We start from the raw sequence: 133,538 nt of genomic DNA on the forward strand, positions 1-133,538 counted from the left end.
TAACCATAATACAAGATACTGACTGGTTTTTGGACACCTCCCTGACCCCCCCAATACAGTAAAACTGCACATTTTAGAGTGCCCTTTTATTGTGGCCAGCCTAAGGCCAGTGATGAGAATAACAGTGTTACTTTTTTTCAGTAATAATACTCTAATTGATCACTCTTCCCATCTTAATAACGCCTTTACCATTACTCCCAAAAAGCTATTTTTTTCATCAGACTTACTAGATATCTGAGCCGAGAGGCAAAGCCTTTGTTTTTTTTTACTGTTCTTCCTTGGTTGGTGGGTAATGCACAAGACAAGTGCATAAATGCTGACGATTGGCTGAGGTTGAGTAAAATTTCATGGTAAGCCAATCAGAGGTAGAGTTGAACAAACAACACAAGCAAGTCAGTCAACAACAGACAGGTATGGCGAGCCCAAAATTAGGGGCAAGATATATCAAAAGTTCCAAAACATCTATTTTGTTATTTGTATCGATCCACTAGACATAATAACTACTTACATGGCAATTGATTGGAGGCTAGTCTCACTTTGTCCCACGGCAACAGTAAAATAGTTTAGATTTGTGTACTTTAATGTTTCTCGTGTCCATTTCATTTTAATATTCAGATTTACCATGAATAATTGCACATGTACATGTATTTTAAGTTCCGTTAAAGAGGGGTGGAAGTGAGCATTTAAAAAGTAACACAATAGTTACTTTCTGAAGTAACTGGTTACTTTCATGATGTGTAACTGAGTAACTAATTTAGTTACTTTTGGAAGAAGTAACTAGTAACTCTAATCAATTACTTTTTAAAAGTAACTTGCCCAACTCTACCTAAAGCACACCTGTGCAATAATCATGCTGTCTAATCAGCATCTTGTTATGCCACAGCTGTGAGGTGGATGGATTATCTCGGTAAAGGAGAAGTGCTCACTAACAGATTTAGGCGGTTTTGTGAACAACATTTGAGAGAAATAAGCCTGTTGGTTTCATAGAAAAAGTCCTACATTTTTGAGTTCAGGTCATGAGAAATGGGGACAAAAACAAAAGTGTTGCATTTATAATTTTGTTCAGTGTACAATTATTGATTCTTTCCCCACCCCTGATCATTTACACAAATCACATTGCCCTCAAAATTACTGACTGCAGCTAATACATTGAGAGCAAATTGCAGTGACATTTTCAAAAGTACAGGTACCGGTACATTATAATAATGTGTATCAGTACATTATTTGAGATGCGAATGCACAACAATTTGTGTATTAACAAGATTCCCTTAGCTGTTCTTATTGACTCATACTTAGGTCACAGTGAGTATACCATACAAAACAATGTGGAATCATACAAAGGTGAGTGGAACAAGCTGTGCACAGATCTCAAAAGACAAGTCACACTGTACAAGCTGTTAATCTTTGCAGCTCTTCCTCCCTTATGTCTTCAACTCCAAGAACGGAACATATCCTGCTTATATATAGTTGATGCAGAGCAGTGTGTGTTGGTAAGTCAACATGTTTTTTACCAATCTCCATGGATTTGTCTCTCTGTCCTTTTTATTATGTTGCCAAGGCAAGGCAAGGCAAGCTCACCACAAAGCATTCTCTTTACTGCCTTCTCTCTCACAAGTAATAAATCATAATCTATTTGCCTGCTGCCCTGCTGCTCTGGATCGTTAAGTACTGTCTGCACATGTGTGCCCTCTGGTGTCTGCATCCGTGTCAGCTAAGACTATGGAGCTGTGATTGTTGCTTACTTTTGTGCAAAACAGATATTTCCTCATAGGGTGTACTTTGGCAGGGAACAAACATCAAGGGGGAAGTAGGACAGGCAGATCATGCTGAAAGGGGGAGGATTCTGTGTTTTTTTGCATCCTGTGAAGTTGTGACAAAGCTGGCGGACAATAACATCAGCAGCGTCAGTGTGCCTGCTAGCATCAATAGATCTTTAAATTTGGAGGCTGTTTCAGTTAAGACTGATTGTTTTGTCGACCAAAAGCTCTTTTGGGGGAACCTGCATGAATCACAACCCAGAAAACAATCCAGTAACTCCAAAAGCAAACACCAAACTAGGAATTTTCTTCCAGTGAATGATGTTTTCCCTTCATGGCACCATGATTTATGGGTGGCAGCATTTGTTCTTGACTTTCTTGGGTATGCTGACATCAATATGAGTTAATATGAAGGGAGAAAGAGTCAGAGAGAAGTTTATGAATGCCATGGACTGGTGGAACACTGCAGTTTACTGCTGAGTGAGTGAGTGAGTTTGTCTGTGTTTAAGAGAGAGGGAGGAAGAGAGAGTCCATCTGCATTGGATAAATTATAAATTATACATGGGATTTGCTGAGGCTATCGAAAAAGTGCCTCAAAGAACTTGCAGGAGGCCCTCCAAGCATCATTTATCCTCTGACATGCTGACCCAATCCTTCTCTCTCTCTCTCTTTCTCACACACACACACCCAACTGAGCATGCAGTGCATATAAACACTCAGGTTGTTGAGGGGCTCAGAGGTCAAAATCCAACCAACTTAACAAGAGGCTTAGCCTGCCACCTGCAGGGCCTTACGTTCACAGTAAATGCAAAAGTAGATGGTTGGGAATGGTGCTGGTAGTATTTTAGCACATCATGGTTTTTGTGAGAAAACTGCATTGACAAGCTCTTTTAAACTACTCTAAATACTGCAAAATGCATAATGTTAGAAAGAAAACAGGAAGATGCGCTGAATGTATTTTATTGCAATAAACTGACAATAGCAAAGTGCCTTTTTAATGGTCACGATGGCAACAATTTGATAAAATAACATATGAAGAAAAAAACAAACCATGGTCATATAAAAATACATCACAGAAATTAAAGCATCACTGGCTGAACTGAAACATCACCACAAACTATCTTACACCTAAATCTGGAGCCAGCACACATGCAGCCCTCAAAACGCAGCTACAACACTGTCGGAACATTCGGAGGAATCTTGGGAGGCAGCTATGGATGGTATTGATATTATTACTATAAAAAACACCATTCAGAGTTTGACTGTACAGCGCCAATGATGGTGGCGGCACTGGGACATCACACACCACTCCCTGCACTTCCTGACTTAAGTCTAGAAAGATGAAATTAATTTTGCATGATTTAAGTGTAGGATTACGTGATTTACAGACTGAAGCTGAAGCAGCTGTTCAGTGAACCATTTACACAACCTGCATATCTGGGAATGTTCAAGATTTATAAAAGGCAATCATTCAGTCAACAAACACACTCTTTAATTTGTTTGGTTTGCTTATTAAAAACTGAAATCAGCTCCCTATTATCATTTACTGTCAATGCTAATGCAAGTCACACAAGACCTTTTCAACAGCTTCATCAATTATTCCTTATGATACTCTGGCCAGAAAATGCACAGCATGGCTTTCCTGCGTTTTCAATTACTATATATATATATACTTTAACTTGCAGTAGCATCACATCAAATAGCAACAGTAGGCTAAATACTGTTTATGATGGAGAAAGAACGGTAGTCCACACACTGAATCTTGGTATTTAAGAAGGAATAATTTCGATCACCAAGATTTTTCACACACACATGGGTGTTTGACCCATGTGTGTGAAAAAGAGGCGATATATAATCCAATGAGAAGATCACAAAAACTAACTCATTTTTCTCATGTACAATCACAATATGGTACATATTTCCTTCATTGTACATCTATCAAAAATGTATACATATACCCTGCAAAGGCTATTAGCCAGCTTTAACACAGTTGCCACATGAGTTTCTGTATATAGTGGATCATTGTTTGGCTTTTGGAAATTATTTTGTGTATAATGTGTTCTTGTAATTGCAATTCCAGTCCTTTTTAGTTTTTCTCTGGATGTTTGCCTGACAAAGACTTTGATGGTCAAAATATTGCTTCATTAACATTTGTAATAGTCCGTGTGTGTACTACTTGTCTTTTTCTTTTGGGTGCTAGTTTAGTCCGACACCTTGTACTCCATGAAATACACTTGTAAACACACGGTTAATGAGTAAACTGGCAGCTAATCGATGGGTCTTTCCTTTGTAGACACTGATCAATTTAGTTATTGTTGTTGTTATTGAACTTGCTGCACGTGCATTTCACAACTCCCTGACAAAATAGCACCAGCCTTACTCCACGTGGAATAGTATAGTCTACTTGAAATGGACCAGTTACCTTGAAAAACAGTAAAGAAAGTTGTAATCTCAGAACTGGGTGATTTGTGTCAGTATCAGCTACGTACTTTTGGCTTTCTTTGACATACATCTATTTAATGAAGTGCTGCATAAAAGCAAAGCATTAAAAAGACAATACAAGAAATAACATCCATTACAATCTCCACATCACCCATTCTTGAAATAGATTATTTCCATAAATTGTATTAAAAAAAGTGGATGTAGCCTCCAGCTTCCTGAAAAGTGAAGTCAATGCGAGAGTGCCTTAAACCTGGGATTTTTCAAATGGCCAGCAGGAGGCGACTCCTGTGGATGAAGAAAAAAGTCTGATTCGATGAAGTCTATGAGAAAATAACCCTACGTCTCACTTGAGATATTACCTCAGTAAACGTTTCCTATCAATTTCAAGTCTTCTTCAATCCAGCATTATGCTCATTTTGTAAATGAGGTATTGTGTAGAATCAATTCGACAATAAAGCAGGGCATGCTTTAGTGTGTGGCTACCTTGATTAACCTCACTGTGTTTTCACTTCATGTAAGTTAATTGTAACATTTTGGGCGCAATGAAAATTTCTTGGTCAGTGTTTGGTTGTAAGCAGTCAGCTTTTAAGTAAATTTAGTTTAAAGTCTGTTTTTCACAAGCCAAAATTACCGTCACTATTAATAGGTTATTGCGAATTACGGATGATCCCGCGTTAGCTGATAACTTAGCTCCCTCTCGTCCAAATACGTCACTTCTGGCTCCAAAAAAACTGCTCTGTCACACAAACACAATGTTCAAAGAGTTCAAAGTTTAAAAAACATCAAGATTCCTCCTGCAATATTGTCATGCAATATACATGTTGACACGATCGATTGAGACAACAATGTCAAGTTTTTCAAGAGTTTTCATGTCCAGTCTGGCAGTGAAAGGGTTAGGCCCAGGTTGGGTAAAGGATTTCATACATCTCCTGGTTGTTGCATCCCAGGGAAGGTGACACAGATTTTCAACCCTTCTGCCTTGCATCAGGAGAGCTGAGGATGATGCCTTCAGCTAGAATCCATGATTAGAAGACGTTTTAACAGTTCGGTTTCAGCCGTCTTTGATCAAACATCCTACCTAGGTGTTACATCACATTTCACTAAATAAACTCAACTCAAGCAAAAAGCATTAAGTGAATTCATTTTTGTGACTCGTCTGTTCAACTACTGTACATGTAAAGCCACATTAATTTTCATTATAAGTATAGATATACAGTGTTTTGACACTGACCAAACTTGACAATCTGGTATGAAATGCTACGGACTGCAACACGCAGGACAAATCTAGCATTTCTACATCTACCACATTGCCAACACACAGGCTATTGACATAATCTGCTTGGTGCAGTTGCCTGGCAACACAAGACCACAGTTCTTAGAGAATTTCAAAGCAAAAAGAAAATCTTACAAAGCTATGCAAAGTAGTAAAAAACAATAAATAGAAAAATATTTTAATAAAACACAAAAGTCAAGCGTTTTGCTCCCACCCATCAATTTGTTTTCTTATAATGTGCAGATAACCTTTTTAAAGTGTTTTCCTACACATCTACACATAAGTAATCTTCAGTGTGGCTCTTAAAAAAAAAAAAATCAAAATAATTTTTTAAAACTTAAATGTGCATCTTTTGATATCTTTTACAGACTGGACAATGTGGTCATACTGGGCAACTTAAAGAAATGTGCAAGACTTGAATTGAAGTCAATAATCTTGACTGTGTCATTTAAGCGGGAAAATTCAACTGATTTAGGAGAGTGTAAAAATTGCCCTTTTGCCCTAAAGTCCCATAAACCCACAGCAGGAGGTAAGCAGACATATTTACAATCCGCTTCAAAAACCAATCAGCTTTCCCACTCCCTTTAAAACTTCAAACATTAGCTGCAGAGAACAGCGTGGTAATAAGTAGGTCTTGGCACTCAAAAAGATCCCACATGTCAATGTACTTATATCCTCAGCAGGGGAGAGCTGTTCATTTACTTTCCATAATTTCCAATGTTCTCCCTCTCTTTATCTTGTTGTCTGTTTTTGGAGAGGAGGAGGATAGAGGAGAAGAGCGGAGCAGTCTCTCGCTAAGGCCAGAGTGTCTGGCAGTGTTTAAGTGGACCTGTTCCTGTCTGCCAAGGGAAATTCATTGTGGAGGCAGGTGGGCCAACACACATCCTCATTTAAGACACAGACTTGTGTGTCCTTGCCTTTGTCTCTATCCAGGCTGGCAACCAAGTCATCAGCTACGGAGTCAGTGGGAGCAAAGAATCACTATGGCAACCAACATAGTGGACCAGGCTGTGGCTGCTCTTGGATCAGTGCGGAGACTGTTTTGGCATCCACTCAGTGCTGGAATTGAATGTAGAGTTCCTTCTCTTAAATGTTATTCCAGGATTGGCCAATGATCTCATGTGTGCAGTTTATTTTCTCTTTTAAAAAATAGACAACTATTCAGAGTAAAACAAAACAAAATGCAGCTATGAGTTTCACAGAAAATAAAATGAGAGAGGCTCATGATGCTCTCATCCTTCAATTCGCACCAATTAATCGTGCTAACATGGTACACCCATACTAGCACGCCCGCGCGCGAGCCGCACACACAACACAACACACACCACACACACACACACACACACACACACACACACACACACACACACCACACACACACACCACACACACACACACACACACACACAACACCCACGTATATCAGGCAGCCACCAGGGAAGTTTTTAAACTGATCAACTGATAGACTAATTCAACACAGCAGTGAACAACAGTAAGGTCTGAAGGTGGACTCCAGATCTGCTCCTCGGCATTTTGTTGGCTGGATCCGCGATGTGCGCGGGGGCAGAGGGAAGGACCCTTGCTTAGTCGACAGAGCCAGGGTGCAGGCTGAGCGCAGGTGGGTCCAGACAGGTGGGAGAGTAACTGAGGTGAGGTTCTTTAATCCACAGGAGTGGAGCGCCATTCTTGCCTTCTTGACTCTTGCTGTTGTTGCGGCTCTTGTAACGCACTAGCAGCACGGCGATGAGGAGGATGCCGAAGATGGGGAAGGGGTAAAAGAAGACGAAGTAGAAAAGGGACTCATTGGAGCACACCACTGACTGGAGGGTGGACACTGTTGACAGAGAATAGACAGTTCAAAGTTTTTCACAGATGCATTAACCTCATTGTAAATTAGAAAAAAACTACAGACTGATATTGTATTCTGCTTTTCATGATTCCTTCAGCATATATAATGCACATCTTACAGTTGTAATATTTGCTTAGTAGTGGTGAATAAATCAGTTTGACATATTTAGATCCAAGCATGGCTTTTGACACCATTAATCGCTCAGCTTTACTGCTTAACAGTGGGTGGCCATCTCTGGCTCTGCTTTTAACTGAGCTTGTTCCTATCTTTAAAGTAAATGCAGCAAGTGGGGAAGCAAGATCATCCAAGGATGACATATAGAGTACCTGAGAGCTCCTTAATTGGCCCATAATATTCTCTAGTTACATAGACTGTAACACAGGGGACCTTTTAGGATATATAACAATATATACTGTGAAACATCTAAAGAAGCAGCAGTTAATTACATCTGAAGCTCCCCATTATTAAAATTGCCAATATAAAATTAGAAGATATCCATTTATACAAGTATAGTTTTGTCCCAGTGTTTTCACCTGAATTTAGAGAAGCTTAAAATATTTAGACTTACCTTGTTGCATTACATTGACAATAGTGAAGCCAGAGTTGTTGGTGGCCAGGCGATACCACACATTGCGAGGGTTTAGCAGCCACTCCTCTACATGGCAGTAATATCGGCCTGCGTCTGTCGGTCGTGCTTCTTGAATGGTCAGGCTGTACTGGTCAGAGGTCATCCTCTCAAACTGCAGTCGGGAATTTGGCCCCGGCTCCTCTTTGGGGCTGCAGTTTCCATTTCCGAAAACGGCGTCATGGCCGATGGAGAACACACACTCTCTCTCTTCCTCACCTGGCTCATCGCTCTCGTCTTCAGAGCGGTCCACATACCAGGACACAGAGAAGCGGGAGTCTCGGGACGACTGGGAGGGAATGCTACAGCCCAGTCGGATAGAGGCAGACTCTTCCACTGTCACGTTTGACTCCAATTCTTCCACCTGCAGTCGAATCTCTGCGGAGGTCCAAGAAGATAAGAAAGAGAAACAGATGTATGCAAAAAAGTGGTATTTAATTGTACAGTATTTCTTGGGGCCGAGAACTAGAGCACCAAATCACATTCATGTTTAATTTACATGAAATGTGTTTTTTCAAGAATCTACAGTATTTGGCTTAGATGCTGACATGAGGAGTTGATTCATGGATTAGTGGATCAGTTGATAATTTATAGTACCTAATTTGATAATTGATTACTTATTTGAGTATTTATTTAAGCAAAACTGCCAAACATTTGCTGGTGTAAACTTCTCAAATGTGAGGATTTTTTGTCTGGTATGAGCTATGTGTTTTAGACTGTTGTTCAGACAAATCCAGTGATTTAAGTATGTCAACGTGGCCTATTGGTAATTGTGGTTAAACACCACAACATGGCAGACAGGGACACCAAACTTTTCAAAAAGTGCAAACAAAAGAAAAAAATAAATAAATCCCACAGTGCTGCCCACAGCTATCACCGGTCTTTCAGCTTTCCAGCAAGGTTAGATCTTACCCCAAGGCCAGCGTGTCTGTATGGGTATGCTACAACCCCCTGGGGGCGGTACAATGACCCAGATTCACTGCAGTAAAAAAAATAAAAAAAAGATGGCAGTGAGGACCTGTCTAGCTTGGGCTTCTCTCGCACAGTTTGGAATTATCTTCTTGTTAAAGCAATACGAGAAGCAGAAAGGACAGCAGGAGAGCAGCAAAAAAAGGCGAGTGCTGCTGGCACATATCTCCTTCATCTCACCTCCCGACAGGCAGATTTCTGGATGGCTTCCTAGGTGAATGCATTTTTTAGCACCTTAATGAATACCCATGATGTTTATACACCATATTCTTTTAATCATATGTAGATCTTTATGTATAATTAAAAGTAAAAATCTATATGGTTATGTAAAATGTATTTTATCTTCCTCAGTAGTGAGCTGGTGGTGACCTTCAGCAATGAGTTAACTTTTGCAGTAAGACTAATTTGATGGTGAGCTTATTCCCACATCTCTGCATTTATATGGGTGCTGTAGCTCGATTAATTGTTGCTGCAGTGTCAGCTTCATTGTCCTTGCCTACTGTGTGAGGTTTTGATCCTCACGTTCTATTTGGACAGATGCCACGCCAGGGATTTCACTCTGCATTATAAACACAACACCTGGCAGATGAACAGTGCTCTCAGAGATGGCTGAGAAAAGTCACCTTCAACCGGTTTGTGAACTAGATTCATACAAAAAAGGGTGTGTCCAGGATGGGTTGTTATTATTTATTTTTCATTTGGGGGCATGGAGTTTGATCGTGATTGATATGGGCTAAGGGGAAATTCAGTCAAGGACAGAAAAAAGGGAGATGTGTGTACTTGAGTTGCTGTCATGAGGTAAGATGTCAGGGTTAGGGTGGCAGTAAGTAAATCATGGTTTTAAGTACTGAACAAGAGGATTAGATTCTCAGTCTGAGCCTAGCTCTGCCCTTTGGCATAGGACAGCTGGCATGATTTCAACCTATTTTTTTGCCACCTGAGCTCGGCCCAGGGCAGGTGTAAGATCATCAAAGTGAGGCGGCCTTGAGCAAAGCATGTAGGAAGTAAGGTGAGGGTAAAGCCATTTTTGGGTTTGAATTGGGTTAACAATGTTAAACTGGTCTAAAGCAGGACAGCATGTGGAACAAAATTGGCAGCTGCTGCTTCCCATGCAGTGGGAATAAAAAAGCATTTTGTTTAAGACAACAGCAGTCCTGACAGCTTGCTCACCTGGCTGTCTGACCAGAACCTGTGTGAACCCTGAGGTCTCCCTGGAGAGACGATACCAGGCTCCATCTGGGTCACTCAGCCACTCTTCCACCAGGCAGTAGTATGTCCCAGAATCGCTGTTCTCTGCCCTGTTCAGTGTCAGCACATAGAGACGGGGGGACAGCCTTTCAGCCTGCACTCGGCGTCGCAGTCTCTCTTCGTCTGCGTATGCGCCGTACTCAAAGGCCCCCGAGCGTTCAATTCTCAGAAGGAGCTCATCGGCTTCGGACCCAGTCGCACGCCTCACGTACCACAACACAGCGTGCTGGGAGTCCTGGCTGGTCTGGGAGCTGATGGAACAATTGATCCTGACGCGACTGTCCTCAAGGTACACCTGAGACTGGTTGGCCTTTTGCACTCGCAGCTTGCTCTCTGCAAAGAATTAGGAGAGAGAGGGTGGTTCAGTAGGGAAGGAAAAAAAGCAGACAGTCATTACTTTGGGTGCAGGTGTGAGCGCTGGTGACAGGTACACAATGCAATTTTTGTTTTGTGACAGACGACCTGTAGCTGGCTGGGTTTATTTCTGGTGGCAGCAGGGCAGGAAAACAAAGTAGTGTGTGGGTGGGTGAAGGAAGTGACAAAGAGAAATAAAAAAAATACGAGGGAAAGGAGGAAGAAATGTCAGGCTAATCAAAGCTGGGGGGATGGTATGTCTGCTGGTATCAAAGTAGAAATGTAAGCTAAGATGCAGAACAGCAGAAGAGACAAGGGTGAATGAGTGGGAGGTGGATTGTAAAGTTGGGCTGTGGATATTATTAGGTAAGATAAAAGACAAAAGCGAGGCAGGGGGGTCTGACAGTCTGCCAAAAGAGGAGGAAAGAGAAGGAACACATTTCATGCAAGGGAGGGAAGAGAGCAGATAGGAGAGGGAGGAAATGATAGAGAGGTGTGACTGAGATGCCAGGAAGAAGCTGAAAGCTGCCCTGAGTGCTGTGACAGGATTGGTTGCAGTGACATCGGTTGTGGGATAGGATTAGCTGCAGGTACATCAGGTCTAACCACGGCCAGGGCCCCCCTGTCAACAGCTTGGGGTGAGGATTAGATCAGCACAGAGCATGTAGAAAAAACACCTAGCCCTAACATTATATTTGTAAAAACACTAGATCACAAAGCAAAATAAAATCACACCATACAATTCTCATGCATGATTTGTATTTATCCATCACGCCATAGTGAGGATATGTCTCAAACAAACAATCATAATCTCCGGGGTATTTACCTTGACTAGAAGAATACCAGGCAGCTTCAATGTGCAAACCATTCCACAGGTGTGTTTCTAAAGTGCACCTCTTTCAGCAAATTGAACAATCTTAACCTAAACAATAATTTGATTGGTAGCACTTCCTTGCCTTGGCAGTGCACACTGACAGTGAGCCAAGAGTTGTTTGTTGGCTGAGCCCAATTGGGGGAAACAAATTCCCTTAATTGATCTCAGTAGTAGACATGCAACAGCAAATTTTGCCACCCTTCCCACCAAAATGAGAGAGGATTACCTATTTTCAGATCAGAGCACAGATGTCTGCCAGACTTGTCCAAATAGCATCAACTGGTTTGTGAATGTACACGATAGAGCCAGACCGATATATCGAATGTATTAGGCATTTTCCAATCTATCGTTATGAGCATTTATAATGGCCGATAAATGGATATTTAAAAAAATAAAATAAAAACGGACAAAACACCCTTTAACCATGTTATGAGTGTAGGCGTTGCATAGTTTGTCCACCAGTGGGCGCCCTACAACGTCCCTGTTGGCAACACCGGTGTTTAACCCTTTGACTTTCATAGCTTAAGTTTGTATTTTTATACATTTTATTTATCAGAACTTTATATAATATATGAGGTTCCTGTGTTCTGTTGTGACAATAATTTTTAAACTGCATTATCATATTATTTTAGTGAGGACTCGTAAATATCTACAAATAACTAATATTAGGGAAATCTATTCATGTTTTGTTATGCGCTTGTGGATTTTCTTTTAATATACAGTACATCGGACGATATATCGGAATATTGGATTTTTAAATCAGCAAGATGTCGGCTTTAAAAATCCTTTGTTGGTTGGGCTTTAGATCCCGGCAACCAATAAATACAGAAAAACACTTTTTCTAAGTAAGTTTACACAAGAAGCCCATCAAAAGCAGCTTTTAATAGAATTCATTGTATGTAAGTTGATACAAACAAACTTGCTTCAAGACAATCTCACTCAGATTCATAATATTCTTTACTCAGACTGGAGATGTAAATGCATTTTATGTAGGCAAGCATCTTGTACTGCTTGTGTTTAGACAATTTTGGCTTCTCTTGTCAAATGAAAAAAGGTATCGTTTTGGTGCGACAAATTTCAAACAGTATCCAGCCTTGCTCAGGAAAATGCATTGTAAGAATGTTTTCTGATTGATTCACTGACGTAAATCTGAACTAATCTTGTCCTGCATTCTTAAAAAAACTCCAATTTCATGTCCCCTCTTAGCTCACACTAAGCTTTGCTATAACTGACTCACTAACTGATTGACTGCCTAGGGTCACAGCCATCTGCCCTAAAAACCTCACCAATACCAACAGATTGCTGTGCATGCTTAAATGAGAGTCGTTAGTGATTCTGAATCTTCATAGTTGCACTATACATACAGTATGTACACATTTTGTTGCATTTAAAATATGCAACGCTACAAGGCATTGCCAGACCACCCTGTTGTGCAACAGCATTTCAGGCTAGCATCTGAAATGATGACATTATCATTGCCTCAGTACTCCCTAGAGACTTGGTAGAGTAGGAAGCCAAGACAATCTCCCCATCCACGACTATTGCCGAGCCTGCAGAATCCTGGCAATCTTTTTTTTTTCTTTGCAGGAGAATTACCTTCAAACCTCCTGAAGTGAAACCATGCAAGACTGAATTGGCACAGGACAAAGCAATTCTCTGCTGTTCCCATTTGAAGTTTGAAGTGGAAGCCAGGAGAAAAACGGGGGCTGAAAGCATGTTGCCATTCATCTGTATTTACAGAGATCTATTTCAAAGTTAAAATATATAATTATTCAAGCCCTATTAGGTAGCACATGAGCTATTACAAGTCATAACTTAAAAGCATTAGAAAATAAAAGGAACCAAAAAACTTTAATGCCTCAAAGTCTCCACTCACTCCTAATTCCTCCCGCTGTGAAATGCCTCAGTAACAGAAAAGAAACTTCGTCACCTCTGACACATGTCCATTCACTCGGCGAGTGAGGTTTCTTGTTTAAACTACAGCCATCCCCACAGTTACATCAATGCATCGCATGACAGAAGCAGCAGAAAATAGGCTGAAACTTCTATATGATGTACTGAGGGCAGATTTACTATGTTGTGGAGAGAGACACAGCGTAGGAAGCTAGTTCAATCAAATAGTGTTACATAGGGCTGTTCATCATGTATGTGCATTCCCTCAACATCAAGAGAAGTACTGTGTCCTTGTGTGTGAGCAAGGCTGTCAATACCTATTTTAAGTGAGATCACATGTTCTTTGCTACTGTGTTTCTTTAATAAGACTCAAGGGTGCATCCACAAGACAAATCTGTAATTGGAAACACTTGTTCTCACTGCTTAGGTTGTTCATGTGCCAGTCAAACTTGTTCTCGGTGAGAAAGAAAGTGTATGCCAATTTTGTATGCCTCAGCTCCTACTTTAACTTCTCTTTTTGGTTTTGATTGGTTTATTTTCTCCACAGGTAAAAAGGGGCAAAAAGGAAGCACTTGTATACTGAAGTATAATACAAAAACTCTCATAATCATTTTAAAGTTAACTATGAGCATTACTGTTGACAGCCTCTCATACACGTCACCTGCCTCTGTGGTTTCTAGAGCAACCTCGTATCCATGAACAATGTGGCATGGCTAAGATAGGTTCAAGGATCTCACTGAATTTTATTTTCTAGTAATAAATGGCATACTCAAATAAACAGGGCCAGTACATTTTGTTTACATCACCAGGCATGATTATTATTATTAATGTAATTAAAAGTCTAATTCCTGCTCTGCAAAATACGTGAAAAATATTATATTGGGTGGAATGGAGATGTAATCCAGACAGCTGTATCCAGACATAGTTCCTCCTACCCCTTAACTATCTTAGCTCCACTGGAGGTACGCCTGTTTCAGCAGTTTTCTGGGCATGTAGTGTCATTACAGTATACACAAACACACACAGTACAGTCACTAATTGGCTCATTGAACCCTTGTCTTACACCCTTCCCATGTGTGCCAAATTTGTCTTGTTTAATAGCTACAGGAACTGCCGAGTTCAGACAAAGCTGTCTTTATTCCTTTTATTTACCATTGGAGCTAAATACACAAAGGCAACAAACAGCAGCCTAGTTTTGATTAGGAAGACAGATAACAAAAGGCATCCCGAACTCTGCACAACAACTGTAGTTTATGAAGCAAAGCAGATGAAAACAAGTTTGAGTCCAGGGGGATGAGGAGAGTACAGTTAGGATGCTATTGTGGCATGTCAGCACACGCTAACCACAGCACACGCTAACTACAGTGCGCACACATCACACCCACACACACACCACCCACACCACACACACACACACACACACACACACACACACACACACACACACACACACACACACACACAAAAAATGTAGGATAACTTCAAAGGAGCTATGGAACTGCTTGGCCGAGTGTTCATAGGAAGAGAATACAGCCCGAGATTGTGAATCAAAGAATGTTAGCCTTTATTTTTGGGGTATATAGAGGAAATTCAATTTATTTACATTTCTGTTTCTTGCTGCTGCTCCACAAGAAGTATTTTAATATATGACTAAATGTCAGGGTTGACATGTCTATTTCACCCCTCTCACTTCCCTTTCATTAAAGTCTTTGTTTTATGTATGTCTTCCCTTCTGCGTTACCATGATCTTTGTCTCTACTGATCACATTCTGTCTAATCGTCTGACACTAACATTAATATTTAGCAGCCTGACCTGTGGTTAATGAATATTAATGAGGCCTAAATGAAGTGTGAACACTTGGGTCTTTGTCTAACATTTTGGCCCTTTTAAAATATGGTCTAATATGTACCTAATGACCACAGAGCTGACATCCTATCCACTGGGCCAATGCTTCCACTTATATAAAGAGGCCAGAGTGGGCAATGCAGGGAGAAAAAGACATAAAAAGATGAGAGGGATGAATAAAAGTAGACCTAGAGAAAGGGATGATATGTTTTAAAGAAGACAGGATGGGAGAAAAGTAGGAGAGTTAAGACATAAATCGGCAAACTGAACGGATATTCACAAGGCCCTACCAACAGAGAGCTGGGGAGTGAGAGAGTGTGTAGAGGGAGGGAAAGAGCCTGGAAAAGATGAGAGAGATGTAGAAGACAGAAAGTAAAAACATGCTCCTGGGGGGATTTTGGAAAGCAGCAGACAGTCTCTCCAGCTCCACTCCAGGACTTATAGTCTTAATGGCTCCCTGCTCCGCCTTTAGCGTTAGCGTTAGCACAGCCATGGGCTAATCCACGGCCAGGACCCAAAGCATGTCAGGACTGAGGGCTTTAGACACGCACTGATCCCTTGCAGAACAGCTTACTTTGGCTTGCTGCTCCTTGCCAACCTCTGCAACTACACACACAAAATGCTGCACATCCGGTCTGGACCTCTGTCACTGGGGGAATAGATCAGAGCAGGCTGCTAGTCAGAGGCAATGAGAGATGGGGTTCCCCTGACTGAAAAGTGTCTCCTATGCTGAACTGGGAGCCTAATTTCTATGCTAATGACTGTGATGTATCTATGATCCCATTGTGTCAGCGGGATATTACCACTCCTTATTCCTCCCCTTTTCAACTCCCACAACAATATGATTAAGACTGGGCTAATTACAGGGATCTATGCACGTAACAGCAGCCTTGAGCACACCATGGCAGAGCCAACACACAACCTCCACCCACCATGTAATTCCTATTCTCTACCAGCAGTGCAAACACACTGATGCACTTTTCCTCTTCCGGCCTGCCATTCTGAAAGAGTGATTGCTAGACACAGGCTGGCCCAACGGGAAAATGGATGCACAAGGGAGGGGTGAGATAGAGGGTCAGGGCAGGGGAACTCTTGGAGATTAATGGCCCAAAACAAGCTGGCACAGAGCGGAGGAGAGAGCAGAAAGACATATCAGATCGAGCTGTGTGCCTGTGTGTGTTTGAAAGGGCGACTGCCAATAAGCATGAAACACATTATGTTCATTAAACCACAGAGTGTATGTGTGTGTTTGTGTCTGTCTGTCTGTGGTGTGTGTGTGTGTGTGTGTGTGTTTGTGTGTCTGTGTATGTATTCAAGAGGTGGCACTGCTGAGCCTCTCCTGCTTTGCTCCAACTATTAGCCACTGATTTACATTGGGCGCAGCAGCAGCGTAGCTAGCTCTGAGTTATGACTTCAATTACACCAGCAGCAGGACACACACACACCACACACACACACACACACACACACACACACACACACACACACACACACACACACACACACACACACGTCTTGAGATTGGGCTGACCAAGGAAATGAGGCCCGTGTTATGCACAAGAGAGAGTGTAAGGGTTTGCCCTTATGAGGAAGAAGACGCACGAAAAAAGCCTGACCTTGAGTGTGTGAGTGTGTGAGTGTGTGTGTGTGCACCAGACGATAACACAGCAAGTGCGCTCCGATTATTTGTATATTGTGTACTGTAAGTAGAAGAAGCAGGCTGTGTATTGCAGACATACAGGCAGCCCATATATACGGAGGGCTGCCTCAGGTGAGCTTGTGGGCAAACTCAAACTATATCCACTGCAGTTGAAAACAGGGCACAGAAAACATTTACAACCCTGACACGAACGATAACACTGTGATAAAGTCGCTATTGTGCGCAAACAAGCACAGCTGCCATATCCTATTATTTATGAAATACTGACAATGGTGAAGAAGCTATTTGAAGAAAACTGTAAACATAATGGGGAGAATTATGAGGAGGAGAGAGGCAGGGAATTATAAAATATTGAAAAAGCACAAGAGTGAGAAAGAAGCTAGGGGCGGGCGGGAAGAGAAACATGCAGTTAAGTGAGAGTGAAGGGGAAAAAAGACATTAAAAGAGACTTATGGGGAGAGTGAGAACAAAATGTAGAAAGACAGAGATGGAAGTGGAGTGAGAAAGGGAGACAGGACTTAATAAAGATAGACAGCTTCTATCCATGCCCCGATAAGCAGGAATCTCCAATTGCCGCAGTGACGCCTGTGCTATCAATAACGGCTAGGTGGTACTTCACCGGCATTAAAGGAGAGCACATGCGTCATCTGCTTGTGCCAACCAATATTAAATGGTAAGATACCCTCAATAACTATCAGAGATAGAGAGAAAGAGAATGAGGGGGAGAGAGAGCAAGAAAGAAGGAACATATAAGGCAGACCAAGATAAAGAAGGAGAAAGTAGGAGGTATATATATCTTCTAACTGAAAATGCACCCACAAGAGAGTAAAACAAGAGAGGACGATAATAATAAAGCAAAAAAGGCATTCATTCCTGCGTTGTGATGTTTGATTTTGTGAGTGAAAGGTAGCCAGGCAAGCGTAGGTGTGTAAGGAGAGATGAGGAGAAACTCTAAGTGGGGCACTCCACCCCCCCCCCCCCCCATTCTAGCTAAGCCAATAACCATACAGTCTTAATATCCCACTCCTCATGCCAGACACACATGCACAAATGTGCACATGCACACACTCAAATGATGAGAAAAATGCCTTCAACTCCCAAAACCATCATTAATCTTAACTCCGGTTCTATTAGAGAAGATTCACCATAATTAGTTTTGCGTGTTTTCTGTGTGTGTGTGTGTGTGTGAGCGTGTGTGTGTGAAATGAAGAGTGTGTTTTTGTGTGTGTGTGTAGTTTGAGTTATGAATAGATTATATTAGATTGTGTTGTAGAGACTGAGGCTTCCCTGGTGATCTGCCAAGCTGAACATGTGTTTGCCATTATTGCATTTCAGACAGAGACAAAAAGAAAACTCAATCAGGTTAAATCTAATATTACAGTATGTGGAACTGTATACCAAATGTGTATGGGGTTTTGTGTGCATTTGTGGAGATCCTCCACTGTGAGGGTAAATATTGGATTGTGTTCTACCATAAAATAATTACACTTTTGCACTTGGAGGTAACCCCCTGCATGTTTGTGTGTACATGAGCATGATGGTGTTTGTGTTCTAGTGTGTGAAGTTGCTCTCTGCATGAAGTCTGTGGTGGATAATTCCAACACAAGGTTGCCCTCACAATGAAGATAAAAATATTGTAGGTGTGTATGTGCAAATATGGTGGTAAACCTCTCTAATATGACCCATAGGACTTGGACAGAGGCAGTGCGCTGCTAATGCAATCTGGAACAGGAAGTAGGCCTGGCTGGGTCTGCAAGCACCTCACTAGTTTGACGGAATGTCACGCTGTCACGCTGACTGTTTATTTGTTTATCTGTTTTATCTACATCCAGCACCTAACGACTTTGCGTCTGCTAATCCAAGATGCATGGATGTTGGATCAAGGGCACTTTTTTGGATGTTAGTTTTCACTCTCCGCTTTTGAGGTGCTCCAATAATTTAATGAGGAGCGTCATTTTGCATCAGGCACATGCACTCATCTTTCTTCTGAATACAAGATGGTGGTGAAATGGACCATCAGAAACCTGACAGAAACTGTTCTACTGTTACTGTCACGCAGTTCAAGGAGAGAGGGAGGCTTCTTTGTATATGCAGAGTAAGCATATGGAAGCTCTCAGAGGAACATCACAGGAAACACGGTTGCAGGGGCATTCATGCAAGAACTTGGACATGCAACACAAGCATGTATGTGCACACATAATGCTGGTGAGGCAGCTCATACATATTGAGCATGTACCTCTGGAAGAATGATTTAAAGTCTCAATTATGAATTTGGTCAAATGCTGTGTTTGCTCACACCTCATTACACACACTCCCCCTTTATCCCACTTCTATGAGGGAGGGACTGAAAACGCCAGCCACTCATTTGACCAGGAGTGGTTAACATTAAACAAAACAGAGAAGAAAAGGCAGATGGGGAAGAGAGGCGTGAGGCAAAGAGAGACGTCCTACATGCTGACAAATGAATCATCGTTCTAAATGAAGGTCTGACTGCACAATTTAAAAAAAAAAACACAGGCGGTGGAGGAGACGAATGCAGCATGACCGGGCCTGAGCCGGGTATCTGCAACCAATGATATAAAGGAATTAATTACTTGCCCTCCCCTGTGAGATAGTGCCCTTACACACAGAATGATCGCACCGTTATGGTTACTGATTGACTTTCAGTCGGAAACTGATCACATCTTCACGGTTACTGATGGCATTTCCAAGGTTACTGATCACTTTGTCATGGAGACACTGCTAGAAAAAAAGAGCAGAAGGAGAACCTGGTATTTATTTCCCTGCAAAATTTGTGTGCGTGTGTGTCCTTTTTCAGGTTAAGGATAAACAATGTGAACTGCACATTGCTGGGCAGGGAAGGTAAATGAGCATTCAGGATGATAAGTCGATCTCCAAACAAGTCCTGAAGGGCCCGGAGTCACTGTGTGTGTTCTGCATGAATGGTTAAGGTCAGAGCACAGTCAGTAAAAACACCTTCTGAACTGGGGTGCTCCTGAATGAGTGTGTGTTTACATCAGTTTGAATCTACTGTACATGTGAGTACATTCCACTGCCTCAATTTAAAAAACTGTTATTGATCACCACAGTCTGCCTCTAAATCTCAATAAAGAATCTTACTTATCCTCACCTAAACATGAAATGGGCCTGCAGGCTGGCAAAGACACAAGCTTGCACATATCTATTCACACATTGCTCATGGTCACAAACATAATGTTCTAGAAAAACATTTCGCATTTCAGAAGTTGAAAACATTTTTCTCATCCCACCCACATACCTTACTCATATTCCTCCCGCCAAATCGGACAAATCTGGACCCCATTGGTACTTCAGGTACCATAATCCTTTACTGGACTGCTTTGAAAGCCAGACCACAATGTTTTCTCAGCAGGCTGAGTATTTGCCTCAGGCACATTCACCTGAATAAATGAAGTATCATACTGTTGAGGCACAACAGACTGGGCTAAATTGGGCCTGTGTGTGTGTGTGTGTGTGTTTGTTGTTTGTGTTGAGCCACTAATTGGGCTGTGTCTGAATGGGTTTTGCTCTATGTATGTGTGGAGCACAGAGGGCCAATAAGGGAGATGTAGACAGTTTAATGCCTCCACTGAGGAAAAAGGTTCAAGGACAGATTGCTCACTCTCTCTGTTTCGATCCTTTGGTTGCTTCTTTTCTATTTTTTCACACAGTTTTCTCTTTCTTATTGTGGGTTATTTAGCAATAAATTCACTGTGCTCTATTAGAAGACCCCCCCCCCACCAATTAGTGGCTAAACCAGAGACTATGAACAATTAGATTAGGCAGACGCAGACATCCTCTAAGCTCTGTAGAAGTTGTGTATGCATGAATATCTGAATTTGTGTTTTCCCCTGTTTGTGTGTTGGTCTATGTCCCTTCTAACTATGTGTGTGTGTGCCTGGCAAGCAGCCATGCAGCTTTACCTGGCTGTAGGACACTGATGCCAAGCAGGTTGGAAGTGCGGTTGGCAACTCTGCTCCAGCTGTTGTCGTAGTTCCTCCTCCACAGGATGGCTGTGCACTGGTACTTGCCCGCTTCGCGACGTCCAGCCCTGGTCACCGACAACCGGAAGTTGGTGTTGGAGTGTGAGCGGTCCACTGTGGTGCGGGTACCCAGCCCCAGCAGCTGCTCCCCCCACTGCAGCGTGCCCTCGCGGGTGAAGGTCACCAGGTCTTTGAACTCTCCCTGATCCTCGTCGCCAGCTTCTGGGCCGGCCGGCATGAAGCGCCAAGTCACGGAGGTTGGGACACGAGGGTTGTGACGAGGCTTCACCAGGCACAAGAGGTCAAAGGAGTCGCCAAAGGTAACAGACGGCGTCCGTGATGAGGCCGACACCATGAAGGAGGACTCTAGATGGTGGAAGAAACAAAGAGAGAATGTTAGGAAGTGTGAAAAATTGCCTTTTACTTGATGATGAATGATGAATCCTTGAAACACGGAGTACCACTGATTGCATGTTTCAGCACAACACAGCCTGGGTGTGTGATTGAGTCTGTTCACTAAAAGCTTAAAGTTCAGTAAATAATGTGGCAGTTCATAATCGTTTCCACGAAGGAACTTTTCTTTTAAGCATGGCTACCAAGAGGAACAAAGTCCCCTGCTGGAACAAATACAGACAGTATTTACTTGAAGTGCACTGTCTAATCATTAAGTGCCTAAACAACAGCCATTTAGTCTATGCATGTGTATGTACCCTGTGCTTGTGTCTTAGTAGAAGTTTGAGTGCTTGACTGTGTGAGCGCACCTCAAAATTAATGGGTGATGCAACACAGAAAACCCAGGGGAAAGATTTTCTCTAAGCGCCGATGTTCGATCTATGCCCAACTCCTTGCCAAGTCTAAACTATCCTCATTAAACTAGAAATGGTGAGTCAATTCTATATGTTATTGCCAAGATATCTCCACACTGGAGAGCAAGGGAGTCACAAGAGAGAAACTCCATGGCCCTTTAACAACCTGGCCCGGCTGTGCCTATTTCATGGCTTTTCAATGAATGTGAATAATTGAGCTTGAACATGACAAAGATGGTCATACACAGATTTAAAAAAAAGACAGAGGGAGATGGACTGGAGAGATGTTGATGAAGTCTGACTTTTGCTAGATCAGACAATTCATTTTCTTGAGACTTTGCAGATTTCTCCATTATGTTCTTGTTAACAGCCAAGTTGCTTTCTCTCTGTCCCTCACCCTCTCTGCTCCTCTGTAAGCCATGACCCCAGCTGTCCTTCAGGGTGTGTAATCAATGTCTTTCTGTCCAGACATGGCTACTGCTGGGACAGCTGCCTGGGGATGTAATTTTTTAATAGATAATAACTCTCCCCTCTCACTTTATCTTTCATCTCTCTACGACCCTCTTCCCCCCCATTCATTTCTCACTGCATGCCTCTGTGACAGAAAAGAGGATTCCACGCCGGTCAATATTTTTCCATACATCTTTGTCTTTTTATTTGGGTGAATATGCATGACTGTATTTGTTTCGTTGACTGTAAAAAGTGCTTGTGGTCGAGTGTGAGACTTGTATACATTGGCATGTGAGTGTGTGCGTTTGTGTATAATAGGCTTTTCACTTGTACACCCCAGACACCCTTAAGTCAATCAGCTGGAAACAAGTGTGTGTGTGTGTGTGTGTGTGTATGTGTGTGTGTGTGTGTGTGTGTGTGTGTGTGTGTGTGTGTGTGTGTGTGTGTGTGTGTGTGTGTGTGTGTTGATCACAGGGCGTGTGTGTGTGTATGTTGATCACAGGGCGTGTGTGATGCGTCAGTGCAGTAGTACTGGGATAGTAGTGCCTGTAGTTAAGCAGTTCAGTAGTTATTGCATGCTGCATGTTGCTTCTGCTTGCTACATTCTGCTTGAAGCTACTGCCATCGACTGGCCCTTGTGCAAGGGCAAAAAGAAGAGCCAAGTGCGCAAGTCTCTTCCTGTCGGTACACAGCGTCTCCACTGTAAAGACTCTGACAGTGCCTCCTTGCAGCCACACACGGTAACTGGACCATAGCGGACCCAGGCTGAACTGTAGGGGATCTTGGAGCAGCTGTGGGCACCGGGGGCACGGTGTGCAGGACTACCAAGCAGTGGACACGCCCTGGCATCCGCCAACCACAGCCCCAGCTATGGGTAAATAGTTCGACTGCTTTGTGGGGTAAAAAAGACAAAAGACCATAAGAGCAAAACAGGCGGAGGATGATGGCTGACTTAAGTGGAGCATCACAACGACTGGAAAGGCAGATGAAGGGTGCAGCAGTGATGGGTCCCCATTTGTCTTGGACTCCATGCCACTGGATCTTGACCGAGATCTGCCAAGGACTGGCGTGGTGGTTGTCTGTGCACCAGCTTCTGCACGTTAAAAAACTCCACGCCACAAACTCCACAAAAGGAATCCACCATGCCACCCCGGATAAAGTCCTATAGCAACCAGCAAGTGGCGACGGGGGCAGGTTTGTGTATTCTGGAAGCCCTTAGTCATGAGCTGGCACATCAAGGGGTTGGGTGTCAGAGTCAGTCGCTGGGCTCTTGGAAGGAGGAGCTCATCGGCAGCTGCACCCATGACTAAACAGCCCTATTTAGGATCCGCTCTGCTTACCCCACATGGGGAAGAGGCTAGAAAAGGTGCCCTAAAAATAGCCTGCCTCATACTTCCCGACTGGATTAGTCGATTAGACAATGACTCCGTCAACACAAGTTGGAAGGAACACTTTCAGGAACTTCTGAACTGTGACAGCTCAGCTGGGCCAGACAACAGGCAAAGGCCTTGCTTGTGTCCTCGCCATTCGCATACTACCAACATCTGAGGAGGTACTCCCTGAATCACATTGCGGCCTCCGTCCACCCAGGGGAACAGCTGAGATGATCTTTTCTGCTCGTCAACTACAAAAAAAGTGTTGGGAACAAGGATTGCCTCTGTACTTGGCCTTTATAGACTTGACAAAGGCCTTTGACTCCGTGGATCATCAGGCACTGTGGAGTACTATCAAGGTATGGATGTCATGACAAATGCATCGTGTACTGAGGCTGCTGCATGACAGCATGTCAGCCACAGTGCTCCGCAACAGTGGCTCTGAACCTGGGCCATTTACTGTAGAAACTGGGTCAAACAGGGATGTATCATTGCACCCACCCTATTAGCCATCTTCATTGCAGCCAAACTCCACCTCACTGGCCAAGAGTTGCCACAGGTGATCCCAATATTTTACAGGACTGACGGCAGGCTCTTCAACCTAAACAGGTTCAAAGCCAAAAGCAAAGTCAAGAAAACCACCATCAGGGAACTGCAATACGCCAATAATAACGCCATTGCAGTACACTCCCCTGAAGACCTCTAGGGCATCCTAAATGCCTTTGCCAAGGCATACAGAGCCCTGGGGTTGGCCAGCCATCACTCCAGCCCATAATCAAAGAGGATAACTCCCCTCTGGAAAGCGTGGACCACTTCCACTATCTTGGAAGAATTCTCTCTTCCAAAGTTGATATAGACTCTGAGGTTAACCATTGCCTGAGCTGTGCTAGCGGAGCCTATGTCAAACTCAGGACAAGAGTCCTTGATGACCAAGACCTGAGGGCTCAAACCAGACTCCTGGTTTACAGAGCTGTGATTCTCTCAACCCTGCTGTATGGAGAGGAGTCCTGGACCACCTACAGCAGACACCTGAGAGCCCTGGAACTATTCCATCAAAGAGCCTTAAGAAAAATCTTGAGGATCAACTGGGAAAATAGACGTACAAACTCTGGAGGAAACAAACATGCCCAGCATCACTACCATCATAATGCAACACCAACTCCAATTGACAGACCATGTCATCCGCATGCCCAACAACCGTCTCCCTAAGCAGATCCTGTGCTCCCAGTTAAAAGAAGGACAGTGAGCTTCAGGTGGGCCAAAGAAATGCTTCAAGGACAATATCAAGACCAGGCTGAAAAAGTTGAACATCAAGTCCGGCAACTGGGAGGATCTTGTGTTGAACAGGGACTACTGGAGAAAAGCAGTGCAGGAAGGTGCAGCACACCACAAAACAGAACTCCATCGTGCCGCAGAGGCAAAGCGGCAACACCGCAAGGACAAACAGAGAAAGGCTCCACCACCCCACACCACCTCAATCTTCCAATGCCCACATTGCAGCAGAATCTGTGGATCACGGATTGGCCTTTACAGCCACCTGAAGATCCACAAATAAGACAACCCTACAGAGAGGACGGTCATACTCGTCTTGAGTGACCACCAAAGAAGAAATCAGGCTTTTCATTTGTACACCCCAGACACCCTTAAGTCAATCAGCTGGAAACAAGACCCTCTAAGCATCTTTGTCTTCACCGTGACAACAACAACACAAGGCACCCGGAGGACATCCTTCTCCCATCTTCTTTAGGTCTTGTCAGCGAGCACAGGGAGTCCATATGGCTATGATTTAAATTAAGGTACAGTGACAATATATAATATCGGGAGCTTCAGCCTATGGAACAGTGCACTCATAGGACAGGTCAGTGTGAAGCACAATCTGAGCTCAGAAGTAAACTGGGGCACAAGTTTTTTTTGCTTTTATTCAATAGGTGCAAGGACTAAAGAACTAAGGAACAAAACTAGAGGAGAAAAAAGTTGGAACACAGGGAAAACTTTATCTATCTGCATGGCAAGTTTAGGTCTAACAAAACTGAAGTTGGAAGCTATAGTGAGAAAAACGAGGACCAATATCTGAGATGAAGTAAAACGCACACTGACTGTCACACAACAGCGCACATTTAAAAAAGCCTTTGATCAACAAGCATGGAAGAGAAGGAAAGGAGATGTCATAGAGTGTAATAGAAGAGAAATGGGCAACTTCGGACTTGTAGTCCCTGATTTGCATAATGCGTCCCTTGTTCTTAAACTAATGTTTCTGTTGTGGCCCGAACATAACAAATGGCCACTTAAAAACTAACGTCTCTTCTCTGCAGCACGGCTGTGAGCTGCTGCAGGGAGCTAATCCGTTGGTTGTGTGTGTGTGTGTGTGTGTGTGTGTGTGTGTGTGGTGTGTGTGTGTGTGTGACTGTGTGTGTGTGTGACTGTGTGTGTGTGTGTGTGTGTGTGTTGTCTGTATTGAGCCCAGTGCTACTGGTCTGCCAGCTCCTTAATGCTCCGCTCCAGTGGCTTCCTCAGGCTGTACAGAGGATGTTCAGCTTAACTCAGCACTGACAGAGGAGACCCACAGACTGTGAAACACATTGCCACTGCATTTCCATTCTAATAACTCTAGCTAATCCATATGGGTGTGTGTGTGTGTGTGTGTTGTGTGTGCATCTATGACGGGTGTCATAGAAGCACTGCTCTTGAGGTGTGGCAGGTGGTGTGAGATTATTTGTGTGTGTGAGACAAAATAGTGCTTTCCCCTGAGCGGTGCATGAATAAACCATGGTGTATTTCTCTATGTGGACTGCATGTTCTGCTTGCACCATTGATCAGTCTTTAGCAAACCACAAACCATGTGCCCCTTTTTGATTTGGAGCGCATGTGTTTGATTCCCACTGCAGTACATCAACCAATGTGTCCCTGAGCAAGACTCTAACCCTTGGTTGCTCCAGAGGCGTGCAACCTCTGATATAGAGCAATTGTAAGCCGCTTTGGATAAAAGCGTCAGCTAATTGACATGTAATGTAATAATATGTGCAGGCACACTGTCTTGTAAGAGTGGTTACATATGTGCAGATGGTATTTTCAATAGGGGGGCTTCCATGGATACGTGCATATACTCTACATTTTACTTACACACACATATGCGTAGAATAAGCAGCTGACATGTGTAGAGCATTTTCTGTAGTTAAAATGTAACCTTGCCTGGAAATAATAGTATAGCAGGATAAGCTATATGCTCAAGGATATTTAAACCTGTATCAAATTCAGCTGCTGCTGAACTTGAACATACGGACTTAGCACCTACAGGTGGAATACCACTTACACAGCATGAGAGCCGTGTAGTTCATGATGTACAGATAACATATGCAGCCTGATCACTACTGGATGCAGATATTTTTTTGTTCTTGTTGGGTTTGGACTATTTAAAGTGAAATAATGTGCTATATTATGTTATCTTACTTTACTTTACTTAATTAGAAAATCATAAATACATTTATCATTCAAATGTACCAGATGGTTGACACATAAACCACAACAAAATAATGAATCTACAAGCACTTGACAAACAGAAACTGTTGAGATTATTTGTTTATCAGAAATTATTTAAAAAGTAAAATTATATTTCCACTGTGTTTCACTCCGGCCAACTGGGGGCTGCAGCCCCCACAGCATCCGCCTCCCCACAGTGTGCCTTACTGACTTGGCAGGAATGGAATTTAAACTATACTGAGGTTAGAACAGGTTGCAGTAACTTACCAACAGTCTTGACGGTGACTGTCTTGCTGGTTGACTTCTCTCCTATCTTCTCCCAGTTTACCTCTGGTTCAGTGCCGGTTTGAAGCCACTCAGTGGCTGTGCAGCGGTATTGGCCCTCATCCCCTGGTAAGGCATTATACACGGACAAAGAGAATGTATCAGCTCGCACTTTCTCCACGCGTATCTCCCCGTAGCTGGAGCGCTCTCTGTAAGAGGGGCTGTGCCATACAGTGCCATCCCGATCGATGGAGGCCACCTCCAGGGCTGGTCCAGTCACCTGCTTGTCCGTCCACTGCCAGACAACAGACAGAGGGCCAGTAGTAGAATGGATAGAGCAAATCAACTGGATCACATTGCCCTCTAGGACCTCCGACGAGTTGCTAAACAATAACACTGTGATGTTGCTCTCTGTGAAGAAGACCAGCAAGAAAGAGAGAGAGAGAGAGAAAGGGGGGGGAGAGAGATGTAAGTCAACATGTGTAGAGATGGGGCACATGAAAGGAGTTTCTTAAAATCTGAACTCCTCATGCTGAATCCCAGAGACAACAAGAATTCCACTTTCTGTGTGAAAACAACAGGAGGGCACAGGAGGCCAGGGGCAATAAAACAAACTGCTGAGCCTGTTCCCCAGGGTACAGTTTCACACAGCCCTGTGCAAGTGCTGTGCATGTGTGTTTGGATGCTTGACTGTGTGCATGCAAGTGAGAGGTCCATAGTGTGGTTTGAACTGGCCTCGGGCACATCAGAGTGACAGCCAGAGCTGAGGCCCTGGTGAGTTTGTGTGTGTTGAGATTCTCTTTCTGAACACTGTGTGGCTTGTTGACCAAGTCCACACGGGCACAGAAACGAAGGCACAGATCACAGGGCTCAGTGGCACTTCAGAAGGAAGAAGAGGAGGATAAAAGTCTTTACTGGCTCTGTTTTTCTCTCTCTTTCTCATCATTTCAACGTCCATCAAACATCATGAAGCTCTGGTTGACCCAAAAGCTCACTTTGCAGTGCTTCTGTCTCTTGTGGATGTGGCTTAAGGTGACTTTTTTCTTCTTTTTTCTCCCCCTTAGGCCAAGCTCTGCTGCTGCCCTCTCACTTCGCCAGCCCTCCTAATAAGCACCAGCTACTCTGGGAATGTGGAATAAACTGGCTTCTTACTTCTATCACGCTCAAATGAACACTTCCTTCCTGTCTTTTATTTAAACTGCTTGATATTTTTTTTCCACAGCTAAGAACATTGTATTCGTTTTTTACACTGAGACGTGAAGAGGGGATTGTTAGACAGTTACAAGTAGATACATACTGTACATCCTCCTTCCTATAAAATTGTCTGGTTTCTGGAATGCTTTGTCTTTCTTTAACTTTCCCTCTACCACCTTTTTAGAACTAGATGCTTTTATTTTTCACATTTCCCCACACCAGCTTTTTCTGTTTTTGAACTGCAGACTCCATTTCCTCTCTAACAGTATAACCCCTCTCTTTTTTCCCTACCCTTGCACTAGTCCTTTCAGATTCAGTGTGGCATGTAAGTTCTCTCTCCCTTTCTCATTGGAAAAGTAAACTAATCCATCAACACTGAATTGTCTGTCACTGAAGTGTTTACCTTTGTTTTTCCTTTGCTGTCACTTCTGCCTGCCTCTGACTCATCAACTTTAACCCCTGTCGCACCCTATTACCAACTCTCACCAAATTCCCCTAATTATAGTGATAAAGCACATCTTGAAATTGCATTTATGTGATTAAGCAGGCATGACAGGACAGTTTATGCATCAAATACATGCTTGCCTGCCCACTTCTTCTGTATTTCATGGAAGTTCTCCTCCAATAACCATGGCAATTATCCTGTGTAAACCCTATAAACATTTTTTTACGGGGCATTAAGGTCTTTTGTTGGAAAAACAAAACCTCCCGTACTGAGAGGTTCCCTGGAGATTGCTGCAGGCTCGGGGCCATTGTTCCGACCTGATTTAGCAGGGGGTGCACAGCGGTCAGGATAAGGTAGCACTGGCTGCTTGAAAGGAGATACTATTGTGGTTATTATTATATTTTATTATGCTGCTAGCAGCTGTCTCCACACACTGTTTCAGTCCAAAGAGACATGGAGGTATAGTAAGAAGAGGGAATGAAGCAAATGACCCAAACTGGTGGAGGGGCATTTTCCTGCTGTTGTTAAGATGAAGATACATTTGACTGGGTTGACTGTAAATTTGCATCGATCAGCTGCGAGCCTGACTCAACCCCACCGGCAAGCCCTGCTTAACCTAGCTGAAGATTAATTTAGCCGGGGAACCACTTAGGGGCCCTGGAGAGCTAGGCACCTTTCTCTGCTTCTTTTCTTTCTCCACGCTTTAATTTCATGGCTGTTAGCTCAGCCTCCTTGAGTCCGGACTCTTCTGTTCTCCATTATCCCCGCCCCCCCCGCCCTCCGCCCCCCGCATCTCCCAGGCTAAGCCAAGGAAATGGGAAGGACCATAGTGCTGCATAACCATCCCTTAGCAATCCACTCAGAACAGAAAATACATCAGGAACAAGAGTAGCATTATCCTTTCCCCTTCAACTCCCAGTTAACAATAGAGGCTGTGCAGCTATCTGTTATAGGCCACCTTGGGAAAGAGAGAGGGGAAAACAGAGAGAAAAATAGAGAGAGAGGCCGGAGAGGAGCACAGAATAACACTCCATAAAACTGTTATTATGAGAAGCTCATCGTTCTTAGTGTAATTGACAACTACGTACAGGACAACTAAGCCAGTGGCCTCATGAACAGAGTATTACTCACTGAGCGGCTGGACTGTGATCTGGACATTGCGGGACCTCTTGCTGCGGTCGATGAAGTCTCCCGTGGGCGTCTTCTCCCGCTCTGTCACACGACAGATGTATTTCCCAGCATCTTCGGGGTGTAGGTGCTGCAACTTGAGGAGGTGCACGTTGGCGCTCTCTTTACGCACTGTCATGTGGCCAGCCGCTTCCCGGTCAACATAATCGGGGCCCAGGACAGGCACGGCACTGGGGCCCACCACGGCCACCGGTGAGCTGCTGAAGACCCACGACACCGAGAAAAAGCGCTCTGGGACATTCTGGGCCTCAATGGTGCAGCGAAGCTCCAGCGGCTCACCGGCCGTGAAGGACCGTCGCTCCGTGCTCACCTGGATGCTGAAGTCACGATCTGAGTGAAAAAGATGGGGGGGAAACAGAGGAAACAATCAAGGTTAAAGTGATATTAAGCAGAACTATCAGAAATGTGGCATGGTAGAAAACTCAGTGATATAACTTGAATATACAGTATGAAACATAAAATAAAATCCCCTTTTGAATGTTGCAAACCATTTTGGCTTAGTAAGATAAGACTTTAATACCAGTATATGTACTAAACCCTTGAATACAGCACTAGATTTTAAACAAAGCAGCAGAATGGAAAATGCGTAGGTGTGGGGGAGATCTTTTCAAGAAGGTGATAAATAACAACTTTTATCTGATGTTTAAAACAAGACTGATGTCTAAAGGTGGGCTACAATTATACATGCACAACACTGTTCCCTTGTCCTAATATCCACAGCCTAAATCAACATGCTGAAAGAGAAAGTGAGAATATTGAGGAGGTTGTGGGTGGTAGAGGTGGGGTTAAAGGTGGCAGGGATAGGTGGGGGTAATAAAAATAACATCAGTTATTGAGAGAGAGAGAAAGAGAGAGAGCGAGAGAGCGAGAGGGGGGAGATAAAGGGAGTGAATATAAACTAGAGAGGCTTGAGGTCACATAGTGCATCACTCCAGTAAAATGCTGATCTTTCAGAGAGCTATGCTCTCCCTCCTCCCTTGGTTTCAGCTCTGCAATAAAAAACAAATCTAATTAAAACAGAGTCAGTCACTTTCCTCCTTCTGCACAGTCTAAGGTACGGAACAGACCAAGTGAACACTGCTGGTACAAAGCCTTCCATTTGGCCACATTGCGCTTGTTGTCTGCGCATGAGCGGTTGTGCTTGTTGAGTTCAGTTCTATTTGCTGTATTAATTTCCAGCAGATGAGCACGGTGTGTATCGGATACTGCTGCTTTGCCTCTCAGTAAGGTGGTAGTCTGAGCTGTAATTACAAAATTACAAAGACTTATATAACAGTATATATATATATTATATATATATATGTTTATGTATAATATATATTGCTGTATTAATTCCAGCAGATGAGCCACGGGTGTATCGGATACTGCTGCTTGCCTCTCAGTAAGGGTAGTCTGAGCTGTATTACAATACAAGACTTATAACAGTATTATATATATGATTATTATATATACTATATATTATATATATGTGTGTGTTATGTGTGTGAAGAACTCCATTGAAGAGATCAAGGCAAGGAAGGCCCCGGGCCCGATGGCATCAGCCCAAGTTCCTCAGGGACTGTGCGACCAGCTCTGGGTTGTTCGGCACTTTCATCTGAGCCTAACCTGAGAAGTGTCAGCCTGTGAAGACTCCTGTGGGTCCCAGTACGACGTCGCCGCCCCCAAGGAGCCAAACCCACTTCAGGCCTGTTGCCTTGCTTCTCACCTGATGAAGACATGGAGAGATCATCCGCGTCCCTCGACTCTGGTGGTCACACAGCTGGACCCCTGCATTGCTACCAGCCTGGGATTGAGGTGGACGACGCAGTGATCTACCTGCTGCACAGATCGCTGCTCCACCTGGAGGACAGCGGAGCACTGTGAGAGTCATGTTTTTCGACTTCTCCAGTGCTTTAACACCATCCAGCCTTCACTGCTCAGAGTGAAGATAGAGAGTGCCGGAGTGGACCAACACCTGGCTGTATCGACTACGGACTACCTCACCAACAGACCACAGTATGTGAGGCTCCATCACTGTGTGTCTGACGTGGTGCACTGCAGCACAGGTGCCCCTCAGGGTACGGTGCTCTCCCCCTTCCTCTTCACCCTCTACACCTCAGACTTCACTCACAACACCACCCACTGCCACATCCAGAAGTTCTCCGATGACACAGCCGTTGTTGGTTGTGTTTCTGAGGGGAACGACCTGGAATACAGGTTGGTCATCAAGGACTTTGTCAGCTGGTGTGAGCTCAACCACCTTCAGCTCAACACCAGCAAGACTAAGGAGATGATTGTCGACTTCAGAAGGAAAACATCCCCTTTCTCACCAGTGAGCATCCAGGGATCGGACATTGAGGTAGTGGAGAGCTACAAATTCCTGGGTGTTCACCTAAACAATAAACTGAACTGGACTGATAACACCCATGCTCTATACAAGAAGGGCCAGGTCTGCTGAGGAGACTCAGGTCCTTTGGAGTGTGCAGGGATCTCCTTAGGACTTTGACTCTGTGGTGGCCTCTGCCATCCTTTATGCTGTGGTCTGCTGGAGGGGGGGCAGCTCGGACCGGGACAGGAGCAGACTCAATAGACTCATCAGGAGAGCGAGCTCTGTCCTGGATTGTCCTCTGGACCCCATAGAGAAAGTGGGGGAGAGAAGGATGTTAGCTAAGCTGATATCCATCATGGACAACACCTCTCACCCCCTGCCCGACACTGTGGGGGGCTAAACTATTTTAATTACATATTAACTAATTACATATTAAATTTAACGTCACTCACTTACACTCCAATATTGTTTTTCTGTACCATTGCAACCAAACTTTACGAAATCTTTATTTGATGTCACTTACATTCAGCCATTTCTTCTGCACACTTGTCTGCCGTTTACCTGTTTTTGTGTTTACTTGTGTATTTGTTTGTTTTTGCTCTTATTGTAGAAAATGCTGCTGCTGTAAGAAGTACATTTCCCCGCTGTGAATGAAAAAAGTATAATCTAATCCAATATATATATATAAAAACAGTCTTCCTGAGAAACACACTCATGTGGAAAAGTTAAAAGCCTGCCGTTGTTATAGAACTTGTTATGCAGGGGAAAACTTATAGTGGAGGTGGATGCACACATATACTCATAATGGATATACACACATTTATAGTAACATACAGACTTGTTAACTGGAATACTGAGCCCATTTTATTAAAAGACAAGCAGCATATTAATCCCAGCAGTGCAGGAAGGAATAACTTTCTGCACTTGTGTAACAATCACCGATCAATAATACATTTTTATCAGTTTTTAAATCACTGTAAAATAAATATCTTTTTGATGATGAAAATAATCATTACTTGCAGCAGTAGTACACATATTCATGTACATAATGACATGGGGGAGAAGCAAAAAAGCCCACAGATTCCTTGCTGCACCTACAACAATGAAGACATTGTGTTATGAAATGTGAATGGGATTAATTGTGAAGGCAGGGGAGCAAAGCTAAAAGGGTCTTGATCTGCTTTGACAAGAATTGGTCACCACTCAGCCTGGAGCTCTATCAAGACCCTTCTTACAGGAAGAGTTTAGCTGGGATGAGGCAGAGGGATAAAAAACAGCCTTGCAGGTCCGGCATATGTTAGTGTTTAGAGCTAATTAGACAACAAAGTGGAAGTAGCATAAGGGGAAAGTGAAAGTGGGTGATAGAGAAAGTCTGAGGGAGGAGAAAAAATGCAGTGATCAGACATGACTGCAAAAAAAGAGAGGTGAAGTGAGCGAGGTGAACAAGGAGGGGGTGAGAAAAAAGGGAAAGATGGTAAAAAAACGAGAGCAAAAGGTACATTAGGATTCTGTCTGTTACTCCTCTCTCTGATGCTGTCTGTGGGTGATTAGCCAGTGATGGGGCTGTCTTGAGATCCACTCCATCTTTTATAATAGGAAGCTAATGGAGGAGCTGCTCCCTCTACTTTCTAAATTTCTCTCTCAGTCTGTCATATATGCACACTGACACGTGCAACATCAAATACACGGGTTCCGCCCAAAAGTGTCCAAGTTGTGCCCGCACAATGCAATAAGTGAGTATGCAAGAAGGAATGAAAATGAATCCACACACAAGTTGAAGCACTCACACCCAGAGCCGCACACCGCATCGCAACTCTGCTATATTCTCTTTGTCACGTAACAACATCGCCATCCATTATAGATCACAGAGAAGACAGAGAGTGACAAAGGATGCTGAGTGGGGAGCTCTTTGTGCCTTTTGTCTCCTCCCTGAAGGAGCAGGAACTCATCTGACAAACTTGCTTTACATCAGAGGTTCCACTCTCCTTCTCTTTCACCCAGCACTATCAGGGGCACCATCAACTTGTATTGGTCCAGAGCAGATCTGATGCTTAATGAAGAAAGGCAAAACGATCCAACTTTGAAGTGATATACTGGCATGAGACACTCGCCATTTCGTGCTGCCTTGGTAATTGAGCTAATGTCAAAGCAGTTTATCACCCATCTCCGTGGCCCTTTCTTGGAAGCATACAAAGAGATTCTTTATGTGTGCAGACTACAGGATAGGGGGTGGGATGAGGCCGAGTCGGGCGGGAGGTTATGAGTACATGTGAGGAGTCGTAAAGTCGTCTTTGTTCTGGTCCACCAAATCTTGAGGTTGAGGGCTTATTAGATGATTATCAAATGAGGCCTACTCCCCCATCAACCACCCTAACAAACTCTTTCTTTCTCTCACTTACTTTCATCATGCACCCCTTGTTACTTACTCAACCCAATGTCTCCCCGCTACCCCTCCCTCCCCCTTCCTCTTCCTCCCCGGTTGGTAATTCCTTTCCTTCTTTCCATTAGACAATCTCCTTCTTCAGAGTTGGCAACTGCACTAAACCAGCACGGTTCTCCCACTAATGCTCAAGCAAAAACAAGAATGGTGTAATTGTTGGCAAGGAGTGATTAAAAAACACATTTTTGGCTTCTGATCTCTGGGTCACTAGTTGCCTGGGAAATTGTGTATGTGAAAGCCATAGGTCCCCCCCTGTCAAACACCTACACTGTTTGGATCTCATTAAATTATTCTTGGATGTGCTTGTAATGTTGCCCGTCAAACAGACACAAATACAAAAGTGGGTAGTCTGTGGAGGTTATTGCTAAGCCCTTTTTAGTAAGCTAATGAGCTTAGTGTGAGATACTGATCAGTAATCAAAGGAAGCCATCCTAAATGCGTGCATGTGCGTCTGTCAAAAGGACACGAGGGACCTAAGAATAGAGCAGCATCTTTACCTTCTCTCCCCCTCCCTTTTTTCCCCAGAATCTCTTCCCTTTACTCACCAGTGGGCTGAATGCGGAGCTGAGTCTTGTCGCTCTGCTTGCGGGTCATGGCAAACCAGCTTTCGTCCGTGTCTTGAATCCACTCAGCAGCCTGGCAGTAAAGCAGGCCCTGGTCCACCGGCTGCAGCTTGTGAATGGTCAGCCTGTAGGACGTAGCGCTGGTTTTATCCAGCCTGAGGTCCCCTGCCGCCATCCTTTGCCGGTACGGTCCCCCTGAGCGGAGAACAAAGTCCCTTGACAAGGTGACCAGTTCCTGAGGGGGTGCCGCCGCGTCCTCTGGGGACCGCAGGTACCAACCCACTGATAAGTGAGTGTGCTGCAGAGTGGTCCGAGACACCTCGCAGGTAAGCTGTAGTGTGTCGCCTTCAACCTTGGACAGAGTCTGGGCGGGAGCTGCTACCGTCAACGAATCAGCGATGACTGCAAAAATAAAGAAGAAAGGGGAAAATTATCAATCAGAGTCAGGACATGTGGGGGCTATTTGGGATGTCAGGGCAGGTTAAGGTTACTTATTTTTAAATGGGTTACCTAGTCCCTTAAATACCATCTGAATCATATACCTGTCTATAAAAATCTCAAGTACCATGTGATGTAGACTGGCCATAACAAAGCAGACTTTCTTTGTTTACGCCTACTACTATGAAAGTGAAAATAAGCAGGCATTCTGCGGCAAGTGGTTCAAAATCTGATTTACTCCCCAGTGTAAGTAAAAGATGTTAATGCAACCAAGCTTTTGTTCTAAGGTGATTGCCCTCTATTTCCTCATCCATACATGACTTTTACATGCCATTGTGCATTGATGGCATTTTCTCTATCTCACACTGCCAGATGCCTGCAGGGGCCCCTCCAGCTCTTATTTAAGACTGATTGTGTCCCACTTGTTTTGCTATAGCAAACATAACATCTCCACACTGCATCTTACAGCTGCGCTCCCTATCATTAACCTTTTCCAACATTTTCTTAAACACAAGCTAAATATACAAGCAGCAAGTTAAAACTGATACAAACAACCAAGAACAGAGAAAGGATTTCAAGCCAGATGGTTGAGAACCATGGAGATGAGAGAGGGGGACAGTCAAGAGCAGGGAAGCAACAGAGATATCAAGATGTGAGAATTTCAGAAAGCAGGCTGGAAAAAATCCAAATATCGACAGAAATAAACATGTATAGCTTTTAAAAAGGAACTAAGGGAGTATTTCTGGATGTACCAGGGTGCCGCTGTGTTTGAGTAGTGTGTGGAAATGAGAAAGAGAGAGACCAATAAATAGCCCTGGAAAAAATATTCCAAAACGTCATGCATTTATAAAAGAAGAAAGGTCTTAAGGTCATAATAAAAAAAGTTCCAGTATGTGTTGGCTTGGTTAAGTGTTAGCTCTCTAGCTTTGTTTGGCTGATTATGGATGCTATCCTGTTTTCTTCCTATCATTTATCCAATGCATTACCTCCTGGCTGAGGCCGCATTGCTTGCTTATGGATGGCTTAACCACACATACACTAACACATGTGCACCCGCACATATAGACAATACCTAAGAAACAGAGAATATACAATATGTCAGTGTTTACAATGGACAACAGTTAACCATCAAAGATAGGCTCAGATCAAATGAATTGAGCGAATAATGTCAAGAGAAGCTTTCTTGCTTTGCTATTTGGTGACTCTGAGCCATTATTAGAAACCAGAAAATGGAAGTGCTTTGTGTGGGTTTATGCTAGTGGAGTGCTTTGTCAAGATGTTTGGCTATCAGGCTCTTAAGGGATTGTTATTGTGAAGACTACAAATCAGTACGTTTGAGGTCTGTGCTTCTCCTCAAGTCACCTGCTATGACTAAACATAAATTCAGTAAAGACATGCATCTCTATGTATGTGTGCTCAATCTAAAATTATAAACAGAGAAGGGAACAGAGAAAAGGACACCATTAATGAAATAATTGTGGGGGGGGGAGTGGGGGCACAAAGACAGAGAGTTCAGAGAAAAAAGATAGAGGAGGCAGAGAGAGAAGAGGCTTGACATCTGGTTATTGGAGTTTAACCAGACACTCAAAGAAAGACACAGTGATAAAACAGAAGTGGCAGGGAAAGAAAGTAAGTAATCAGGGGGATCAGACACAGTGGCACTCTAATGAGATGCAGTGAGTCCAGACAAGAAAAAACAAGCTTCCTGCAATATGTTTGAAGCAATCTTGAAAATACTGACAAGGTCTAACTGAATATGCCCTCAGATCCACCATTACTTTGAGAGCTTGATAAACAGACTAGCAGCAAGGAAGGCAAATGGTAGTCAAGGGCAGTCATAAATCCATTCTGCTGTTTTTTTTGTTTGTTAGTTGTATGATAAAATGACTAGCATGGGAATCTTAATAGGAATGTTTTAGTTATTTATATACAGATGCTTTATTTTTTCAGGTTTAGGCTGAGCAATGGTTGCAGATACTGGGGGATAATTCCTCAATATTCTCATTTGTTAATTTTCAATGGAATCATATTTTCATGATATTATCTTTTGTTATTGTCCTACAAACGAGTGTTGTCTAAATACATCTTTCTCAGTAATTGAAAAACAAGATTGATTTTACAGTTTGAAGTTTTACAAATAGGATCTTTTAATGTGTCTGTGGAATCGAGGTAATTAATCAGTATATGTGATTTTGCATACTGTACAATTACCATGTTTTAATATACAGTATATCAATATCAGAATTGTGATAACATATTTAACTGCCAAGCCGTAAAAGGGACAATATCTCTCATATAGCATTTCTTTCAATAAAAAAAAAAAAAAAAAAAAAAGACAAACCAAGTAAAACATCACAAAGTCTAATTCTGCTATTCAAGGACCTGGCGTTGCCAAGTCCTCTCACGCTGACTCACCAGTCAACACTGAGTGAACAGCAGCCTTGTATATACACACTGTTACCACAACAACACACCTACGTTACAACCTGCCATTCCCATGGCAACCCTCCCACATGATGCTGGGAGTCTCTGAGAACAGCTGGTAGTTACTATAACAACCGCACCCCCATCCGCCCCAACACAAAGCCCACCTAGGGAACAATGTGAAAACAGCAAGCGGATTCTTGAGTCCTTCAGCCGGCTCCTTATAGATATATTTTAACACTTTGACTTCATTTTAGTCCTCTGGGTCAATCAGATCCCTGCGCACAGATATGTCTGGGCGAAAGAACCAATGAGATAGCACCAGCCAATCTCAGCCTTTCCCAGGGTCAGACTGAGGTTGTAAACATACTGAGATCATCCAATAGCCCCACTGGCCTCAATCTGGGAAGGATTAAGAGCAGAATGAGATGGCATCCTCTGGCACACATACAAACACACTTATTTTCATCACTTGTGAGGACATCACATTAAATTATTCTTCCTTAACCATAACTGCAGTGTGCTTAATAATAACCACTACAATAGCCTTAAAAGACTGCAAAACTGTGCATGTGGTCAATACAACTCAATGTGGTAGCAACATAATGTAATGTAATGCCCACAGTGCCCTGCTAAGCCATGAACTACTACAAAGAACTGCTACAAACTACTATTTTTTCTATTTTTGTTATTGCAACTCTTCATTCTAACCCCAACCGGCCCGTCAGACACCGCCTACCATGATAGGGTGACCAGACGTCCCCGGTTTCCGGGGACAGTCCCCGATTTTGGCTACCTGTCCCCAGCTGGATCTGTCCCCGGAACTGTCCCCGGTTTTCACTGTGACTGGAAGACCCGAAATTGGAATGAAAGAAAGAAAAAACTGACAAAACGTAGCCGATGATCGCAACACCAACACACGCAGGCTCCAGACCGCCAGAGCCAGCGGTGCTCAGAGACGTTTTAGAAGCCGTGTTTTACGATGCTGAAATCACTGATTATTTACATGGATCTGGTGGTTTTAGCCAACGCAATTTGCGGACTTTATGTTTTAAAAGGATCTTAATCTTTAACAGAAGGTCGACCTCCTTAGAAATCCTTTTCATAATTTTTGTCAGACACTTAGAATATTAATCTGAGTCTGTTAGCAGCTAACCAGCACTTTTATAAACTAAATACAAGCTGGACAATTATCCCATTAACTTACATTGCAGCGATCTCGTTTAATACTGCATCAATGTCAAAGGAAAATATGTCCTCAGTAGTTTTTATTGTATCTGATTCTCAATGAGCTGTTGCAGAAACAAGCCTTGAGCAGTAAAGCAAAAGCTGTCAGTAGTTGAGTAAACATTACAACATTATGAAATATTGAGACTTTCTATCTTGAAATCTTAAGACTTTCTATCTTGAAAGATATCTTGGAAATTTTGATTATCTTGAAATATTTGGACTTTTTATCTTGAAGTATAAGGATGGATTTTTTATCTTGAAATATCAGGACTTTCTATCTTGAGGTGTAGTGAAGTGGAGTAGGAAGTAGCAGCAGGGGTGGGTCTAGGATCAGACCTGGGGGGGGGGGGGGGGGGGGGGGCTCAGCCCCTAATAAGAACAACTCTAGGTCTAGTGTCCCCGTTTTAAGTTTTACAAAAATAAAAACATTACTTGTTTTGGAGGTAAATACGCTTCTGAGCTGAAAATGTCCCCGGATTTTGTCTGAGAAACCTGGTCACCTTATACCATGAGCCTGGGTCTGTCCGAGGTCTCTGCCTAAAAGGAAGTTTTTCCTCGCCACTGTAGCACTGTTGCTTGCTCTGGAGGAAACTACTAGAACGGTTGGGTCCTTGTAAATTCTGTAGTGTGGTCTAGACCTCCTCTATCTGTAAAATGCTCGAGATAACTTGTTATGAATTGATACTAAAAATAAAATTGAAATGAATTATTATGACCATAAATAAGTAAATAAATAAATAAATAAATAAATAAATAAATGCATTTAAGAACTTTGAGGAATTTAAAATTATTTTCCTCATTTGTATCACATTCATAGAGACTGGAATCTCAAAGAACTAGTAATTAAAACATTTCTCACTGATGAATCGGGAATCTGTCGCATTTTTAAACTGAGGTTCTCATGTGTGGATGTAAAGAAAAACATGTTTGTGTTATTCTGCTTTTTTGACTGACACTGAAGCTGTCAATCCTTTAATACATCTTTAAAACTACTCTCTTCCTGCTCTACCTCATCTGCAAATTTTGTTTTCATCTCCCTCCATTCCCGATCTTCCCCTACTGTCTTAGTCCTCTGAAGTGAGCGATGGTTGTCATCCTGCGAGCTGGCCTTTTAAGTCCAGTCACACAGTTATAGACATGTAGGGGACAGGAGGACACAAAAACGGAGGAAAAGAGATTTCGCAAAGACGACACAAGGAAAAAACACAATATTGTATAAAGCCTAATCTGTACAGTTTGCATGCACCAAAACCTTTAACATCTCTCTTAAGTGTGTCCAATGGCCACTGAAGTTGGAGAAGCAATAAAGATTCCTTGCAGGAAAAAGAACAGGAAATCAAATAGCAGTGTTTGTTTCTGTGTACACCATTTTCATGTGGGTGTTTGTAGGAACATGTTTTAAGATGGAACAAAAACAGCAGACAGTGAAGATCCAACCACCAGACACTTTGTGCTCTCTTGGGTCTCAACACGGGAAAAGATGATGACAGAAGGAACTGGAAAGATTAAAGTGCCCATCTTATGAAAATAAAATCACTTTTTCTGGGATTATTTTGAGTCTCTGGTGCTTCTACATGCATACAAACTTGGAGAAAAAACACATCCCTGCTGTTTTGAGTGAGATACAGGTTTCTGAATGTCCTCTGCTTTCGGGTGACCTGTTCAAAATCTGCATGGCTTTCTACTAACTAGCCAAGATAAGGTGGCAAACCGTAGCACATGCTATGCTAGCATGCTAGCTTGTTCTCAATGGCTACAATACACACTAATTCACCATAATCTACAAAAGAACTACTCACATGTCCCTGTTCTGCAGGTATTCCACAAGTGTGCCCTTGTTAAGAAGAAGTATCCCAGCTAATCCTGCCTTATACTGACCAAAGTTGCAAAAAGAGTTATCTAGCTGATGTGATCCTTACATATCTACTGCGCATGTCTGACTCCCAACAAAGATAGTATAGAAGTGAGATGTCTCACTCTGTAGCTAAAGCAGCGAGGGTGAAAACAGGATCTGTAGCAATGTGCAGTACAACAAAAATATGGTGTTTTTTGAAAATAAAACCATGTAAAGGTATTCTGGTACAACCTCAAAATACAATTATGAACCTGAAAATGAGCATAATATGGGAGCTTTAACACTGCCGTCTGGATGTAACCACTGCTTTAAATGTTCAGGCTCAAATAAGCACACACTCTCTCCTCTATATAATTCTATTCTGTTAGTGCATGTAGTATGTGTTCATGTATGTGTTCATGGGCTTATTTGAAAGTGTAAAATGCAAGTGTACAGGCAGCAAGTTTCTGTCTGTTTATTTCATTTTCTTATATATTTTTTTAAATTTTATTTTCTGCTGGTAGCTTAGCCTCAATTGGAAATATCAAACATTTGCCACTGGCCAATCAGAATCAGAATCAGAAATACTTTATTGGAGTAGAAATCAAAGGTGTTTAACAATAGCAATATCTATTATGGAGCTTTTTTCTGCATATTTTTAATTTGTTTATGCCTGCTTCCAAATACTGCAACAAACTCTGGTCTCAAATCTGAGAGCTGTTGGGCTGACCCTACTAGCTACACTTAATTATGTGCACTTCCATTCTGTATCTCATTGATATACTATACATCTTACTCCACAGGTTTTAATGTGCTGATGTGCAGTTACATCCTCTTCTCTGCTGGGAAGGTGTTCCAAAATATTTTGGAAACTGGCTGCAGGAATTTGCTCCAATTTACACACAAAAGCATTAGTGAAGTTGGGTACCGATGTTTGGTGATAAGGCCTGGTTTACAGTCGGTGTTACATTTCAAAGATCTTTCACGAAGTTGAGGTTAGGGCTGTGTGTAGGCCAGTTAAGTTCTTCCACACCAAACCATTAGGCTGCTTTCAGACAGATTTGAGCCCAAATACCGCAGGCAGCTGGGCTGCTGGCCTGCATTCAAACATGGGTGCCACCTTATCTCCAGCAAAACAACGCAGGGTGTCCAGCAAAAAGGTTGCAGCGTCATCCGGCAAGATGATTCAACTTGCACACTAAAAAGCGCTTTATTGTTTTATATTATCTAAAAATATCATTGTATAATTGGAACTAAGGGGACAAACCTAAAGTCAGAAAAAAGGCCCTATTCCAAACCCACAAAAGTATAGGATGGGATGACCACATAGTTATGTATGTATGTATGTATGTATGTATGTATGTATGTATGTATGTATGTATGTATGTATGTATAAATATGGTTGATGGGATTCACAACTCTACTGCCTAATTCTGCAGATGTTCAGCCACCGCTGACATGTTTACAGAGTTTCAGTGTGTTATGGCCATAAGTGTCTGTGTTTGTGTGTTGCTGCAAAGCAAGTGGCCATTTGGCAAAGCCAGTAGGGTAATTATTGTTAATCACTCTGTGAATCTGAGAGTACTGCTGAGAGGAAAACAGAGCGAGTGGGCGACGTTCTGCTCCACTTAATGGGAGTCCAGCCTCGCCACAGAACAGCCGTTACTTACTGACCAGGATGCCTGGAACACATGCAGGCGTATTGGGTCAGGAAGTAATAGAAAGATGGATAAATACAGAAACAGTGCCTACACCTGTCCTTCTCATACTTATTACACATTATCCTGCCCATTCACATCCTCCACTCCTTTGTTCTTCTCTGTGAGAGCTGTTGAGTCAGAATGAGGGATGAAGTGGTTCAACTAGGAAATTGAGAGAGCGGAGAGTAAAGGAGGACTAAGAACAAGGTGAAGATAAATACAAAAGGAAAGGAAAGAAAAGAGCAAAGATGAAGAACAAAAAGACAGTGCTCTTTTGTTTGACGTATTCCACAGCAAAAAAGGGCAGAGTAAGGATCGCGCCCTGGAACCACAAAGGAGTCATATGGGAGTCCTTTTAACAGCTTTAACAGAGAAGAAAAAGACTGGAGTTGAAGTCTGTGGTGTGGGATCTAAGTCCACAGCAGGGGGTAAATCTATAATTGAACATGCACATATGATCAGATGAGCCCAGCACCTCATTGAGTCTCAGACACAGAACACCACTCCTTTCATCGGTCACTCTGTTTTTGCATATGTCTGCACTATGTAATAAAGTAATACAAGTCTGATATATAGTCTATGGAGCCAAAGAAAATATTATGTACTGGTATTCATTACGTTCTGATAGCAAAATGTTATGTTTGTTAATGATAATAATAATAATGATGTTCTCCTCTAAATCTTTGTTCCACGCTGTTATTAGTAGTGTATGTTTCTTTTTCTTATCTCTTTCTTTTAACAAATATGTTCAGTAGCCAGGGATTTAAAGTTTCTATTTACTGAAATGCTGTGTTCCCTTCTGAGGAAAGCTCTAGATAGATAGATAGAAGATACTTAATTCATCCTCACGGGAAAATTTGAGTGTCCAAGACCTAGTTCACTGTAGTTTGTAAACTAGGTCCTGTGATGACCACAGAAAAATCCAGTAAAAATGTACTACAATACTACTACTACAACTGTCCTTTTAGAATCATCATCAAGAAATAACCACATGCAAAACCTTGCACATCCTTAGTTACTTTTCCTACACCTGTCAATATCTTTATTCTATATTTTTAATAATGCTTAAAACAATGGGTGTCTGATTTTAGAAAGATGAAGACAAAAGCATGCTTGCATGGTTTTGGAAAAAGAAAAGACACCATCCTTTCAAACTCTTTAAATGCCGGGCATCGTTCTCACCAGTGGCCCATGAACACCGCTGGCATGTGGAGAAAATCCAAAGCATGACAGGCCTGTTGTGACGGTTGCTAAGCGATGATCGGGTGAAGGAGTTAAGCAAACTGACAATTTTATATTAGTGATTTAAAACAATTTTTTATCCACTGACACTACCCTTAATAAATACCAATGATTTGAGGGATGTAAAAAAGTATAAAAATATTACAATTAAAAATTAAAATGTTACACTACACTTTTTAATCGTAGTGCATACGCCAATGTTTTGATGGTAGGTGTGTCGATGATTGCCTTGGGACAGGACTATTTAATGAGGAAGCAAAATGAGAGTAACAGCACATTCATTAGTCCATATGTGGAGGGCAAGTTCTAGCAAACTAAAAACAGCTTTCAGTTTGCAAAGAAACTATGACACAGCTAAGGCCTTGGTCTCACACATTTACCTGGGAGTGCACTTAGACAATTAACTGGACTGGGCCAAGAACACTCAAGCCCTCTACAGGAAGGGCCAAAGCCGTCTCTTTTTCTGAGGAGGCTGAGGTCCTTCAACATCTGCAGGACAATGCTGAGGATGTTTTATGAGTCTGTGGTGGCCAGTGCTATCCTCTTTGCAGTTGCATGCTGGGGCAGCAGGCTGCGGGTAGCGGACGCCAACAGACTCAACAAACTGATCCGCAAGGCCACTGACGTCGTGGGGGTGGATCTGGACTCTCTGTTAGTGGTGTCAGAGAGGAGGACGCTGCCCAAACTACATGCCATCTTGGACGATGTCTCGCACCCACTCCATGGCTTGCAGCTAAATCACAGGAGCACTTTCAGTGATAGACTCATTTCCCAAAATGCACCACAGAGCGCCACAGGAAGTCATTCCTGCCTGTGGCCATCAAACTTTTTAACTCCTCCCTCTTAGTATCTGACACACAGACACTCAGAGAGGTTGAAACTGGACAACATTATCTGCATTATCTGTTTTGTGCAAGAACACTGGCCTGAAATGTGTGCAATACTCCATCGCTACAATTATTATTATTATTATCATTATTTATTATTACTTTTCACCATTGCAATTCCTTAATTATGTTAATTATGTAAATACTGTATAATAACATTCCTTTAACTATGTAAATACCATACATATCCACACTCATATTTCTTTATTTATATTTCTACTCCAATATTTCTACTATTTGTGCAACTGCAACACAGAGTTTCCCTTCAGGGATCAATAAAGTATTTCTGATTCTGATTTGATGATTTTCACAATGCTGTTTGGCATGCCAAGTACATTTTTAATTCACATACATCTAAGCAACAAGACTTTTTCACAACAGCCCAATTACAGTACCTTCAGAGTGTAGGACTTTGATTCCAGGACTTTGATACATTCTTAGGTCATCAACAGTCACAGAATGTCATTAAAGGTCCAGTGGCATAAACATTTCACTTTATGATGTTTTTTAACATTAATATTAGTTCCCCCAGCCTGCCTATGGTCCCCCAGTGGCTAGAAATGGTGATAGGTGTAAACCGAGCCCTAGGTATCCTGCTCGGCTGTTGAGAAAATGAAAGCTCAGACGGGCCAATTTGGAATCTTGCTCCTTATGAGGTCACAAGGGGCAAGGTTTCCTCCCCTTTCTCTGCTTTTCCTGCCCAGAGAACTGGCCCACCCATGATAGAAAGACACATTGACTTTCAAATGAGCAAAGTGACAGTTGGTCAAGGCCACATCCCCAACCTCCACCTTGCCCCCCCCTCTCCTCCTTCAAAGCTACAGACTCAGAAATGGAAACCGTATCCGCACACTTATATCTATGAAGTGTTTCACTTTATTAAGCTTTCAGTTGAACAGACCTTCATCAGAACATATATAACATTGGAACTGGTACAAATGAAAGCAAATTTATTATTTGCTTTTAAAATGAGCCACTAATTTGAGTTTTCACACCATCCCATCTAATTAAAGAGGCTTCCACACAGTCCTATCATACAACATAATAGGGATATAGAGAAGGGGTGAGGGGATATGAGAAGTGTTACAGATGTGGTTATGAGATTTTTAGATAAGAGCTGTGAGCTTCCCTGCTAATGGGACTTCAGTTTGAGTGAGTGAGTGTGTGTAAGTGTGTGTCATGTGCTATAGCACAGAGGTCACACTGACTGAAAGAAAAAGGCTTCTTCATTTAATAATGGGGTCTCTGATGCATTCTTCCCCGTCTCTGTTCTTCTTTAGGCCCCGTCCCATTTTTCTCCTCACAATTATCTCCTCACTTGATCTTCCATTTTCGCAATCCCTTGTCCCTCCACGCTCCGTCTCTCTACCACATCTGGTGAGTTTATTTTTCGTTAGACAAGTTGCTTGTCAGCACCCAATTATCACTTATTTGGTTTTCCTCAACCACCTTTCTCTTCCACCATTTCCTCTTCAAGACTCTTAGAACAAAGGCTGGCAGGTGTTATTGAGTGCTGATCACACTCTAACGAGCCTGTGAGCTACATGTCAATCAGACAATGACCCTATTGCAATTTGCTTTGTTTTTTTAATCCTAAGGGGTCATAAAACTTGCAAAGGGAGCAACATCTGCTCGGTGTTTGAGAGGGAGAAAGAAAAAGAGCTCGGCCCCTGTGGCTATTAGTTCATTATACATAAAGGTAGGAGAGGCACATCAAAATCTTCTCTCTCACACAACACACACACACACACACACCACACACACACACACACACACACACACACACACACACAACCACACACACACACACACACACACACACACACACACACACACACACACACACACACACCACACACACACACAACACACACACACACACACACACACACACACACACACACACACACACACACACACACACACACACACACACACAACACACACAGCACCAACACAGTGACTGAGGCACCCCCCTCTGCTCACCCAAACATTTCCTCCAGAGCTGTGACTCAGCTGTACTGGGTTACTGAACCACACACAGTCCTTAGGGGTGTGCCAAGTATTAACATTATTTCTGTAGAAGAACATACAACAGAACATAACTGGCAAAGGATGTGTTTACTATCACTGTGTGCTTTATAAATATATACTCAATGATAAAACACGTTTATAAAAAAAGCATTAGCAGTACAATATGCATTAAATGAAAATAATTAAAAAGTAATATAAACGGAATACGTCTAAAGAATGTTTCAATCACCCTTCAAATCACACTAGTTTGTTATGCATGTTTCCATGTTTTCTTACTGGATGACACAGGCAGAGAGGGAGAGGTATAACAAAAAAAAGAAAGTGGAAGAAGAAAAGAAAGATGGGCAGCGAGTGAACAAGTGGGCTTTGTTTTTTGTAGCAGGAGAATGGTGACGTGAAGTTAAAAGGCTGAATGTTGTGATAAGAGACGGATCCATAGTTAGAAGAAGCTTTCAAATATGAGACACTGTTTACACAAAAGCAGAAGAGGAGGATTTAACACTAACTAAGACGCACACAAACACACACAAGCACACACAATATGACACAACCTCTCACTGAGGCCCAGCCAGGAAATGAGCCTGAGTGAGTGTGTTGGGAAGATGGAGAGTAAGCGGAAGATTATAAGGCAAGGCGTAAGAGGCGGGCTAGTCTGAAGAGAGGTGGGAGTATGAAAGACAAATCTTCCTAAGAGCATTTGAGAAGAGCCGTGTGCAAAGCTATCGTTGACTGAAATCCTTTAGAGCATCAAAGATTTACTCATCATGCCTAAACACATGAAATATTCCTTCCATTCCCCCCCCCTTTCCTCTCTAGTCCTTTTCCTACATTTCTCTTCTCATCTTCACCAGCTGCAGACCCACCTTCTCCATCGTTTCATCTGTCATGCGCTTTCTTTAGCATTTCTGTCTTCCGTTTGCTCGTGTATCCAATTATTGTTATGCTGAATTACAGCAGCAAACACTCTGTGCTCAAGGAAGAGAGAACTACATACAGATGCCACCCTTATGAATGTCTGTTTGTCTATTCCATCTCTACTGTCCTGGAGGTTGTTAGCACATGTGCAGGGTTTTGCTCTGCCAACGCGCGCGCACAGTCACACACACATATTATGATTCTAATATCACTGGAGGTGCAAGTATTAGAACTAATAAGCTGCATCCCAGTGCTCCACTTACTATCTCCTCCCTTCTTTTTTTTCTCTCTCTACACCTTACAGGGGCTCCCACCATCTCCCTTCATCCGTCACCCCAGCCCCAGATGGTAAAGCACTGTGACCAATTAAAGACTTCCCTGAGGATAGAACCAGTTATAGCCCAAGCCATCTGACCATTTGTGTGAGTGAGTGAGTGAGTGAGTGAGTGAGTGAGTGAGTGAGTGAGTGAGTGAGTGAGAGTGAGTGAGTGAGAGTGTGTGTGAGAGTGTGTGTGTAAACCTTACACAACACTTTGTTTTAATCAGTGTACAAAGACTTGTCTTCTGGCCAGTTCCACACAGCTTCTCTCCTAAAAATGTACATTGGCAAGTCCAGTAATACAGTCCTATCTAAAGCCTTTTGTATGTTGCACAAGAACACAATGACAAGATCCAGAGTACTTAGTTAGAGTAGAGCACATTGCAAGGCTAGTGTTGAGTGGACCTGCGGAGTGTGGAAGCTGGCCAGAAGCGCATAGTATGAGCAGGTGCGTGTTTGTTGTGTTGGTGTATGAGAAACAGTGTCTTTGCAGCAGAGAAAGAGAAAAAAAAAACTAGTAGAGTGTAGCTAAGGGAGGTGGGCAGCACTTAATCACTAGGCACCCATCCAGCAGGGCAGCAGATGATGGAGCAACTGTCTGTATGAGCTGAGGGGAATTAGGCATATGCATACCCTAACGCACACACACACACGCACAGGCACCACGCACACGCACACGCACACACACACACAAAAAGGTGGTCACCCTGGCACCAGGGTGCAAGTGGCAACATATGTCTGCTGTCTACACCTCAGTCAACTGAGAGGGAGGGGCCGGTCATGCCTCTGTCTGTGTGGGTGTGCGCACGTGTGTGTCAAAAGTGAAAGTCAAAAGTCCTGTCTAAAGCTTTTAGATATTTGTGAGTTTGTGTGCATTATTGGATTCTGTACAACAGATTTTAGATTGCGTATCCCTGACACAGAGCTTGAGGGTCATCTGCTTGCTTACCTTGATGCTGCTCCACAAAATGAGTTAAGCCTCCAAGGCTTCTCCAATTTTAGTTTTCTCTTCAACATCAGCACTCAACAGCCTACGGCTGGCTCTGCAGCCCACACTCAAATCTATTACATCAGACGTTTTAACTAAACCTCTGTTTTCCATTGCAAATAATGAGGATGTGATTAGCATGCAAATGAGGTGGGTGCGATGCTAATTATTAAACTGGTATTAGCAGTCCAAACTGACAGGCCTATGCCAAGAAAGGGACAGGAAGGTGGCAAACAGTAACTCCACACTGGATTTTGTGTAGAGGAAAAACATTGTTGCACTTAACAATCTATGATCGGGCGCCAAGATAGCTCAGTTGGTAGAAAGGCTGCCCACATATAGAGGTTTATTCCTCGACGCAGCAGGCCCGAGGACCTGACCACAGCCACAACCATAGCTGGTCAGGTGTGGTGTATAGGTGTGCCCCCAAACCCCACCTGCACAGTGTTGCTTTGAGATAAATGATTGTAGTTTCCGCTACTCCATATCAATTTGTCACACAGAACTTGTGCAGCAGATACACAAAAGGCCATGTCACTAAGGCTTGTTGTAGTTAAATCAAAATCAAAAATGGTACATGTCCCTGCCAACTCAAAGAATCAGTAAGAGATTTAATGTCTGTGACGTGCCATTCATCAGCCAATAGATATGTTACACCATATCTGCTACCTTACATGTCACCCACCCTTGCCACTATGCCACATTGAGTTTGCTGGCACAGCCAAATGGAGTGCAGTTTTTTTTGCTTGACTATAGCCAGCTGCATTGCACAAAAATCATTGCCAATCACTATTGGCATTGCAAAATAATAATAATAATAATATAATAATAATACAAAATTGGACTGGGTGCAGTTACTCTTTAACAATGCCAAATCTCTCCATGGAAAAGATACATCACTGAAAAGAGTTTTCATGTCAGCACCTCTAACGTGTCTGGGATCAAATAGCCTGCCTCAAGTAATGGTAGAGTGCCAATATCTGTGTATGTTCTTGTGCATATGAATGTGTGTAAATGAATTTGAATGCCTGTTTGTGTAGTTGTGTCTGTGTCAAAAGGGGTTACCAGATGTATAGCTTGAACCAGGAAAAACCTTCTGTCCCACTTGTGCTCAGATAAGGCTTCAAAGCAGCCGCCAACATCAAACAATGCAGCAGCGTGAGTGTCCTGGACCAAAATCACAACCACACGAGTCCTGGAGGCTATTATACTGCAAGCTCTACTCTTTACTAGCACACATTTTAACAACATGAACACAAACACTCGTTAACACATCCATTCACATCCATATTCATGCTGAATCCATATTCAAACTGTGGCTGTGTTCTGTTAATCCCAGAGAAAAGAGGCAGCAGGCCCCTGAGGGTTAGCGCTTAGCTAATCAAATCAACTAGAGGAACAGTAGCACATCTTTAGCCCATTATATAAACATTAATAAACATTTACACACACCACACACACACACACACACACACACACACACACAAACACACACACACCACACACACACACACACACACACACACCACACCACACACACACACACACACACACCACAACACACACACACACACACACACACACAGTATTTGTTAGCACATTAAATCCTTTCTCATTAGCCTAGCACAGTAGCGTGGGCAATGAGCTAAATGGGGAGAATCTCTGACATCATTTATATTTTCATAAGGGTAACCACCAAAATTTGCAAGGCAGTGTATGCCTGAAAGTGTCTCTGTGGGCTTCGAGAGCATTTAGATTTATGTTCAATGGTAACAGCTTTCTAATTAGCCCACCATACTCTCTAGCAGCAATATTTGGAGCAAGAGTCAGATGGCACCAAGCCAGATGTGATTTTGACCATTTTGTGATGATTACATGTAGGAGCAAGTTTAAAATGTAGCTGCTCTTCCAAAACGCATCACTTCTAATGTAATTACAATTAACTGACCCAACTTTACTACAGCCTTTGTGAGGCCCTATAAGGTTGATAGATTAACAATTGGCAAACTTAGAATAGTTTTTTCCCACCCACTTTTAAGCAAAAACACATTACAGTTGTCTCCAAACTATGCATGTACATATAGTAATGCACAGCTTGCGTTACTGGACCAACTAAAGTGTCTGGTTGGCCCTGTTCAGCAGTGCCATTTTATTCACAGTGCTAGATATTCTATTCAGAAGTTGTCTTGTCTACCACAGTTATCTGCTGTTTTTAAAGACCTCTTCAGTGATGTTCAGTAGAAAGGATGTCTTCCGATCATGGGAGCACTACAGCACCGTCTCTCTCAGACTCAATTATGAGTGCGACATCTGTCCTGACTGACAGCTCGCTACACTGTGTGACTATGACTGTGTTTGTGTTTCCGTGTGTGTGAATGTGTGTGGCTGTGTATAGTGGCCGAGTGGCAATAATGTTACAGAGCAGAAAGGCTTCTCTGCAAAAGTAGATGACATGTGCAAGGAAATGGCAAGCCAGAAATAGTGATAAAATCTCCTTCCATTTGGAGTCCTGCCAGGTCCACAGCTTAGAGCCAGTATGTGTTTACACACGCACGCAAGCGTGCGCACGCACAAAAGACTGAGAAGGGAATGTAATAGTAAATGAAATTGAGAGGTTATGGTAAGGCCAAAGAGAGGGGGAGCAGGGAAAGCTGGAAGTGTCACTGCAAGGAGAGACAAGGTAGATAAAATGCTAAAGTCACACACAAGCCTCTGCTCCCAATCAATACCAACAGACACAGAGATACAACTTTCCTTGTATATTAGTCCACACTTTCTCTTATTTATTTTCTTTCAGTACATCTGACCAGATCTTTCTTTGTGAACAAAGGCTTCACCCATATGTTTGCCTAACTAAAAATACTTCCCTTCCTTCCCATCCACCCTCCTCTGTCTTTAGTCAATCACTAGTTCCCTGCACAATCTTATGCTATGTGCTTCCACCACCCTTGTGCCCTCGTCTTCTGTGATAAAGCTCAAACAGCAGCTGTATTGACAAACCCATATACCTGCATGACCAACGCCAGCTGGAGGGCCCAGGAGGGGGATCAGACTGAATCGACTCTGGGGCTTTGAATTGATGGAGTGAGCAAGATTCAGATGATGAGAGAGTGCGGAGAAGATGGATATGGGGGGGGTCCCAGTGTCACCCAGTGTAAAAGATGGAATGTGAAATGACATCTCCACATTCGTACTATCTCATTAAGTGAAGCAGAGGAGCGCAACTTGGCACCACCAGCTCCCGCGTGAAAATAAAGGTAGGGGAGAGACACGTAATAGACATACACACACACATACATACACACACAACGCTGAGCTCAGCAGAAGCATGATTGAGCCACTCTTACTCTACATGATTAACAGTACACAGGCTCAGCTATGCTTAGAAAAATCCACTTGTTCTTTGCCCCCTTTGCAAACGCTCATTAACAGAAACACAAAACTAAATTTTGACCTTGGGTAGGCATTGCTACACAGATTTTCAGCTTACAGTGGGGCCATAGTTTTATCATCAGGTAAATGGTTTCCTTTTCTCCATAGAAAATAAAATGTAGGCCAGAAATCTAGCAAGAATGAAAAGTGTGACTAGAGAAATGTGGTATTTTGCTGCGGCTTGTTCTGAAAATGATTTACCGGAACAAGTTCCTTCTTCCTTAATTGAAATTCCTAGGTCTCATCTCTAGCCTCTTCCTTCTGTCTCTTTCTTAGTCTCCTCAATTTGTGCTGGCTAATTGCATCTAGAACTTGTATGGTGGTTTGTAACTGCATTAACCGTAGGAGTCACATCAGCCAGAGACTATTTAAAACACAACCCTATAGCGCCAGTTGTATTGTGGGTAATGCCTTGGGGAGGTGTAACCAATCACATTAAAGTTAAGAGGAAGAGCTCATCATTTATTGGTCACACATTCTATTCAGCATTGCCCCACTACCCATTTCCAATAATGCTCCTTCTGTCCCCATTTCTCTCTTTTTCAATGTCCTCATCTCTGCCTTTTAGTGCCATCCATCTCACTTTCTTTCCTTTAAAACCACTCGCTGCCAAACCTAATTTTTTTCTGGTGTCACACCAGAAAAAAATAAAAAAAAAGAAGGAAGAAAAGATGAACATTTTATTCCTTTTTCTTCTCCGGTGGCAGTGAATGACAGAAACAAGCAAGAAAACTTCAGTTTGAAAATGTACAAAGGCTTTGGTTCTCAAGCTCCATTACAAAATATTACTAAAGGACTGGGAATAGATGAGTACTGCCAAATGCGGAGGCTAAAATCTGTACATCTGTCAACCTGGTGACTCCAATGATGCTTTCTAGGACAGTGAGGGTATAATGGAGCTTCATAAGCAAGAGCAGTGTGACACTTGTCTCAGCAAGGGCTTGTGTTTCTGCTAGCTGTTGGACTCGCTCACACACAGGATGGTGCGTAGGATAAGGACAACCTTGATGGCCATGTCAGCCTGTTGTCCTTTTCTTCTGCAATCTGATGTGTAGGAGGAAGAAGTCTCACTTTGCCAGACCCTCCTCCAAAGTGAGCTGGAGGAGTCTGGCTCCTCCACATAGCATTCGAGGACCGGAGAAAAACATTCTCTAGTTTATTGGCATTTCTTTAAACCAATCACAATCGTCTCAGACGGTGCTAAGCAACGGAGATAAGCCGTGGTGACACTGCAAAATAGGCTTGGAAGGAACTTGTTTTTGTGGAACGTGTACGTTTAAAAGTTGTTTTAGTCATCTAAATGAAAACTCAGATTGGCCTGGAACAGCTTCTCAACACCCAGGTTAAATGCTTGCCTTATGCAACACTAAACCACAGCCAGTGGAGCAAAAACAACTGCTTCAACAAAGAGGAACACTATTAAAGAGATTATGAGAAATAATGGCTTCAGAAAAAAAGAAATAAAACTGTTTGAATTTAACTATATTCATTAACCAAGAGGGACACTCTTCTCTATGCGCAGGTCACATAGTCCACCAGACTGAGGTGCCACTGCAGCTGGGAAAAGGTGAAAGGATAACATTGCCGCTGTGTTATCCTTTTGGATTGCTATTACCACAGAACAGGAGTTTGGAATTTATCCAATTGTATCCTGTAGCCACAGTAACTCAGGCCTTGCTGCTGTAGAACTGTCATTCAAAACACACATCAAATACAGAAAAAGTGCCACACTGAGGCATTTTTGTGGCATTTGATAGACATATTCCTTCATTATGATTGAACATTTCAAGTTTGGTTTACTTTTCTTAGCTTGTCAATCTAGTAAAGCAGTGCAAATGTGAAACCACATCTCCAAGCATGTATAGTTAAGCTACCCTCTAGAGATCCAAAATGCAATGACAACGTGGGGTTACACAGAGGACGGTTTTTCACGGGCATTTTGTACTAAAAGTAAATAGTAGTAATTTTGGCAACCTAATAATCACCCTACTTTACCTCTGTTTTTGGTCTCCACCAACTCCTTAGGGAAATATCTTACTGCTCCACTGTGTTCCTCAGTTAGTCTCTTACTGTGTCTGTCTGCAGTTTGGAGCTGAGCAGGTAGCGTACAGTGGGATTTGTTTTTTTTTTAACCGCCCAAAGCTGCTGGAAACAAGGTTGATGAGACCAGTGAGAGTGAACCAAAACAGTTCAGTTATGGGCTGTAAAACTATGAACTGAAATACACGATGAGTCTCTTTAAAGCGAAGAGGAAATTCAGAGTTGGGTGATAATTCTCTGTGGCTTTTGTCACTACGAGGTCTTACATTACATGCAGATTAATTCTTAATCTGAAAATATTAGTTATAGACGCTTTAAATATGTAGGCCAATATTTCATTAACAGGCATCCGGAATAGCCAGTAAGCCACTCTGCCTTCCCACCATTCAAAATCTTGGAGGAAAATAATGTAAAATCTCTCCTTTTCCTGGATATCTGTGTCTCTCCCTGATTTAGTGGATATAATCCAGTATTTGTTATATTTATGATGGCCAATTATTATTCTCACACATGTAATATTACTGCACTGCCCAAGGCAGTATTGACACTTAAGGGCTGAGAAGGGATACATTTCCATTTGATTAATCTAAATTTAGTTTCACAGAAGGTAAAAAAGACTTTCTGTTTGCGTATTTCCTCAAAAAAAGTGGCAATACAAAGAGAGCGATCATCTTTCCAGTTAATCAACCACATAGCCGCACAGCAGTGGTGTCTGATTCTATTTGACTAATAATACAACGCATGAAAACACAGTGTCACAGTATCAGGGACAACGGTGCCCAGGTGCACAGCAGAAACTGTTCATTCTCATCCTCAGGCAGCAGCTATTAAGTTCCAAGATAATAACCCACTGCTCTTTGTAAAGAAAGGACAATGGACAAAAAACATTCCTGTGAGTAAGCCTTAATGCAGCACCCAAGACACAGATTACTGAGTTGGCTTTTATCCTTACTATTAACCTAACCAGCCCCACCACTAGACACCCACTGACACATGCCTTCTATCTTCCTTCCTTCCCATATTTCCTTAGCAATACTCCTCTGCATGTGGTTGTCCTTTGACATCATCCTAGAAACACATATTCTCAAAGGCAGCATAAGCAAGTTTTTTTTTCTTCATACAACAGAGCAAAAGCAATTTATAGAAAGAGGCCAGAGCTGATGAATGGAGACAGACAGATGACAGAATGAAAGGCAGGAGAAGGAGGAAGGGAAGAGGGCTAGAAAGGGGAAGAGAGGACAAAGTGCTGTTTGCCCACAACGGTCCAAGGAGGAGTGCAGCTGTTGGGGGATCACAGAGGGAATCAAGAGCACAGCAAAGAAAAGAGGGGAGAGACCCTGCCGCGTGCCCCTGACCTCTGAAACTGGGTTAAGAGGTTAGAGACACAGAAAGACTCAGATAACAGTCCCTCAACCACCTCCACACACACACACACACACACACACACACACACACACACACACACACACACACACACACACACACACACACCACACACACACACACACACACACACACACACACACACACACCAGACACATCCCACTATAAATGGTGTGCAATCAGGATGTCCTGCCTGAGCTCTGCTCCACATTCATATCATACTGCTCATACTAGAAAATGCAACAGCTGAGGTCCTGATAACACCTACACAATGAAAAGCCAAGCCTACTGATCACAATAACTTTTGTTTTTGCATCCTGACCCAATGCAGACCCAACATAAAGCATAATGATATTGGCTTTTCTGTTTTCACAGTGCCACACACTGAGTTACTTGGATCCACTTGGTCACAACTTGAATTTTCAGCCAACAATCTTTTGGTTTGCACTTCGACCCTGAGAGGAAAGTCAGCCATGTCAGGGATAAAGGCATGAAGTTATTAGGGGAATGCAATCTCCATCTATGGCAGCTGCTTTTTCAGTACTGCGGGCCTGTTGGGTAGATCTGTATGTCTCTAGCGAAGATAGAGAGATCGAGCAGAAGTAGAAAACGGAAACTAATGCTACTATTTGAAACAGTCACACATCACGCCAACACACCGGGTGCGTTACTGAAACAGCTCTGGGCAAGGGAAGAATTCAGTAGGTGTGGGAAGGAGCTATGTGAGTTTGTGTGTGTGTGTGGGGGTGTGTGATTGAGATTGAGAGAGATAAAAAAAAGAGCTTGGTTAACCCCAGTCAGAATAGATGGGACTTGGTGTGAAACTGGAGTGCAACACTTCCTCTCATCACACTCCTTCCAAAGAGGGCCCAGCTAGTGTTTGGATGGGTTCTGGTTATTGATTTCTTATTTGTGACTATGCCTTGTTTATTTCCGTGGACTTACAAAACTCTACCACATTCAAGTTCATAGGACACAGGCCCCAGACCTTCATGGCCTGAGATGAAAATGTACTTGTAAATTTGTTTGGAATATGCAACATTTAAGCAATAATATTGACTATTTTTATGTAGAATACGTCTCTCAAATTACTATATATCATTGAAAGAGGTGCCACAATGGTGACTGAGCCTATGACCCACTAATTACAGTATTGGAACATTTATATATTTGCAATATTACAAAGTGGGTGTTTATGGAGAAATTTCTTGGAAAGAATGCTGTATTACAGTTATTCTCCATTGTATACACACAAAGAGGGAACTATGCACACAATTCTGAAAACATGACGCTCATGTATCGACAACAAGACTCCAGACCAAAAGAGAACATTCACTCTATGTCTATGCTCCAGACTGTAAAACTCAAAGCGCAAATTCCATTATTTTTACTCAAATACAAATTCTAAATCAACCAGAACTGAAATCTTAAGGATTGCAACTTTAAGGCACAATATGTACTGACTCAAGGTAGGAGCTACATTTTTACTTAATCACAGGACCCGGTGTCAAAATCTAGTTTTGATACCTTTCTCATTTGATACAGCTAAATACATACAACAACAAACTACAAATGGTAGTTAGGGTACTTAAAGACAACAGGACACATGCAAGATTCACAGAGAGTGTGAGGGGTCAACAGGGGCTCACAAATCAGCTTTGACATGGGACCCCCTGTGTGTTTCTATCTGTTATAGTGTGTGTGTGTGTGTGTGTGTGTGTGTGTGTGTGTGTGTGTGTGTGTGTGTGTGTGTGTGTTGTGTGTGTGTGTGTGCTTACAGACTCACCAGTGAGGTTGGTGCGTGCGCTGTAGGATCCCAGGTACCGCCCGTCTGTATTAGGTGGTAACACTCAAACAGACCCTGGTCCTTGGCCTGCACTTTGGTGATGTGAAGCACAGCTGAGTCACCGCTCATCCTCTCCACATAGATCTCTTTACTATTGACCCTCTGGGCGTACACGGCGTAGGCATAGTTTGACTGAGCCGTGCTCACGATGCGAATCTCCCTGTCCGGTGCTGATGGCAGGTACATGGACCACTCAAAGTCCTGCTCCACCCCCTCTTTGTAGCCTGTCACGTTGCACAAGATGGTTACGTGAGAGCCCTCAGTCCGTACCAGTGGTCCACTTTGCAGAGTTACCACTCTCTGAGCAACGGCAACACCGGCTACAGGCGGAGGTGAGGTGAGAGAGATGGGGAAAGAAAAAGAGAGAGAGAGAGGATGGTGTGAGGGCAGGGAGAGAGGAAAGAAAGAACATGGGTTACTAAACTGCAGTTTAAATATTTAGCAGAGTTTATGCACCCCGCATCTCCAAGGAAATACAGAAACAGCGTGACAGGTGCAGCTAAGAGTTCTGGAGAGTGCTCACTGAGGTTCAGATGTGCACATACACACCATTTTTGAACACCAATAACCACTTGAAACATTCACAGCAAATCTTTTCAACCGCTGTCATCCAAACACGCTCACTGCTATTACACGCACTCACAAGTTAACCCTTCACAAAACGGACAACACTGCAGCTATATTACACTGGATGTGATTGGCATCTGGGAGTTTGGAGAGGTCAGTGCAAGTTGCTAAGGGTACAGATTTTAGCAGAGGAAAATAAACACTGCATCCATAATTAATAATTACACCATTACCAAAATATCAGTATCTACATCCAGTATATGGTGGCTGAAATTTCAGTGCAGAAATATCAAACATGCTGAGAAACACGCTGTATTTTTTAGATAATTTTGAAAAAGTGTGGCTATTACATTCAATGGTTTATCCACCCGTGAGCAAGTTTATTTTTCAACAGTAATTTTGTCTCACTATGTAGTAGCCTAAATATCTTGGTCACAAATCTTTAAGCAATCTTAGCAATTATATGTCCAAGTATACATCCATTTTATTTAAACAAAACCTTTGCCCAAAGGTGCTGTCTAATTATATAAATTCACGCTGTGCTGTCAGAGGTCAAACCTGATACCTGAAGAAGTTAAAACACTTTTATCATAATACCTGTCACTGTCCTATGCCAGATTTACAAATTCAGTTTGATCCCTGTAAGCCTTTCTACTCTTCAGATTACTTTTATGAGGATCACCTTGTCCTAACTAGAGGTCAACCCATATGGGTTTTTCTCTGGCCGATGCCGATCTTTAGATATCAGGGTCAGCCGATGGCCGATAAATGCTGCCGATTTAGTTTGACTGATATTTGGCCAATATGCGCTTGTTTTTAAACCTCTATTTGAAAGATAAAATATAACACTAATAATTACTTAAGATACGCAAAATTCAACAACACAAACATTTTTTGAAACACCAATCTGAAATTAAAAATATATAATGTAAAGACATACAGTATAATGTATAAATAATGTATACAAAATATATTAAATAAACAAAACAAGTAAGAAGAAAAAAAACTGTCAAATAAAGTTTTCAATGAAAAACTAAAGTGCACTTAGCAGCATTTATAAAACGTCTGAGAAAACAAATCTGCAAACTTTCATAAATAAAACAAATAAACAATTTTAACAATAGTAGTGCGTCACACAGTAGCAACCAGAAGCATTTCTTTGTTTTTGATCAGAAAAAATGTATAACACTTGAACACAAAATATCTTCACTTCTGCCCTGAATAAATCAAAAATAAAATAAAAATAAATAAATAAATAAAAAAAGTCGGCCGATGCCGATTATGTTAAAAATGGCAAAAAATTGGCCGGCCGATAAATCTGTCGACCTCTTGTACTAACGCCGTTTTATTTTTATCGTTTGCATTTTGCGAATAAAGACCTTTTTGCAGATTCTCAGAAGTTTAAGACGAATGAAGAAAACATCTACCATTGTCATAAATTGTTCTCTAAAACATGCGATTAGTCTGAGTCTTGTAGCAAACACAGCTGAATTTACCGTTCTACCCCTAGGGAAGACTGATTATTACTATTCTGTATCTTGCATTGTAGCCTATATTTAGGTAGACAGCATATGTGAATCTTGCCTCAACCCCTTGCATTGACACACACACTAAAAACATACACACACACACACACACAACACACCACACAAACACACAGAGCATTCACCATTCAGGGAACAACTACAAACATCCCTCTCATTGCGGCCGGAGACAACAGAGCACTTACACATACCCGCCAAAATCCTGACAGAGCGACAAGTACGCGGTTTCCTGTCTGCAAAAGCAAGTGGGATTGCAGCTGTGTGTGTGTGTGTGTGTTTTGTGGTGTGTGTGTGTGTGTGTGTGAGAGACTATGAGCGAGCACGAGAGAGAGAGCGGAGAGAGAGAAGAGAGAGAGAGAGAAGAGAGAGAGAGGAGAGAGAGAGAGAGAGAGAGGAGAGAAGAGATATGCTGTGTCTATGGGCATAATACTTGGCATTAATAATTTACCAGAACAGCTTTTTAACTTGAACATCCTCTCTCCTCTCATAGTAACTTCCTCTTACACGTACACTACACCCCCACATTTCATTCACTGTTATTAGTGTGAGTCAATTTATGTTTGTCCATGCGTGAGAATGCATTACTTTGTGTGTCTGTAGATCATATGTCCTAATTTTTTTCCTGCTCTTGAGCTTCAGGTCTTTTGTCCACTGCTTGCTTTTTGAAACACATTCCACTCATAAGCTGATAAAATCTTTATAAATCTATGATTTCTTCTACGTACCCGATGTGTGGCCTCTCTTGATGGGATTGGATGGGATTTGAATTCAGTCACAGTGGCATACCAAAGTGAAAACTGATTAAAGCAATCTATTCTCTCTAAACTTTAAACATGTTAAAAGGAAACTTTAGCATCTCCTGATGCTATCTTTACACATAACCTGCCAAATATTTGGCCACTGGCATTTGAAAAGTCAGTTAACAGCAAAATCTTCAAACACCAACACTCTGGACCTAAAACTGAGATAGGCAGAAAGTCAATAATGAAGCATGCAGACTGAATCTGACTGAGAATATTATGGGATGCATTAGGTAAGAGGCAACCATCTATTCTGACTCAGACTTTGGTTCCCTGTTTTTCTTCACAGTGATGTCAGTGTGCTAATCTGGTGGTGCCCAGTCTACCCACATCCTGCACAGATCAGGCCAGAGCTGTACCGCTGCCTCACTGCTTCTCCTGTTGCAGGCAACTACTCATCTAGAACTGCTGGAAATGTATTACTCATACATCCCCCCCAAAAAAAACATACCACTCCTACTGTGTGTTGGCGCACTAAGAGCTTTCCTCCGCTTGCCTGTCTCTTGTCATCCTCCTGAAACAAGCTGCCTCCTTACTTCTGATTACACTCACTCCTGTCCCGCATGTTTTACCCATCATCTATCCTTCCTTTTTCCTGCCCCTCCACTCTCTCTCTATATTCCTGTTTTTTCTCTGTGCCTCGCAGTTCTCTGCATCTTTTCAGGCAGGATTTAAGCAGCTCTGTGAAACTTCAAAGTGTCCATCGCTCTGCAGGCTGTTTAGAAAGGCTGACAATGACATACCAAACCCTGCAGACCTTCAACTGATCACTTTATTCCACCACCCTTCCACAATAATCCTGTGCCCCCAACCTCTCCCACTTCTTCACGTCTGGCTGCGCTACCTCGGTCGCCGAGTGCCCATATTTGAACAACGCCTTGGATTTTCTATTATTTAAGCTCATCTCCATCTTTGCATACCGTGATGTCTTTCTACCCTTCTTCTTCTCCCGCCCTCACTCTCTTTGGCTTCCCCCTTCCGTGTCTCATCTCTCATCTTTGCCGCCAGTCGCTTCCAACACCGCCTGTTGACCGGACGCAGGAAACATGCGTCACGTGTCAGATAATGGTGAATGATTACGGACAGGCTCTCTAACTGACCTTGCTGTTTGTCAGCTGCAGCATACTGAGCAATAAACGGACACGCGCGCACACACACACACACACCACCACACCACACACCACACCACACACACACACACCACACACCACACACCACACACCACACACACACACACACACACACACACACACACACACACACCACACCACACACACACACACACACACACACACACACACACACACACACACACACACACACACACACACACACACACACAACCACACAACACAACACACAAAGAGGATTATGCTAAGTGGAAGGGGGGTTAAATACTAATCCAATCATTGTGGCCAGTGTCTTATTCTCACTGGAAACAGCAGGGAGGCCACTAGCAGGCATGCACACTCACACCATCACTCACACATAAAATTATACACCAGAAAGGTGTTTAATAAAAAAACTGCAGGGTGTAAGTAATATAGAGGCCATTCACAGTAGTGTGAAGAAGTGCTAATGTGGAGATTTGAGCTGTCCATCACCTCTTCTTACTTTGATTTCATCCCTAATTACACAAGTGTATGTACAGACAACAACAGAATACACCTAGAGATGACCTTCCAGCAAAGGTACTTTTTCAATCATCTTCTTCTGCGTTGTGGTCCGATACAATACACACTTAAAAAAGGAAGATGTCCCACATTTCCATGCACCAATCAGGATTTACCAACAGTTTAATCTGAATCGGACGGCAGTTGTGGGGTTGCTTGCTTATGTTTCAATTACCGGTATGTTGTTTTGTTGTCAGACCACTGTCACTGGGTAAAGCAGGCCAGCTGACTTTTTGAGTTTTAAACTCTAAATTAATACTGACTAATAATGAAATGTATGTAATGTTGTTCCTTATCGAATCATGAATACCCCTGATTGTGTAAATAAACAAGTGCTCATGTTCAGACTTTTCTACAAAAACTTTTTTGAAAGTAAAAACGTTTGCTGGTAAAGTAAAGCAGTTCCAGCCAGGAAAATATGTATTAATTATAAATATTCTTGCTAAAAAAATGGGCCTAGTCAGTGTCCCATCTCCCCGAGGGAGGTTTAGACTCATTCCACAGATCTATAATCTTGTGAAGATTTTCAGACAGCGAGGTAGTGATGAGCAAAGGAAGGGATCGCATGGCGAGAGGAGAGGAAAAACAAACAAACGACAGCTTCCTCGAGGGTGCCGAACACCACATAAATGCCCAGAACTAAGTGCATATGCAAGCGTACAACTGACTTATGTGCTGCACATACATGTGTGAAAGAGAGAACTAAACTCTGGAGAAAGATTAATAACATAAAAGTATTTCCCTCTCCCCTCTTCTCAGCATGGTTAACCATTTTCCAAAATCACTCAGCATTTTTCTCCCTCTAGGCCTCCGAAAGCATTTGACCCTTTTAACATCATTACCAGAGAGAGCATGAGTGCAAGAGAGAGACAGAGAGATTCCAAGATGAGGGAAAACTGGAGGGCGAAAGACAAAGGCAGTAGACAGAGGAAACATTTTCATATAAGGGAAACATTTTTAATAGGATATGGACATGGTGCAATACAAATAATGCCTCAAACAGTGCAACAAAACAAATATGTATGTGCTTCAATATATTGCAGCCTGTAAGATTATAATTGCCTTTTCTTTCTTTTTCTCTCATTGTCTTCATCTAAACTGGACATAACAGAATTTGTGTCTCTGCTGATTCAGTGTAGAAACTCGTATTGTCCTTGAGCAGAAAAGAGAATAAACACTGCTTACTCATTGCACATGGCACTGGGTAAGAATGTCATCCTAATGTAAACCATGTAATGGAGTGATGAGAAGCCCCACGCTTCCTTCCCCACAGCTTTCTTAGATTCTTGGATCTTTGATTGATGGGCTCTGTGCAGTATCAAATATTACAATTCAGGCCTCCTTCTCTCTCTCTCTCTTTCTTTCTACTCCTTGTCCTTCCCGTGGTGATAATCATCATATGCATCAGAATGTAGAAATCATTGTAGCAGGGGCCATCATTAACCACCTCTGACACATTTGTCAGCTTCAAAAACTTTCAACAAATCCCATATCCACAGCTGAGTTATTAACTGGGATATTTTAACGACGGACGAGGGAGACAGAATGTTTTTCTTTTGTGCGGAAGCAAAAGCTTAACGATTTTCAGTGTTCAAGGAAACACATTGTAGCTGCTAGCAGCCTGTCAAATAGGAAACACGAGTGACACTGTGTGTGAGTGTCTGACATGGAGAAATACAGGGAGAAAGGGAGACCAAGTGTTCTAACTTCCATTAGCGGGCCAGTTGGATAGGCCACTCCAACAGCTGACAAACAGTTACAACAGCTGCCCATTACATCCACGCAGGTCAAAACAAGAACAAGAGAAAAAGAGTTGAGAGAGTGGGATGATGAAGTAGATATGTTATATGTCACTATTTTATCTTTGTATGGCTCAAGTAAAGAGAGCCAGGTGATTCGTAAACATTATTACATACAACATGCACTAAGTTTTTGTAACCCAGCTGTGCTGAGAGTACCTTCTACCATACTTTTCACAGTCATGTAAAGCAGGAAATATTTAATTAAACTACATGAATGTATCGCCGAGACTCACACTCTCTATCTCTAGCTGTAGTGCAAAGAGAATTCATGTAAATGCTGCTTCTTGCATAGCTCTCTCACGGTCCTTCCCAACAGGGACCAAGCTCTTAGAAGAAAACTTTAGGAAATAAGATTATTCATTTCCTTGCCAAGATATAGATAAGACGACTGATACCACTCTTGTGTGTGTGCTAATTATGAAGCTATTGCTAGCAACCGATTATCCTAGCTTAGCATAAAGACTCAAGAGATGGGGAAATGGTTAACTTGGCCATGACTGAAGGTAAGAAATTTCACCTACAAGCACCTCTAAAGCTCATTAATTAACATATATCTCACTGAGGGTTATGTACTGGTGAGCAATAACTCTCTGAAGTCTGCGCTGTTTGCCTGGCAACCTCACAATGACAACAAAACATCAGGACGTTAGTGCTTGTGACCAAGAAATGGTTGTACTACCTTTGGCCCAGCCAGGCTAGCAGTTTTCCTTAGTTTCCAGTCATTTATGCTAACCTAATATCTCTCTTATATACACACCGAACAGACAATGATTTTACTATGTCTCATGCCATTTAGGAAGTCAAGTTCGTTATCAAGTCCATGTCAACTTGTCTTAAGTCTTAATTTTTGTGAGTCAAATCAATGTATGGTGTCTACAACTCTTTACTAGGACTCCTGCTTTGTGTCACACCTGGGTCATGCTGTCCCCTGCTCTCACTATGCTAACTAGTCCTAATTTATGGGCCCCCTGGGCTACAACAGTCATACCCCCACCTGCGCCGTTGCTCATAACAGCTGGTGAGAGCACGGTGGGGGCGGGGGGGGGGGGGGGGGGGGGGGTTAGGACTAATTCATAGGCCTGTGTCACTGTATAGTGTGGGTGTCTGTGGTCATTACACACATTGTATGTAAGTAAGCATAGGGGCGATGCTTGCTTAGCAGTAATGGAATTTTTCCATGCGGGCTAATTCACTTTTTCTCCTATCTATCTCCGTTGCTGGTAGTATTTATGGATAGTGTCAACAACAACGAACTGATTATAATCCATCCTTCTCTGTTAACAGCTGCATCTTCATACTCCCTCCTACACCCTCAGCTGCTTCGCTTTCCAGATTGACCACGTTGGAAAACAGCTTTTGAATTTTGTGGTTTCATCCTGAGTGATCATTTGAAATGGATCATCATCATGCACTGATTCCTCTGAACCTTTTAAATAATTGTCAAACTATTTCAGTCACAATTATCATCTGTGATGTCAGACTAAATATATTCCTTGTCCTCCAGTAAAGCTACGGTTTTAAAATGCCATATGTTGCCTTATCACTCTGTCCCTCAACATGAACGTGATGGAACGTAAACGTGATTAACTTGGGATTTTGTTAGAGAATGATGACATGCCTCTGCTACTTAGCTTTGAAGCAGTACTATACCATAAAAACATATGGCGCCGCTACAGCAACATCTTTGACATATAAATATAATTAAAGTCTAAAAAATGTGTGTGTACTTAAATACAGTTCCTTACCAGCCCTATGATGAATAAATAATTCAAAGACAGACAGGCAGCAAGAAAGACAGTGAGAAACTGCAGTTAAGTAGCAATGTCTCTCTTAACTCTCTCACCACAGTAAAAAACTGTGTTTGAGAACAACTCATTGGTATAACGCCTATAGTCATCAGGCAGAGCAACGAACAAGCTGTATCACTTATTCATAAATCAAATGAAGGCTTGAAAATTATGCACTGCTATACATGAATATGTGAATTTCACTCAACCTAGCAGTTACAATGAGAGCAATCACTCAACAGCTGCACATAGAGAAAATACAGTACTGTATACAGGAAGTAATCATTCTCTCCATCATTTTCCTCATTAACGCCCTTTCATCTTGCTTTTTAACTCTACCACATAGATCACTGAATATATGCAGTGAATATGGCCAGTTTAAGATGTCTCTTCTTATTTATTTGTATATAAGCTGCAACTGTTTTCCTCATGTTTGATATACTGCATATATACAGCACACACACACACACACACACACACACACACACACACACACATATATATATTTTTTTCCTCAAACTGTCTATATAAAACAATAAACTGTTTATTGTCTAATATCTAATGGTTGAAACTGGAAGGACATAGGTGGTTTTGGTGTAATGGAGAGCTTTGTCTGTCAGTATGTATGTGTTTGTCATGTATGTTTTTCTTGAGGTCCCCTCGAAAACGAGATGATACATCTCAAGAGGTTTTCCTCTTAATAAAGAAATTTGAATATGAATTGAAGGCACTTGACAAAGAAGCAATTCTTAAACTTGCAGTCCATGTTTTAACATTTTGGAGAACATCAAGTCAAAGATATCCAAAACAGTTATATAAAAGTTTCAATTATATAGTTAGCACTGCATATCATCTTGTGAAATCTACAATTATGTGAGTCATTGGGAGCTTGGTTAGCATTTACAGTGTGAAAGATGGTTACACTTCAGTCTGTATGTGATGGATAGAAGCTGTGGCGGGACTGTCTGTGAGAGACACAGAAGTGTTTAGGTAGCTAAAAGTGCCATTATCCTTTTATAGAGAGTCCCACCATTAGCCCATACTGTTTATTTTGGATTATAACGTAGTGCAAGACAAAGGGGTCAGAGGCATAGTTGTCAAAGTGGTTCATTCATATCAGACACACATGCACAAACACACACTCTTCCGGTGCATTAAGTGCTCCAATTTAGTCCCTTTGCCAAATCCATTAACTCTATAATGACACCTGCTACCCAACTAACCTCAGCTCCCCAACCCCCAGTCCTAACCAACCTCAACCCTCCCTTTCAAACCCTGTCTGCATGACAAAGCACTGTGGTCTCAAATCCACCCCAAACAAAACAAAATGAACACAAAACAAAAGCTCAACTAATTAAAAAAATAAATAAACCTTGACTCATAATTTCCTGTCACACTGTTACAGCAGAGTCGACTGAATGTTTTCGTTAATTGTAAAAGAATGTGGGGCTATAAAAACATCCAGCTATCTTCAGTCATTATCCATCTTGCGCTTGTGCACAATTAAGCCCGACAGCTGTATCTACTTTATGTACAGTGGTTAGCTTTTGTATGACTGGCAGCTTGCTATCAGTTCCCACGTTTGCGCATTAAGCTGCAGATTGGAAAGGAAACAAATTAACTATTAATTAGTCTACTTCAAACAGACTTTTTCTGCCATTGTCACTCATTTTGCCTTTCAGCCATTAAACATGCACTCGTAAATAAATTATTTTATGCATAATTAATTAGACACACACACACCACACACACACACACACACACACACACACACACACACCACACACACACACACACACACACACACACACACACACACACCACACACACACACACACACACACACACACACACACACACACACACACACACACACACACACCTCTTTGGTCTTAGGTGTTAAGCGAAAGACGAACATTACCAAAACATAATGGCAAAGTGAGTGAAGTGCTCTTCATCATTACATAAGAGGAATTTTAAAAGTGAAAAAAAATCAAGTGCGCATGTGGACATTTATTCATGTGCTCACACCTTTAAACGTGCACACAGAGCTGAGCGCGTGCCACTGCATATGGATCAGCAGTGTGCAGGTGGGAAGCAGTCGCCATAGTTACGCGGCCTGGTGTCCATCCCACCAGTATGGAATCTGCACTGGTGGAGGATCAAGCATGGCACAGGGGAGTGTTGCTGCACCGCAAGACAGCAAGCTCAGAGTGCTGTGTGTGCTTCTGTGTGTGTGTGTGTGTGTGTGTGTGTGTGTGTGTGTGTGGTGTGTGTGTGTGTGTAAGAATAAAGTGGAATTTTCTCGCCGACCAGTCATCATCACTCCCAACACAGAACAGCAGAGGGGGGAGGAGCAGACCAAATCCCAAGGCAAAAAGGCGGCTGGGTTGGTCTTTTAACCGGGCAAGGAAGGTGTTCATAAACAGTCCAAGGTAGATGTGGCTGTTAAACGCAGATTCTTCCTCTGACTCAATAAGGACAATGAAAATATCTGGTTTGAGGGCAGTTTTTTTAATTAGTTCTCTTTGAAGAGGAGGTGGGCTGGGCATAGTATTGTTTAGAAAAGAGTGGGGGAGGGAGGTCAGAGGCCATTCACTGGAGGAGGGGGACGCAGCTGGAGTAATGTTTGAGTGAGGAGAGGCAGAGATACATGCAAATCAGCCCAAAAGAACACTTAAACCGGTTTACAAACTGAATGGCTTAAGGGTTGTTGTTGGGTTGTTATCACAAAACAGATTAGAAACAATCTCAGGCGTGACGAGGTGTGCAGGCACAGCCATGCGATCCCGGCAGGGAGTTGTGATGTGGGACAATCCTGACAGTAAAACCCGAGGTGCTGCTGCAGAGTCACCATCTGACACAAAGCAGACGGTGCTTCTGCACCGGCTCCAGCTCCAGCCACTTTCCTAATTCACTGTGGCAGGAAGGAAGTCTCCCTCAAGAACTTTGCTTCACTTCACACAGTCACTCATTTACCCATGTGAATTGGAGAGAGACTACAGCTCAGATCTGGGTCACGGGGGAGGATCATCATTAAAAAAACAAGACATTGCATGAGAAGACAAGCTGTGATTATTCCCCACTAACTTCACTTTTTGTTTTATTGCTCTGCTAGCAGAAAAGTATTTTCAATCTCAAAGTGTTCTTTATCTCTTTAGAAAGCACCATAGAAGGAAAAGATGCTTTCTTCCGTTCACACCAACTTTTCACCTTTGAGCGGTCAGAGAAAGGAGGAAACATAGAACTGATAACGGAGAACTGTAGGGTTGTAGTAAAACTGCAGTGGTAGTTGGGTGTGAGTTTCTGTAGCAGACTGTGAAGTCTGTATGACATGGCAATTACTTGCCCCGTAGACACACTAGTAACCGGTATTTGACTTAGCTTTGGGTGCACCATGCAACAAAGTCCACAAGCACAATCACATGGCCTTCACCCAGCTCTGTAGATCCATGACTATAACTGGACATGTGAATTCTGACACGGACCTACCCATGGCCTGTGTTTCTGTTACCTATCCCTTTAATGAATATTTACTGAAACCTAACACGCAATTGCTGCATGATAGCCAAGCTGACAGTCTTGTTTTTGCGTTTGTATCGTTTGGTTTCTGTCAGTTCAGTCAACAATGTTATGATATGAATAAAACAATAGCACAAAAAGCATCTTGTCAGGGGTATACACAAAGATGTGTGTCTAGTGCTTATGATGCAAACAAGCGTGAGTGCAACTACAGAACGTAGCCGGCACCGAAAATACTAAGAGGAGCAAACAGCACTGCAATCAGACAGCAGCACAAGTCCGCATTTCCCCAAACAAAGAGAAGTAGGTCCTCTGTTTCTGGTGCAAACAACAGGAAAAAAATAATGGACGACAAAACTTGGGACAATCACATGCACACATGCCAAACTTTTCCGTAGTATATACATAGCTACATCAGTTATACAAACAGCTCGACAGTGAGTTATTGCATTTTCCCTCACTGTCTAGACTACAGTCTCTGTCGTGTCAGCTGAGGCTTACAAACACATGGAAAGCATTCCCAGTGTGGCAACAGCTGACTCAAGAAGATGCATTGGCTTGACCACACACAAGCTAAAATCCCTGTCATTTTGGGGTGGGAGCCTCCAGTTGCCATTTATATTTGGGACATAGAATATGCTTTGGTGGGCATCAGGGTGTGGCATAGCAATCTTTAAATCTTGACAAAGTTTTAAATGCCTGCGAGTTGACGTCAACATTCCCATGACCATAAAAAGTCCATGGAAATAATGACACATGTATCTATTTTGTTTTCCTTTTTAGCCCTTAAATAGTTAAAGTCCTTTAATTTTGCAAACAACAAAGCGTCTCAAATGTTCCTTAAACTTGCATTATAATATCAAAAAACTAGAAGGTAAAAAAGGGAACTTCATACAGTTGTCACTTTCATGTCCCAAGTTTCTTTCACTGTTAATTATAGATTTCCTTCTTAACAAATGCACACATTTTAATGAGTACGTCTGCACAAAAAATTAGATTCTTCAATCTCTAACCACTTTAAGCATTTGTAATAATCTTCAGCACCAAATGAACAATGAAATCTATACTTAAGTGGCTATAAGTGCTGCCTTTCTTCCATGGCACAATGTTTTGGAGGAAAAAAAGCAATAGTTATGCCTAAAATGGAAATTAGCTCTTAAGTACCTTCATGTTGTTTGATTGGCGCAATTAGTGAGGGCCAACTTTGTACTCAAAGTTTGATGGTGTTACTTTAACTACTTAAAAACGTTTCCCTTTTCAGTTGATTGCACTGTTATGAGCCAGGATAATAGGGTATTGTTTTAGCATCTTTTCTGACCTCTGATGTGAAATAGCATCAAAACTCTCACAAAAACATAAGGAAGACTGAAGGAGAAACCAGATATGTTTAACATGATCATACCAGTGTTGTATTTCCTTAAAAAGCATGTATACTTATACCACTGCTAAATGGTTATTTTGTTTGTGGAGGAAGTTACTGTCACATCACTTTGTCACATACATGTCTGTATGGAGCTGTATATTGATCATCACAGTAAATATGTCGCCTGCTGCGTATTTTTATAATTCCACTTTACATGCAGTTAAGCCATTGAGCTAAAATGTTGATTTTAAAAGTCTGAACTGACTTTCCTCACAATAATATTAATAAATAACAAAATTGAATGCAGACATAACGCATGTTCAAAGTCTTAGAAAATATAAACTCAATTATTAAATGAAAATTTAGCTAATTCTATGCAAGTCTATTGGTTATGTTCCTTTTGAAAAAGTGGACACTCCCACTGCCACACCCAACTTTCAGCCAACCTGAATTAGTTATTCATTCAACATTTTTCCTATCCTTACTGCCAACCATCTGACAAAAGGATTATGCAAATTAGTTAATAATAACAACAACTAGACAATTCGCACAGAAATTTTACCGTGATAATAATAAAACTAAAAATAAGTGTTACGTGTCATAACCCTTCAGAGATAGACCTTTTAAAAATCTATTTATCTATCTATTTATGTAAATTGGTAAAGTATGTCTTTATTTCAACCAACACTAGAGTTGTGATGGTTGGAAAAGTGTAGAGAAGACAAAAAACAGCTTTTCCCAGTTTTATTTGGTTTTTGTAGACATGGAGTCTGGTGGATTTAGGGAGGCGAGCCTTAGCATTACAATATATATTACCCCAGTTTTGTTAACATTTTAAATATATACAGTGTATTTTAAAGGGGGAAGTGTTAAGTGGCTTAACCCATCAGAGATAGACCTTTTTAAAAACACGTTTAAGACCTGTTTCCCAAGAAAAACTACGAAGTAGCTTGCGCTAAACCAACCAGACTCCATTTAAAAAAAAAGAAATAGTTCTTTTAGAGTGTATAGAGCCAACATATTTTCACATGTAAATCGGTAAAGTATGTGTTCATTTCAACCAACACTAGAGTTTTTCATGGTGGGAAAAGTGTAGAAAAGACCAAAAAACAGCTTTTCATAGTTTTATTTGGTTTCTGTCAACTTTGATTGAGATGTTTGTTACGATGCTAAAATGACATGGAGTTTATTTATATGGAGTCTGGTGGGTATGGTCCATCGTGGAATCATGTTAGCTGACAAATAACACTTCTTCTCTTTCCTTCCTCTCCTCCTCCTCCTCCTCTCTTCATGTCTCGTCTTTGTAAAAACATCTGTTGGTGTTGAGGCCTGAAGTGATCAGTTGGTTGATCAGTTGAGTTCAGTTGGTCAGTTAGTCCATCATGACATCATGCTAGCTGACAAATAACACCTTTTCTCCTTTCATCATCTTCTCTCCTTTATTTCGCTCCTCTTCTTGTCCTTTCCTTTTCTTTTTCTCCTTCTGTGGCAGTACATGTAGCTAAAGTCACAATGGTTGAGTAAAGGCCATCGTCACCACAGGTATATAGTTAATATCATTAGTAACAGTTGATCTGAGCTAACTTTACTCTGCTGTTTGACATGTCCTGCAAAGAGAGGACAACACGGCCTCCAGTGAAAAGTCATGATAGGTGTGTGTGTGTGTGTGTCAGAACTTGTTGCTATGGTGATTTCCTCAGTAAAGAATCCAGATATTTTTTAATGTTTTCTATTGGCTGTTGGTATGAACAGAGCCAAAAGTTTATGTCCAATGGACTCCATAGTTGGCGTGCATAGTTGTTGTGCATGTCTGCGACAGGCACAAGATTTCCTATATTTTGACCAACCGTGCTGTATAAAGAGTGAAAATTGTAGGAGGGAGAGCAATTTGTTTGAAAAAATGTATGTTTTGAGCGATGTTGAGCGGTTTCCCGAACATTTCCCGTTAAAGTCAATGAGAAATTTTTCGCAGTTTTTTGGCAATTTCGTGAAAACCGCGTGGCAAATCTCTTGGAAAACGGATATCACACCATTCCAGATCATTATAATTGCACACATTTTGATGTTTTGTGTGCTCGTGTTGGCAACGCTCCGTGAACAGTAGCGGGACAAAATGTGGCGGAAGGTGGAGAACAAGAAATAATAACAAGTATGAGATTGTGCCACTTACTGCTATTGACACACACACACACACACACACACACACACACACACACACACACACACACACACACACACACACACACACCACACACACACACACACACACCACACACACACACACACACACACACACACACACACACACACACACACACACACACACACACACACACACACCACACACACACACACCACACCACACACACACACACACACACACACACACACCCCAGAATGTGCATCTTGTCAGAGATAAGCTTCAAGATTTTCTTCTGTGAAGCTGCTCTGAGACCACTTATAAACAGGACCAGTGGAAGCTCATCTAAACCTGGGCAACTGGAGGCTGCTCTCCTGTCAGCCCAGTAAATGGATACTACTCAAGCATTACACCAGCCAGCCTCGCACATGTTACATTTTAATTTGGTTATATAAACTGGGCTGCTACTTTAGGTTGGATCCCCATTTCAAACACACTCTTGCACAAACAGAAGAACAATCTAAAATAAGCACACTGTTTCACCACACAAAAAGCATGACATCTTTCTCACTCTCTGCAGGGGGAGAGGAAGACATCAAGTTTGTAAAGCTAATAAACATTTGCTCCTTCAGGGAATTCTTTTTATATGCTTTATATCATACACCCGGATGCCACAAACACGCATGTGCAATGCGCATAACCCTCTCACACCTGGTTGAAAACCCAGCAGCAGATATAACCCTGATATAAGTGGCACCTCTGGGTGTAACAATGACTGATACAGCTTCCGTCTAACACGGCTGTCATCCAACTTTATTTGATTCTCCTTTCCAAACAAAATGCAAGTGCAAACACATGTACCAGCTGACACATGAGGCACAATCAGACAGCTGATCACATATAACAGACAGACACAAGCACAACTCATGTAAAAGATGTTTGTAAATGCACACTAGGAAAGGGATAAACTATTGATATGACAATATATTTCCATGCATACATATGTATACACTAGCACCAATGTTGCATTACTGGAGCATAGTTGCATCCTTTAGTGAGACCAGATCAGCCTTTTGCCCGTAACCTGTGTGTGTTAACCCTTGTGTTGTCTCCACTTTCGGGACCCTCTCGTATCCCTCCGGTCAAATTGACCAGTGACTTATTTGGGGTTTTAAAAACATTTCTGAAATAAAATTTCACTTCATAATCGATTAACAAATATTGTCTTTATCCCTTGTTTTGTCTTCCCGTTAACCATGAGCTTGCCCTTCCAGGTGAAAACTTTAAACATTGTGCTTTTTCAATGTTTTTGTCCTTTTTCTGATTTTATTTGTCACTTTTTTCAGGCTTTTGGTGCTTTTAAAAAAAAAAGCCTGAGCTGGTTTAATAATTGGTTTTACACTTATTCTTGTAATTTATGGTCAACAAACCTCATTTGTATCAAATTATAAATAAGCTTTTAGTTAAAAAGGTAGAAATTATTAATTATTTTAGCTAATCGTTAAGATCAGAGGATGTTGAGTGGATCACAGATGGGTATATGTCAAAGTTTAGTCCGGATACTGTTTTGAAACCATTAAAAAAAGAAAAAAAAGAATTCAAATGCTATAAGATTAAATAAAACACCCAAAAAATTCAATGAAATGAATCATTAATTTTACCTGAAGAATGTTGTATGGAATCATCCATGTTATTTTTGGGCAATTTGGCTGAAAAACTGTGTGTGTAACACCCACAAGGTCCCCGAGCCCACTGTGACGTCTTCAAACGTATTGTTTTGTCTGAGTAACAGTCCGGCCCCAAAGATAGTACACCCACTATCACCAAATACTTGATGTCAGACGCAAGAACCAGAAAATGTTGTCATGTTTGCTTCCAAAATAAAAAAAAAAAAAAAGATTATCCAAATTGTTGCCGATTTATTTTCTGTCAATCAACAAATTCTTTTGCACTGAGAGGATTTATTTGCAGCATATAACATGTAGGAAAATTGCCAGCCTAATATCTCCAATAATGCTGGGAACATAACAGCAGTTTGAAAGTATCCTGAGTCCTCTTGTGGTTTGTGCCAACACTGAGACATCACGTAAAACCTTTCATAACACCTGAAATGTTCTTTACCACCTTAAACTGCTTACCGAGTAATAACCATATGATATTATGTAATATGAAAACCCTTTGTTATCCAGTCTACACTGTAGATTAGATCTGTATTGTGACTGTGAGTAGTCTTGTAGTCACGTTTTTGTTGGGAAAAGTCATTTGCAGCCCCCAATCCCAGCGAGAAGAGTGACTTCTGATGCGCTGAAAGGAGACGTGAGGCAAGGCACAGACTGGTAATCCTCTTGGCCAAATGGGGGCCTCCAGCGGGCTGACTTCCACTCCCACTCACGCCCCCCTCTTCTGTCCCCCGGCAATGCTGACAGGCCTCCCCATCCAAGAAAAGAAAAGCCATCTGGTGTTTGTTTGGGATAAATCACAGGCAGGATGTACTGGGTGTATGTGTGTGTCAGCAATCATGCCTGTATGAGTGTTTGTATGTGTCACTGAGTGTCATCGGCTATATATGCTCCAACTCACATTGGTCTGTGAAATTTAATGAATTGCAGGTAAGTTACAAATGTGTGAGAAATAACTTAACAGTGGCTTTACCCAGAGAGATGACTTACTGTACAACAAAGCTGATGATGTGTCTTCACACCCCTGGATGACTACATTGCCTGAGGTTTTGGTGATGTGTGAGCTAGGTGTCTAGGTGTGTGTGTGGGCTTCTGTATGTGTGTGGGGGTTAACTAAATAGCAAGTTGTCCATATGATGAGCACATGAACCCAGGAGGTCAGACTGTATAGGGTTAATCTGTGATTGGAAGTCCAAACATCACATTAACCTAGTTCAACACACATACACACAATCTCAGATTTCAAAGAGCTGAAAGACCTAAAATAAAATTAATTCACAGGCCACCACACACACACACACACACACACACACACACACACACACACACACACACACACACACACACACACACACACACACACACACACACCTGTCATTATTGCAGTGATTATGGATGTAGCCTACTTCTCCCAACTAAAATGTGGGCTACATGTGTCATACAGGTGTGCCACCTTAATGTAAACAGAGAGGGGGAAATTACAGGAAGGATGAAAGCTGAAAGCTTCTTTAGATGACTTACCAAGCAGCGCACAGACAAGAAGGAGCGCATCGGTTGCCATTGTGTGTTGCCCCGCAGATTCACTTGTAATATTCCCTTCAGAGGAGGAGGGGGTGGTGTCTGGTTGGGCTCGACAGTGTGCTTAAGTGCTGGTCATGAAGGAGAAACAAGTACGAATCCCGGGCGACAAAAGCGGTCGGTGCCTGTCTTGAGAGTCCAATCCCGTGAGTCAGCCGTGAGTCCGGCGGTTTGTCAGTGTCCGGCTCACCTCTTCGGTGTCCTCCTGATTAAAAAAAGCCTCAGGTGCTGCTTCCCCCCGCTTTCACCCTCACCTATATCTACTACACCTATCTTGCTTTTTATCGCTGACGTCGTGTGAGTATGCCAGGCGCCTAGGCGACCCAACCCACTCCCCCTTTACTACGCATCCGAGACTGCGGAGGCGATTCACACTCGCAGCCTCCTCTGTAAAAGACGAAAGTGCCGGCGTGACTTGCGCGTATTACAAAAACCTGATCACAGGCAGCAGGCTAAATGTGTACAAGGGGATCTGAGAGTCTTGTCGATGTGAAATAGGTCCTTGCTAGGATTTTCCTCTCTTTCACTGATGGGAGAGCAAATCGCAGTCCAAGCAGGCTCTGGCTCCACAGCAAATCCCGGAGACTATAATCAATCTCCCACTATCGCTCCGCAGAAAGCCCAATGGGCGGGCGCTCTAGATGAAGCAGACAAGGCTTTGTGCTCTGACACAATAAATCAGATTAATCAATGACTTTAACTCCAAACACTGGGATCTCAATTGTACCACCAATACACCTGAGCCAGTGTATCCTAATTCATGGCACTAAAACGCGCAAAGACAAGCGCATGAAACAAGACGCTTAACAGCCAAAGAAAGCTACTTTAATCATTGGTTCTAACGCTACTGCTTAATCATAATCTGTCTGACAAATGCTGTGATCTGTTCCCAGACACAATCAGTACACCGCTGTTCTTCCAAGGTTATTTCCCGGCTTCCTGTTTGGCAAATCACTTTTGTTTGCCTGTGCAGTTTGAAAACTTCACAGCGTGCTTTCTGCCCCCACCCCCCTGTCGAAGACCACGCCCTGACAGGGTGGGACACTGTCCATTGTGGGAGAGGCCAGATTTGCATTTCTGAATTTCAATTCTAGGCCATGACGTTAATGTTTGAATGGGTTAAGCGAAGTGGAGGATAATTAAGCCTATAAACCTACCAATTTTCTCAGCTTTAATTTTGCAGGGTAAAGTTTGACCACTTTTTAAGGCTTACATGAACCATTATGGGACAAATCATATTATACTGCATATTACAGTGCACAGTGATAGGGTTTTTCAAAGGAAAAACAAACAAATCCATTTTCCAATACTAGATTTTTCATTTATGGTGATTACTTGTTATGTGCTGATCACAAAAGTCACCTTTGTCATGCATAATTCAGTCTGTGTCTCATAGACAGAGATGACATAGGCCCATCGCTCAAACCCTCTTATTTTTCCCACCGCCATACACACAATTGGCAATCAGCATAATGAAGCGCCACTCTGCTTGGAAACTATATCAGAACAACCCCCCCTCCCCCCACCCACCCAACACATTACTATTCACCTTTCAGAGATTGCAAGTTGCATAATACATCGCTCTGTTATTAAGATCATAAGTAGCTAAACCAAGCATTACTTTGACATAAGCTGAGGTATATTGATTGGCACGACTTTGTGCTGCAATATTAGTAGGATCTCAAAATAGACAGGGTGAATGGGAGTTTGCAGGGAAACAGAAAATAGCACAATGAGATAATACTGCTTTGGTGGGAAGCTGTAAAAGAGTATTGCTTTCTGGAAAAGATATATATATATAGAGAGAGATAGAGAAATATGAAATCTAAAAAGCTCTGAATTAAGTAAAACCCAAAGCTCCGCTCTTTGTAATACATAAATAAATGAGCAGGCCTTTGCATGTGCGTTCAAAAAATAATGGACCAAGCTGGTATTCCATTTATCAACTGGGAATTGCAATTCCAAACACTGTCTGAATCCAACAAAAACCCCATTTTTTTGGAAGCAGTAAAACATGTTTTTCCCCTTTGCTGTGCTCAAGGATTTCAGCTCAGATAAAACTTCTTGAAAAACCAGTAAAATGGGTCTGAACCCTGAGGCACTACAAAAGATGTTTAAAGAATACAACACGTTAATAAACTGAAACCACACATCATAATAACAGTTGACCAAACTGTTAATGAAAAAAGAGACCCTTTCTTCCTCCTTCTGTCGTAAACTGTGTCATAGTATGAACAGAAAGGTTAGAGGTTTTTAGCATGTTTATATAGAGAAAACAAAGGGTTTAGCAGACAAAAAGGAAGCCAGAATGGGATTAGACACTGGTATAAAGTATGTGGGCTGTTGATTCAGCTTCCCCAAAAGGTCTATCTAGGTCCACTGCAGCTGAATTAATACAGAGCTGGCTAGGTAGGCCATGTGCAATACACCTGGTCTACATATTGCTGCACCTAAATTTAGTTCAGTTCTCCACAGACTCCTTATTGCATGGACGAGTGATGACACAGTTTGCACAGGCAGGCAGTTAAAAAGCGGTGGTAGCATTGTTTGAGCCAAGCATCATGTTAGCACTGAAGATGAGATCACTTTTGACCCCTCACGCCAGTTTTTGCAACTCTCCACAAGTATGTATGCTGAGAGAAAAAAAAGGCTTTAGAGGAATGTTTGGAAGTATAGTGGGTGCTGGGGATCACAAAGGTCTCCATGGAAACAGAGGAGTCTGCATTGTGTGCACTTCATAACAGAATCTATCACCTAAATAATGTGTTGATAGCTACAACCATCTTCTTATTTTAACCAGTACCTTTCGGAATTGTTCAGCACTGTTTCTTTTGTGATCTTAATGTTTATAATAACATTATATAATACCCTTACAGCATCGGTTGTGCTGGTGTCAGCAAGGTTACATAGGATAGCAGAGAGAGAGAGAGAGAGAGAGAGAGAGAGAGAGAGAGAGATGGTACTGAAGCTAACTGCCCTCTCTCAGACACACTCTGACCAGCTTCACAGCAACACTGCTCTCCAAACACTAATCAGAGTAAAGACACAAAAACAAATCATGGCAACCAAAAGAAAACAGAATAAGTAGTCACTGTTTGACATACGAGTTTGAGACAAAGATGCACTTTTTCCTACAATTTAGCACATTCAATGAAACAAGGAACATTTATTTCAACAAGTTCAATCTCAGATTTCAAAGAGCTGAAAGACCTTTTAAAATAAAATTCATTCACAGGCCACACACACGCAGCACCACACACACACACACAACGCACGTACGCACGCACGCACGAGTACGCAGCACACACGCACGTACGCACGCACGCACGCACGCACGCACCACACACACACACTTTGGCAACATTGTTATTGAAACTTTCATGCCAATAAAGCCCATTTGAATTTGATTGAATAGAGAGAGATTTGTTCACTGATTTTATCATAAACACAATGTCATAGTCCCAAAAGTATATGGATTATTACTGTTGGATGTCTAGTTCAATTTTCTCAAGTTTCACATTATTAATTACACAATGTGTAGAGCCAATTCACAAACAGTCAAATGCCAATACACATTTGGATGCAAACATGCACATACAATGCCAGTGTCACTCCAGATGACATGTGAAATGTACATGTGAAATCACACAAACATGGAATCAGATGGGAACCCACTTTGTTGATGAAGCCCAACTGTAAACTCAAGCATGCAGAGGGTACAATGAGCCCAACTGTTACTCTTAAACAAATGAGAAATTATAAATAAGTAAACAAGAGCTCTTGTTTTGATGGAGTCAAAAAGCAAACTTTAAAAATTCCTTCTGGTCATATCACTTCTAAGAGGCTTCCCTAACGTGAGTGAAAGAACAAGGCAGAAAGTAATGAAAAAATAATCCAGATGGGTAAAGATAAACATAAAACAGATAAAGTAAAACATTTTATTGTCAAACAGAAGTCATGTTGCAATATGTGGTTCATCTGAATTAAACAGTAAAAGTGGGGTTATAAGGTAAAAGAGATTGGACATTGCTTATAGGGAGAACAACTGCAAAACTACTTCACATCACAATCCATCAAAAAGTATGGACACAACAATCCTAACATTTCTCCTAATCTATACACATGTGGCAGGCTATTATGCCTCGGTTAGAGGGCCACAAGTGTATCTAGTGTAAAGTTACAGGGACCAACCTGACACATTGCATATACTGTGGTTTTTGACAGTCAGCAGACTGACAGACAGCAGGCAGAAGGCAACACTCCAGCTGGGACCAACCAGATTCAAGAGTGCCACTCTTCTATCTAGGATTTAATGTGAGCTGAGTCACTCCACAGTAATACACTCCAATTTCTCACGCCACGCTTCACATTGGCTCGGAAGATTACACACTGCATTGTCAGATAACCTTTTATTATATACAGCTGAGGCTGGTGCACTCGTAGATGTAATTGTGCCTTTATGTTATAAATCAAGTGTCACAAGCTGTTTAAAAAAGAAAGCTAAAGATCAGTTATCCAAAGTTACAGTCTGCACACCAAACCTATGCTGTGCTAATACAGGGTTTTCAGTCATTACTACACTTAAATGAAAGCGTCCACTCTTTTACTTCTACCTTTGCAGGTGGTTGTGACAACACCAAAATTAAATCTCCTTTGTTTTCACATTACAGTAGAGCTGATGCTAAGACAAGGACCGAGCACCACATGTCATTTTTGCAATCATAAACTGACAGGTGGTTGCGAGAAATACCCTATATTTATTTAATTGCAAAGGATTACTCTAGCGGAATGTGACAATTAAAGGTTTTCAATGACGTGAACAAGCACTTGAACATTTGAGCAACAATAGATCACCCAGCCTAGGTGGGCTTACTATAGGTATTATTACACTGTGTTACTCGAGTGTTAACATACAGACAGTGTCAGCAGCAGAGCTACCAGGCCACACTGAATAACAGAGCAAGATACAATTAGGACTTGTTTGGCATCGGTGTACAATCCTCCAGTGTCATGAAGGACAGCTGTGTGTACTTGTTCATTCAATGCATGAGGAAGAGCTAATTATCTGGGATCTTCATTAAAAATACTTTTAGTAAGGTTCATGCATTTGTGTTATTAATTTTTATTTTAAATTAATATTAATTCCCTTCTTCTCTCTGTTTTCTTTCTCATCTTGATTATGTGGGCGTTGCCCAACTGCAAACACAGCTGATTGTCAAGCATCTTTCCTTTGTAATGCACTGGACCGAGGAAGACACACTCATTCACACACACACACACACACACACAAACACACACACACACACAACACACACACACACACACACCACACACACACACACACACACACACACACACACAACACACTATACTTAGCAAATAGCTCATGACGACAAGGGCATCAAGGTGAGCTTAGACACACTGTGAAGATTGTTCGACTTTACGCCCCAAAACACAAACCACATTACACAACAGGCACACGTTTCATCATCATCCCTCGCAGGTACAAGCTTGTCCTTTTTTGCTGTTAGGGAACAACAACAACACAGATGCTATCTATCAACTCCAGGCTGAAAAACATAATTTACTTTTCATGGTCACACTCACTGGAGCTTTTGCTTTGTGTATGCAGAACAAGGTAACTCTAATTCTCACCACAAACCCATGTGAAACTGACATGACTCATGGCTGGAAGAGGAAGAATGTGGGCAGAAAAGGCTTTTAAACACCACCAGATTACAGGATCACAGTATTATCCAAGCTGGTAACAAAAGAGGGGTACTGCATGGGAAATTCTTTTAAAAACAGTAATAGATATATGATAGTATGTACCACGCTGAGTGCTGATATTTTCTTGTGTTCACCTATATCCCCTTTACTTTTACATTGTTTCACTACATAATTAATTAATTTAACTTATAAACTGAGGAACATAACATAACCATAGTTGGTTGTACAGTAAAGTTTCATCTTACTGCAAAACGTGCTCCGGTTTATTGTCATTTCTTTATACCACTCACAATTGTCATGGGCGAGGCAAAGCTCCCCACGGAGCTGCAGTAAAATAGTTGTGTGAGAGAAAACTCAGATTGGACAGATCAGTCAAGTTAGCTGTCAATTTGTCATGCAGAGATCTGAGGAGCAGTCAACTGTAGTCCTCAAAAATCAACCGGAGTTTATTCCAAGACAAAAAAAAATCGGAGAAATTCCGGAAGTGGAATGTCAAGGATATAGACTGGAGTAACAGTAAAGTCTGAAACAATTATAGGGTAGTTGTTTGTCTAATCACAGAAGTTAAAGAGATTTCAAACAGAAGGTCTCACGTTCATACAGGGTCTGTTACATGTCTGTTACTCCCTCTCAGACCAACACAACACAACCACACAACATTTAATATCTGACCTGGGTTCACAACCCTGCTGGTGGAAAATATTTAACAATAATTATAGGACTACTACATGCTTTTATTATTGGATTACTTCAACCTCAAGGGTACATTTTGGTGTCAACTTGAATTCCTCTAAACTGATATTATTGCTGCTCTCTTTAACATTATTATGAGTTGTTGTTATAGTTGCATATTGAAGAATTCACAAGGAAATCTAAATAAATAAGATATACATATAGGCTATATATAAATAAACCTCCTGTCATATTAGAACACTTAATTTATGCTTTCTGTTGTTGTTGAGCAGCCAGTGCTGTTGAACTAAACGTCTACTGCTCTGTTTTGCAGATTTAGGTCTGGTATGGTCTGGTTCTGTAATTTAGCAGTAATGTGTGTAACAGTAAACACCAGTGGCCATTAGACCGATGTCATTAACCAGAGAGTAGTTTACTAATTAGTAAATGGGTCAAACCCGTGTCAGACATGGTGTTTGTGTCTGAAAGTGGCATGCGGTAATAAAGGAGGGGTTTCATTTGATAGCAGGCACATTCATAGAAAACTGGCTCATAATTATTGAAATGGACATTACATCCAGTGTGCTAGCCAGTCAGGTTTTCTTTCTTCCACTTGTCTAATACTGTGGCCAGTGGGATGGAGCCTATCCCAACATACGCTGGGGTGCAAACCATGATAAAATGTGTTCATTTGTAAGCTTTGCTGAGCTGGATGTTTTACCCTGCTTCCAATCTTCATGCTATGCTAACTACCTGGCAGCAGCTACATACATTAGCATACTGACAAGAGTGGGGTGTCAATCTTTTCACTCTATTCTCAGTAAGAAAGCAAATAATCGTGTTACTATCAACTATAGAACTATTCTGTTAACTATTCCATACAACACAAATTAGGGAATTGAACTAAGTTGTATTCAAACACCACAACACAATATGTAACCCTATGGATGTCAGCAAGGAGCAATGCTACCCTAATCTGCAAATACTTCTGTCCTTGAGCAAGCTCCTAAACCTCTATAAATCTGAAAAAAATACCAAAATTGCAAAGCAATGAACTTGTTTGGTTGTATCTCTGCAACAGTGCTGAGAAAACCATGTGACATCATCACTGGCAGTGAAATCTGAGATGGGACAACTGACAATGCCACCGTCTAATGGACACAAGTATTAAATCCTGTTAAAGGTCACATTGAGGGATTTTTGGCAATGACACACAATGAGTCAATGTATTAAAATCTACATTTTACAATCTATCTATCTATCTACTATCTATCTATCTATCTATCTATCTATCTATCTATCTATCTATCTATTTTTGCTTGTTTTACCTGGGCACTACCACAGAAAATGAAAATAAGTAAAGATGATCAGGCAATGCAATGTACGAAGATCACATTCCATTATTTTGATCATCATATTTAGATCAAGGCAAACTGTGCACAGATAATTGGAGATGAGAGTTAAGAGATAAATATTTCTCAGTCGGTTGTGTGTGTTGTTTAGCAAAACCCAGGGCTTCTTACAGTAAATGATTAGGTCGGTCCGATCTTATCTCAGCTGCCAGCCAAATGGAAGAAACATGAGCTGCCTGCCTACCTCAGTCTGAGTCATGCACTTTACTTTCTTAAACAAACATACTTGCATATTCATCAGTGTGTGCGCACACACACACACACACACACACACACACACACACACACACACACACACACACACACACGCAGCAGTTTAGGACACACATACACCTGCTGCCTAAAAACATAGCCTCTGATGCAAATGCTATCTCGTGCTAGCAGTCCCATGCAAAACAGTGTCCCTAACATGCCTTTGAGCCTGCTCTCGTTTTCGTCTCAACAACGTTCATGTGGGCTTTTCATGTCCTTCAGCTTTCATAAACAGAGGTACACAGTGCTATACATTTGCTGGTGACTGACTGATGACTGACTTGACTTGCTGGAGAAAGACTGTTCTGTGGAGGGAGAGAAGTTGCAAAACATCCTTTAGGTGTGGACCTGCAGACAATCATGCACACTCTAATCTTTCCCAAACAAACTTTGACACACCTGAATTTTTAATTCATCCAATAGTATGCATAATGTTGTTTTACTGTAATGGGACTTTCCTTAACAGAAAAAGCATAATTTCAAATCAATAGGATATTTGGAGTCAACAGCTCATGTGGGGTCATATGATATTAATTTTGGCATATTAAATGTTCCCGGGGAGATTACTGTAGTTGAAGGACTTGTAAATGCTGCAGGAAGTTCAGGGAAATACTTATTAGATTGTTGTTGATAGATTTGGCTTGGATTGCATGGCTGATAAGTATTAGCTGTACCATGATTCAAAACAATTAAAAGTGGTTTAAGCCTTTTTATAATTAAAAATCACTTTTCCATTTTTGTTTTGTCAGAGGTCAACTCTGCAACTGTGCTTTTCCCCCTTTAGAAACAACAAACTTACTGTACACGCAATCAATTCTAATTGTGGCAAATTTTCTTATGAATGGGTAAAAAGCCCTACATGCTTCACTGAAAGCCAGTTATGATGAGCAGCACACATGCACGTGAAGATAACGTTGCAGTGAGCTATCTGAATCCAGGAGTTAGCCTACTCTCGCTTTCCCAGTTTCCATATCTACGTTCATTTTGGACCACATTCTTATGACTGCGAGTGTATGTTTGAGAGTGAGGCGGAGGGGTGGGAGAATTAAATTCCTCCTTCTGAACCGGGCAGGGCTGTTAGCAAAAGAGTTTTAATTGATTTTGAAGTAGTGGCTGTTGGGAATGCCTCTCACCATTCCTCTCTCAAGCATGCTTGACACACAGATATCAAAACAGCTTATTACCACATCAAAGGGGCAACCACCCTCTTGCCATTTGTAAAAAATAATTAAATAAAAAAAAACGCCAATTTTGATGACACAGAGCATTATTTTTAAATATGTTAATTTTTAACTTCCCTTTAGCCGTATTAAGGTCATCCTTTTGAGTATGCTCGCTATATGTGATATGCAACAGGCATCATCCTTTGGGGGAGGGATTGTAGCTTCATGCTTATGATATATAGAGAGGTTGAAGGAGAGTACATCATAGCAGGATGTGGAACGAAAACCAATCCAAATCTCTAACAAAATGTAAGATTGAATTTTGTCAGTAAAGCATTGGAGTTTGTTCATCCTCAGAGGTGTTAATCTGAGTGATGTTGCTCACTGTACAGGTTTTGTCATGTGTTTTCTGCAGCTCGGATATCAGACTGTCTCCAGCCCAGCGTGAGGCTCAGCATTGGGATAGAGAAGCTGTCACCAATAAAAATACCAATTACTGCACACTGCATCATGAAGCCTTATGGGCATGCTGTGGCAGAGAGACGTTCAGGTTGAAAGCCTTGTATGTTCTGTTATGTTAAAACCTGTATCTCAGTCCTTAGACGCTTGTTTTAAAGCCACCACCAGTAGTTTTTGGGCCCTAATGCTGACTCTAGGCTACAATAAAGCTTTATCATTGTATTATGTTCCCTGCTCAGTTCAAAAACGGTGCTAAGTATACTGTATATGGTTGGTTACTGTAAAAGGACAGCATCCGATCGTGAACCAGGATCTGAACTCACATAAGTTACTACGATTTACACAGAAAAGCGAGGCTTAGCGTGACAAACATGCTGGCGGGCTACATACTTGTCTCCTGCTTTACGTTAACCAGGGGTTTACCGCTCATGTTAACTGTGATCTCTGCTGTAAATATTTGTATATTAAAGCATAAAAATAAAACCAAATGAACAAAGCAGCAAATTCGGTAAGGTGTTAAGTGTTAATACTTCAATGGTTGGTATATTTTCCATATTCAACTCTCATTAGTGTTCAAATAAAATGTATTTATGTCATGTGTGTTCAATTCAATATATTTTGAGCTAAAGAGCAAAAGCATTACATAGTCTGCTTGGTTTCAGTGTGACTATTATGTTAACGTTTAAATAAGAAACATGTAGTTCAGGGTTCACGGTGACCTTATGATAAGTTGTTTTGGTACAATGTGTCCAACCATAGCTCTGCTGAGTGCGTCAATTCTGAAAAGCAGGGCCAAGGGTGGCTAGGAACATGTCTTGTTTTTGGGTGAAGGTCCTCTCCAGTAGCAGTCTGATACCAGTTATCTATTGTGCAGGCCGATCTCTGCTAGACACTAACCTTCTGGAGACAAAAGACAGCACACGAACATGTCACGCGGTAGCAACTGAACTGCCCCCCCCCCCTGAGCACATAAGATCAAGCAGAAAGGGCTAAAGGTTTAGACAAACTTGGGAGGGCTATGGATGCATGTTCTCTGTAACTTTGTCTCTGGAATATAGTCTATCTGAATAAACGTTCTTTTATCCAATTTACGGACTTGAACCCTTCTTCCTGAAATAATCTAGAGGGCAGAATTGCAGCCCAACATTAGTCAGAAAAAATAGAATTTAAAGATAACCACAACCTCAATGTAGGAAATGGCTTCCTGGGCGAACCCTAACGAATAACATTTAAAATGTAAATCAGCAGTGGATTTCACAGAGAAGAAAACTGCTGCTGAAATGCTCTCTATGGGTGAAACTGTCAAGCATGCTGCATTCTTTGCCACACCCTAATCAGTGAAGTTTTCAATCTGCTGCAAAAAAACCACAGGCTTTAACATCTTTGATTGCAGGGTGGCTAGTCGTGATTTAAACTTTCAATTGTCTTCCCTATTTCAATCAGTGTGGAATTTTTCTTTGAAATTAAGATAAAGAGAGAATTTTTTTTACAGCAAACACAATAAATTATTGTAGTATGTAGTCATCCACATCAAAACTACATCAGTAGCATGCAAATGCTGCAAAAGAAATTTATATTGTGCTTGTGCCTGCCGAGTAATTTCCTCATTCAAGGTTGCAAAGTGTAAACCATAAATGAAATAAAAAGAGCAGCTTCGGTGATGGCTGCATCTGTACTCTGTGTAATTAGGCAGAGACTGGCAGATGATGAATAAAAGAAAACACTGCATAAAAGTATCATGGGACCTCTTATTACCTCTATCATGACTTTGAATCTGCCTGTGATTTGGACTAGAAATAAATGATATACATGGAAGTGAACAAGACCATTGCTGTGCCCTGAAGGCCTACTGTGTCACACTGTAAAACCCTGACGATATATGACTGGCCTACCTGTCTGAGTCACATCAACCAGCTGCTAAGAAAGAGAGAAGCTGCACAAGAGAAAGACACAGACTTCAAGTCTTTTAGCTTCATATTTCTCCATAAACTTACAGTGGGCCATGACAGATACTGAGTATCAAAGAAAGGACACAAATAAGGATCATACATTAGATATAATAGAGATTATTGTCAGTCCTGATAGGTTCATTCACGATTATTTCTTGTTCACTTATCTCTAGTTTAGTACTCTCAAGGTGTTGGTTACCATGGTAGCCACATGGATCTGAAAGGGGGACTTTAATCAGATCCTCTATTTTAGTTCAATTTATTGTGTACACATTAAGCATTAATATGCAAGAGTATATATATCCTGTGAAAACATAAGGAATATATATATATATATAGCATTTCTTCAGCATTTTTGATTATAATCATAGATTATGAAATGTAAAATAATCTATTGACCAAATATGTGTTAAGACACGACTCATTGAGTGAAAATGTTTGCATCTATGTGTATGTGTGTTCCTTCTACGGCCATGTTAATGCGACTGTGCATATGTATCTTAAAGAGGTGCACATTTGTGTGTGTGGTTGTAGACGTAAACATATATGAGTGTTGTAAATGAGTCAGGCCCTTAGTTGAACTGTACAGTGTTTGTCAGCTAATTAGCAACATGAGTTAGTGCGACAGCAGTTGGGGGAGCGCTTCACACACAGAGAAAAGCTGATGGGAGCTGATGGGCGCAGCAGAGCATCGTTGCTGGTGACTGAGGAATGGGGGGGGGGGGGGGGGGGGGGGGGGGGTGACAGCATCTAAACCACTGCTAATGAAGACATTAGCTCACCAGCGTCTTAGTCACAGGCAAGGTAGCTGTCAAAACTGCCATTGTGGCGTAAAGTTATTGCTCAGACTGTGCAGAAGAATTGTCAGATGTGCACATGCCGGTGCAGAGAACAAAAACGTTTGTGACGGTGAACATGTAATTATCTCACTCCAGTAGGGTGCTGGTGTCCTGGTGGCATTGCATAGCTAGTCAAACGTGCAGAACTAAACTACAGAAAACATCAAATTCAATCAGATTGGCTCTGTTTGTTTGATGAATCTGTCTAATTTGAGCTGGACTTCATCTTAGTCTTTCTTACTGTATTTGCCTGCTTTATTTGGGTACGCAGGCAAATACAGTAATCCACAAAGGCTGGAATCGAGTGACTTAAAGCAGCAAAGGCAGCTGAAAGTGTTTACTTGTTCTCATTCCAGGTTGTGCTTATTGGTTTTACCATGGCAATTCGAAGGCTATATAATATAGTATTACACAGTATAGTTTACATATTGGAAGAAAAACATTCATGGCTATGAAAAAGTTATGTATGCTGAATCAAGACTGAACACAAGACTGATAACAAAAAACATATAAGGTAGTATAAAAATATAATAAGTGCCATAGATTGTAATAAGATGAAAGTTATATCTGGCAGTCAGGCTGCAAATTAAGTGTGAAGGAAGATGCAAAGACAGACACTACCCCTAGGTGCAGTGTGGTTAAAGTCAAACTGACCATGGCATTTGTTCCCTTTCTATCTTCCAGGAAAACATTTGGATCTGAAACCCTGATGGGCACTGGGTGTGAGAAAAGCCTTCAGTGCCAGGGGCTGATGTGTTGGCTGATTAGCCCCTTGCATGGCCTCTGCTGATGGAGTTCTCTGATAGCTGCAGAGCTATATTTGTTGACCAGCTCTGAAATACAGAGGAACAAATGTTTTGGAAGCAGCTGACATTTTCCTCTGCTCTCATCCTTCAGCTAAGAGGCCTCTTCACTGCAGCAGCTCTGTCTGTATCTGATATAAATCGGAAAATGTCAAACTGTACGCATGCACGCACTCGCACGCGCGCACACACGCACGTACGCATGCACGCAGTGTTGAACTAGCTTAATTGTTGTTTTCTCCTTTTCTCACTTAGGAAAGTTCACATCAACAACTTTAGTCAGAAATCACAGATATCATGCTACTTCTGTCTCCTTGGTGATGCTTGATTCAGATAGCTCTTGCCAGCACGTCATCTGCAAGACAAATAGATGCATAGCGACTCCCACTGTTACATTTTTTTTTACAATCACTTTGCTACTAATTTCAGAACCTTGATGACACAAAACTCACTTGTAACACAGGTTGTCCAATGTCCAAAACATTGTATTGTGCATTTATATCTTTAAAGAAATATTGCTCTTGCACAATCATTGGTTTAAAAAACTAATTTATTGTGAAATACCATTAAAACGTTCACACACATGAGCTACCCATACTGTGGTTTCACTGTGTCATTGTTCATACAACCATTAAATATTGTAGTACAAAATAGGTCATACACATTTCATGATGGTACTAGATGAAAATACATCCCTGTACAAGCACAACAGTAATAGAGAGAATACTAAAGACAGTGGAATCCTCCTGAAATCTAGAATGTGTTGACGAGAAACATTACAGTACAATCACAACATAGGTTTATTTAAATAAAAGCTAAATAATTAGCTAGGAAATAGAATAGACAGTACTGTAAAACATCAAATGAGGTGTTCCTCAACTTGCTTGTACTGTAAAAAGCAAAACCAAGAAGCGATTACTGTACTTCTACATCTTCATCTGTCATGTGGATTTGGCCACAGGTTCTCATCTATATTGCAATTGGCCAAACATCTTCAGGCATGGTGAACAATGTGCAATGTGGTACATTATTATATATATATATATATATATATATATATATATATACACACAGCACTTTATACTTAAAGTATATATCTCAATCATCAGTAACAAGTTGGCAGAATTGGATGGGCTGTTCCATGCATGCATACAGCGCAGTACTGTCAATACTGTAAATAGTCTTACAGTAAAGGTGGTACACGGGACCATGGAAACAGTGTCTGATAAACAGTAGTACATTACAGTAAAGAATGATTATGAAATATTACATCCACAGATAATGTAGTCCAATCGGTTCATGCTCCATGCTAATTGGTGACAATGAATCTCGGTTTCTTGAAATTTTCATGATCTAAACATGGAATAGTGTTTCTGTCTTCATACAACTATGCATTAAGAGTAATGCAACAGTTACTTATCATTTTGAGCAGCTGGATCAATTGATAGTTAGATCACTGTAATGAAATGAATAGACAATCATTTGAAATGTAATGTGTGAATTGCTTTTTGGAGTAGTAGTGCTTTGATGTTAAGTTGTGTCATATTGAACAGGTGATTTTTTTGTTAAATGAACAAATGGTCTATGCGTAATGTATCCAAGCAATTGAAACAAGTTTAAGAGTTTTGAGGTTTGGTTTTGAGGTTTGTGTCTAGAGTTTTGAAAAATTACGTCAAGGTTCTGAAATTAGAGCCAACGTGATTGTAAAACACTGTAAGTTATTCACATTGGGCACATGTTGCTGTCATTGCCTAAATTCCCTATCATTTAATAAGGAGGAATTCTCATTGATTCTAGTATGAATGATGATAGTTATGACATTGACCAGGAGAAGCTGCATGCTCACAACACAGGAAAGCGGCGTCTAAGCCCCTCATTGTAAAAGCCCCTGCAGTCCTGTAAAGACGCATCAACTTTGTATCTGTTTTATTATTTTATCAGCTCTGGAAATTATGAATGTAATCCCAAAATGAAAAATCTATTTCTCGTTTGTCAGTGGAATGGAAATGTCTTCGTCTTCTGTATTTTTAATTGGAGTGGTCTGCGGAGACAACACACTTGAGAAAAGGAGCGACGTAATGACAAAGGAAAAATACGCTCAATCAAGAGTTGGTTAGGGTTATTCATTGTTTTTCATGTGCCTGCCGGCACATTATTATCTAAAAATACAAACCAATAAAAAAAGCATGATTGATTTAATTTTAACACATAAACTCGTCTCCTCTCTGTGTTTTGTCTATCTTCTGTCAGAGGAGACACACAGCACACTGCAAATATGAGATGAAGGCAGCAGCAACAGCATAACATGAACATGTAGCACACAAATATGAAAGACACATGCATAATATCAGTAAACTATATTATCATAACAGGACGCGCACACATAAATCAGCTTTGGGGTGTTCATCTGTGCAGTTCCAGTATGTGAGTGTACAGCTGTGAAAGAAAAAATGGGAGCTCTGAGTTTGTTGAGAGCTCCCTTGACAGGGAGCAGAACAGGCTATTACTTCATATTGCACCATTTAAGCTGTTTTTATTTTGGACTCTTCAGCTCCTTCTACCAGCCGATGCTGTCTCTGGGGATGACAATCAGGCCTCAACAAGAAAAAGAAGACAGCTCTTAACAGTTTAGAAAGTTGTATACAGTGTATGTCTATTTATTTGTATGTTGGGATGGGTTCAAATAAATTAGGTAACTCTCTCTTTTGCGTTTTTGTCAAGAAACCATGGCTGTCACTCACGCTCAGTTTGCTTCGACTTGTCTCAAATGCTGCTATTTTGCTATTTATATCGATGTGTAGTCTGAGGTGTCACACTCTCACCTTCACATCCTCTGAGACATCACGCTGACTTTCAGCCTCTCCACCTGGATGGCCAGCTTTGTAAGCATTTTTGTCCTCTTTTCTCTCACACATACAGACAAACCCTTGCTCCACCAAGCTCTGAGCACCAAGTGGGCTAATATCAACAAGTGAAGGCAGAGAAAGAAATCTACAGTTTCAAAGGCTCAGATTCTCAGATTAGGTGCTTCGATGAAAAGCACTTTTATTCCCCCTTTTTCTATGTTAACCTGTTGATGACTACATGTCTCTGGGTAACTACAGCTCCCTCTAGTGCTGGCACATTATAAGACTGATGTGGAGAGACAAGCGAGAGTAAAACCATGTAGCTTTTGGCTTGGGTGAGGAACAGGAGGCAGTACTGTCAGGCTTGTATCTTCTCCTTGTGAGAAAAGGGAATATCAAAGGCAAGATGAGTTCATGAGAGACTAGAGAGGAGTTGAAGGTATAAGCAAGGAGATTCAGTAAGTGAGCTGAGCTGAGGTGAGAGGCATAAAAGTGCTTTCAGATTTTATGAGATAGGCTTTCGTTACATAATTTGTGCAGAGTTGTTGAGAGAGTGTTTCTCTTCCCTCGTGTCACCCCTACTTCTGCCAAGACACATTATCCTCTTGTTCAGGAAGGTTGAGGGCTAAATTTGATCACATGTTTTGTTTGTATGTGTGTATGTGTTTGTGTGTGTGTGTGTGTGTGTGTAAGTGTGTGTTTGTGAGTGTAAGTGTGAGTGTGAGTGTGTGTGTAGATGGTAAAAGGGGGGGCCTACATGTACAGAGCCATAGCGATTCATTGCTTGAAACGAAGGCAAGACCTGAAGTAGACCACAATAAACCTTTCTTATATAGAGTCTTAGGTCAACTGATGACATGCTTTCAGTGACAATGCTAACATGCTTATGCTTCAGCAGACATATTGTTGATCAACCTCTGAGTTTGCTATTCAGCCTGGATGGAAATGTCTTTCCTTGCATGTATTTGGTCATAAACCCACATTGAAATGTTGACCAGATGATGGCACTAGTGCCTATCTAAAACAGTCAAGGGATTACCAAAGTTATTGCAATATATTCTAAGGGGAACAAGAATGTCTGTACCAAAGTTCAAGGCAAACAATCCAATTGCTGAGACATTTCACTCTTTACCAAGATTGTCAACCTTATGATGGCGCTATAATCTAATAACATTATTGATGGCACTGTGCCATTTAGGTGTGCCAATGAACCAAATAGACTGCATGCTTAGTGCCAGGGCCCTGGCACTATTACACCTAAACGGAATGCACCTGTGATTGACAAGACACCAGCTATGCAAATTAAAGCTACTTTGGCTTTCAGTATTGGTAACCTTCTTTCACTGTCATTAACAGGTAGCTGTTTCTTTAACACCAGATACTGTGATACTTTGATATTGCAGTCCACGTGGTATACTTTTCATAGCACTTACACGTTCATGCTTAGTTCAAAAGCTGCAGTACAAGATGCTACTGAACAATGGCTACATGTTTTTTTTGTTTTTTTTATAAATCTAGCCGGTCATGGCACACAAAGGACAGAGTATTAAGCTGATGCCAAATCAGATCTGGAATGAGATCATATCAATAAAGAAAACCGGCTCAAAGAGTCCAGCAACATGCTGGCAAACTGGGAACCAAAATTACACCTTTGAGTTACGGATATTTGGAAAGAGGAGGATTATAAATTATGCTTTGCGCTTCATGCACTGCATCCAATGTCAAAACAAGAACTGATGAAATGTCTGTTTTATGTTAATGTGAAGACTTTATTAAGGCAAATAGCATAACCAAGGAGTTTTTTGCAACTCCTTGATTTACCTCCCAAATTCAACGTTGCTTTGTTTCCTCTGACAGGCATTGTCATGGAAACACATAGGTGTAGAATTACAGTAAAGTGAAGATGAACGCTGTAAGAAGGAGCCAGTCCACCAGACTGTGAAGGGCTGGTATAATTCAGGACCAAACACAGAGCTGCATTATCTCTCTGAGGATGAGACGACTACAGCTACAGTCTTGAAAGTCCTCAGTGTACTTTTGGTCTTTCACATCTTTCTTACAACCACTGTTAGCTTGACCTTAAGTTGTACATAACTGGTATACACTTATCAGACAAGAGCCATTCTCTGTATGGAAGAAATTTGGTGTGTGTGCCTGTTTCCTCAATTGTAAAAGCAAGGAATGGATTCTATTCTTGTCTTTTACACAGATGGGGTGTTAAACATTGATAGTGCTGATGCAGGGAGAAAGTGGGAGAGGGGGGAGACACTACTTTCTTCTCCTTTAGTTTTGATTTGATTACTCTCCAGCATCCAATTTTGTTGAGTGGGAACAGCTGTTAAAATGCAGCTACCATTATGGCAGAGATTCAGAATCTGACATGCATTTATGTCCAAACCAAGTACTATTCAGCCTGTGAGTGGTTGGACAGTTAAAGTGATGACTTTAATCTTTACTTTAAAGGTGCTTACACCTACATCAAACATGGATTCATGTAGGTACTTTCAACCTTTTAATGCATCACCACCCAATTTTAGGGGACTGAAATTAAATAGAAAACATGTAACTATTAAAAATCAAATCATAATCATTGAAATAGTGAACATTTGGTGATGCTCTACCAGGCCTGGCCTGTATACTGGCTCCGTCTGGTCTCGAAGAATTGAAAGACATGTTCAGCTGATTTGAGGGTATTTACATGCTCAATCAAGATGCTAAAAATGCTATGGCTGTGTATTTAGGATCTTTTATCTGCTGCACTGTCCTACATTATGGGACCACATAAAAAAAACTTGACAATTCCTACATTGTTCAACCAATATAGATGTGAAAACCCTAATGTCAGACATCTCATAGTAAATGTTTAATTTCAAATCCAATGTGCTTGAGTACAACCAAAACAATTAAAACATTTCACAGTTATGTCATACAGTCACACATTTAGCTAGTGCAGACTTCTCAAAGCACACCCATACACAAACACACACATACAAACGTACGCGTAGCACACACATCTCATCTGTAAGTAAAATTGTGCATCCAGGAACAAGTAAACTAAATTATTGTATTGGCAGATTTCTACTTCCATTGTATGAAATCTGCCTGTCTAACTATGTCTGCCCAAATGCTCATCACATTCATGTCTCAGCAGATTTGATGACCACACAGTCATGCTTGAAGAACCACAGAGCACTTCCTGGTTGATTCATTGCAGTGTAACTTACAGAGAAAAGTTTCCAGTCTTACCACATGTCATGCATAGCTGCTCCCTTTAGACTAGACTTAGTGCTTTGACTTCTTCACATTAAAAGACATAGTATCAAGCTGCCTGGTATGGTGCTACAAAATAACTTTCAGAGCATGTTGCTTTGTAGGTGTAAAGCCACAAAGTTGATCTCCTGACAAGCTCAACTTTCCATTGCAGGCAGTAAGAAGCTGGCGATTATGCAAAGAATTTTAAGCTGTAGAATGAAAAGGTCTTTTTTTAATAATAAAGGTTTAATGACTTTCAATAATTCATAGGCAAAATGTTTCCCAGTTGCACAGAGTAAAACATTTAAACTACTTTTATGGAATATTATTAACAAATTTATTTAAACAAGAATGATTGAAATTGAATACAAATGAATACAAAATATGTACAATAGAACTTTTTGAATTATAAAACTGCTTATTATATGTAAAATAAAACTCTCTTCTCCACTTCTGGTCCAATTTAGTTCTCTGCACTGGGTTTGGTGCTCAGAGGGAGTTGCTCTGTCCAGAGACTTTGGCCTGACTGCTTTCCTCTTGTAACTTTGCTCCTGCCTATCTTCAGCACCAGTAGTAATATGACCAATAGTGAGCAGATGGCAGTAGCTATCAGAATCCCCATCCAGATAACCGACTTGCATTCTGTCTCAGAGACGGCATTAGCATCTCCTGCAAAGAAGAAGAAAAAGAAACATATTACTTGCTTACACACAAGCATGATTTAACAGGATTTTCAAGCACTGGTATGGGTTGAGAGTTACTACTAATCACATTAAGTTATGCTTACCTTCTGCATAGACATTAACAGTCAAATATCCTGACGTATCCACTGCAACCTTCATCCATCCATGAGACAGAGATGGAAGCCACTCTTCTACCTCACAGAAATACAGGCCACTATCTACAGGACTTGGTTTCAAGACTGTCAGGCTGAACAGGTTGGGCAAAGGGTGGCCAAATCTTAGTTGATCACCCTTCCTAAATCTGTCTTGTAGGGTGGAGTTGCGGTAAGTGGTGAATATGGGGTGTTGTTCAGTCTCTGTCTCTTTCTGCCAAAACCATGTGACCTGGAACTTGGATTCACTGCTGGATTGTTTGCTGATATGACAGGGGATAGTGAAATCCTGGGATCTGCTCACATTCAACTCCTTTATTTCCTTCACAATGGAAAGTTTTTTTTCTGTGAAAGCAAACAGGTAAAAAAGAGATTTGATTTAACTTTATTGAAATGGCAAACCAATCAGTGGGACTTTAAAATAGGGAAGAAGTTGGGGAAAGGAGAAAAAGGGGAGATTAGGCTTTGCAAAGTGCCAAAACACAACACAATTATTCTGTAATACTAAAAGAGCAGAACAAATAGGGCATATAGCAAGAGAAGCAGGGATAGCAAAATGTGTATAAATCCATCAACTCTACTAGAGCAAAACATATTAAAGCACCTTTAGCTTTCTTTTGAAGTGGTTTGAATTTTGCTAAGAACCAGAACAGTACAGTATATCAAAGCCAAATATACACATGCAGACACATATACACACCATCATATAGTAATGGTAATATTAATGTATTACAAATTTCAAATTTTAAGGGAATAGTGCAACATTTTGGGATTATTACTCACACATCAAGTGGCATCAATCTTTTTGCCTAACTCTTGGTAAGAAAGTAAAACAGGCCATGTCAAACTATTCTTTCAAACACCAAGATCTAAATGATGTTATCATACCTGCAACATTAACAGTCAGCACGATTGGGCCAGCGCTGTCTGAGGCCTTTTGTTGCCAGTGACCTTCATGATCCAGCTGGTATTGTTCCACCTGGCACTGGTAGGTCCCACCATCACCAACATGCGCCCTCTGAATACCCAGGTAGAAGCTGCCCTGAGTGGGTCTGAAAAGACGAAGCCGCCCCTGCAGGCCACTGAGCTCCTGGTTCTCTGGATAACTTAGCAGGCCCGTGTGGTCAAACTGCACCAGGGCATTTGTAGCGGAAGAATCATGTCCATTGTAGAGCCAAGTAACATTGTAGAAAAAAGAACTGGATGCACCTGAGATGATGTTACACTTGAGCTCCACCTCATCTCCCTCCTTGACAGTCAACTGCTGCTCTTTCTTGTCTAAACTCAGGTCATTGGCTGGAGAATAAGCATGGGTGGGGGAAAAGAAAACTTTGTCAATGAAGAACTTAGAATTTTGTCAAAGTAGACTACAAAGGATTTTAGCACTAAAAGTAGCTCTTAAATCTAAAAGAAGTTAGAGGCTTTTCTGGAGGACTATTAAGTCATTCAAATGCTGCTTAAGTGCACATAAATACAGTACATCACATTTTTCCAACTGAGCCCCTGCTACTTAAAATCAGTGAGAAAGGAAAGGACAAATAGATAAATATGGAAATCTCTCATTTGAAATAAGCACAATTTGAACAGTTTGAACTTTGGCAGAGCATAGTATGCTCATGTTGGGCCTCATCTCTTATAGTAAGAAGCTTGTTGAGAAATAAGCTTTTAGGGTCATGACAATTGTGTGGGCTACATGTTGCTTACTGAACTCTGGAGACATTTTCAGTGAGCTATTTAACACAAACTTACCAGGCTCAATAACTGTTAACTCAGTAGTTTTGGACACTGGTGAGAAGTGATACCATTCACCATGAGGATCTTGCTGCCACTCCACCACCTCACATACGTATAAGCCATTGTCTGAGATCATAGCCTGACGAATACGGAACTCAAAACTTGGCCCCTTAGTGCGCCTCATGCTGATTCGCTGTCTGTGGCTCAGCGGTACCTGGGGTCCAAAAGTTACTAGGGCATCCTGGTCCGAGCTCACAATGGTCTTATTTTCTGCCTGTTGCTGGAGCAGCCAGGTGATGGCATAGCGAGAGGATGCAGAGGGTTCTGAGATAACTGAGCATTTCATTTCTATCTCAGTGTTAATATTTCCTATCAAGGCAGGGGTGATGGAAAGATGGAGTTTGCTCTCTAGTAGAGGGAAAAAAAGTGAAGTCATATATGGTTAGAACTTAGAGAATTAGAATGCACCGGGTACCTTTCATCAAAAATTGCTTCAAAGATGGCATGCAGCCTTACAAATTTCAGCAATACCTGGGTTCTGCACCAAAACAGCCAACGGGTTGGATGGAGGCAGCTTCTTGTGTACATTCTCGAAGAAGACAGACACCCTACACTGGTAGATTCCTTCCTCCCTATGGCTCGCACCGTTAATGAGCAGATAGTAAATGACTTCATTTTGTTTGTTTTCTACTTTCAGCTGGTAGCGGTGCTGTTCTCCGGACCAGCTGATGGCACCATCAGAGTACAGTGTAAGGATGTTATCTAGGGTTAAGGCATCACGCTGCAGGCTCCAAGTCAGTGTTACTGGCATTCGTGGCCCTTTGATCCGGCACATCAACTGCACATTTTCTCCCACAGTCACTACGTTGTTGCGACTTATCAGATGCACTTTCACAAACGAATCTGTGACACAAATCCAAAATAGTTAGCAGTGGTGAGTAAAAAAAGCAGAAGTTGGTGAGCATACTACGACGGTGCGATCAGTGTTCAAAATAAAAAAAAACATACGAGTCAATGACATTTCCTCTCTCTCTTTTCTCAATGTTTCCCGCTTTGGACTCATTTCTCAATATTGTTTTCTTGTTAAAAACAAGAAAATATGTTTACAGTGTATATATATATATACACACACAGTATTTCATTATGTCAACATACTTGTCTGACAAAAAAAGTTAGAAGCTGTCTTTTTCGAGAAAATCAATTTGTTATATGCAAGCATATGCAGTGATGCACTCCAAACTCTATACTTCAGTGCCATTTCAAGAGATGCATGTTGACAAAACTGAAAGTCTATAGCACTGGAAGACAACCCTACTCTATCTATTACAGTCTACAGCAAAAGTATTGGACAGAGAAAAAAACATTGTAAATATTGGCAAACACTGACCAATGTTTTCCAATAGCAGTTTCAACTAAGTTTGTTGAAAATGTTTTTAGAGAGAGCTCAGACCATATATGTGCTAAGAGGAACCTGCTGTGTAAATATGCAGATTTCATCATTTATATGTACTGTATTGAATAATTTGTACTACACAGACAAATGAAGAAATATCTTACCTGTTGGAGCCACTGTCACAGTAGCAGTCTTTGACTGGCTGTTGGTCTTGCTATTGATTTTCCATTCAGACACAGCACACTGGTAGACACCCGAATCAGAAGGACTGACCTTATCAAGCTCTAAAGTAAATGTGTCAGTCGCTGGACGTGTTGCCTTTACTTTGCGACTCATGAACTCCCCCGCTTTCTCTAGAACACCCTCCTGACTTAGACTGATGACACTGTTGAACTTGGCCATTGATGTGGATGTTGATTTGCGTTGCCAGGTGACAGATAGCTGGCCATTGACCCCACGCACTTTACAGGTGAGCTTCAGCCCTTCACCTTCGTTAATGCTCACAGAGTTTTGCATTTCAACTGAGAGGCCACTTTCTGTAATGAGACAAGGCAACTGACAGATGAGCAGATGACAGATGAGCCTCCATTTCAAAAGATAAAATTAAGAAGATAAAACTTAAAATCCAGGGTAAGTAAAACAGGTAAGCAAATCAAACCCTGAGTAAGTGTCTGTATGTCTCATTCAATTTGGGCTCACCTGTGGCTGAGATGCTGACCAGCTGGGACTTGGAGTCCTGGGATGCTCCCTGTAAAAAGCCACCATCCTGCCCTCTGTCGTGATGCCATGCTCTACAGAAAAACTCTCCTTGGTCCTCGGTTCTGACAGGCTGCAATATGAGATGGTAATCTCTGTCCCCAATCCGGGCTGCCCGGAGCTCTCCTTCTTTAACTCGCCCACTGTACTCGGGCCCCACAGACAGAATGCCTGTAGGGCCAATGCGGGCCAACTCAACACTTTCCCTGAGCCAGGCTAAGGAGAAGAACCTTTGTTGAAGGTTCTGGGCGTCTACACTACAGAACAGCGACAACTCCTGTCCCTCCTGCAGTGTTGACGACTGTGCAGAGATTCTCACCACCAGAGACGATGTGTCTGGCACCACCTCTGCTCGAGACAAAAAAAGAAACACAGTGAGACAAAAACAGAAACACATCCTGTCAGAAGCCACAACAACTGCTTAGGAGGAAGGAAGAAAAAAATCAATGAAATGATAGCTGCTTCTAACCTCTGGCTTTGACGTTTACGAAAGTTTCCTCTGCATCCTTCTGTGCGATATTGTACCAGGAGTGGTCAGGATCTTGGATCCACTCCTGAGCCTGGCAGTAGATCCTGCCTTGGTCCGACAGCTCCAGCTGAGCCATGTTTAGCTTGTACATGGCCTCTCCCATTTTATCTAACCTTATGAGTCCAGCTTGGTAACGCTCTTCAAACCCCGGGCCTGGGATCAGTGTAAAATCTCTATCCAGAGAAATGATAGGCTGAGCGTTGTCCTCACCGTCTTTATGGAGAAACCAGGCAAGAGACAGATGGGTGTGCTGGACGGTGTTGCTGGAGGCTTGGCATGTTAAAGTGAGAGCATCACCCTCATAATAGCTCAGTGAGGTGGAGGCAGGAGAGGAAACACTGAGGGAGTTGTCAATCACTATGGCACCACAACACAAACAGAGAAAAGGACATGAAAGTCAAACATAATTGCCATTTCTTTTCAATACATTGATGCAGTTACATTGAAAAGTAAGTCTAAAATCTTAAAAGTAGAACAGTGACTGATTACCTTTCACTGTTGTCTTAGCGCTGTAGGTTCCATCATAAACAAGTTGTTGGTTGATTACACTACAGTCATACTCCCCTTCATCCACTTTCTCTAGTCTTTGTATCTCAAAGAAGACTGAGTTTGGAGTCACATGTTTCAAATTAATGCCCCCGCTCCTCACACGTTGTGTATATATGGCATAGCCAAACTCTTGGTCATTGGTGCTGATGATGTTAATCTCAAATTTTGGATTTTCAGGCTTCTTAATACGGAATTCAAATTCTTTTCTAGAGATAGCACTGGCAAAGCCACTCACATTGCAGGAGATAGAGAGCGGAGAGCCCACCACGCGATACAGTGGCCCAGCCTGTGCTTCAGTGTGCACTCGGGCTTCTCCTGTGTGAAGCACAGATAAAACACAGATGTTGAAGTCAGTTAAACATTGCAACTATAGTGTTGATCATGTTTAATAAAAGGTGCTAGACTCCAGAGTCCAACCTTTATTTTAGTATTGCAAGGTATGTAAAGCAAAGCCTTCAAATTGCTTTGCACATACAGTATATAGTGGGAAGAATGTATTCATTGTAAGTATCAAACGAATACCTACAAATAGTGGACATGTCTCTTACAGGACATTTATATTACCCAAAAGAAAAGAGGAAATTATTGCTGCTTTTTCAGCTTCATGGTTTGTCTACATCAATTACATTGTTATTTTAAAATGCATTAACATAAGTAAATTATGAATAATTGAATTCAACCACAGAAACCATTGTATATGCATTACATTCAATACATTAAAAAACAAAGTAGTGGCCAAAAACACAGTATTTTAGATGTATCACATAAATTTAGCTTACCATGTATTAGTGGTTGTTATTATTTCTCACTGTAGTGTATATTCAAGATGGACATAATGACAGACAGAAAAACTGTTTCACCTAAATTGCACTTAACACTAAGTTTCTTCTTGGCTCAACTTCCTCCTTACTTTGAATTGACTTTATTTCCTCTTCTTCTTTTTTTAACAAGGGTTTAACTAAATGAGCCTAACCTAATTGCCTGAATTCAATGTAATACTTACCACAGTGCAGAAGTAGTCCCAGGCAAAAGAGCAAATTGGCCCTCAAACAAGATTGCAGGGAACACTTCATCCTAAACCTGCCTCAGAAGTAACACAGTGTTCACACCATAGCAGTTGCGACCAAGCTTTTAGTCACTCTCCCTGTTTTGACAGCATGTCTGTGCGCGTACAGACATTACACTAGCACATGCTTCCTGTAGGTACACCGAGAGGAAGTCTGGCATATGTCCTGCATACTGCACACACGGTTGCAGCATACTGTTCTATGTATGTGTAATGTATTACCATTGTCATTTTTGCTGTTTGTGTCAAACATGAGCATGTGAAAGTGATGGAGTGTAATGTACCGCCCGATCTATAACTATGCTGTGATTTGGGTTAGCATGGCCTACATAGGTGGTCGGAACACATCGTCCTAGTTAGGGCGCATATTGGCTACATTACATCGTTTAAATGGACGCCATAATTAAATGTATTACAAAATCAAATAGGGAGAAACTACAGCTTTAACAAAAAGTGCGACGTGCGCTCATTTGACCTCAAACAGCCTACCTGAAATAATGTGAAGTGGCGTGACGTGATGCTCTATTACAGGCAGGTAATGCACTATCCGCATTCTCAAAGTTCCACACCTCTCCATGTCTAAAAGTTTTTGCCTTTAGAACGACCTACACAAACCATGTGCTTATGTTTTATTCCAAAATAAAATATGTGTAACTTCCGGTTTTTCTCAGAGCTCGACAATTCATTGTAATTTTTACAATTAAAAATGTAACAATCTGATCAAACCTTGTTACAATTACATACACTAGTGTCGAGATAAAAGGCCTGCGGTTGAATCGCATTGCTAGGAAATAGCTTGTGTCCAAGCTTGACCTATTCTGGCTAACAGTGAAACAGGAAATAAATTTTGATTCTTTTAGATTTGATGTTTGACGGTGTTGTAGACACATGAGGCAACAGTGCCACTTAGTGGAGAAGATGAAGACATACATTTCTGCTAAAAACTGTGTCTGTCATATTCACATTTTAGCATTATGGCCTAACCTTTTGCTTTGATTGTGTTGCCTGAATAAATGTTTAAACATTTGATGTATTTGAATAAAGGAGATAATCAAAGGTTTGGACATCTCTTTGGTATAGGACAGAAGTGGGTCAAATAGTCAAGGAGAATACTCTTATATTAATAAGTAAAATTACAAATTATTAATTTTAATAGTCTCTTTGTTGTTTTATTTTTCCAGCAATGTCCAGCAAAGAGAGAGAGAGAGAGAGAGAGAGAGAGAGAGAGAGAGAGAGAGAGAGAGAGAGAGAGAGAGTAGGAAGGAATAAGATAATACTTTGTTGATCCCAGAAGGGAAATTACAATGTTACAACCACAAAGAGACAAGCTAAGAGACAAGAAAAACATATAGATAACTATTTTAATTAATTTGATTTAAATAAACGTTAGAGATGTGACATTCAAAATCTTTATATAAAATGCACATTTTAAACAACAGATACCCTGCTCTCCCTGCTGTTTGAAAGGAGGTGTTTGCAAACCAGCCGTCTCAATGCAAGGACTGCTGAGTGCTTGCTGGACAGGTGGCCCATTGTTACCATATGATATATTAATATCCACGATGGAAATGGAAAATAATACCAGGATATAGCAGATAATTTAAAAATACAAAAACAACAACTATATAACATGAGTCTACTATATAGTGATGTAAGTCATACAAAGCAATATAGTGGTAAAGATGTTACTACTACTTACTTAAACACTTTGAGTATGCTACTGATTATATATTTTTGTAGATAGCAAAAAACAAAATCTAAACAGTTTTTCCCAACTGTTCTCAAGCATTTGCTTGGAAAGTTTCACCTATTTAGGCTATATATATATTATATAAAATATTTAATATAATAAAATTTTGAGGGATTAAGGGCCCTTTGGGCCAGGGGCCTTGCCCAGGGACACCTCGTTTGTGGTAACAAGGGAGGGGTAAAAGCTGCTCTTTAACTTTTCCTACCCAGATTCATCCTGCCGGTTTGGGGATCAAACAGGCCACCTTATAATTTTCGCATAAACGTGATCAGTCACGATCAGCACTTAGATGCAAGAATGACAGAGTGATGTCAGTCAACTAAACAAGAAGTGAGCTCATGTTGACAGCACATGTAGACACCCAACAGCAGACAGCATTTAAAAATGATTTCAACATTGAACACTTTAATGACACTTGATACAATGCTATGTGTTATTTGTGGTGTTGTCTTTTTGGAGTCATCTGGTGGTGAAGGCCTGGCGTCTGTGTTTCTGAGAGAAGAGGAAAATTGGGTAATTTAGGGGGGAAATTTACTCAGCACAAAAAGAGGAAGTGTCTAGTAACAAGTGTTGCTGCACGTATGTTCCTCACAAAACAGAAATAGGAAGTATGAAGAGCACAGGAAAAAACAAATCCACAATTCAAAGCAACACAACTGTCGCAAACTAAACCACAGGGGTCTGTTTTACTAGTGCAGGTGCAACAAAAGTAGCTGCACGCTGTTCTTCCGCGTTTCTAAAGAGCTTAGTGAAAAAGATGAGTGAGTCACTGGAGAGGACTACAGACTGTCCCTTGCCGCTTTCTGCTGATGACTCCAACCCGGACGAGGAGAAAGACAGCCTGACAGGCTCCAGTGAGTTATGTTGGGAAGATGGAGGTCTGCCTATGGAGCTGCAGAGAGGGATGGAGACCCTACGAGTAAACAAAGAACTGACTGATGTGGTTCTGTGTGTTCAGGGACATGACTTCCTTTGCCATAGAGCCATACTCGCTGCTGCCAGTCAATACTTCAGGTAAAACAAATCCAGTATTGTCTAACTCCAATGTATTGACACTGCTGATTGTGCTGAATGTTTTTGTTTTCTTTTCTGTGTAGGGCCATGTTTTGCAGTGGTCTGAAGGAGAGTAATGAGGAGCGTGTGAAAATAAATGGGTTGGACAGTGGGACGATGCAGTCTCTCCTGGAGTATACCTACACCAGCCGTGCCCTCCTAACCCACTCAAATGTCCAGAGAATACTAGAGGCTGCCAGTCAATTTCAGGTAAAATAGCAATTACTTACCATAAAACTTAAAGAAGACACTCAATTTGCTTACTTTGCATATCACTCACCTGTCACACAGAGCGTTTCTTTGTAAATATTGAGCCCTTTATCAGCAGCAATCACATTTGTAAAGTAAAGATAAAAAAGTTCAACAGAATGCGAATTGTAATTGTCAAAGAAGCAGATTTTTAATTTCATGTTCAATTCAATTTCAATTTTATTTTATATATATAGCGCCAAATTACAACAACAGTTATCCCATTGCGCTTTTCATAAAAGAGCAGGTTCTCTAAAAGACCGTACTCTCTGATGTTATTTACAGAAACACAACAACATGTCTTTTACATAAATCATTGACTCCAAAAACGTAACCCTTAACCAAGCATTTTATGAGATCTCTAACATCAACCACAAAAGAAACACATTTTTATTTAAGCACATTTTTGACTCGATCAAGTTTGGTGTGAAAGGGATCTATCAGAGGACATTCATCAGTTTCCTTTTACACAAGTGTGACCACATGCATGGTCATATGATTCTCCACTGGAAGTAAAAACACGGAACAGCCAGGAATTAGAGTCATGGCATTTAATCCCAACTGCAACAGTTTACTTTTTATACAATATAGTTGATATTGATAACATTTTAATTTAGCGTGATTGATGTATTATTAGTCAGTTGGGACACATGGTGCATGGCAGAAGACTCTATGATACAGAAACAGCAGCAAAAAACATTTTTATTTACTTTTAGAAAGAGAGGTTCTGTTACATTGATGATGATTTTTATCACCACTGTAACCCTGCTGCAGTGTAAAACTAAGTTTAAAATCTTCAAATTGTCCTGTTTAGACACCATTCCCCCCATTTACTGACAAACATCTTATTAATTAAGAAATGAGTGAAAGAGGGAAGTGAAAGTTGCCCAGTTGTTTACACTCAGGATCAGTTTTCCATACAGGCCTAAATTAACTACACAGCTGTGCCGGACAAGGGGGAGGCAGGGGTTTGTGTTCCTATACTTCTATTTTTGTGACAAACAACTTGAGTTTTTTTTGAAAATAAAAGAAAGAAAGAAAATGGATGTTTTAGGGTTAGGATTTATTATAGGATTGAGGTTAGAATTACAGATTAGGATTTAGGGGACAGTTTGAGGATTTGTTTTTAATAAAAATGACTTTATTTATGTATAAAAAATATTGCTAAGAAATGCTTTTTTAGTAAAAACGGACAGAGTAAACCACAAAATTGCTAAAATTATTAGATTGCAAGGAAAAATGTAAAAATAGAACACAATAAAACAGTAATTTTTTGTAATGTCCTCTTGTCCAGTTTAGTTTTGCTTAGTTTTGAAATTCTAGCATGGCTTATCAGTCTTAGAAACGTAGCTTTATCCGCTTATCACTGACAATATTGAGAAATTCTGGTTGTGTACACCACAGAGCTTTCACAATTTTTATCTTAAAGTGCTCATATTATGCACATTTTCAGGTTGATAATTGTATTTAGATGTTATATCAGAATGGGTTTACTTGGTTTAATTTCCAAAATCACCATATTTTTGTTGTACTGCACATTGCTTCAGCGCCTCTTTTCACCCTATGTGTTGAGCTCTCTGTTTTAGCTACAGAGTGAGAATCACACTTCTATTCAATCTTTGTTCGGAGTCACACATGCGCATTAGCTTCTTCCAAATGTTACCCGGTGATTCAACAGTGTCAGCAATGACACTTCAGTGGTGTTTCCTCTGTTGTGGTCCCTTCAATCTGCAGCTTCTGTAGGACTACTAGCCAGTCAGAAGCAGAGTATGAAGGCATGCCACGCTAGCAGCTAAGCGAGCATTATAACATGTTGCAAAGTAACGCACTTTCTTCATGGAAATAAAGGCTGGACTACAATAGAGCTGTTTGGAGCAGTTTGTGAACAGCGTTTCCTGGTGGACTTTGGGCTTTTTCACTTTGTAAACCTGTAATGTGTACAAAAAAAATATATAACACTATAAAGGAAAGGGGAAAAGTCAAAAAGCATAATATGAGCACTTACAGAAAAGTGATAATAATGCCTTTACTGGCCTTGTCTGTTGTAGTTCTTGCGTGTGGTGGATGCATGTTCTGGCTTCCTGAGCAAGTCACTGCAGCTGGAGAGTTGCATTGGGATCCTGAATCTTGCTGAAAACCATGCCTTGCCGGCCTTGAAGACCGTGGCCCAGGATTACATTGTGACTAAGTTCTCCCAGGTAGTCCAGCAGCCGGACTTCCTGGACCTGCCGGCAGAGTCTCTGGAGGCTGTCCTTCAGAGGGACGATCTTGATGTGAAGTGTGAGGAGTGTGTTTTTGAAGCTCTCATGCGCTGGGTGAGAGCCCGGCAAGATGAACACTATCCTTCACTAGCCAGGTTGCTCTCACATGTGCGACTGCCATTGTTGGGCCTGCATCTTTTTAGAAAAGTGAATCAATGGGTTGATTTGCCCCTGGGATGGCTTTTTCCCTTTTCTCCAAGAAGGGGCCCCCATCTATCCCCTTTTCTGGGAGTGGGGTCAGTAAAAGGAAAAACCACAATTTTAAATTTTTTTAACAAAAAAAAGATTTTTTTTTTGGGAAACACACTTTGGGGCCACCATTTGGAAAAAAAATCTAAAAGGGGTTTTCCCTATTTTTAAAAAACCCATTGATTAAATAATAATAAAAACCCAAACATTTGTGAAAAATAAAGCTGTATTTCTTGTTTTATCGTTTAAAAATTTTATTTAACCGGGGTTTTTAAAGGGGGGTCCCCTTTAACAAACCAAAACCCCCTGGGGCGGGGATTTCAATCAGAGGGTTTTTTTTAAACATTGGGGGCTGGGACCAAAAAATGAACGCTTAATTTCCCCTGCCCCCTGTTTTGGGACCCCCCCCAAAACGCAGCAGGCCCGGAGGTTGCCCCCTGCCCAAACACGAGTGGGGAGAAACCCAAAACCGGAAATGGGTTTGGGTTTTTCTGCTCCCCTTCCGCAAGAACGTACATTTCTGGGGGAGAGGGAAAAAAGTATTTAGGTTTTTATAGAAAGGTTTGGTTTTCGCAATGGGGTTTTCCCAAAAATACCCTACCGTGGGAGGGGAAAGTTAAAGTTTTTCCCGTCTTTCCCGATTATTTTTTTTGCCAAATTATTGGGTTTTTTTTTTTTCCCTTTTATTTTTCTTCACTTCTCATGTAACAGGTTTTTAAAGGGCAAGTTTCTTTTTTTTTTTTTTTTTAAATATAAGTTTTTGTAATCAAACAAAACCCCCTGTAAAAATCGGGAAAAAAACCAAAAGGACAAATGACCTCCTCTTTCTTTTTCTTGTTTGGGTTTTTGGGTTTCCAAATCAGGAAATGACCCCCGGCTATGGTTACTTTTTAAATGTTCAAAACCCCCCACGGGGAAGTTTCAGAGATCAATCTGGGGTTTTTTTAAAAAACCCTTCCCTTTCTAACGATTTAGTGACACAAAACTGCGGGGGGGGGGGATAAAAGTATCTCAGCAGGGTTTACGTTTTTTTTGAAAGCCCTATTGTTTTCAGGAGGTAAAAAGACCCAGCAGATTTTGGAAGTATAATGGTTTCCCTGGACAATTATCCGATCGAACCCTACAAATGGGCGCTGGAGACACAATAGGGGAGGTTTAAGGGGGAAAATGTACGTACGGGGCGGGGTTTTTATTTGGGAATCCCGAGACCCCGATATGGGCCCCCCCCCCCTATGATCCCCTTCACAATCGCTGGGGACAGGTAACCCTACAAAAAAGTCATGTCCCGGGGTGCTCCCAAAATTTCATTTAAATTTTTAAGTTGAATTTTTTTTTATTTAAATTTAAAATGTTCACAATTTATTCCGGTTCACACCATTTTTACTGTAGGTGTTTAAAAACTTTGGGCTCCATTAAATTTTACTGCTTTTAAAAAAATCCTCCCTAAACCCCCCAAAAATTTTCTTTTATGCCCGGGTTTTGGGGGTACTCCTCCCTATTAAAGGCCCTTTTTGGGTGTTTTTTTTTAGGGGACACCCTCTTTCAGTGGTGTGAGCTCCTTTGCTGCTGCAAACTTTGCCAAAAGGATTTTATGTATTGGGGGGGCCCAAAGGAAAGTTGGCAAATGAAGGTTTTAGTCTGGGGAAACCCGGGCAGACGCTGGAACACGGGCCCCATTCCCTCGAAACCCCCAAATGCACTAATGCTGTCACATTCAAGAACTGCATCTATGTAGTTGGTAAGTTGGGATGGGGGCTTGGGGGGCCAAAACTGGGTATTTTGACCCTTTTCAAATTATTTTTACTGCATCTTTAACGTTTTTTCCCCAATAAGGAAAAATTTTACTCTTTCTCCCATTTATTTTAAAACCTTAAAATTTGGCCAAATTCACAGATTAAATTTTTACATACAACAGACCAAAACCTTTTCTTTTAAAAAGTAAATGTGATGTTATTAAGTAATTATGAAATTACCCAAAAATTTTAATAAACCAATAAAACCCCAATTTTTAAAATTCACAGGGGACATTTTTATGTTTTAAAAAATTTTTTATTATAAGTATCTTTTACCAAATTACTTTTCAATGATTTTTTTTGTAAAGGAGTTAAATCTCATTTTAAAAGTATCACTTTTTTAAATAAAAATCTAAATTTTCCCCACCACTGTAATTTTTTTGCTTTGAATTTGAAATATGGTTTTTTATTGTTGTCCTAAAAAAAAGTTTTTCACTGTTTCATTCCCCCAAGGGCCCCCAAAGTTTGGAAAAAGTAGTGGTAAAAAAAAAAAAACACCAATCTTAAGTAAAGATTGCTAGCATTAAAATGGCACATCTGAAAAAATTTCCCCAAAAAAAGCAACTAAAAAAAAAAAAAAATAAAACATATATTTTTTTGAAGTATGTGATCCTCTAGTCTGGGTTTATTTACAATTTTTTATGATTTATTTGCTTTTTTCCCCGGTGGGGCCTGCATGCCCAGTTTCTGCTACTCACCTCTGTCAACCCCCTGGGGCCCTTTTACCCGTCTGGGGGGGAGGGCGACCGCGCCTACTTTTCCCGTAAAACCCCAAAACCCTTTTTCATCACTGGGGGACGAGATAAAAAAACCAATCTTCCCCCCGTTTGGTGGGGGACTTTGGGAAGGGGTGTTGACAGAAGAGTTTTTTTTTACCTTGGGGTGTCCCCCCCGGCGGGAACCCCCCTCATGAAGTTTCCTTTCACCATACAAAAAAACACTGCTTCAGGTTTCCTTTACACCACTTTAGCCAAAAAGGACATTTTTTGTTGAGAAAAAGTGAGGAAGTGATGAAAATGGAGATGATTTAAATTTTTAAAGCATTTAAAGTAATTTTTTGCCAAAATTTTTTTCCACTTTTAAATTGGAAATTTTAGCCTTTGTTTTTTCCACCTTTAACGTATAAAGTTTATGACTCAGGATTTTAAATTTTTGAAATTAAAAAATACTGCCGAACCCCTCCTTTTCCCCCTGTGATAACAGATTAATTGGTATACCAAGAAATACACTGTTAATGGCTTTTACAGTTAGCATGATTGCAAATACATGCTGAGCAAAGAAACGTTGCTATTAGAATATTTGGATTAAATAGGTGTGCATATTTTAATAACAAACCAGAGCACCGCGTTTGAGCACTATACATTGTACACGCACACACACACACCTGGTTCTGTCTATCTACCTGTGAACACTGCTCTCTTGTGATCAATATAACTCAGAGTTTTGAGTTATTCAAACAAACAGTACGTCTTAAATAGCTATATGAAGACATATCTTAATCTAAAACAAATCAGATTGTCCATTGTCCAGGATTTGAAACCTACTGCGCATGCGCGCTTTCTCAGGTACGGTGTCTTTTAGTGTCCACATGGAACGCGAACATATCATTCACCAGCATGATCTAAATCAGGTATTGCGTGCGTACACCTTTTTTTTTTTGCCAGCCTGCACCTTAAACGACCTTTGGATTACCTGCGCAGGTACTACCAACTACATTTTGTTTTAATCCTGAACCAAATTGTTCGAGGAAAAATAACAAGCCATGAACTTTTCAACTTACTATATCATTAAGAAAGACAGTCTGTTTATCCCTGCAACACATGCGACAAAGTAAACGGCGTATCTCTTTTCCAGAAATGGCTCGTCGTTATTTCCTGGTCTATTTCATATTTTCCTTGTGCCTTGGTAAGTTTGTCTGTGGATTATCATTGTGATTTTATTAAGATTTGCACTTTTGTGTCGACATGAAAACGGCAGTGCACACCTCCATGCAGAACAAGTTTCAGAGACAAGTTAATGATTTGTCTAAAGTTGAGGAGTTCACAATATCTTACGGCAGGTAATATCAACTGTCTGTGGTATGAATTAGTATTTACCTAATGTTTTTGAATGGTTTGGTTTAAAAAAATAATAAAAAAAACAGTTTAATTTAGCTTAATAGGAATATGGCATTATTTCTGAATAGGCAATATCCATAAACACACATGATAATGTTTTGTTTTTTAAAATCGTTGTTATAACTATGTATGCACATTATTTTATATTGATTTTACGCCTGTAGTTAAACCTATTACGGTGAGCTGACATCATTTTTGTTGACATCATGTCAGAGAGGTGTCAAGTGCTGTTTTGTTTAGTCTGTAGTTTGTGTATACCTGGACTAGATTATATGTAAAGGTTTGACAAAATAATCTTCATTTCTGGTCTGTTACTGGAGTTCTGCATCCCATGGTTTTCATCAGTAGATGGAGTTTGATCAGCTTACATGGAGATGGCTCAGTTTTCGTTATTAAATTAAAGTTTTAGTGATGAATTGGTGTTACATGGTGGCAGATTGTAGCCAGTCAATCTCAGGCGTTGGATGGGAATTTCCTCCCAGGTCTTTCTCCAGCTGTCCACTGACTCCTAGTTAATGAATTTGACTCCTTCCCTGTCGATGCTGTTTTTCACAGACAGCTGATTTTGTCTGTTTCCAATGTTGGGTCAGAGTCTGTTTTCCCTTACTTAACCCATACTCAGCCTCATCACTAACCCCAGCCAGAAGTTTCTTGCAATTTGTATTGGATTCTATTCGGTTGAAAAGGTGTACCTAAAAATTGGCAACTAAGTGCTATTGAGTTGTCATCATACCCTTCAAAGTTAGGGATGTACTTTAACACATAATACTGCAAGTTTCTATATGTTCTCTGTGATAAGCTAATGCAACTTGACTTGCTAGAAATTGTTGAAAACAAGAATTTCTAGAAAGTCCTCTTGCCTTTGCTTTTCACAGAGAAATGTCATGACCTGGATGACTGACAACCTTGACAGACATGTTTCTTTAAGTGTCTGTCCTCTGTGTCTAGTTGCTGGACAGTCTCCAAAATATGCACTCAAGGGGCAGGAGTTCTTCTTAAAGCCAGACATCGCTGGACAGCCTGATGGGATTCTGTGGAAACATAATGGCAACAAAGTGGTGGAGTTTAATGGCATTGAGCAACTTGTGTACACCCCGTATGAAAACAGGATCACTCTTTATTGGGTCTCTGCAGAACTCAGCATCACTGAACTCAGATTTGAAGACAGTGGAGACTATGAATTGGAAACAGAAGTAAACAAAGAATTACATAGTTCAATTTATAAATTGGAGGTCATAGGTAAGTATTTTTTAAATGTTTTTTAACAAAGTAGTTATATGCAGTTAATCAGTGCCTGCATTCTGTTGCTGGAAGTTGATGTCTTTCTATAGCAACGCCATGCCCTTAAATGACTTTAAAATAAATCCCAAACACACAATGAAAATATACAACCGGCAATAAAGACAATCCTGTTGCTTAGTCGAAGTTGCCACTACAAGTGAGACATATTGGATCTTTTCCTGTTTTATTGTTTTATAACTTTGCATCACAATGGATTTAGTTTAATTTCTTTTTGACACTGATCAGACAACTTTTTATTGTTGGAGTTCCATGCCTGCAGTGGGAAACACTTACAACTGCATACAACTGTTGCTCGGTTACTTTAACAGTTGCACCATTATAGTTGAGTGGAAAAGAGGAAGCTGCTAAAAGACTTGTGACCTGTGGACTAACCTACATATATATATGTATATATTTTTTTATATATATATATATATTTTAAATTTCAATTTATATCACTTTATAGTGTGTGTAGTTTTTAATTGTTGAATTGCATTTGTGTTTGAAAAAGGCATAGTCTTAGTATTTGCAGTTTTTCTTAAACATAAATTGTGCGTGCAAACAGAGAAGCATTATCAATAAACAACTGCAAGTGCATGTTGTTGCATTCTTGTCAGCGTGGAAGCCCAACAGAGCACTCACACATGTACGTACACGCGTTATTAGAGACATTCAGCCGGGACGGCTCGGCCACACCCATCAGTGTAATGAGGAGATCCGAATATCAAAACCAATATTATCTCCTAATATGTCACCTATAAAAATGGATTTTATAGTTAGGTATCTTTGCTTTGCTTTTTGACCTTGGTATCAGTTGAGAGACTTTGCTCCCCAGAAAATATTGGTTGTTTGTCCAAACAGCTGAAGGCATTCACATTCAGTGCCAAAGTAGGAAGCACCGTGTCAAGAAGTAGTCATTCATGTCCTACTCCAGTAGTCAGTCTTAATCTTTCTTTAGTGTTTTACTTTTGCCCTAACCATACTGTAATGTTAAGTGAATATCATGCCCATGATGTTTCCCTGACCTTAAACTAAGTAGTTATAGTTACCTATAACTACTTAACTTATTTATAACAGTGAAGACTTGCAAATTAGAATTAATTACAATGTTATACTATGTTATGTTATAATTGTTTAACCATGTTTGAAATTGGGTTCTTATATAAACAAAAGATTACATAATAGAATCCTTCATGTGGGTATGTATTCATTTATCTCTTCATTGATGTATTCATTAAGACAAGGTTGCCAAGCCTACCATATCGTGTGACATGAGCGACGGCAGCAGCTCTAACAAATCTGGACGGTTGGTGTGCTCGGCAGAGCCCAGACAACCTCAGTCTTTAATGAAGTTTGAGTGGAGAACACATGGGGGAGTGCAGCCTGGCCCAGAGCTTACAATATCTCTGGGGAAGGAACACGATGATGGTGTACATAGTTGCAGTGTGAGCAACCCTCTAAGTAATGAAACAGCTACATTCGCTGCAAAGGATTGCTACCCAGGTAAAGATGCACTAATACTTTGGCGTCAGCTGTACTGTATATTTATTGTTCATGTTGTGAAATTTGCCGTTGCATGTAAATGTGCTTTTATAAGCTAATTTACAAAGGATATTCTTATAAAGTAACCAAAACAATACCTGCACTGTTGCATTGATAATGATCATTTGAAAAAGTGACTTTGATCTTTCAGTCAGCTGAGCTTTATTTCTCACCAGTGGTGACAAAAAAAGAGAGAAGAAAAACGGCAAATGATTTGTGCAGTGTTTCCTTTACATAATCAGTAATAATAATAAGGGAACATATGCAGTAAAAGATCCTTTTTAAAAAAAACTTTAAATGTAATAATAGTAATAATAGTTTTAGGAGAGATGGCAGAGTTTATGTTCAATATCTAGACTAATGTCCAGTGTTACAGCACTACATGAATGTTGTTTTAGTAATGAATTTAATAAAAAGTTGTTGTTTGACTTTTGTGTTTCTGTGCAGACCAAAGTTTATCTGTAGCAGTGATTGCCAGCATCATTGGCATCGTCTTTCTAATTGTGCTAATCGTCATGGTTTTGGGCATATGTTTCTGCAAAGTACAACATAAAGGTAAAGATTATAATTTAGCAACTAAGGACTGCTAGCTGATGCCCATGTATTTAGAGCTATGGGTAACAGGTGACTAAATGTAATAATAAGTAATGGGGCAAGGTTCTTAGTCAGTTAGAGAAAAGTCCTTCAACTACTAACAGTTTGTATGAATATCTATTTACAGTATATGCAGTGTTAAAAACACAAGCAGCTGTTTTTATGGACTTTAATCTTCACAATGTAAGAAAGTAAATAATATTGTTTCCTTCTTTGTTTTTCTCTCCTCTTGCTCTGGTTACCAGCATGTTTTGCAACAGCTGATTTGGAAAAACAGTCACCCCCCTGTAAAACAGAAGGTAAGATGCTGTATTTATAATTGAACCAGTAATGTTTTTCATTTCTTAATAAATGACAATTAATAGATTAGCAAAATAGATGATCAAAATAGTGCTTCCACGCCAGCGATGGCCGAGGCCAACTGATCGACTATTCTAAAACTCAGATGAGAGAACAAGCAGTGAACACAAATGCTACTCCGGGAAAAGTAATCTGTTATTTTGGCTCAAATTGTTGAGCATTTGGGCATTTTTCGTGTTTCGTGCATAGATGCTTTTGATAATGTACAACACGGGAAAGCAAAGAAAATGCAAAAGATTGTAATCCTTTAAATTAAATAGATTAAATAAATGTTTAATGATTTGCGTCTGGATCCAGATCTGCATCAAAAATACAAATTGTAGGATACATTTTACAGATTTTTTGCAGGGAAACCTTTTCACCCTACAATATTAGAAACCCTTTTGACAATGTACAGGGTGCAAATCAGAACTGATTAAGTAATTGTTCCTTCCCTCATAAACTACTTAACAAACTACTATTACTACCAAAGGAAATTGAAATCTGGATGACGGATTGAACTACATCCTGTAGATGTAAAAGCGCTTTGAGCAGTTGTTAAGACTGGAAAAGCGCTATATAAATACAGCACATTTACATTTACATTTAACTACTATTAACTCTCTTTTTGTTTGCTATATTGATTATGCATAATGATGGGTATTGATGCATTCTGTGGTCCATTTTGATTTGAAAGTTGGTCAGCTTGTTAGCATCACACACTGATCTTTAGTGGATGGGTTTTACTAAGGTCATATCGTCTAGTAAGTCATTTGATCTTGTTTTTTTTTTCTTTCAGGTGAGTTACATCATATTTTATATTTCAATCTGTTTCAGGTTCAGATAAGATGAAAGCTCAGGGTGATGAAAATAATCCTCTTCTTCATAGAACATCCACAATTCCCTCTAAGCAGCCACTTCGCAATTTGGCCCCAGCAGGTAATAGGAATAAGGCCTAATGACCCTAACACTGTAGACTGCTAATCCATACATTCTGATTTGGCATGTTGTATGAACCTGTTTTAATAATATTATTCATACATTACATACATAGACACTGTGGACATAACTGTGGAAGCATTTTTTTTTTAACAGAACAATATATGGATAAACAAGATGGGATGCCACAAAAAGGTTATATTTACAAACATGTCATTTATTATAACTTACACATAATAGAAAGAGTGCTACAAATAAATGTGGGTGCTGTTTACTTTTTCCAGGGCTCGTCAAAGAGAGAAGAAAGAATTTTGAGCAAATCAGTGATGGACAGACAGGTACTTTTTGTTAGTTAACAGAAAGCATTGTTAGCTAACAGCTGCAACTAATTCTTATTCTTATTTTCATTTTTATCTATAACAATTCAAAGATAGTTAAATGTTCCCACACCCCTAGTTGACATCTCCCAATATTCTAGCTTGTTTAGAGACCAACAGTCCAAAAGTCCTGACATTTGACAATGTTTGTCATTTTTGCTTTATAAGTGATTTAGAATTAATGTTGATTTATTTTCTGTTGGTCAGTTTATTAATAGATGTATTGCTTTAGTACTTGTTGTTATTACCATCACACATTGCTCTTTACTGGTTTCTTTTACCCTCAAACTGCTTCCGTGGGGTCTGAAGGAATTCTTTTCTTTAATTTTCTTTTTGTGTTTCAGGTTCAATGAAGAACATTGACCAGCATAAGAAAACTGTGTCTCCTCCTTCCTTTCCACGTGGTGAGCCCCCTTTTGCTCTGGATCTGAATAATTGTGCTTGCAGTGACAAAGATGATGCAGAGTCCGGCCAGCTCAGAGACCATGCAGAGGATATAGTCACACTATGCGACCTCTCAGACTGTGAGAAGGCAAATGAACCAGACCCAGGTGGTGTGTCGTACGACTTAGGTAAGGAATATTCCATTGCTCCTACTCTATCTGAGCTCCATTCTGAATAGTCACAGGGGGAAAACACTCTTATCACTCTAAACTTTTTTCCAGTACAGTATTTTGTGAGTAGTCTCTATTTAAGTGTACAGCAACACTGGATGAGACAAAAGATACAGCAGCAGTTTTATTAATTGATTGCTTATGCTTTACAATGATCCTGTGAGATAACAAAAAACATTACAGCATTAACTTTCTCATTGAAGAAAGATTGCTTTCAGCCAGTGATCAACTTTTAATAATGACACTTCGGTACAGGTAATTTATTTTAACCTCCATGAAGTAAGACTGATTGATTTTAAAACCAAGGCTGCTTCTGAACACTGTTTGCCTTGTGACAGTCAGGGGGACTTTGTTATCATTTTACTATTGGTTTCAGAGCCAAAGAAAGAGGCAGATGAGGACAAGAAAAAACAGTCTGCTCCTGCCAGTGCTGAAACTACTTCTGCCACTCAGCCACATTCTCATTTGACCGTAAGCTGTCTAAATATAGCACCAAAGGACGCCACTGGTGAACACCAAGAAGACGCCAACTCAGATCAGGTCACTGGAGAAATTTCAGATAAAAATGGAGGAGAATCTGACTCATCAGTGGAAGAGGAAAGAAAAGATTTGGATGACCCTATTGAGGACAAACAGCCGTCCACCGTTTCTGAACACAATGGTTCAAAAACATTGTTACATGAGCATGATTTAAACTTGTTACAGGATGAAACACAGAAAATAGAAAGCAACCAGCAAGAAAAAGTCAAACCGGTTTCTGGAGATGAAGATGAAAGGAATAGTGTAGGTGACCGTGAAGATACAGATGAAGACCCAGATCTGTATTTAGCCACCTCCACCACACCAACAGAAGCAGACAACACAAACGATACCTTACAAAAGTCTTCAGACACTGCACATGCAGGCCCAGATCAACAAGAACAGGACAAGATCGCCATGACTTAGATGAGGGTCAGTCAGATAAAGGTAAGGATGTAACTGTTGAAGATAAAAATGAGGTCAAGTGTGACCTAAAAGAAAAAAAGCAGGGCAATGACAGCCGCAGTCAGGATGAAGAAGGACAAAAGAAAGATGAAGCTGTTGGCCTTTAAAAAGGAAGCAGGCAGTGAAAGTGAAGTTGTAAATACAACACAGTACAAAGCAAAGGAAAATAAGATCAACAAAGACGTAAAGGTAAAGTTAAATGAGTGGAGGAATTTTAAGACTTTCCAAATGCAGACAAATAGTTACTGTGGAAAGATGGACAAACTAGGAAATTAGCAGACAAGAGCTTTGAGGTTAAAAGCAGACAAGTGGCGTATCTCTCTCTGTGTTGCCGGTTTCTTTTTTTTCTTTTTTTAAACATCAAATAAAAGGCCTTATAAAGTCAATAACCAGTATCTTTCTCTTAACATTTCCCTGGCCCTCTTAACATTATTCATGTAATGTGTAGGACTGACATCTGCATAGGAAATTTCAATGTTTTTTATTGTCTACTTTTATAGTTTATTCTTCTTTTTAAATTATACAAAAATGTGTCAACTAATGAAAGTACATGTGTATATATACAGTGTTTATTTTAATATTATGAATCAAGCTATTTTAAATGAGAAGTTATGTTTTTAACTCTAATCAATTTAACAGCAATGATCCTATAGATGTCATACTGGGATCTAACGCATAAGAAAGATGGATGGATTAGTTTGATGTCTAGTGACTGTGAAGAGGTTAAATCAACTGATTTTTTTCTTCCTTTTCGGTATCAAAACGCCTTATTCTATGTGTTGTAGGAGAGTAAAATCCTTACAAACATGAAATTATCACCTTGGATTTATTACTAAAAAATGAATGTGATGCTGTAAGCAAAAATCAGAGAACATGATTTATTGTCAAATATTTGTACCTCCAATTACAGATGTTTAGTGCAGTTCTGGATTTTAGACCATTATGACCATTATATGGAGCTGTAATAACATTTAAATATTTTTGGAGCTCATTTGTCCATATTGATTGTTCATTAATGATGTGATTTCCATGATGCTACACTTAGATTGCATTTTGTTTTTCTATCTTTTGCTGCAGTTTTTGCTGATGATAGATGTTTTGGAAATGTTTGCACTTATTAGTAAAATACATTTTTATTGTCTTCTTTTTGTTGTAATAAAATAATAACAGTAATAATAAAAGCTCAGATTCCTTGAAAGCTGAGAAGCAGAAATCTCAGGGAAATTATTTACAGGGTAAGCCTTGTATCAGGGTGGAAATTATATTTTAAAAATTAAATGCAACACACTTGCAATGAAATAATAGAAGCATAATGTAATAAACTGATGGTGTGTTTGACAACTTTACACAGCAAATCTCAATATGTCAGCTGATATTGGTAAGTAACTGTAAGAGCATGTTTCTGCCAGTAGAGGACAGTGTTTATTAGCTCTTACCTAATCAAGGACTGGCACATGTAGAATTGAGGTTTTGGGGGGGGGGGGGTTGTGCAGATCTTTGCACAGAGAGTTGAAGGACATCCTCAGCCATAGAAGCAAGCTTAACAAATACACTGTTGACAGAAAAATGTGATGGTCAAATGTGGCTTTACATGAATTTATGGCAAAAATGTTTTTATACTCTAGGGCAGATGTCAACATGTGAGGAGTTGAATGAACGCAGTGTGAAGGTGTGTGTGGTCATTGTGTTGTCGTTCTACATCGTTAAAGATTTATGTAATGAAAAGGTGTCGCAGTAAAACAGCAGTCAAAACCACTATGATGTATATGTATATGTAAGCAGGTTCACCCACTGCTGGATGACAAGCTGGTGTAGATTTCTTAAGGTACTGGTTGGGTCATGTGAGAAAGTCATGCATGATTAGTTTAACCTCTGAGTCACAGGGCAGTCTGTGATCTGCTACCACCTGACCTGGGGGTTCAGGGCACAAGCAGAGAATGAACACTATCATATTTCTGTGGTCCCAACGAATACCAAGGGGATATTGGAGTATTGAATTATTTGTGGAGATCTGGGCTCTGCCTCCTCCGACAAGGGTCACAATGTGGTTCCACTGAGACAGATAGTTTATTGCAGCAGGGAACCTCACATTCTGGTTCAGAGTCTACCAGTGGAACAACGGACAACATCTTTTCTCTGGAGTGATTGTTACACCAAAGAGGCTTTTATGAGTTTTTCCTGGATTTTGAAAAAAAATGTGACACTGGCAGTGTCATGCCAGTGTAACTGACCAGGGAATGCCTCTTAAAGTAGAAGTACTTGTTTCCGTTTCCACGTACTTACATTAAACTGGAGTTTAATTACCTTCAGATACAAGCCCAATTACACTTTTCCCTTTCGGATTGTTTAGGGCCTTTTTTGGCCTTGTTGCAATAGAAGGGAAGGAAGAAAAAGAACGGGCCATCCTCCAAAACTGCCTTTTATAACAGGTTGATTAGCATGCTGGGTTGTTTAAATTGCCTCCTGGAGGGCTGACGTGAAATCGAACAATATCCTCTGGGTTTAGAGACAAAAGCCCCATAGCTTCTCATTTATTTTATGCAGAGTTAGGAGGACAGACCTTGGCTGTACTCCACTGAGGAAGCTGAGTCTGGGGAGGCCAGGTCTGGGTAGGTCAGGACAAATTAATTAATATCAGCTCAGTAAAAGTTCGTGGCTCTTTCTGGACCATACTTTACGGTGACAACACAACCTGGGCACCAATCATAATTATGTGGATACATTCTAAAGTGTGGTTGAGACATTATAATGAAATAATATCCCTTTCCTATATCTATAAAATAACTCTAATAAGGCCTGCTTTGTCTTTGGACCCTGCTTTTATGAGAAGTGATAGCATAGAGCATTTGTTTGTCATTGTTATTGTTATGCTAAATTAAAGTTTCCCTCTCTGGTGATGATTTTATGACTGTATATTTTGGTCCAACTCAACCTTTATGCTCAAGTGTGCCCAAGGCAGAAATATTATTATACCCATGGCATTAACCAACACAGTGGAACACATATTAATATGCTACTTATATACCTATTAATGCTACAAATGGGACAGCTAAAATAGGTGTAGGGTAGAATTCAAGGTTGTTTGACATTCCTCTCTGAACCAGAAAATAGCTGAGTAGTTGGAAATAATTCAAGTCACAACAAAAATATACTTCAGCTCCCTTGTGGTCTTAATACCAATAAGCATTGCTCTGTGATGGAAAAATCTGACCAGGTCATTGATATTTCTACGGCTATCATGTTGTTATTACGGCAATATAAAGAAACTTAATTGGAGGGTGTTATCTACTATTTTGTTGCGTTGTTCAAACGATGATAATGGCAATAGTGGTGTGTTTGATAAACACAGGGTTTATCAAACACACCACTATTGCCATTATCATATTTGGTGACCACAATGTAAATATTGGTTATTATATCTCCAGGCTGAAGGTGTGCACAGTGCCAGCCATGTTTGTATAAGTCTCATGGTGGATTCCTTAACATTATGACAGCTTAAAGCTATTTACAGACAGTCTCCAACATCTCTTTGTGGCTTGGCTGGAGTTTGGAGTTCAGTCTCATCTTTGTGCCTGCACACTGTCTCTGTTAAACAATATCTTGGCAATAATTTCCCTCTGATACATCAATTGTTAAATCAATAGAAAAAATCTTGGAATATTTATATTTACTTTATCGTTTCTCCTGGCCTTTTGCTTTGGAGATAGCTTTCATTTTTGAAGGGAAATGGAACCTTGCCTAATTTCCGCCTTTTGTCTAAACAGTATTGGCTCACAGCTAAGCAAGAACAATATTTCTCTTGTCAAGCATTAGAAAGCATTCATTTCAATGTAGGGTAACATAGTAGGCCTATGTTGTTTTCAGGGATTTCAAAGTTTGCCTCATTATGAAACTGAAATAGCTCAAAAACTATTTGATATTGGTTTGGAACAATTGGATTGCCAGATTGACAGTTTTTGGTTAAAGATTCATATAACTGTTACATGGACTGCCATGAAATTTGGTTCAACTGTACTTACTTACTGTACAAAACTAAGTCCATCTATGGATCCATCTAGATCCATCCATCTGTCTCAGCTGTACCTTGTGTTTAGGACTAATTAGCTAATGTTAGCGTGTTATGACCCCAAACTAAGCTGTTGAACATGGGAAAAATAACATCTGCAAAGCATCGGCATTTTAGCATTGTCATTGTGAGCATGTTAGCATGTAGACATTAACATTTAGCTCCAAACACTTATGTAGCTTCATCCTCACAAAGCTGTCATTTAAAATTGGTTAAGACCTTGCAGAGCATGAAGTCTTTAGAGACAGATACAATATATATATGCCATATTAGTATCTTTGATTTATTTACAGTATTCTCATGCAATGAGCACAACTCATCATCTGGTTTCACATTTATGATGCTATTTGTCAAAGATAAGCTGGTGATGTTGAACGCTCTTGCCTTTGCATAGGCAGCGCTGTCATATAAAATATGTTTTCCATTTGCTCACATTTTTAAAGTACTCTGTAACCATTTGTAATTAATTTTGGAGTGAAAAAACATGCATTGCATTTTTCATCAATTAGTACTAGTATATCTTTTCAGCACCATGGACAGACAGTTTCTGAGAACCAGCAGAGGGAATCACTTTGTTTTTGTTTTCTGTTGTCATGTGCATGTGTTTCTGTAAATACTTTTGTTAAGAGTTGAGCCACTCAGTTCAGAGCTTTGTCAGTTCTTTATTTGAACAAGCTGCCTGTCAACGTGCCACACTGACGTATCTGTGCTTGTGCACTTGCAGAACCTGACACAATTCTCTTGTGGCAAAATGAAAAACACTTGCAGCATACCGCCTGCCGCGTATTGTCTGATGGGAAGATTAAAGCCAATCCAAACAAAATTCACTCTCTTCAACTCTTGAGTTAGTCGACGGTGAGACCACCAGAGTGGAACAACTTGCTCAACTATTTCATCAGATCACGTTATCATTGAGCTCAGCCTCTCCAGCCTTTCTGTGACATTTCTCATGGCTCACTGTTGCATCTCATCTCTTGAGTGTGATAAGAAGTCACAATGACCAGAATAACATTTGAGTGCACAGAGATGCATTTTAACTGTTGTCTAGGGTTTTCAATCTAATCACTTTTACTTGAATTTAATATTTACCAGCTTATGTTAATAATGTGTTGGAATTACAGCACAAGGTAATTCTTGCCAGTCTACTGGTGTATTTCTGGCTGTTTTGTCTTGACACCAAAAGGGCTTTATGCCGCAATCATAGAGTGTGACTGTAGTGCGTTCATTGACATCAAGGAGCATTGTTCACATCAATTATTATATCAATTCTGAGATGAATTCAAACATAATTGCAACTTTGAGTATATAACTTCACATTTAGGAAAAGGCAAGATTTTAAACAGCACATCAGATAGAAACTAAAGGTTTAACATGGAGGTCACCCAAATTTAAATTGTGCCTTAGTTAATTGGTTTATCAGAGTCCCTTACTAACTGAATAAATCCTTATTGAACAATTAGGAGCTGACCCAATAGACAAATTCCATTTTGAATTGGTAAAATGCTTAGGGATATAACCAGAGTGATGTGCTTTTCCGTGAAAACACGTGAAATGAAAATAATCTCAGTCTTGAAAAATATAAAAAAATATCATATGAATAATTGAGTTAAACATGTTTCTTTTTGTAAAATAGATCCAGAATTTTGGGGACAATTGTGGCTATTTAACATTTTCATGAAAATTAGATGTTACCAAAACAAGATGTAAAGCACTCTGTCAGGCTCTCTTGTGGTTGATGTGGAGTCAGAATAGGTCCAAATGCTCTCCATATGTCTGGCAACTCCACTGACCCCTCTTACTTAAACATTGCCTGGGTGGATGTGTTCCAGGCTCAACCAATGTGTGGTGGTATTGTTGTTTTATGTCACGTGTATCACAGCAGTAAAAAATTCCAGTGAATCTACTACTATGGGGGCATGTCTAATTTTTGGAGTAGATAACGCTTGCTGTAGATTTTTATGTAATTGCCAGAAGAGGACGTTTTATGTACTCCATAATGATGCAAGGGTATATGAGGAAAAAGCCTCCTGCTGGTAAAGCTCACTCTGTGAGACAGAGACTTACTGTATGTGAAAGTTAGCCAGCCAAATGTTATAATTGTTTATTGGTGTCTGTTCAGCTCGATGGCAGCATGTCACTTCTGTTTCCCGGCTCTGTCTGTGGAGGAATGATTCATGTTGACAGCACCACAGATTGTACTGAAGATTACCCAAAATATCCTTGACATGCAGCATTGTACGACTTCATACATGCATACATGCTAGACAACTGCACATATGTTATTGTATGTGCATAGATGTTTGTTCATGCGTCTATCTGTACATGAAACGTGTGTGTGTGTGTGTGTGTGTGCATTCCTGCCATCATGTGCATGTAGTCTGGGATCTGGTGAGTTTTTCTGCACCCATGGTGGGCCTCTCCCAGCCAGATGGATGGTCTCAGCCAGTGTCAGAGAGGTGACAGCTGGCTGGCCAGGCCTCTCCTGGCCAAGGGTCTGGATCCTGTCCTCTGACAGCTCCTGACAGCTCCTGATGGGTGACACGTCTACCGCACCCCCCACCCATGAGCTTGCATCATGGAAACTCCTGGCTTACTGAGAAATCAATGATGTCTCACAGCGTGCTTTAATGAAATGTAAATTAAATGAGCCACACCCCAGTGAGATGACGCCTGAACTCATAAGTGTTCTAGAGGAAGTAGCCACATTACAGATGATTGAATGATTAGGTATTTTCAATGACTGTAAATTGTGTTTTACAGAGAAAGAGTAATATCTGCTCCACTCCAAACTGAAATAAAACAACAGGTCATCCTTCATACTGAAAATCTACAGTACCATGTACCATGTCAAAAACATGATTAGGTAAGCCACACAAGCTGTCACAAAAACTCTCATGAAAGTCATAAATTAGACTAAGCTAGCAGGACTTCTTTTCACTTGACATAACATACAGTATAACCGCTTTACCTCCTGGATCTTATGTTCTCTCGCTCTCAGTCTTAAGTGGCCTTAACATTACAGTCAACTCGTTAGAGAGGCTGGAGGCCTACTGTAAGCTGCAGCGACCTGGGGAGTGGTGCTGGAGCTGGGGACTGTGTACAGGGACTCCATAATATGTGAGTCATTATTTTCAGCTTCCATGCAGCAAGCTGCAGGCTTCGGCAGGACGAAGATAGGTCTATGCTAAAAACCAAGCTTGCTGGGTTCTGTGTTAATGAGACAGCTCTGCGGGGATGAGAAGAACACACACAAAGCAACTCGGGAGACGTCTGCTGGCCTCCCAAAGGTAATTCCCTTAAATGGAAAGCAGACTGCATGCTAGTCATTGTTGCATCAAGGGGGTGAGGATAAGTAGTGACAGGGTTGTATTTCAACACACCTCCCCATACTCTTATTTTTAGGCTGAGATGAGTGGAGGCCGGGGAACTTTGTTCAGACACTCCCTGCCGATGCTCTTTCTTACCAAATTATCCTTGACTAGTATGACTTGTGTAACGCTGGCTGCATCACGCAGCTTTGGAATTGATGTTTTATCCTATCAAGGCCTTTTCATTTTTCGGATTAAGTGTTTCTCTTGCTTCCAACCAAGGACGCCAACATGACTGAAGTACTCTACATCTGGGAGACATTAGGGACACATGGAAGAGGCTCATTTAAGGCTCTTGTTAGCTCACCTGGCGCTTTAAGTAGGACCATTAATATTGATCTACTTAAAATATGAACAACCTTGGTTCACACATTCTGTTCGATGAGAGAGACAGCGTCCCTCGGTGTGCATCAGCATGTCAATTCCAGGTTTGCATCAGCTGTCGTTATCAAACTTGCCCAAGCTGTGATTTGGAGCTAATAGGCTTTCCAGATGTTCTCCCCTGTATTTTAGTGAATCCAACACCTCTGCAGGCCACTGTCCAGCCATAAATCACAGGCAGCATGCTGCATGAAAAGAACTAGTGGATGTGGCTTGATGGATAAGTCACATGCTTGATTTATGAGCTCATTGTGAATATCTTCAGGACACAAGCGAAACAATTAACTGTTACCTTAACCCCAAGGCCACAAAGTCTCTTAAAGGGGTTTAGTATCCCCTTTATAAGCTCTGAAGCCCAAGCTGAAAGCCGTGGGGACAGCAGAGCTTTATAAGAATGATTTGGTTTTATGTGGTATTCTTGGATGACAGTCTACCACGAGTCACTGTACAGTGTTAGCAACAGTTCACTGCTTTATTTGGTTCTGCAAGCGAGCTTTAGTTCCAACTGTCTGAGATTAGTCGGGCTGAACAGATGTCTAATATAATGTTCTTCTCTCATCCATCTAATGTAAACGTACTGTGTGACCAAGGTTGTTATCAATCTCTGTAAAGCATCAGGCAATGTTTTCCTTCTGATAACTGAGCCAGAATAAATCCCAGAGAGAGATGCCAATAAATTAACATGTGGGCTGAATATTTATCCATAAACATATGTGCATCCATTTGCACCTAATTGAGATCCCCAATGTGTAATTTGTTGATCCTCTTTAGCCTTGCCCTCTAACGAGCATCTTAACCTTGAGCTGCTGCATGTTAGTTTTATTGCATTTTAAATCTTTCTCCTTCCTGAAAGGATGCCACCTCCATACAATTTTAGCTTTTTATAATAGGCCATTGGCGCATTTGAAATCCTATAATGTGCAATCCATCTGTCCTTTGGCTCATAGAGGAAATGGGCAGATTCATAATCTATACCTGCACTAGCAAGTTGACCTGAAACGGTGAGGGGGATGATCGATCTGGTGGTAGGGTTTATCTTTTCAGGAGATTTCAGTTTGGCTTAGACATCTCACTGGAATCACTGGGTGAAAGAAACATAAGGCTGTTTGCTTCCACTATCTCAGCTCTCCAATATCATGAATCATCAAACAAAAAAACAAAAAAAACGCTGCTTCAGACGCAAAGGTTTATGACCCGTAACTCGCACGCGTTCAGACATTTCCCAAATAATTCCACCCTTCACATGTGATGGTGTGTGAATTTGAAGCCGTGTTTAACTGTGTGAGTATTTTCACTCTCAGATTTTACAATTTATACAATAAATGACCTCTGGATTGTATTGTTTATGTAGTTCAAGTCTATAAACATGCCAAACATACTTTCTTGACATCTTGACTTCGTAGCCACCAAGACTAATGTAGTATATACTGTATAGGTAAAAGTGGGAAAAACACTACTTAATCAGGTTGTCTTAAACAGGAAAGACCTGAGTGTAAATTGGTCACTAGGAAACATGTTCCTGTAGTGCTTTCCAATCAAAAGCAGTCAACTTTGAAACAGAAGGTCACTGTAACCAGTAGGCGATTAGTTAATTTTTAACTGGGGGGGGCAAATTGTTTCGCTAACTGGCAGGCCACCCCATTAACTATTTCTGTTTAGAGAATATTATAGATTCAAGATACTGAGAGAAGGGCGCAACTCTGAGAAAAAGTCGCAATTACAAATCCATCTGCTACTTCAGAACCACGGACAGTGGCGTGGACTTCAAGGCTACTGATATTTCAGAGCCATGGTCGGGGCCATAGATTCTGAATTGCATAAACCTCAGTCCGATTAAAGATCAATAAGTCTGTCAGACTAGACTAACATATCAATTGAACATCCCCTCTGCCACTGCACTCTCTCTGCTACTAGGGGATTGAAAGAGAGAAGGCAGGTTAACCAGGGGCATGCATTTTTCTCACTTTGCTAACAAGGGGGATAGGGTTATATATTAATATGGATTTTTACTGTATGTTTATACAACAGAATTTAAAATATTCCAGATTTAATTAATTAATAAACAGCATTTTATGGAATGTCAGTTATGTCCGCAATTTCCCACATGACCTTTAACGCCACACTCTAAGCATGGCATATGCAAACAAGCTAACATTGGTCACTCGGTTATTTACTGGGTCTAAATATTTAGTAACAGCTAGTATCTAAGTAAAAACTAGTTTGAATGGTGCAACTTGTTTTATTTTAGTGATTTACTATCCCCATTTGGTAAACTTAAGTTCTAACTAGGATAAGGTAGGTTCCAGCTCTCCACAGTGACAGTTTAAAGCCTGGCTCTGTTGCCTCTAAAATCTGCCGCTATTATGCAAACGACAAAGCACAGAGCAGTTGCACTGACTGTCATAAGATCATCCTGTTATTTATTCAATACAAATGACTTCCATATGTTCTGCACTGGCTTGCCCTCAAGGTTAAATTTTGTAGGAGGGATGTAGAGAGGACAGTTGGCAGAGTGATAGATCTCTCAGCTGTAGCCACTACATCCATGTCTCTCATTTTCTATTCACATCTCGCAGCAAGGTCCAGACGCTGAGCAAAATGAGTTCCAGAGATATGCATGTGGAACGTTCCACTGATTCTTGGCCTGTTTGTGCTCACACCTTTAGATTCAGATCAAAGTCACATCAGAAATAACTTGAGGGAGCACCTTCACATGGCAAAAAATTACAATCAATGTCATTTGTTCGAGTTTAGCTGCCTGGTGTGATGGGAAGAGGAGAAGGTGACGGATTGTGTTGTTTCCATATCAAAGGAGGGCTCTTAGTTTCAGGCTCACTGTACATCAACGCCATGTGGTGAAGGGTCTGACTGAAGAATGAAGAAACTAATTAGACGAAGTAGACCTGTGGTGCTACAAGGCGGATAGAGCTCGGGTTCCGGGCGTCAAGTCACCAGGTTTGCAACATGGACCTGTCAGGATTCTCTGTGGTTGGTGCAGATGCTGGACAGGCTGACATTATAGCCTACCCAGCACCCTTCATGTGAGAAGATGGAGCCTGAAACAGCTATTCCCATTCATCACAGGCCTTGCAAATGTCAACATAGAAACTGCTGTAGACTTGACATGCAAACGAAGGTGAATCTAAACAAAAATAGGTCATAACCTGGATTCCATTACAGTACATCCTTTGGTCTTCTGTCTCAGTTACTCTTTGGTATCTAGGCTGTGCTGTTACTTCACTTGCGTAACTTTGGCTAAAGTAGAAGATCTATTTGTAACAGCCTTTTACTATAATACACTAAGGTCATGTGTGGGAATAAATCATAATCTTTACTTTCAATTCAAAGGTAGCAAAGTCAATGACTCCTTGAAAAATAGCACACTTTTATTTCACTTCCGAGTTGCGTTCCAGGAAAATGTTATAACAATCGCATGGCCTGTTAGTGAACTTTTCATATTTAATAAAATATATTGATAGCAAAAGCCATTTAGGAAAAAACGACCGGAGCAGATTTCTCTCTTAAAGTCTGGGCTGTTCCTCTGGGAATGGTATATCCACATGTTCCTTACTTTGACATTCTCCTTTGCATTTTAACACGCTCGCACAGACACATAAAGCCCTCTTCTTCTACCCAGAGAATAAGGTTGATGCAACTCTTCAGAGCAGATTCTCAGAGGAATTGTCTTCCTCCAAATCAGACTGGAAGAAAAACAAATCATAAGTTAACCATCACATTGTTGTTACATGAACCATCTATCCTCTAAATGGATACTAATTCATAGTCCACTGTATCAAGTATCACTAAATCCTAAAGTTTCTATTGTTCTTTCCTGTTCTGAAGCTCATTTCTTTATTGTAACATAATTCATAAACGCCGTACTGACTAGGATGTAATGATTAAGATAAATACTGTGATGTTTTGCTTTTGTTTTGAAATATGGATCTATTATAAATGGGCTACTGACAAACAAACACAGGCCTGACTTCCCCCAGATGTCCTCAGAGGCTTGCAAAGCTCAGACAGAAACAATGCCGCAGCAATCATGAAAGGGAATGGCAAATCCTCTGCATGTCATGTGCTCCCACCATATCCATCAGCTTGAAAGGGCTGCTTTAAAAAGGGTGGACAAAATGTACACATCCCTAGTTTTGACATGGAATTATTTGAACCTCCACTGGGGTATAAATCCACCCTAACCAAATCCTGTGGTGACTTATAAACCATCTACGGCTCACATTACATACCTCAACCACACTGAAGTATTTTTCAGTGTCTTTCGAGTCTAACAATATGTCATGTTTTTAAAATCTGCTTCCACGCTATTACAATATAAAGTAAATAGACTGTGGTGTTCTTCCAAAAATCCTACAGCACAATCCTGCTGTCTGGCACCGCCCCCTGAAATCTGATCCCACCCCCCCATGGTGCCAACATAACAGATTCAGAAGGTAATAAAGGTAGTTGTCCTAATAGTATCATGGGTTTTAGATTTGAGTCTTTACATTTTTACCCACTTTTTACAAATATGCCCCCGTTCATAAAAACTGTGCCCCAGTCCAGCCCCTCCATTCAAAAGTTTCTAAACCCGCCCCTGGTCTCTCACAAAAACATGTGTTCAGTGCTGCTTTGAGAGGTGATTAAATGCTGCGTGGTGTCCAGACTCCTTGGCCCCAACCTTGGCTCCATTCATTTGAATCAGAAAGAGCCTTTCACTGGATGGTGTTGTAGTCAGAGAGGAGCTGGACTCAGCTCTCCTCTCTCTTTCCTTGGACTTAACAATAACTCATTGCCAAGGGACAAATATTATTTTTTACTGCAAACCTTATATAAGCTTGCGCTAGGATAAATGATTTTCTTACAAAAGTTAACGTACTACCCCCGGCTTTTATGATTTGATCTGAAGCACATGTGGAGAACACCTATGGTTATAAAGCCGTAGTTGTAAAGTGACACAACGTTTTTTTTTTGGTGTGGTCACAGATAGATATGTCATCTATTTTAAATATTCTTTTCTTTAAAAAGATTAATTTTGCATTAGGCTCTGTTGAATCTGAAACGTCTCGATCACCACTATAGATCCACAACAGAAAACAAATGACGCAAGCACAATGTCACTTCAGGCATGCCCCTTTGCAAAAGTCCAAGGCTCACATCAGCTGCATTGTATGCCTCTTCCTCAGTATATTGTGCAGGCGTCATAGCACAGGCCCCTCTGCCCTCATAAACACATCCAGAAGGGAGTGATTATTTCTCAAGATGTGGAGATCGAGGACTTGCCAGTTCATGCCTCTTTATGAGTGTTTTGGCATGACGGCCTGTTCCGCTTCACAATACTTTTGTTCCTCTTGTTAGAAAAGATGCCTACCCAACCACCCTGTGGGCCATGTGTCTCTGTCACCTTGAGCCCAGCAACTGGGCTGAGAGAAACAGCACAGTGGGTTTCTGTGTTTGTGTCTCCCTCTAATGAAATTCACAATATCAAATGTCCCTAAATTAGTAACAGTATTGCAGGTCATAAAACATGGCATCTCCTTTTATCCACAGTGACATGACCATGCCTGCATTCTCTCATGTTGCAACATCAGGAATGCATTTGTATCTAATATGGGGCTTCTTAACCATGTTCATGCATTTTTGAGGAGACCAATTTGTCCCCAGATTGTGAAATTTGAAGATGTAATAAATCAGGACATTCCACAGGGAAATTATGAGTGGTTGGAGTGTGGGCTTTGGAAAAGGATGAAAAAATATAAGAAAAAAACAAGAAAGATTTTTATTTTTCCTTTCTTGGATAGGACCCTCTGAATGAATGCCAAGGAGCAAGTTTGTCATTAAAAAGGCACAGATAAGCTTTGATGAGTCAGTTCTAAAAGCTCACTGTGTCTTACTTTATTGTCTTCTCTGCAGATCTGAATTTAATGTTGAAATCTAATTGTCCTAATGCTTCCTACCAACACAAGGAAAATGTCATGATGCTTTATTTCTGATTATTTCTCCATAAATACACCTTAGATTCAATTCATAGTCTATCGGGGGAACATATTTTGAACGGCTGCAATTGCATGACCACAGGGAAAACTATCTACTGATGATGATATGAATGAAACAGCTATTTAATGGATCTTGTGGTGAATATTTTCTGGTTTTAGAATATATGGGGAACACAACAACTTAATTTAATTTAAAATGTCTCATGTAATTAATGTAACAACTTAATTTAATTTAAAATGTCTCATGTATGTATACCCTGTACGGCGTCCTTGAGTGCCGAGAAAGGCGCCTTTAAATAAAATGTATTATCGTTATTATTATCAATACATAAGAATGCTTTTTTTATTCATAACGAATGAATGAATGAATTTTGTAAGGTGGAAAATATGTAAGAAATAAATCAAATAATGAGATTTATTGAAAGTAGCCTGGTGTCTACTTCAACCCACACAGTATACTCACTTTAGTTGAGTAGAGTCTTTTTAGAGTCAACAAGACTAAACAATGAAATCATCACTACTTCTCATAGAGCAACTCATCTTCTGAAAACCTTTAATTTTAATTATATTGCACAAATAGTACTGGCTCTTTTCCCAGACCTATACGAACAGAGTCAGTCACACAAGATCAGGCTTGGCAAATGTTTATTTTCCCGAAATACTAAATCTGACCCTGGGGATATTATACTTCATTCCACTTTTCTCTCACTTCAAAGACACTGCTGGGAATCAACTGACAAATTTCACTGAGTTTACTTGTCCTAAGAACAACTACTAGACACAGATAAAAACATATTATATAACATTTGGGTACCATTGAGTAATCTTTAATTTTCAAATTCTGTTAGAAAGATTAGTACAAATCCATACAGCACAACGAGCCATAAAAACATAATTTCGGATTCTACTTAGCGATCTTTATTTCCCATGGCCAAGTATTATC

The 133,538-nt window shown here is 40.9% G+C and overlaps 4 protein-coding genes across 7 annotated transcripts; 2 read left to right on the forward strand and 2 right to left on the reverse strand.

Annotated features, from left to right (window-relative positions):
* Positions 1 to 2,701: 2,701 nt before the first annotated feature.
* LOC116697930 (immunoglobulin superfamily member 3-like) lies at positions 2,702 to 77,415 on the reverse strand. The gene is given in 10 exon segments (XM_032529565.1): positions 2,702 to 7,306; positions 7,890 to 8,324; positions 10,086 to 10,496; positions 20,732 to 21,157; positions 27,165 to 27,572; positions 29,932 to 30,318; positions 35,282 to 35,701; positions 57,952 to 58,008; positions 58,011 to 58,331; positions 76,410 to 77,415. Coding segments are annotated over 10 exon segments (3,156 nt in total). The 5' UTR covers positions 76,450 to 77,415; the 3' UTR covers positions 2,702 to 7,055.
* An 18,013-nt stretch (positions 77,416 to 95,428) lies between these two features.
* Positions 95,429 to 103,540, reverse strand: LOC116697927 (immunoglobulin superfamily member 3). 3 transcript variants are annotated; one of them, XM_032529558.1, is made up of 11 exons: positions 103,446 to 103,540; positions 102,643 to 102,719; positions 101,580 to 101,954; positions 101,031 to 101,447; positions 100,505 to 100,909; positions 99,970 to 100,341; positions 98,944 to 99,315; positions 98,428 to 98,820; positions 97,567 to 97,974; positions 96,631 to 97,023; positions 95,429 to 96,512 (listed from the first exon to the last, which is right to left on the reverse strand). In XM_032529558.1, coding segments are annotated over exons 1-11 (3,420 nt in total). In that variant the 5' UTR covers positions 103,448 to 103,540; the 3' UTR covers positions 95,429 to 96,306. The 3 variants fall into 3 exon arrangements, with proteins under 3 accessions (XP_032385449.1, XP_032385451.1, XP_032385450.1); XM_032529560.1 differs by lacking the exon at positions 103,446 to 103,540 and adding an exon at positions 103,195 to 103,330; XM_032529559.1 differs by lacking the exon at positions 103,446 to 103,540 and having other exon boundaries at positions 102,643 to 102,964.
* A 1,409-nt stretch (positions 103,541 to 104,949) lies between these two features.
* On the forward strand, positions 104,950 to 109,077 carry LOC116698396 (kelch-like protein 6). The gene is made up of 4 exons (XM_032530324.1): positions 104,950 to 105,469; positions 105,553 to 105,718; positions 107,806 to 108,254; positions 109,071 to 109,077. Exons 1-4 carry the CDS (start codon positions 105,213 to 105,215, stop codon positions 109,075 to 109,077), a joined length of 879 nt encoding a protein of 292 aa, XP_032386215.1. The 5' UTR covers positions 104,950 to 105,212.
* Positions 109,078 to 111,573: 2,496 nt separating this feature from the next.
* LOC116697933 (uncharacterized) lies at positions 111,574 to 119,620 on the forward strand. 2 transcript variants are annotated; one of them, XM_032529570.1, is made up of 11 exons: positions 111,583 to 111,700; positions 111,855 to 111,905; positions 113,066 to 113,356; positions 114,638 to 114,901; positions 115,388 to 115,495; positions 115,780 to 115,833; positions 116,711 to 116,812; positions 116,969 to 117,007; positions 117,097 to 117,150; positions 117,534 to 117,761; positions 118,180 to 119,620. In XM_032529570.1, the coding sequence occupies exons 1-11, from the start codon at positions 111,589 to 111,591 to the stop codon at positions 118,746 to 118,748; spliced, it is 1,872 nt and encodes a 623-aa protein (XP_032385461.1). In that variant the 5' UTR covers positions 111,583 to 111,588; the 3' UTR covers positions 118,749 to 119,620. The 2 variants fall into 2 exon arrangements, with proteins under 2 accessions (XP_032385462.1, XP_032385461.1); XM_032529571.1 differs by lacking the exon at positions 111,855 to 111,905 and having other exon boundaries at positions 111,574 to 111,700.
* Positions 119,621 to 133,538: the final 13,918 nt, after the last annotated feature.

This window comes from Etheostoma spectabile, chromosome 11, assembly GCF_008692095.1.
Source record: "Etheostoma spectabile isolate EspeVRDwgs_2016 chromosome 11, UIUC_Espe_1.0, whole genome shotgun sequence".
Lineage (NCBI taxonomy): Eukaryota > Metazoa > Chordata > Actinopteri > Perciformes > Percidae > Etheostoma > Etheostoma spectabile.

Excerpts from the sequence above, each read along its gene's own strand:
- LOC116698396 (XM_032530324.1), top strand. The coding sequence starts at position 105,213 with ATGAGTGAGTCACTGGAGAGGACTACAGACTGTCCCTTGCCGCTTTCT. Across the intron at positions 105,470-105,552 it reads GCTGCCAGTCAATACTTCAG|GGCCATGTTTTGCAGTGGTC; the intron begins GTAAAACAAATC and ends TTTTCTGTGTAG. Across the intron at positions 105,719-107,805 it reads AGGCTGCCAGTCAATTTCAG|TTCTTGCGTGTGGTGGATGC; the intron begins GTAAAATAGCAA and ends TGTCTGTTGTAG.
- LOC116697927 (XM_032529558.1), bottom strand. Across the intron at positions 97,975-98,427 it reads GTTAACAGTTATTGAGCCTG|CCAATGACCTGAGTTTAGAC; the intron begins GTAAGTTTGTGT and ends CTTATTCTCCAG. Across the intron at positions 97,024-97,566 it reads GCTGACTGTTAATGTTGCAG|AAAAAAAACTTTCCATTGTG; the intron begins GTATGATAACAT and ends TTGCTTTCACAG.
- LOC116697933 (XM_032529570.1), top strand. The coding sequence starts at position 111,589 with ATGGAACGCGAACATATCATTCACCAGCATGATCTAAATCAGGTATTG. Across the intron at positions 114,902-115,387 it reads TGCAAAGGATTGCTACCCAG|ACCAAAGTTTATCTGTAGCA; the intron begins GTAAAGATGCAC and ends GTTTCTGTGCAG. Across the intron at positions 116,813-116,968 it reads TCGCAATTTGGCCCCAGCAG|AACAATATATGGATAAACAA; the intron begins GTAATAGGAATA and ends TTTTTTTAACAG.